Consider the following 144,179-nt stretch of genomic DNA (forward strand, 5'->3'; position numbering starts at 1 on the left):
AGAATCGAATTTGCTCGCTTAAAAAATGAAATTTATATTTTGCGAGAAAAACACGACGAGACGAGACTCAAATTTTTCCAATTTAATTTCTATTTTACAATAAGTTGTTTTTATATATAGTCTAGGAAAATAAGAGTAAAAACTGGCCTTACTTCGTAATAAATTGAAAATGCCGAATTCTGGTGGCGGGCTTCACTTATATGTCCTGAACACTCCCAAAATGTTCTCTAATTTTGGACTTGATTAAAGAATTTGTTAGTTAGTTAGTTTTGGTACAGTAGACAGATTTGAAAAAACATGACAGTGTACTGCATTTAGTCAAAAAAAAACTTTCACTTGTGAAACTTTATGGCAAATAAATGGCATGGATATGGTTCACATTAAGTTTATGCTAAAAAAAATGTAAGTTGAACCGAACAAAAACAAAATAAGTTACGTAATAACAAGGTGTTCTTATTTGTAAGCTGATGAGCCCAATTGAGAATACCAGGACGAAACACCAATATACAAAAAACCGATAGGATATTTCGAATTTATATGGCAAATATTTCATTGGATCAAAATTTGAAACTAGAGGTTTAAATCAAACACAATATTACGATATTAATGAAGTCGAAAAAAGTGGGTCTCCAAATTCCGTCTGCCTTTCTGTCTGTTTGAGCTCAAATTTGGATATTAAAGTTTTAAGCAGATTCGCATTAGGCTTTTTTTTCATTTTTAAAGACGAAAATTAAACTGTAGTCAAATTTAGAAAATTAGAATTTTCTCAAAAACGAACTGATAAATTTGTGTTAAACGTTCTTAAAATTAAATAACTACCATAGAACGGTTTTTTTTCTTTTAAGTTTTCTCAATAACTGGTTTGATTTCAATATTTTTTTCTGCAATAGCTCTTATACTGTCTTAATAATATTTGTTTTTATGTTGTTTTTTTTTAAATTCGATATGTTTAAAAAGAAATAGTTTAGTTTGAAAATCTAGTTTTATTAAATAGATTTTTAGCCAAAAACAAATGTTTACCAATTTTAGTAACATTTCTTAATTTTTTACAAATTGGATGATGACATAAATTTGAGAGATATCAAGAACAGAACATCAATTTTTACCAAATTTGCGTACTATTTCTTTTAGATTTTATTAAAAAAAGAAACTACTGAATATCGAAAACGATATTTACTGTGAAATAAAACTAGTTTGAAGACAATATTTTGAATTTTTGAAAAGCTATTTGAGTCGGAAGTAATTTTTTACCAAGTTTAAATATTGTTTTATTGTCAATTAGAATATTTCTTATAAGCGTAAATCAGTTGAAAACCACAATCTCAAATTTAAAAACATATTTGAGTCGAAAATTAATTTTTACCAACTTTTATTCATTTTTTTCGTTTAGGTTTTTATTTTTTGTAAAAAAACTGTCAATTCGATTTTTCTCAAAATTTTCCCGAATGTTGAAAAAAATATATTTCATAAGTTATTGGAAGACATAATCTTTAATTTTTGAAAAGATATTTGAGTCGAAATTCAATTTTTATCAACTTGGAGTAATGTTTTTTGAGGTTTTTATTTTTTATAAAGAAAACTATCGATTCGATTTTTCTCAAAATAGATATATGGGGTTTACCAAAATGTTCACCTTTTTTTTAAGCTGCTATGGTAAAAAAACCGCCCACGCAATTTTCTTGAGAGCCCTTTCTGCATCTTTCTGCCTTATTATCTGTATAACAAAATTTATTTAAAGTCGATATCTCTTCTAGTTCTTGAGCTTTGGACAACGAAAAAAACGTAGCAAATGCACGGACCTACGAACGTACGTACACACGCACTTACAAACATCTTTCCAAACACCTTTTATTTCGACTCTATAGGAAGTTAATAAAAAACCAACGTTAAGTCTTACAAATTTTTGTCAACATATTGCTTTAAAGATTCAAGTACAAAATTGGGTTTGGTGAATATCTAATTTTCTAGGACTATTAGAGGAAAAACAATTCAATTCACTGCCAACCACTAGGATGAAGCCACACATTTAGGAACCGATGTTCGCCGTTGTTGCTAGTGAAAGCGTTCTACCCGGAAACTTTTACTGCCTCTGAATAGGAATGTATTTTACTATTACAAATTCATAATATATAATCGAAAATTAGAAACGAGCGTTAAATTTTCATAATATCAAATAATGAACTACTGAAAAAGCATATACAAAAATGCTCCACTAGGACGAGGCCATTCCGAATTTTTCCGTGCAGGAGTTTACAAGAGCAATATTTTTAAAACTTTTGTATGGAAACAAAAAAACTATTGTATTAGAAACATTGAAACAAGGAGACTTAAGATTAGGAAAAAAGTTGTAAGAAATCATATTACTGATCTACAAAAATATAGTCAAATCAAAAAAGGTACAAGGCAGAAACAAGAACACCATGAGAAAAGCGGTTAATTTTACAGCTTGCTTCAAAGTCCACTCTGCCGGGGACTTGAAGAAAGATCACAAGCTGAGTATTAGCACAGATAATAAATTTATACATTTATTTATATATATTTATTATCTGTGGTATAAGCCAGAATAACAATGGTTTAAGGGATAATACAAAAAAGATATTTTCCAAAAAGACAATGCCCCCATTCACACTTCGAGGGTTGTTAGAGGTTGGCAAAAAACAAAAGAAGGGGTTGGTGGAGGTGTGTACTCTGAACGACTGAAATTAAGTCTCTCATTCCGCCTTTCCAATTATTGTAGCGTGTTCCAGGCGGAAATACAAATACAAAAAGAAGTCTTGTCTTGGCTCAAAGAAAACGTGATATCAACATCTGATATCCGTATTTTCTCTGATAGCCAGGCCGCTATCAAATCTCTGGACTCTGTCTCTACAAACTCTATAACAGTCCATCAATGTCGATCATCTCTAATGGAGATGGCGCAACATTTTAATATTCACCTTTGCTGGGTGCCGGGCCATAGAGACATTCCAGGTAACTGTAAGGCAGATGAACTCGCCAGGAACGGTACAGTACAGCCCATCCTACCACGTTTGGCAAGTACTGGCATACCAATCGCTACTTGTAAACTGCTGCTAATGGAAGACGTTGTGAGGAGGGCAGGCACCAGGTGGAACAACATCACCACGTGTCAAGTCACAAAAAACATCTGGCCAACACTGGATTTAAAACGTTCAAGGTGCTTGCTCTCTCTAAGCAGATCGCATATAAGCTCGATAATAGGTGTCATAACCGGACACTGTCTAATAGGAAAGCACGCCACGAGACTAGTCGTATTCTCAAATGACTTTTGCAGAAGCTGTATGGACGAGGAAGAGGAAGAAACGGTTCTTCATCTTCGCTGCACATGCTCTGCTCTAGCTCGAAAATGCAAGAATTACCTTGGAGAATTCTTCTTTAACGATCTAAATCATATCGATATAATCAGCCTCTCACGTTTTGTAAGGGACTCAAGCTGGTTCCATTGAGCTTAGGAGGAAGCCTCAAGATTCATGTGGTATCACAATTGGCCATTAAACTGGCCTAAGTTTGTCCGTTTCCATCTTGGACAGCCACTATAACCTAACCTAACCTAGAGTTGGCAGTGTATTTCTAGTACCAACAATTTAATCATAAATTAAAAAAATGTTTAAACAAAGTATATAAAGATAATACTGGTTGTCAGAACACTTTCCTTTCCAACTTAGCGAGCAACTAGCTGGTGTGGCCACAGGGTAGTATTTGAATCACCTTTTAGAAACACTAAGAATAGAGTCTCTCAACACTTTCCTCGAAGTATTTCTTGGTAAAAAAAGACATTGCATTGGCATTATTGCTATTTTTATAATTTACCGTTTATAGGTATCGAAAAATATAAACTTTCTCTTCATATACTCTTAGGATTGTTTTTTTCTTTGTTTGATAAAAAAAACTTTTATTATCACTTCACTAAAGTATGCTTGAATTTGAACCTATGGGCACTGCTCTTTTCATGTTGCATATGCTTTGGCGCAAACTGTTTAAATCATGGTTTATTATTTTTCCTAAAGTTTGGGAGGCTGTGTAGTATGTTTGACTAATAAAAGGAAATTTTTGTAATACCTAAAGTGTTATCTCTAAAAGTTCTTCAATGCATTTTTTTCTTTAAAATTTGTCGAACTTTTTTATGTTCAATAGAATTAAAAGAACAAAAAGATGTCACTATTAAGAGAGATGAACCAAGCCATTCAAACTTAAAAAAAATTCCAATAACGTTTATTAAATTGAGCTCAAAATGAATCCTAAAAATTGTTCTTTCAGGTTTCTCAACACTGCTGAAATCGTACTTTTTTTCTGATTTCAAATTGGAAAAAAAGAAATCGCTAGTTACACGTTCTTACAAATTATGCTGTCTTCCTGCAACCTCCTGCTAAGTCAAAATAGGAATTTGGGTTAGATGCGTATTTGGGTGTATGAAAAGCTTTTTCTGCATCTAATGAATTTTATTTGAGAATTATGCATTTCCTCTAAGTTTGTATCATTCTTCTACTTTTTATATTCGCTTATTTTTAAAAATATTCTATATCAGGTTCACTCTTAATAAAATAAAAGGGGTTTGTTGTTTGGTTAAATTAATTGTTCAATGTAACATTTAAATCATACAAATACCAAGTTAATTACTTTAAGAGCCTTAATAAACCCCATCCACTATTCTTCCAAATGTGGAATCATTGATCAATCAAATAAAAATGAATCCTTTATCATTAAATATAAATAGCCTTGACTTCCTTCCTCAATTGATGATATTTCAACAATAATAGTAAATTATAATAATAGACCCTTCAGATTTCTCGTCAAACCAGACACTAATTGAAAGAAATTTATAGCCATGGTCAGTCTCAGACAACAAACGACAGACAGAAACAGATTGTCACTAATTGTCAATTACGATTTTTCAATTCAGAACGGGTTCCAAAATTACTATACCAATTACAATCACAAAAAAAGAACTAAACAAAACTAAATTAAAAATCATAAGGAACTCCTCCAAATAATGAAGTGGTGGCGGCACGGAAAAAACAACAACCGCGGCAGCAGCGGTGATGATTGTGATCAGTCATTTCTGTGACAGGTTCTGATCGAATATTGTTTATTATATGCCCCGAGGGTTTATATCGAAATAATAATGGATAATACAATATGACAACTTCACAATAATTGACCAAACTGTTAACAATAAGGGGCAACCTTCTTTATGGTTCTTATGCGCTACAATTAAATCTATATACAAATAAATCTTTCAGGAAATATAATTTGTTCATAAATAGCCTCCAGGGTTAACAAAAACCAAAAAATAAAAACAACAACACCAAAAAGAACATGAAAAGTAGTGTTGAAAATTTTATATAGTGGTGAAGGATGTGGGAGTCGTCTCTTTTGTTTGATATAAGTTTTTAGAAGTGTGATAATTGACTTTGGTGCTGATGATTATTATGATGTTTTAAGAAAAGTAGGCTGAAGTTCATAGAACCATAATGTGTCGCATTTGTGAAGGTACATATGTAGAATAATGTTTCATCACATAATGATTGACTGAAGTGTGTCAGTAAAGTTTGTTCTTTGAAATTTCTTTTGTGAAAGATTGGAACAAAAGGACTTCAACAAAGTGAGTGTAGGAAATTTTTAAAACATTAACCACTGCTTTGAAAAAAATATCAGTAAACAATGGCTAATGGTTTTAAAAAAATCAAAAATGATTGTCTATTAATATGTTTCGAACTATGCCGTTTAAGAAAAATACATTTTTGAAGTGTTTTGTTTTAAAATTGCTACAAAGCACATTCATTTTAAATCAAATTTGTTCAATGCAACTTTTTTTTTTTAACTTTCCATAGGAAGTATTGTAATCAATACGATTGGTCGAATTAAAAATTTTAACATTTCTCGAAGTTTCAAGGTCCCCAGAATCTAAATCAAAGATTTTTAGAGATATGTCTGTGTGTGAGTGTGTACGTTCGTTCGAACGTTCGGGAAGCGTTTGTTTGTCGTCCATGTTTATGGAATCAATGTAGAGATATCGACTTAGAAAGGTGCAAAAATTTGAGTGGGTGTTATTTTTTAATATAGTAACAAAAAAAGGTAATTCAGTGATTGTATGCAACGTAGAATAAAGTGTTTGACATCCAGTCAAATTTTGAGAAAAATTGAATTGACAATTTTTTTACAAAAAGAAAAAAGAATTAAAGAAATATTGCAAATATTGAAAGTTGGTAAAAATTGATTTTCGACTCAAGTATCTCTTTAAAAATTAAAGGCTTCAAAAAAATGGTTTTCAATATTCCGTAAAATGTGTTAAAAAATTTAACAATTTTATCATCAAAATCAAAACCTACAAAAATATTACATACAATTGGAAAGCATGCGTGTTCGATTGTCGATATCTCGTGAATAAATGAAGATGTTGACTTCAAAATGATTTTATTCTGTTTTTATTCTAAATGTTATTGTTAACGGAAAATAATGGTATCATAAAACAATCTGAAGAAAAGCCAAGTGAAATAAAGCCAAATTTCAAGATTTGCCTCTATTTACAATTAGAAAAAGTGAAATAAAGTCGAATTGGTTTTATTTCACTTTCAACAGAAGTTTTACACACGCTCAAACTCACACCTATCCAGGGGAAGCATGGCCCTGCTTACATACCTAACCGTATAATAAGTTGGTCTTATTTCTAAGAATAATTTGGGATTATTTCACTTTGTTGTGATGTTGGTTTAAAAGTTGTATTTATTTCCCTTGGCCTTATTTGACGGCACTGTATCGTTCGAAAATGTTACAAAATTTTTTACAAATTTGTTTTCGACTAAAAATTTCGGAAAAAAAAATGGAACTTATTTTATCACATGCCTAATATCCCTAGTATCGTTGCTAACTTTTTGTCAATTTCATTGAAAAATTCAAGTAACAAGTTTTTTTTAGAAAACAGGAAAATCTACAAAAACAACACAAAACTCATGGGTTTCTCATGAATTATGAATAAAAAGAAAGATATTGACTTTAAAATACGACATACGGAAAAGTATGTGCAGTTATCAGTGTGGGTCACAGCCCATATTTTTGTTTGAATTTGCATTGGTTTTCATTAATTTTTTCTGTATGTAAATAATGTTAACTTTTGATTCAATCTATTTTGTATTTAAATATCTTTTGCCTTGGATGCATTTATGCAAAAAATAAACTATTTCTTTAACTTTCGATTTAATTCTTATTCCATAAGTTTTGTTTATAATGTGAGTTTTTTAAAACGCGGAATTTTCAACCTGGCAAAACTTTTTTCGATTCCATTTTTTTTTTATAGCTGTCACATGATTTATGTTCAGTTTTATTGTCATTTCATAATGAGAAAGAAGACTTTCTCCTGAACAACACCATTAAAGAGAATATTTGACACGTTATTGTTAAAATACTACCACAATTGTTGCATTAAGTGGTCGAAAATTGAGTCATTTTCTCGAAATCATCTTGAAAACCACACGTCTTAAAAAACAACTTTTATACTTTGTTTGCGAAATAAACGAGCTGTGTTGCGAACTTTATTTTTATATCTAAAAGGTGATAAAATTTTAAAGGCCAATGTTAAATATCTAAAGTGTGATTAAATTTTAACATTTCTCAATTTCAGAATCATGAAAAATACACAATTGAGCAATGGAATTAAACAATCCAAATGGAAAATCATCTCAGTACTGAGGCACATTTTCGAATGATAATTCAAGAATGAATGTAGCGGCCATTTTTCCAATATTTTGTTCCATACATAATTGAATCATAGCAATATTATTAAAATAAACAGAAATGACAATGATTTAATAAACAATTTGTGTTTTATTTAAAATCAACATCGACCCTTAAAAATGTAACCGCCCTTTATGTGTATTAATTCCGATTGAAATTTTAATTTGTTTACATTCAATAATGCCCTATAGTTCTAAAAAACAGCCTGTGAAAATTAATTAAGCTCATACTTCATTCTTACAGTTTTGTAGCCACTCAATTTGTCACTTAAATTCCAAAACAATTTAAAGTTAATTATAGGTATCTAAATTGGTTGCCACAGATAAATACAAGTTAAGTTTTTTGATTTAAAGAAAAATTGTTGAGGAAAAAATTGTACTCCCATCAGGACAATTTTAAAAACACTAATAGTATAGTTTCATTTATTGTGAATAAATAGTTTTTAGCAACACAGGGTGATTAAGATTTTATCCCAAGGTATATAAATAAGAAAGAAAACATTTTCTGTATTGGATAGAAGCAGCAACTATTTTAATAATATATGTATTCACTTTGATTCCATTATTCATTTTAAATTGAGAAAGCTTATTTTTTAAGGCACTCGAGATTAATGTGTAAATATTTTAATTTTGTATGCTAAACAAGATTAAAATTTAACACCTGTTGTAGAAATCTTATTTATTTGTTTGTATCACCCTGTATGATATGAACAGCAAAAGCCTTGCCATTGACCAAGCACCAAGGTAGCAAATTAGTTTTAGTCTCAAAAATACATATCTGCGCACGCTTTACATTACACAAACTATATTTCTGTCGTATTTAAAAAATTGTGATATACACGCAAAGCGAACAACTAAAAGCCACATGCCGCCACAGCCGCTGGCTGTCTTATCCTACAAAGCTATCAAGCCTCCAAGGAATACCTAAGTAATGGGTTACCTTCAATTGCAAAGCAGCCTGATCGAATTATTGAATCTTTCTCTTGGGTTTATCGATGACAACCACGACACTGACAACGACAACAGCAACCAGCAACGACGACGACAATGGTGATGACAACGACAGCAGCAGCAGCAGCAAACAGGAGAACTTAAGAGTAACCACAAGAAGCTCCGTTTTATATCTGTGGCCAGATTCAAGTTCATTATAGTTCCATCCACGAACGCTGACGGTTCGCAATATCCACCAAAAGTATCTGAGTGCTAAGAGTAAATTTGCCGCCGCCGTAGACGTATCTACAATCTACATATCTCTGGAGTGGAGTAGGTTGCATTATCATTGGAAGTCCCTATACATATTGTAATTATGTCCACCTCGTAGAACGACCTTCACCTTACACAGAGACTGTTGACTCGAGAACAAATTGATAGCAACAACAAATTAAACGTTCTATAACTATAGACCAAGTCAGGTACTTCAACTACTACGCTACTCTACCTGGTGCGTTCACCCATACTCTCGATCATCAGAAGCTCAATTTTAATATCGAATTGAAAGTGTTTTTCTTCTTGTTGTTTTCGTTGACAGTGGTTCTTAAGATCTCGCGTTTAAGCCAATGGAATAGTTATCATCCGTACACAGAGTCAAATTGTTCGATTACTTTTTTACGGTTTGTCAATATCACGCGGTAGAGAATTTTAAATTCTTTAATTTAAATAAATTATTGAGTCTTGATAAATTCGGGAGCAATAAAACTTGCCATCACAAGTGTACTTTATGTCCATGTACTTTGTTCTAGTAGCCACTTAACTGTTGGATCAATGAACTGGTAATATTATCGCTCGCGTACATACTTATAAATAAACTTGCGTGGATGATAATTATATTGAATCTTGAATTTTAAACATACGCACTTGAAATACAAAAAACAAAATAAAATCGTTATTTTTTGATCGAAGCATAAATAATTTTTTTTTTTACTTATGAACAAATGAAATTAGTGAGAATCATGAATAATTTTATAAAGTGTTTAAGTTTTGTGATAGTTTTGACTTCGGTCCTGGATCTGGGGTATTGTGCAAGTAACACTACGCAAACGGAGGACGATGATGATACAGTTGTTGTAGAAGGTGAGTTACTGAAATTCAATGTAATCTGATTAAGCTTGAACTTACTAATATTGTATTTTAAAAGGATTCTGTTTTAAATTTTTTAATTAGTCTATGTTTTTTAAATACTTTGTCGTATTTTTTGTCTGTTAGGAAAGGGCAGATTTTTAATTAACGTTTTTGTATGGTCGTTTTTTAAGCTAAAACAAAGAGGGCACAAAAATTTTCCGAATTTAATAAAACTTTAATCCTGATTTCTTAGGATTCTAAGAGACAATCTCATATAAAGGGACTTTTAAACATGGCTTTAGTCTAAAAGTAAATGTTTTTTGAAATTCAGATTTATGAGTTATATATTTTTTAAGTATATGACATCAAGATTCGCGTTAATCGCCACTTTTTGGTTATACTCGTAAAGCAGTTTTGTTCTAACATTGAGTTTGAAAAACTTCATGAAAATGGATAGAATTTGTTTCAACAACACAATAATGTGGGATGCAACCCACATTGATAACTTTTTGTTAGTGGTCGCTTAAAAGTCTCAAATGTTTTTTTTGTAACAAATCAATTTTAATGCATTAATAACTAATAATTTAAGTTTGCGCTATTTTCTTTTGAGATATAAATGAGAAGTTAGATGAATTTAGTAATAGTTTTAGTAGACCTTTGATTTTTGCAAGGAACACTGTCTTAAAATGTACATATCTGTGTCCAAAACGTAAAATCTCATAAGTTTCTTAGAAAAAGTTTTTCAGTAAGCGGATTTTTAACCTGCAATTTATGAAACTGTGCACAGTTTTCAGAATTTTGGCTTTATATGTACCTATGTATATACGATTACATAAATACGAAAATAAAATTTTGATAAGTGAATGGGTATGTTTTGTGGTAAAATATCTTAAGTCGACACAAGCGATTTTACTTTTTTGAATAATATCGAATATGAAAACAACTTAAGATATTTTTTTCAAAACAAAATTAATTTAAAAAAACAATATTTCTTATTATCCCTTTATCCCTTTATATATCGAAAGTACATTTTCATAAATTTTTAATTGTATTTCCTTAAAATTAAACACGAAGTTATTTAACCAAAAATTTTGTACTTTGCAACTTTGCAAAAAAAAAAATATCCTGCAAAGTAAAAGTGCAAAGTATTTCACAAATTTTACAAATTGAAAGCCTTTGCATTTTTCAATTATACAGCTTTATTTGAAAAGATAAAAGTAAAAGTGCTTCATCTATTTTAAGTACACATTGAAATAAATTCGTATTTTGAAAAGTTTGCAAATGAAATTTTATATTGTATCAAATATGCATTGCAGAAAATTGCTGAATCAATATCAAGGTACCTTCAACATATCCAGCTACATTAGGAAATACTTCTAGGGAAAATGTTTTCGGAACTAAAACCATTATTTATTTGGCTATTAATTTTAGTTTATTTTTAATTTTAGACAACACAATTTCGATGGTACTTTTCGCTAATCAAAAACTCCAATATCAAAGTTTATTTTTAGTTTCACTATTCTTTGGTCAATATTTTCGAAATTGTGATGAATCAACGAGTTAACCCCTTAAATTATAAATTTATGTTTTTTGGTAAATTCGTTAAACTGTCTATTGCCTTGTTAACTAATATTTACTTCCTTATTTTATCATCCACGGTTTATTTACACACTTCCCATAGGAAGTAATTGTTCAATTTGTCGAGATGACATTTTTCGACGTTTTAAGGTCCTCAGAATCTAAATAAAAGATTTTTAGAGAGATGTATGTACGTATGCGCAGAAATCTCACTCAAGAAAAAAAAGAAGTGAACATTTTGGATAACTCAAAATATCTCACGAACCAATAACTCCAGTCTCTTAAATTAAATTTTATATTATATGTTGTGACGTTACACCAAACAAATTAAAATTTGAAAAAAAAATTCATTAAACTGTTTTTTATAAATCAAAAAAAACTGAAAAAAAAGAATTTTCACCTCGAATATTTTACAAACAAAAAGTGATTTTATCTCAAAAACATTTTTATGTAACGAAGAATGACGTTTTCGACAACTGGTAAAGTATTGAGACAAATCGAATTGACAGTTTTTTTTTACAAAAAATAAAAACTTTAAAAATCATTATTAAAAGTTGGTTAAGAATTATTTTCGACTTAAATATTTTCCCAATAATTAAACATATTGGATTCAATCTAATTTTATCTTAAAAAATACAATAGTAAGTTTTTTCATACTAATTTTAATCTCAAAACAAAATACGCAAAATTGGTAAGAATGTATACTTGATTCTCGATATCTCTTGAACAAATGAAGCTATTGACTTCAAAATAATTGTATTCTTTGCTAAATTTTCTTAAAAAATACCAGTATATATTTGTTTATATAAAACAAATTAAATTTTCAAAAAGATCTTAAAATTAATTTTCGACTAAAAATCTCGTTAACAAAAACATATTCTGAGATCAAATTTTGTATCACACGCAGAATGTTGTTTGTAATATTAATTTATTTTTTAAGAAAAATAAACTGACAACTTTTTTAACAAAACCCAACAATAAAAAAATAAAAAACTCATGGTAAATGGTTTTAGAATCAGGTATTAGTAGAACAAAGAAAAATATTGATTTCAAATTAGTTATCTCAAACAAAATATTGTTATGAATATATTATTGAAATTTTAAGCAAATCGACAGAAGGGATAGGAAGTTATCAGTGTGGATCGCATCAAAGTCTCTTTTTTTTAATTAATTTTCAACAACACCTTCTCAAACTCATATTTGCAAATAAAAAAATCGTTTAGCATATTACTGGAAAGCCTTTTAAAATTCTAAATATTAATTGCAAAGTTTATTGTTTGGTGAAACAAAAAGAAAACACATCCTGTGCAAAATAAAAAACTGTACTTTGCAAAATAAAAAACTGTACTTTTCAGAAAAGATTGCAAAACTTTTCAAATTAGAGTTTGAGAACGTAATTTGCAAATGAAAGTGCAAAATTGCAAAGTGAAATAGGCCTAGAAATCAAAATCGTTAGCTAAATTATTTTAAACCAAAACCATTGACCAATTTTATTACTATGGTACAAGGTTTTTTGTAAATTACATATATACAATTTGTTTGTGTTGTATAGTTTAAATAAACGTGGAATTTTCTACCATCCACTACTACCAACTAAAGTGTAGAAAATATAAAATGCACGGGTCGCACGAACCTGCTCCTGTATGCGAAGAGCCTGTTTAAAGTACCTTTATAAGATTTAAAAATACAATAAAATAAATATTTAAATCTTCAAAGATATAAATGCCGTTTGACTTGTCAACAAAACCGCGCGATTCATCCCAAGACACAACTCATCCTAGGACAACTCATCCCGGAAATGAAAAATACTTGTAAGCTTACCTAACGAAAACAATTGTTTGTATATTCAACTAGTTCTTTCAAAGCTTTTTCCTTTGGATAGCTTTATTTTAGTTTAATATTGGAAGAACCAGGATGGAAAGTAAATTATCGGAGGATAAGAAAGAGGAAAAACATGTATGTTTAAATTGTTAAGCGATCGCCTATTGGTTGTGTAGTAAGGAAGGTGTCTAAGACGGATAAGGAATAGTTCATTGGCGTGCTCAGCCATGTTTATGATGATAATGAAGGAATGTTATTAGTAGGTAGAAGGTACTTTCTACAATCCAATCACATTCTCTCTTTTCTACAAATTTTCTGCGCAAACATGGAGTTATTACGTTCAGTTTATTTTTTTTCGTTAAATCTTAAAAGAACATTCGAACAAGTACAAGAAATTGCTATTCATGTGTTGTTTACAGTCAGGCTCTTATGCGTTTTGGATTTTATTTATGAAGTGACACGTAAGCAATAATTGAAGAGGTTGTACGTAGCACTTATACAGGTATAATGTGTATACATACGTTTAAAAAGTGATTCTAATAGAAAACACATATTCTCTTTCTGGCCCGTTTCTTAAACTTGTACTAAGAATTTATTGTTTTATATAAGCGAATGCAATTAAAATATGTGTAAAACAATCTTATTTGTAAAGAATAATATTTTCAAATCATGTATACAAAGGTATCAAGATACCAACGGCCATCGGTGGTATTTGCAATAATTATTGTGATAAAAAAAACATAAATATGTACCAAATGCATTAATTTGGATATAAGATAGGAATGTAATTAGAATTTTGAAAAAATAATGCGCTCTTTCGGGATCATGAACAGTTAAAATAATAAAAAAAAACTATTTTAAGATTCAAAATTTTACTTGAAAAATAAGTTTGTCTTCAAATCTAAATGACATTTTGTAAATAAAAAAATTCTTGATTTTTCTATTTTTGTTTTTTGAAAATCGTTAGAGCTTTTTTTTTTAATAAATTTTTCAATTTTGTTCTTAAAATATTTTTGGTATTTAGTTATTTAGTGACGGTAAATATACGCTTAAAATTTGAATTTCGTAAAAAAATATTGAACCGTGTTTGAAATATAGAATTTTTAATAAAAAAAAATTCAATATTTTTTTAAAAATCCGAAAAATTGCACTTTTGATTAACAAACATTGTTAAGGCAATATAAGAGCTTATTCAAAAAAAATTATTGAAATCAGTTCATAAGTTGCTGACAAAATTAAAAAACAAAATGATGGTTCTATAAGCGTTACCTTTCCTGAGCAATACAAAAATATTTTTTTCTTATTAAAAGAAGCCAAGTTACAAAATAAAATTTAGAGAAAATTAAAAAAAAATCTATCGGTTTTGTTTTGAGAAAATTCGAAACTGTTAGTTTTGATGTTAAAAAAAATGAAAAAAACGCCTAACGCGAATCTGCTCTAAACCTTAATTTCCAAGTTTGAACTCAATCGACCCAATGATTTAGGCTCTAGGAGCGTGGACAGACAGACAAAACAGACCGGACGGAATCGCGGGACCCACTTTTTTTTTGGCTTGTTTGATTAAAATCTCGAGTTCGAAATTTTGCACGAATGCAAAACTTGCCATATACATATGTAGTTCCTGTATGTCGCTAGTAAAAATATTACAACTTGAAGTTGTTTAAATAATTTCGGATTATTTTCAAATTCTGTGAATACATTATTTTTTTCGGGTTTTAAATATACTAAAATTGGTCTATGTTTGCTATATTTCGTTCCAACATATTACAAAACAACGAAATTTAGTTAATAGAACTAAATATTACAACGCAAAACGGCATAATTTGTATCAAAAGTCATTTTCAATTAAAATTTTGAAAACGATATTGGAATCTAACTAACACAGCTTGTGTTGTCATGTTAATTCCTTTCCCAAAACGTACAATCGTAGTTTTTTTTAAGATTAGTCTCTTTTCAAACAAAAAGTGTTGATTTTTGTTTGACCCAGAAAAAAATTTAACAAATTTGATAGGTAATTCCAAATTCACCAAAATAAAATAACTATTGTAATAATTCAAGTGTGGTGCTACTTCTTAATATTTATTTAGGCCTTTTATACAGTTTTACTTTACTGTTAAACATTTTCATTTTATTTTTATCATAAAAAGGATACTTTGGAATGTTGAATCAACACAGTGATGTTGATTATAATTGAATAATTAAGCTCATTAAGTTTTTATATTGCATAAAAGAGCTACGGCATGTAACAAAAAAAAACGTATACAAATATGTTTTTAGTCATAAATCTTTAAACAAGAAAAATAAATTGATTATAAATTTACAACTTTGGATGCTTTGCCTTTGCCTTGAAATTGACAGCACCCCTAGCTATCTGTTTTTTTTTCGTTATTTTTTGTCATAATTGGAATTTAAACTTGTATAAATGAATTCTTCCTGATCTCCAAGGTGTTGTTGGAAATTTGACTTGAAACCACTTAACATTAAACTCACAAGCTACATACATATGTATAAACTTGACTACATTTGGAAGCGTGCTTTTGAAAGTGGATCATTCCCATTTATTTTTGTACGTATCTTTCAAAACCTGTGCAAGATTCAATACACATACTCAAACAAACAAAAATAAATAAATAAAATACATTATGGCTTATTGGGATGGATCTAGTTTTAGTATATGTTCATTTTTTATACGAACATGCTTCAATATTTTATGAAGTTTTTAATGAGGAAAAAAGATACTACAAGACACATTTTAATTTGGATGTTATTTGATATAGGATGATACAAAAGTGAGGAGCGTTAACCATTACCATAAAATAAAAATTTTGTTGACTTCCTCGCAAGTTGTTTTTTCTTAAACTTAAAAATATTAGTATCAAACTGGGTTTTATATGCCTTAACTATGTCAATTTGTCTTTGACGACAATAAAACAAATATAGATTTATTGAAGGAGGGATAGTTACTTTACCAAATCTATGTGCAACGCATTGCGGGCTGGTTGGCGGTTTTATTGCGGGTGGGAGTTTTTCAATGTTGTATAAAAGAAAATTTTAAATTGTGCAAAAAATTGTAAAAATGTGCTCTCCAGGAACAAGAAAGAAGAACGTGAAAATAAATTATTTCCATATTATTTTGCCGCGAAAATGAGAAATCAGAAGCTTCATTCATACTCGACATTTCAAATGTTTTGAAAATTTCAAATGTGCTACAAATTTGTCCCTTCTTCCTAATCTCTTATCATAATTGTTTGAATGCAGAATTCTCTCCTTGAAAGCATCGGGGGATCAGACAAGATAAACAGCAAGCAGTTTCTTGCATTACTATTTTTGTTTTCGTTTTTTTTTAAACTTGAAGAGAATTGAATAGAAAAGAAACGATAAATAGAGAAAAATCTCTCCATTTCTCTTTTTCATAGTTTTGTTGTTTTTTTGTTAAATGTTTGTACATACATTTTAATATATTTGGATTGAAGAAAACACGAAATAGAACTATAAAACCACGAGTAGGACGGAAAAACAATGTTTAAAAGGGGTAAGTACTTACATTGTGGTGTGCAGCAATCGTACATACTTTTTGCTAAGCCGATAATGAAAATTCACGGTTTTATAAATTGTTTAACCACAACAAAAGTTATTATTTAAAGTGATACAAGAAATTTAAATCTGCACCAATTTGAGAGCTTCTTTGTTATTCAAAGTTAAGTAACGATTGTTTTGTGAAAATAAAGTGTCAATTATTAAGACTCCTACCATCACTATGCACAAGAAACGGCAATGTTACATGATCTGGATTAAGTGCTATCAAAGCTTCTTTCACACAAAGATTCAATAACGGTGATGGGCGGAGCCAAATTTTAGAGGATAAAGTAGAAAACAATACAAAAAATGCAATCAGTTTGCCTACTTTCCCAGCATGATCGCCTGGTGAATACAGAAATATGTGTACCTATAAATATAATAAATATATACGCCTTACAAAATGTATACCTACTGATTTCTTTTGGTTTGCTCAGGGATTATGCCGAAGCACACTTTAAATTAAAAAAGGAATAACTCAATTTTGTATGAAATCAAAAAATGTAAGTTTTCTGTTTATTTTTGATCTTCAAAATTAAAAACTTAATTCTCATTACTTTTTTGTTTTAGGTTTTTTCTTACTGTCAATAACATTTAGAAAAAAAATTGCAAAATTTTAATAATATAAGATAAAAAAGGATTGAAGTCAATGTATTTCTTTGTTTTCCATATAATTGAGTAGTATTCGATTTTGGATCTTTTTAAAAATTAACAAAAATTAAGGCAATATTTTGTTAGCATGCAATAATTTTCGATCAGTTTTGGGATATTCAAATAAAAAAATCAATTTTTACTACTTTTTATCAGTTCTTATCTAAGATTATTAATTTTTACAAAAAAATTGTCATACGATTATTTCAAATATTTTACTAGATATCGAAAACGTTATTCTTTCATAAATGGTGTAATGTAATTATTTTGCTGCAACATCGGTTTTTGTTCTTAAAATATTAAAAAATGTAAAACATGAAATTGCCATTGATATTTTTATTGGTTCGTGATCATCAACTAAATTGGTTTTTAAAGTCAGTTTTGCATCTTTCGATGTTATTATCTGTTAAACATAATTAATTTGAAGTCGATATCTCTAAGGGTTCTCAAGGTATAACTAACGAAAACAAGATTTCGCTAACGTAGGTACCTCACGACGTACGATTATATGTACATACCATATGTAAGTACAAACACACATAGACTCTCTTAAAACCTTTGATTTAGATCAGTGTTTTTCAACACTTTTAGATGGGTCGCGAAGATTCTTACGAGGAATTCCAAAAAATAGAGAAAATACTTTAGTTAATCAAACTAATAAAGTTAAAAAAGGTTTATTAAGAAAAATGATAATTAAAGGAAATATTCATTTGTGCCAAATAAACAAAGAATAAAAATAATCTTTGATATATAATCCATCTTAAACATTTGTATCAAATTAACAAAAAGTTGTTCTTAATACTAGGGCTACGCTATTTTACAGAAATTAATTTCTTCCAACGTGGATCCGTTTTTTCTACATTTAGAATTAAAGCTTTTTCCAAATTTAAGCGATTTCTTTCCTTACTTTTAATTTGGGCCATCAATAAAAATGTCAAAATCAAACACTTCAGAGCCTCTTATATTAATCCAGGATATTCTAATTTCCTTTTTAACCAAAAGGTATCCAAATTGAATTGCAGCTTTCCATCGGCAGATAGATCCAGCAGACTTTCGACGGTACGGAAAGAAGCAATGGATTGGGGGGTTCGCGAAATATTTCTTCGTGCTAAAGGGTCCGTTTCACGTATCTTTTCGAAATACGAATTATTTGCAAAGTTGCATTTTAAATTTTTGAAATTCTTTTACTTCTCACTTTTCAAATAAAGTCTGAAAATTTAAAAGTGCAAAATGTCCTAAGTTTTTATTTACTTTTATAATTAATTATAAAAAGATTACAACGACGAGCAGAGAACTCAGAGATCGATTTTTTGCTTAGCACCGTTGAAAACAAGAATGAGACTTTGATGACTTGCCCTGACTACGCAAAAACGTAGTCGAATAATAGTCGATACGAATTCACCACAAAATTTTGTAGGACAAACAAAACATGAAATCTCAAGAAGTGAAACAAACAGTACCTAAAAGCGTAAAATGTCACCGAACACAAGACTTTTCAAATGTACCAACATTTATGTTCCAGACTCGAGCGAACATCGAAATTCTATCACCAGTTGGATCTTTCCCGACAAATTTTAAAAAGTTAATTGATTCCATTAATCTATAATTGGTGGCAGACTTCACAATATTCTTTTGTTTCCGACCTCTAACAAAGAACAATAGTTTTTATTTTCAATTTTTATTTTAGAAATCTTGATATTGTTATTTTTAAACAAACACACAAATTGCATGAAATATAAATAAACACTTTATATTTTCACGAATATTGACAACAAACTTTTCCGAATGTTCTTAATATTTTATCTGTAGATTTTATTATAATGTATCTAAAATTCAAAATTCTTATATTTATTTTGTACTACTTTTTGTACACATACATTTTTAGCTCTTAACAATGTGTATTCGGTGCCTGGTAAATATTCTCATAAACCATTCAATTCGAAAGTAATAATCCATAACAATACTTATAACAAAAGCAAACAATATTAAAGTTCTTATTGCCCAACCCACAACATGAGAATTCAATAACAATTTCTGACGAATATGACCTAATTTATCTTAAGAAAATACAATCCGTCTGTATATGTTACAGATACATAAACTTTAACCAAATATTTATATTTTGTCTTGCCATCTGTCAATAACCTGTCTACAGAAACCAATCATAACCACCCTAATATTTTCACAATACTTTCACGAACAAACATTCTTTGGTATTTCAATCTTGTTTGGTAAATCTTTCATCGGCAGCAGATTATTTGTTTGTCATAAATATTAATTCTACCTAAGTTCAGTTCGAAGAGATAAGCAATATTCAATGTTAACCATAATAAATCATCTAAGCCAAGTCAAATTTAAAAAAAAGTCATATTTCCGGGTAAGACATATAATGGGTGTTTCTTTAGAGGTAAAGAACTTTAAATTGGCAACACTATTTTAAGTGGAAGCCATTTTGTCAGCTGTCAAATTGTTAACATTTATTTTACAAATCATGTTTATGTATGTTGATGAAGCTAAATTTTGGTTGAATGAATTCTTCGACAAACAAAGCAACCCCCAAATGCATCTGATACAACGTTCCATCGACAACAACTGTCTGTTTGGTTTGCTTTGTGGGTTGTTGGAAAATTGGTCGATGCTGACCAGAACTAAACCGCTATAGAATCATTGTTAATGACTTTTTCGTTTATCAATTGAACAACCATATATAAAGGAGCTGTGGTTCCAACAAGATGAGGCATCATGTCACACAGTTCGCACCACAAATGATCTAAAACGTTTGGTAACGGCATAGTTTCAAGTTAAGGACCTTCGAATTGTCTTCAAAGTTCGTGAATGTGTTAAGTGAACTCTCTAGTCTACGCCAATAAGCCCAAAACGATTAACCACAACAGGGAGACATCTTTAGCCGACCAAAAACGTTTTCAAAGCCATACAAAATAATACCTCCAGTGGTGAACCTATGCTAGAAATCATATTTAAATTATTAATCCAGAAGATTATCTTCGAATATAGTAAACTTCATGTCAAATAAAAAAAACATTTTTTTTTTAAATCCATTTCACAGATAGGTACATACAAATAAAAAAAACACCCTTTACAGTTTTTTCTCCTAGAAACGAATCCATCGCGTGTCAATATAACACAATTTGTTTATTACTAAACTCAATGAGCATAACAATGGGTTCTTAGAGTATGAGATCTTGATAAGTCCGAAGACATGCGTATATTTGACAATTTAAAAACCACTTAAGCTCGAAGTGATTTATAGAAAAAAAAACAGTAAAAAAGTAAACAAAAAAAAAGTTGAAGAAAAATTTGCGTTCATATTTGCTCCAATTTCGACACACAATAAGAAAAAAGCTTTTTGAAAATGTTTGTTTGTAAATGCCTTCAAAGTACTTCTAAAGAAAGATCAGAATTTCAATTAAATCAAGGACTGAAACTTTTATCTTACTTACACTCCCATGAATTACTTCTCACATCATGATTGATCAGAAGGAGTGCTTTGAAATAAATCAAGAAGTGGTGTTTTTAATTAATATTGTAGGAAAAGAAGGTGAAGAAAATAATGTTCATAATTAATCAATGAGATCCTGAAAAAGAAGATTCAGGAAAAGGTGTTACTCTTTTTTCATCTTTTAAATGTATGTACATAATTACTAGGCTGGCACTTCTTTAGTATCTGAGAAACACATAAATATGAAAGAATTAAAAAAGATGCTATTGAACATGAATGCTACGACTCCTTTGTGTGTGTACAAGGCTTTTTTTTTTTATTTTTAACGATTATTGTTTAATTTCATTGGATTTATGATATATCTTTATAATGAATATTGTTTTGCTGTTTGGTTTTATTTGATGGGTGGTTATATTGTGAGATCCTATGTTGAATGTGAACCACACCTAAACGACAAGTTTGTTTCTGCATTTCATATGACAATTCCCATTTTCAGAATAGCTCAATTTAAACCATAAAAAAAGGTACATAAAGTTAAAGTCATTCTAGATTATTATGAAAATGGACGTTCAAATCAAAATGAATTTGATGATTTTTTCGGTTAGAAATCGTTAAGAGAGGTTGCCTTTGCTACTTATGTACATAGCCAGAACAAAACTTCAAATTTCACACAAAAAATAAACTTAAACTTTTGGATTTCACCAACAAAAATGGCACACAATCGTTCATCATTTTGGGAGAAAGTAGATTAAGGTTTTTGGATTAGATTGGTTTTTATTTTGATAACGTTGATTAAAAATGTATCTTTTATAAAGTTTACAAACCAAGTGTAAGTATGGCTTTACTGCTGTCTGCCTAGTTGACAAATCATAAAAAAATAACATAGCTCAATAATATATTTGAAAACTTTCATTTATAATTCTACTTCTATAGAGAACAACCAGCCGGCAGAATGGATACAATTTTTTAATTTCCATATTGTTAAGCAAGAATATAACTTGATTTTGGGTCAGCATTTCGCTACCAAAAGTATTCGTTCTTATTTCTTTAAGAACTGGACATCTTCCAACAAAGTGTAAAACATATTCCCTTTCCTTTAAATTGCACAATGAGCATATAATTGGTAAGTCATCTCTATGAGGTATAAAATTCAGCTGCATAACTTCACCTCTCAATTTACCCCCTCCTGAAATTTCGACAATGCTATTATCGTCCCTAAAATAATTCCTCTCTTCCAAGTTTTGATTTAGTTGACATTAGAGCTGCCTGTATCTTGTGGCATCATTCAAGTATTTTTCTCGTTGTTTTATGTCTACTACGGAAATGAGTTGGTATAAAGAAGCTTTAAAATCATCCTGATTAAGTCGTAGTAAAATGATTTTATTTTCAAATTAATATTTTTATACATTTTTTAGTATAACTTGAAAGAAAGTTATGTTGAAAGATTTAAAAAACTTACGACAGTAACATAACGAGTCGTCTGTCGGGTAAGTGAAAAGATACAAATTATTTTACATTAATAAAAAAGATACAATTTTTTATTTTAGACGAATTTAAAAAGAAATCCTAAAATTTAAAGTGATGTGTACACGTTCATAGTTCACAATATTTTTAAATGAAATAAACTCTGTTAAGATCTGTTTTCTATAGCTTATAGCCACGTAAATATTACTCGAGAGTCTGTTCCAATCAGCTCTGCAATTTCCGGTAAGGACAGCAATAATTTCAGCTTCATTTAGAGTTGCCTTTTCAAATTGACTCATCCTGAATTTTCTTAGTACGAGACACCTGCCTAGGAAATGTTGTATATCTTCTTCTTCTCTCATGTTGCATGTTTCCTTTAAGTAAGATAAGATCGCATCTAGCTTTGAAAATCCATGATATTTTGTAAGGCTCCGAGTGAGTTATTGACAATCCAATCTCTTTCATTTGTCATGTTCTCCCAGTGCAAGCCGAACCTGTTTCCGATCATATTGATCTCCTTAACATAAAAAAGTTGTTTTGCTAAGAGGATTTTGGTAAGTTGCTAGGTAGTCTCGTGTCACTTTATTCAAATATAGTCTTTTGTACATATCTTAAGTGTAAGTCGAGTGTGTAGTAGTGCCCACCTTCAGCTGCGGTTTCAATCGGTAATGCATAGTTTGGAGTGCATGATGGTAACTTTAAAACTGTTTTCAGAAAGTATCGTTGCAGCTCATCCACTTCATTAGAAAATCCAAAACCCCAAACTTGTGCACTATAAGTTTGAATAGCTCTGCATACTGCCAAAAAGAGTGTCCAGTGTCCAGTGTTCTTTGCTGCTGCATTTCTTTTCTCTACATGCTTAAAAAAGTTCATCTTTGGAGCGAGCAGAACACTAAGATATGTGTACTGAGGTACTATCCGAATTTCTTCTCCGTTGAAAATCCACATTTCCATATTTGAAAGCCTGCCACCATTTCGAAAGACCATATTTTCCGATTTTGAGAGATTCACTTCGAGATTCCAATTGGCGCAGTACTCTTCAAAACGTTCTACCATGCGTTGCAAAACCTCCACATCCTCTCCTAAGATCACCATGTCGTCAGCATACAGCAACAACCTTATATTCAAACTGTCGATATTAAGACCTCCTTCAATAATCGCATGTAGATCATTTATATATAAAGCAAAAAGTAAAGGTGATAAAAGTCATCCTTGTTTCAAACCATATAGTGTTTCGAAGTAATCCGATAACTCCCTTCCTGTCCAAACTGCTGATTGAGTATCAGAGTATATGCACTTTAGCAGGTTTAAAAAATTAGTTGAGACTCCCATTTCACGAAACTTGAGCATTAATAGTTGTCTGGCGATTTTACATCAAAAGCCGCCTTTAAATCCACGAAAAAATCATAGACTTTCTTTTTTTCAGCCAGCTTAATATGTACAATAGACGCCAAGTTATAGATTTTATCCAGAATATTTATTTCCAAAGCCAGCCTGATATTCTATTAATATATTATTTTATTTCACCCAATTATACAACCTTTCATTAAGGACTCCCATCATAATTTTTGCTATACAATTCATGAACGAAATTCCTCTGTAATTTCTTGGATTTGAAAATTAGAAAAACCACAGATTTAGTGAAAGTTTCTTCTAGCCTACATTCTTCTAATATTTTGCTGTATGTCGTTGCGAGTTGTTCCGAAAAATTATGTGTAGCATTTATTATGAACTCATGGAATCCTATCTTCTCCTTGCGCCTTATTGAACTTAACGTTTCTCAGCATATTCCTTAATTCACCAACACAAAATGGCATATCTAATGTTGAGTCCTCGACGTAGTTCGCTACATAAAGTATGCTGCTCATTTCTTGCCTTGGATTTAGAAAGTCTCTGAAATATACTTGAAATTCCAAAGCTTCCAAAGTTATGTCATCCTGATTATTACACAAAAGGTTAAGTTCCATTCCAGGAGGAAGAGGTATTGCGCAAAAGAAAAGAAAAGAAAACTTTTTTTAGAATTTCTAAAAAAATTAAAAGAAAGTGTCACCTGACTGTGAACGAGTACCCTATGGTGTTGGTACCATAGTGTGTTTGCTTAATTGGTACCGATGGCAAATTAATTCGACAGTCTATAGCCACGTAAATATAACTCGAGAGTCTGTTCCTATCAGCTCTGCAATTTCCGTTAAGGACATCAATAATTTCAGCTTCATTTAGAGTTGCCTTTTCAAAATGTCTTATCCTGAATTCTCTTAGTACGGGACACCTGCCTAGGAAATGTTGTATATCTTCTTCTTCTCTCATGTTGCATGTTTCCTTTAAGTAAGATAAGATCGCATCTAGCTTTGAAAATCCATGATATTTTGTAAGGCTCCGAGTGAGTTATTGACAATCCAATCTCTTTCATTTGTCATGTTCTCCCAGTGCAAGCCGAACCTGTTTCCGATCATATTGATCTCCTTAACATAAAAAAGTTGTTTTGCTAAGAGGATTTTGGTAAGTTGCTAGGTAGTCTCGTGTCACTTTATTCAAATATAGTCTTTTGTACATATCTTAAGTGTAAGTCGAGTGTGTAGTAGTGCCCACCTTCAGCTGCGGTTTCAATCGGTAATGCATAGTTTGGAGTGCATGATGGTAACTTTAAAACTGTTTTCAGAAAGTATCGTTGCAGCTCATCCACTTCATTAGAAAATCCAAAACCCCAAACTTGTGCACTATAAGTTTGAATAGCTCTGCATACTGCCAAAAAGAGTGTCCAGTGTCCAGTGTTCTTTGCTGCTGCATTTCTTTTCTCTACATGCTTAAAAAAGTTCATCTTTGGAGCGAGCAGAACACTAAGATATGTGTACTGAGGTACTATCCGAATTTCTTCTCCGTTGAAAATCCACATTTCCATATTTGAAAGCCTGCCACCATTTCGAAAGACCATATTTTCCGATTTTGAGAGATTCACTTCGAGATTCCAATTGGCGCAGTACTCTTCAAAACGTTCTACCATGCGTTGCAAAACCTCCACATCCTCTCCTAAGATCACCATGTCGTCAGCATACAGCAACAACCTTATATTCAAACTGTCGATATTAAGACCTCCTTCAATAATCGCATGTAGATCATTTATATATAAAGCAAAAAGTAAAGGTGATAAAAGTCATCCTTGTTTCAAACCATATAGTGTTTCGAAGTAATCCGATAACTCCCTTCCTGTCCAAACTGCTGATTGAGTATCAGAGTATATGCACTTTAGCAGGTTTAAAAAATTAGTTGAGACTCCCATTTCACGAAACTTGAGCATTAATAGTTGTCTGGCGATTTTACATCAAAAGCCGCCTTTAAATCCACGAAAAAAGCATAGACTTTCTTTTTTTCAGCCAGCTTAATATGTACAATAGACGCCAAGTTATAGATTTTATCCAGAATATTTATTTCCAAAGCCAGCCTGATATTCTATTAATATATTATTTTATTTCACCCAATTATACAACCTTTCATTAAGGACTCCCATCATAATTTTTGCTATACAATTCATGAACGAAATTCCTCTGTAATTTCTTGGATTTGAAAATTAGAAAAACCACAGATTTAGTGAAAGTTTCTTCTAGCCTACATTCTTCTAATATTTTGCTGTATGTCGTTGCGAGTTGTTCCGAAAAATTATGTGTAGCATTTATTATGAACTCATGGAATCCTATCTTCTCCTTGCGCCTTATTGAACTTAACGTTTCTCAGCATATTCCTTAATTCACCAACACAAAATGGCATATCTAATGTTGAGTCCTCGACGTAGTTCGCTACATAAAGTATGCTGCTCATTTCTTGCCTTGGATTTAGAAAGTCTCTGAAATATACTTGAAATTCCAAAGCTTCCAAAGTTATGTCATCCTGATTATTACACAAAAGGTTAAGTTCCATTCCAGGAGGAAGAGGTATTGCGCAAAAGAAAAGAAAAGAAAACTTTTTTTAGAATTTCTAAAAAAAATTAAAAGAAAGTGTCACCTGACTGTGAACGAGTACCCTATGGTGTTGGTACCATAGTGTGTTTGCTTAATTGGTACCGATGGCAAATTAATTCGACAGTCTATAGCCACGTAAATATAACTCGAGAGTCTGTTCCTATCAGCTCTGCAATTTCCGTTAAGGACATCAATAATTTCAGCTTCATTTAGAGTTGCCTTTTCAAAATGTCTTATCCTGAATTCTCTTAGTACGGGACACCTGCCTAGGAAATGTTGTATATCTTCTTCTTCTCTCATGTTGCATGTTTCCTTTAAGTAAGATAAGATCGCATCTAGCTTTGAAAATCCATGATATTTTGTAAGGCTCCGAGTGAGTTATTGACAATCCAATCTCTTTCATTTGTCATGTTCTCCCAGTGCAAGCCGAACCTGTTTCCGATCATATTGATCTCCTTAACATAAAAAAGTTGTTTTGCTAAGAGGATTTTGGTAAGTTGCTAGGTAGTCTCGTGTCACTTTATTCAAATATAGTCTTTTGTACATATCTTAAGTGTAAGTCGAGTGTGTAGTAGTGCCCACCTTCAGCTGCGGTTTCAATCGGTAATGCATAGTTTGGAGTGCATGATGGTAACTTTAAAACTGTTTTCAGAAAGTATCGTTGCAGCTCATCCACTTCATTAGAAAATCCAAAACCCCAAACTTGTGCACTATAAGTTTGAATAGCTCTGCATACTGCCAAAAAGAGTGTCCAGTGTCCAGTGTTCTTTGCTGCTGCATTTCTTTTCTCTACATGCTTAAAAAAGTTCATCTTTGGAGCGAGCAGAACACTAAGATATGTGTACTGAGGTACTATCCGAATTTCTTCTCCGTTGAAAATCCACATTTCCATATTTGAAAGCCTGCCACCATTTCGAAAGACCATATTTTCCGATTTTGAGAGATTCACTTCGAGATTCCAATTGGCGCAGTACTCTTCAAAACGTTCTACCATGCGTTGCAAAACCTCCACATCCTCTCCTAAGATCACCATGTCGTCAGCATACAGCAACAATCTTATATTCAAACTGTCGATATTAAGACCTCCTTTAATAGATCATTTATATATAAAGCAAAAGGTAAAGGTGATAAAAGGCATCTTTGTTTCAACCCATATAGTGTTTCGAAGTAATCCGATAACTCCCTGGCTGATTGAGTATCAGAGTGTATACACTCTAGCAGGTTTACAAATTTAGTTGAGACTCCCATTTCACGTAACTTGAGCATTAATAGTTGTCTCGAAATTTTATCAAAAGTCCACAAAAAAGCATATACTTTCTTTTTTTCAGCCAATATGTACAATAGACGCCAAGTTATAGATATTACCCACTGTAGAATATTTATTTATAAAGCCAGCCTGATATTCTGTTAATATATTATTTTGTTCCACCCAATTATACAACCTTTCATTAAGGACTCCCATCATGATTTTTGCTATACAATTCATGAACGAAATTCCCCTGTAATTGCTTGGATCATATGTTTTGCCCTTTTTGAAAATTGGAAAAATCACAGATTTAGTGAAAGTTTCTTCTACCCTGAATTCTTCTAATATTTTGCTATATGCCGTTGCGAGTTGTTCCGAAAAAGTATCTGTACCATTTATTATGAACTCATATGGAATCCTATCTTCTCCTGGAGCCTTATTGAGCTTAACGTTTCTCAGCATATTCCTTAATTCACCAACACAAAATGGCATATCTAATGTTGAGTCCTCGACGTAGTTCGCTTCATAAAGTATGCTGCTCATATCTTGCCTTGGATTTAGAAGGTCTCTGAAATATGCTTGAAATTACAAAGCAGTTATGTCATCCTGATTATTACACAAAAAGTTAAGTTCCATTCCAGGAGGAAGAAGTATTGCACACTGATGAAGGATATTTTCAGTGCAACGCATAAAAAAAGAAAATGTTTGTTTTGGAAAAGGAAGTGTCACCTGTTGGTAGTGTGTTTGCTTAATTGGTACCGATGGCAAATTAATTCGACAATCTTTTAATTTGCAGCAACACAACGCAACTTTCCACAAAGCCAGGATGGTAACCAATTTCCTATAGGAAATCGGGGTAAATACTTTGAATTGGCCACCTCAAAGCCCCGACTCAAATAAAATAGAAAATGTGTGGGCCCATATTGACCGAAATAGAAGTTAATTTTTTGACAGAAGAAGAGAACAGACAATCGCTGAGGTCGAAATCAAACTATGCAAACATTGTAAGTTATACACCTCTAAAAAAACACCCTTTAGTTACTCTTGTTTGTTATAGACATAAAAGTGTTCAAATATTTTTTGTTGTCTTTTATACCTTTTGAGTGTTTTTGAATGTGTATATTTGGGAAGAAAAACAAATTACAAAATTTAACTTTCAAGCCTCACAGCTACGAGTATGATTAAGGCACCAGAAATGTTTTACCGCAAAAAACGTGCTTCGAATCAAAGCTAACCAAGAAATCGCCAACCCATTGAACGACGCGACGATTATTTTGTTTTCGTCTCCAGAATTTAAACGTGCGTGCGTTCAGCATTCACATTCATGTCCACTGTCTCCCTTTGATCGAAAACAACACAAAATAAAATTACTTTAATACAAAACAAGACAAATCAAGGAATCGTTATAAAATATCAATAAAACGATCAAATTCCATTACGGCGACTATGTTAGTAGGTAGGGAGCATAAATCATTTCTGGATCACGTACATATTTACAGAAATCAGAAAGTGTATTAAGTTTTTGTTGTTGTTGTTAATTCTAAAGAATCCTTGTCCTCATTTTTCAGTTTACCGTTCGTAAAATTACAGTTTAAACTTAACTTGAATAACGGTGTTGAATTCCTAATTTGTGCAACAAAGACCTTGAAATTACAAAAAATTGGATCACCAGTTTCAGATTGAGATTGTATTTTTTAGTGCGAAAAAAGGATTGCGTGTCATTGCAAGACAACTGTCAATCAAATTGTAAGCCATTTAACAATAAAGTCTAGATTATAATTGTCAAAATAAAATAAACAAATAAAAAATGTCTGGATCTCTTCTGTTGATTCGAGAATTATTGTTTTTTTGGTCACTTTGATTTGCATAATTAAGTTGACGTGTTCGGAATTTTAAGCCAGCCGTATAAAAGCTGAGAATTAAAGCAAAGTAATAATATGGTACTTGATCAAAATAATTCAAATTTCAATTGCGTAGCACGGTGATAGTGAGTTGAGTGACTCGCTGCGCAATCATAAGCATTTCTTTGAATCGGAATTCAGAATTCTTTGTTAAGAACTATGAACGTTCGGCTCTTGATGTGTTACAAACTTTTATGAAAGAAAAATGTAATTAAATAAAATAGAATAAAAGTAATAACAATTTACAAGGCCATTAGACCAGTGTATACCATAAAAACAATTTTATAGTCGAAATACATTTTTACATTAAGAAATAATTGTTTAAATGACAAAAGATCCGATTTGGGATTTATTCCTTAACACTACTACAAGTCCATAAGATTTGTTTAAAGCGTTAAATAACATAACATGGTGACATAGCCACCAAGTGAGTTAACACCGCTATTGAATTTGTCCAGCCATAGTTTCGTTAGCTGTTTGGCAAGTGACACTTTCCTTTTGTAACCACATATTGTCCACATCCATATCATCCAATTAGGCCATACAAAGTTCTTTATCATCTCACGATAGCGAACACCATTCATGAGGTGTGATGATGTCGCCAGTTCAAGGGTACATTGGTTTTTTGTCAATCACTGATCATATTCCTGTTTTTTGTAAAATGAACGAAGCAGAGAGGAATACTTTCTGGACCTTAAAAATACTAATTGGAGATGTTTCAAATCAGAAATAAGGTCCAAGTATAGGATAATTCAAACTGATTTGAATTGAGTATCTTCAAAAGAAGATGTTGATTTCATGTCGATTTTTTCTCAAACAAAGTTCTAGAAGTAGTGCAGATATGTTTACCAAAAAAAATCAAGAAACCATTTGTAATAAAAATGCGGTATTGTATTTTAGCTTACATTCATATAAGGAATTCTTTTAAAAGACAATGGCAACGTTATCACTTACAAGAGAACCGCAATGAAGTTAAATTTTATAACAAAAAGATTGCGGAGAATATAAATAAATTTCGAAATAAAAATTGGAATGAGAAACTTAGTAAGTTAGAAAAAAACACTAAACTTTTTTGGAACATAACAAAATTTATCAAAAATAAAAACAGACAAATTCCTAACCTTCAAAATAATGATGAAGTTGTTTATCAAAATTCAGATAAAGCCATATCTTTGCAACAACATTTTTGAAAAATCATTGTGTATCTCAACACCTTAGTGATGATCCTACTAAAATACTAGTAAGTGCAAACACAGCAAACACAGTTCACTCACAAATCAATGAAACTCCTAGGGATCAGTATATATCCAGGGAGGATGTTAAATACATCGTTTGAAATTTAAAAGTCAAAAAAACAGATGGACTAGATAATATAAAAAACATTTATCTTAAAATACTATCAAAAGCAGGGTTCGAATTTCTTACGTGTTTGATAAACGCATGTCTCAATACGCAATATTTTCTATTGAATTGGAAATATACAAGCTATCGACCAATAAGTTTGCTCAGTAGTATAAGCAGTGTTCGAAAAATGTTTAAATGTAAAATATTACGCATCGTTGATGAGTTTCAGATATTTCCAAATGAACAATTTGGATTCAGAATGCATCATAGTACTACTCAACAGGTATTTAGAGTCTGTGATCAGATTAAGAAAAATCGATCTCTTGGCAAATCGACTGGGCATATTCTACTTGATATCGAAAAGGCATTTGACTCAGTTGGCATATGTGGAAACCTGAAATATACATATGGTATCTTGTAAAAATTATCCAAAGTATTTTGTCCAATCGGTACTTTAGTGTTTTCGTCAAAAACTGTTCGTCTAACTGATATCAAGTCAACTATGGTGTCCCTAAAGGATCAGTACTAGGTCCTTTACTGTACAATATTTATACATCTGATATTCCTAGATTACCGATTGTCATATAGCCATATTTGCGGATGATACAGGCATCATGCGATGAATTTAGTCTTACTATTGCGACAAATTTAAAAAATGCGATAGAATTGATGACTTATTATTACACTAAATGGAAAATAAAGATGAATGCTGATAAACTACAAGCCATCTTTTTCAGTAGAAAAAAAACTTGTTACCTACCAAGCAATCAACTTACCGTTAATGGTGTTAATGTTAAATAGGAACCAAGTGTGAAATATCTTATTATTTATTTAGATCAAAAACTGACTTTCAGAGAACATATTGCCAGAACTCTGCAAAAAGTTAGCATTGCTATAGATATTTTGTATCCTTTTATAAATGGAAATTCCTGTCTTAGTAACGACAATAAAATGATAATCCAAAAAGTAGTATTCCAAGCAATACTTCTGTATGGATGCCAGTTTTGGGGGAAATGTGCAAATTGTCATCTATAAAAACTGCAAGTATCACAAAAAAGCTTCTAAATACGATGCTTTACCTTCCACAACATCATTCCACCAGAATTCCAGACTTAAATGAGAAGGCAATGTTGAATTGATAGTTCGTGAAAATAAGCAAAGCAAATACGCTTAAACGGACCCATTAATTGAACTGTTCACTGGAATGATCCAGTGATCCAGACTAAAGTAGCCATTATGTGATCTTAACTTTAAGTAAATTGTTGAGTCATAGTAAGATGCTAAAATCGTTTAAAATTATTTAATTCATCTTTTAAGCTAAGCTAATTGCTGAAAATGGCTTTATGGCTTTAACATTTTACTAAATCGTTTGAAATGTTTTGCCATTGTTTTTAAATGTTTTTATGGTTAAACAGTACTTTCTAAAAAACACCAATTGTGTTTTAACGTCTAAAAATTCTTTCAAATGTTTTCAAAATAAAAATATAGACCTATATAGTCCTTCAATCAAATTAATTGTTTAAGTTGGTGCCTTAGGTAGTAATGAACAGCTCTGTCCTGATTCAATAATAAAAAAAATTAACTGTACCTTATCTACACAAGCTTTAACGTAGATTCTGCTTCTGTTGATAATCTCTCGAAATCTTTTGGAAAAATATTTTACATTCAATCTTTTTACAATTTCGTAAAGATAATTTTGATAAACTTGCAAAACATTGCCTAACTGGAGTTATTATGCTAAATTCATCTTTTTTTTCTTACTTTCAGCTCTGGTCTCACCTGATTCGAGTTTCCGACAAGGCCGACAATTTCCTAATTTTCGCATGCTCTATCAACCATTCCAACCTTTCCGTGAAGGAAGTACCTGCATTAGTACAACTGGAGCATTTGGCTTATGTGTGAAATTCAACAGTTGCAGTCCACACACACGTAATGTTAACCACTTCCTGCGACAATCACCTGAACTAGCCAACCCATGGTTTTTGCAGGGCGAAGCCATTTGTAGCTTCTTTGACAATAGTGGACGACAAATGACAGGAATTTGTTGTGGTTCCTCAGATCTTCAGTCAGCAAAGCCTAATCGAGAGCAAGATAGTAGCGAAATTGAGATCTCTGATAAAAAGGACGAAGACAACAATATCAATTATGATCCTGAAGAAATCGATGATGGATCCGTACAACCTTATCAATTCAACTGGCCACCTCGGCCAGCATTTCCATCAGCAGTGCCAGCTCAGTGGCCCCCACCATTGCCAACGCATGGACCATCGATAAGTCAATGGCCACCACCACTGCCCACACATCCACCTAACCATCACTATCCAACCCATCCACCACATCCAGCTTTGCCATCAAAACCACCAGCGCCTACAGCCAGCTCATCGCGTCCCACTTATCCATCATATCGTCCAACTCACAGACCCACACAGAGGCCACCAACCTATCCATCGTATCCGCCAACATCCTCTGCCAGGCCTCCAACTACAACCGAGCAAGCAGCAACATCAGTAAATGCCAAATGTGGAGCAAAGAATGGTGTTTCCGCCGATCAAGAGCGGATAGTTGGAGGACAGAATTCCAGTCCGAATGAGTGGCCATGGGTGGTTGTGCTTTTCAACAAGGGAAAGCAATTCTGTGGAGGTTCGATGATTGACAATGTCCACGTCTTGACAGCAGCTCATTGTGTAGCAAGGTGAGTTTTAAATCAATGTCTTAGAAGAATCTTATAAATCTCCAATTTCCAGAATGACCTCATGGGATGTTGCTGGCTTGACAGCTCATTTGGGAGATCATAATATTCGAACGAGTTTCGAAGTTCAACATGTTGAACGACGAATCAAGCGACTTGTACGACACAAGGGCTTTGAATTCAGTACACTGGTGAGTTTTGAAAATGCATCCATTTACCTCAAGACCATTCTAATTTTTATCAAATTTCAGCACAATGACGTTGCTATCCTAACTCTTGACAAACCGGTTACATTCACCAGAGAAATTCGTCCAATATGTCTGCCATATGGTTCCTTCCGGAAATCTTATACCGGACAAGTTGCAACTGTTGCTGGGTGGGGTAGTTTAAGAGAAAGTTTGTAGAAGTTCTAAAAATTCTTCAAGAGTTTCTATTGAAACAAAGTTATATTTCCTAGATGGACCACAACCATCGGTATTACAAAAGGTCAGCATTCCCATTTGGTCAAATTTAGATTGTGCACGTAAATATGGACGAGCAGCCCCTGGGGGTATTATTGATTCTATGCTTTGTGCTGGTCAAGCTGCAAGGGATTCATGTAGTGTAAGTTTTTCCTATCCAACAGCCTTTTTCATTTATGTAACATATTTTTTAAATTTAAAGGGTGACTCTGGTGGTCCCTTGATGATCAACGAAGGAGGAACCTGGACACAAGTAGGTATTGTATCGTGGGGCATTGGATGTGGCAAAGGACAATATCCAGGTGTCTATACAAGAGTTTCAGCTTTTCTACCATGGATTTTAAAGAATCTTAAATGAATATGATTTATGAAAAGAATGACGACGATAATGCGATGATGATGATAATTTATTTGGAACCGATTTATTTATTTCAATTGCACAGAAACGTGATATAGATTTTTTTAATTTTGATTTTTGAAACGGCTAAGAGGGTAATAATTGCAGTGCAATTGGATAAAATGATATTAATAAAGTAATGCTACACAAATTAAAGTTTTAATTTTCTAGTTTTTTTTTTTTCCTTTTTGAATCTCATCGAAGTACTTAACCATAACGTACCCTTAAAAATATACTCAAGTCGATTTCTCCATGTATTTCTTTTGAAAGCGCTTGTAATGCAGAGCATAATATATAGTTTTTAATTTAATTAAATAGTATAAGAAGATGGTGCGGTTCGATGTGTTAGAGGAGTTTATTTTTTCAATCAAGGCTGTTTCCATTACATTCTTACTACTAGATAGATCTTTAGAATACTAATACTCTCTCTCAACAAGTATATAAACTAAGGGAAGCAATTTGGAGAGCAGAAGACAATTTAACTGTAAGAGTAGTAAGAAGTTGGAAGAAGATGCGCTGATAAACAATGAATGTAAAAAAGATGAAGATGCCAATACCTATTATGTAGCATGGTTGCTGGTGAATGAAAAATAATTATCGATTTCACTAAGAGGACGAAATATGCTCAAGATCGTTTAGACTTAGGGGAAACAAGAACTTTTAACATTAGACATTTGACAAAGCCAAATAACATTAAATATTACAAACATTACACTTTTACTTTCGAAATATAGTAGGAACTATACGATGATAGAAAAGTTGAAAAAAGTGGGTCCATCGTTTCCGTCCGTCACAGACAAAATTGTGTTAAATATTGAAAATTAAGGTTTTAAGCAGATTCTCGTTAGACGTTTTTTTAACACTAAAAATAACAATAACAGCCCCTATTGCAATTTTTTTGAATTTTTTGGTCAAAAATCGTAAATTTTAATTCTATCAAAAACGACCGATAGATTTTTCTTAATTGTCTTTAACATTTTTTCCTTAATTTGGCTTCTTTCAATAAAAGAATATTTGTGTTTTGCTCCAGAACAAGCTCTTATAATGTCTCAACAATATTTCGTGGTCAAAAATGTTAAAAATATTATACATTATAAATATTAAACATATTTTTTCGGAACTCGATTTCAAGCAAATAGGACATATGTTAGGAATTGTTTTTTATACAACAAATTTTAAAACTGTTGTTGTTAAGTTTTTTTTTTATTTCTTGAAATATAAGGGCCTTCTGCAATTTTTTTATTTCCATCGGAAAGTTTTCGTATCCACAGAATTTTTTCCTTAATTGAGAACCTACCTGATGGAAATAAATTAGCCTCAAACAAAAATTCTTTGCAATTAAAGCTCGATTTCCCTGGCTATATTTTTCCCCGAAAGCAAGTAATCTTGAGAGAAACTCTTAAGCATTTTGTACGTTCCCAATAATCGAGAGAGGGACAAATTCCGAGGGAAATTTGTATTGACAATAGAACCCATTGTTTCAAGTCAATAAACGCATTAATGTAACCGCAGTTAGAAATGATTTCTGAAAAGTATAAATTCTCAAAAAATAAAGTTTTACCTTAGAAAATTTTAATTATTTTGTGTATAATCAATTTTTCTGATTTTATATTTTAGTACTTCAATTTTCAATTTTAAAATTAAAACGAAGTAATTTTTTGGATTTAAATTTTACAAAAGACTTGACAAAGTTAAATATCATTAAATATTTCAAACATGACACTTTTACTTTCGACATATAGTAGGAAATATACGAATGGTAGAGGTTTTGAAAAAGTGGGTTCTGATTCTGTCCGTGTCTTTGTCTGTCCTCATAGCCCAAATTATGTTCAAACTTGAAATTTAAGGTTTTAAGCAGGTTCTCGCTAGATTGCGATTTTTGGTCAAAAATTAAATTTGGAATTTTCTCAAAAACGATCCGATAGATTTTTCTAAATTTTCTCTAATATTTTGTTTCTTTATTTGGCTTCTTTCAATAAAACAATTTTTTTTTATTGCCCCAGAAAGGTAAACCCATAAAACCGTTATTTTGTTTTTAAGTTTTCTCTCAATTTAATATTTTTTTTTCTGCACAAGTTCTTATAATGTCTCAGTAATGTTTCATTGTCAAAAATGTCATTGTTTTTATTTTTGATTTTTTCGAAACTCGATTTCAAGAAAATAGGACATACGTATTATACGAAATTGAAATGTGAAACTTATATTAATAAGCTCTAAACAATTGCATGCTAAAAATAAAAAAAAATAGTTAAGTTAAATAGTTAAAAAACCATTCTAACGATTTTAAAATGATTATTTTTGAAAAATTAAGGTTTCTTTGAGAAATTAAGTGGCATTTCATTTTTGAAAAGAAACTTTTTTTTCGGGTAAATTTTAAGAACACAGGAAATGTTTTTTAAGAGACTCTTTCGATACACTAGCAAGTCAAAGGACTTTGGATACCTTTCATATGACAGAGACATACTGTAAGGTTTAGGAAAAGAGGAAGGAAGAAATAAGGTGATGGAAATCATAGGTTTTGAATTCTTGAAAATCGCAAGGAAAGCTGCAGTTAATGCAGCTGAGTTGAAAATAGTCTGGTTAAATTTTGCCAACAAATGTTGAGGCAACAAACCTTACAACGATGTTCGGGTGACGTAGATAATTGAGTTTTATACGTATATCAATTTTGTAAATTGTAGGCAAACGTATTGACGACATTAAAGAAATAAATAAATTGGGTGGCGCAACAGTCCATGAAGAACCAGGGCCTAGTGACTTACAACTCTCAACCATTCCTGTGTGCGGATAATATTGTCAGAGATGGAAGGGACCTACAGTTTATCCTACCGGGAGCTATGAAAGTAGTTATTATTCGTTTGAGCTTTTTTTTAGTAAACCGAAGTGTAAGTCCTTAAAACTCCATAATAAATCTGCATTGAGTTCTAGGCAAAATTATAGAAAGTTAAGAAATTCTAGAGTCATAAATTTTAAAGATAAACAGAGAGCTATTAAATCAAGTTTTAAATTGATTTTAGAAGGATTTTGATTTTGTCATACAAAAAAAAATATAATATATGTTTTATTTAGTTTAATTTTTAAAACTATAAAATGGATAACCCTGTATGAAAGAACAAAGGAAGATCTGCGTCGCGATACCACAAACATTCAAACATTTTCTTACTCCATTTAATATGAGAAAAAATGCTTGAAAAAAAAAACACAATTATTTAATGATATTTATTTATTTTTCCTACTTTTTAATTAAATCATACAAAAAAGAAAAAAAAACTTTGTTCGTTCACAAAGTAATTAAAACATAATATTTTATATAAATAGTTAATTCATACTTTTTTCTAATTTTTTTTTGTTGCGTTATATTTTTTTTGTTTAATTAAATAGAGTAAATAACATAGTAATAGTATGAGATATTATGTGTCGAATGAAGAATAATTGTATAACAACAAAAAAAATAAAAATAAAAGCGAAGAAAAGTTCATCGTTAGTTTATGTAATATAATTCGTAGAAAGCACAAACAAGTGAAGTTAAATTCGTTTTTGTTTTTAATTTCCATTAATAAATATTAAAGAATATTTATTTTATCTTTTCTAAACAACAAAAATTTAAACAATAAAGTGTGAAGTTAAATATAAATAAATAAATGTTTCCATGTCGCTATTAATTTCGATTAGTGTTTTTTTTTTGAATAGTTTTTAAATAAGTTTTGATTGTTTTTTTTTCAAATTTTAATTCGTTACCGTAAACCTGATTAGATAGTTCATTTTTTTTGTTTTGTTAATTATTTAGTTAATTTAAATTTCGAATAAATATTAACGTCAAACAAATATTTCTTTTAAAATGTTTGTTCTAAATTTAAATGCCTCCAAGTATTGAATCTCTTGATATTTCTTTTTGTTTCATTGTTTTTAGTAAGCATTTTTGTCCCCATAGTTGTTTCCATCATGATTGATTTTTTATGTGTAAAATATTTAAAAGTTTAAAATAAAATAAAATAAATCTTGGACTTAAAAATATATATTAAATCTTTTGGTCTATAATTGATTTCTATTAAAGTGAGAAATAATTATAGATCGGATTGTCCAGGTCCTGGAAATAAATAAGAAAAAAAAGAAGAAATAGAAAATTAGAACTTTGTCCTTCATTTAATTTCACAACCAAATTTTTTGAAAAAATAAATATAAAAATGTCATTGATGGTATCATTTTAAATATTTAAATTGTTGTCAGAATCGCAACAAACATTTTAAATAAATTCAAAACTAACATCCATGACAATAAAACAAAAATTAAAAACGAAAATTTTACACTTAAAGCTCTTAAATAATAATTTAAAAAAATATATATTCTTCCATTAAAGCTTAGAGTTTTATATTAGTTTGTTGTTGGTTATTTTTTAAAACAATCAAACATAAACACTAAAAAGAATTTAAAAAAAGAAACTCAATACGAAAAAATGCATGTTTTTATGTACAAAAGGAAAATATATTAAAAATGCAAAACATATTAATATGTAAATAGACAAGTAGAGAGAAAACTTCACCTTTTTATATTATTTAAAAAAAAATTGTTTAAAAACAGAACAATAAACAAATTAAATGTTGGCTTTCTTTTAATTGTTTAAATAGTTTTATTTAATTTGCTAATTTCAAAAAATAAAATGTTAAATAAAACCGAAATCACAAACAAAAAATATTATTTTAAGAGAAAAATACAAAGATTGTTTAAAAAAAGAAAATAATATATTAAAACTCATTTAACATTTAAAATTTGTGTTGATCGAGATTTTGTATTTGTTTTGCATAATATTTAAGCCAAAGGTGGAGTTTGCTCCATTATTTTGACTGGAAGAATGATTTATTAAAAATAAAAAAAAAATATTTCAATAATTAATTCTGATAAAAAGTTAAAATAATGAGAAATACTATTAACCTAAGGTTCAAATTGGATAATATGGTGTATAGTTTAAAAGTTTAGATATGTTTTCAAAGTTCTTTTTTTTTAATTTATTATTTAAAAAAATCTAAAGTATATTTTACCCTACCAAATCAATAACTGCAAATAAAGAATAGTTAATAATTATAACCAATGATAAAACTCTTTAATTTGTAAGTATTTAAAATGCTAAATCATCCAAATTCCTATTTAACTAAATCATTTTAAGCCCAAAGAAACGTTAGCGGTGTTTATTTTGGAATTTTATATAAAATGATTCTCAGAAGTCCGGTTTTTGTATTTGACAGTTAATACCATTGAACATTTGTCATATTTGACAGTTAATACTATTAAACATTTGTCAGAATAATTTAAATTTTAAAGAGGATGTGTTAAGAAAATATCAGGAACTATTTGTAGTTCATTTATTTCCATGTTTTCCATTTTGCCTATTGATATCAAATAAAGGGTCAGCCAAATTTATTTTTGTTTGTTTGTGAAAATGCTATAAAAACATCGCTAATAATCTGTCAAATCAGACATGAGCTAAGTGATAACATTCACGAAATAAGCACTAGTTTAAAAGAAACCTTAGATGGCGGACTCTGTTAAGTAAGATCTGAAGGAAAGGAGCTTGTTCCTTGATTTGTTGATACTAACTTAGTCGAGTCAGCTTACAAAAATTAAACTATATTGTTATTTAGTTTTACAACTAATAATAAAAAAGAATTACAGTGATCCGCAGAAAAGTCAAGTACGATTTTATGCTAAGCAACTTTGAAAACAAAAATTAGAAGTAAGATTTGTTTTTTTATCTTTTATTTTTATCTTTCCAAATGCAAGGGCTATAAAAAAATTGATAACATGCATTTAGAAAAAAGAATAAGTACAAGTTGAGTCATCAGCTCATCGAAGAACCCAAAATAGTTAAAAGTTTTGTATTTTGGACACTACTCTACGAACACATCCACCGAATCTCAAGACGGTATCACATGTACCAATACTCAAATAAAAGTCAAATCTCATCCACAATTTGACCAATTATTTGCCTAGTCGGTCAATTATGACTATTCAGTCTTAATTAAATGATACTCGAAAACCATCTGCGATTGAATCAGCCAATAACAATAAATGTTCATGCGTTGTTTAATTGTTATGCCATAAAACTTCGTAAATGGCAAACATTTAAGTAATAAATATTATAAAACTTTAAATGACAGTTGATTTTGACAGGTGCCAAATACGATTGAGAAAAATAAAAACAACTTTCAGCTGTCCAAAATTATTGTAAAATTAAGTGTTAAATTGATAGTTTTAATATTTTACTGAACTTATACCAAAAAACATACGCATTTGAAATCGATTTTGAAGCATATGCTGAATCAGTTATTCTGTCAAATAGCAGCTGTTTTGGGTCCGCTGTTCTTTTGAAATATAACACAAACAAAAAGGTATCCGGATACTCTATCTGTCTGGGATTGAACACAACCGTTCTCGTAAATGACAAACATTTAACTAAAAATATTATGACGCTTCAAATGACAGTTGATTTTGAAAGATGTCAACTGCCAGCGCTATTAACTTAATACCTCAAACTGAACCACCCTACATAATAACATTATTTGTATCTCCATACCTATAGATTCAATATGACAGATATGTCAAATGAAAGTGTAAGTTTAATAATCTTAACAATAAGCAATGAAAAGTATAGTTTTATGTCCATCCATGTTTAATTATAATGTTATTAAATTAAAAAATACGAGTTAAAAGTATTCTCATTATTTTAAAACCAGAATTAAGTATATTATTTCAATGCGACAAAGCGATAACAAAATATAGGATAAAATATATTTAATTTTAAGTCGCAAAATAAAGAAAAAAATAAATAAAACTAAATAAATTGGCACACAAACAACTAAATTTAAAAAAATACTTAAAATAAATGTACCTTAATTCTTTTTTTATTCGATATTGATTTTTGTTTTTTTTTAAATGCAATCAATGATTTTGGGGATGATAAAGAATTGTCATTCTTGTTCTTCAGGTTTTTTTTCATTTTAAATTTTTGTAACGAATTTTCCAAAAGTAGGAGTAGTTTTATTTTTGTTTAAATAATTTTTCATAAACTTTTATTTCGGATGAGTTTTCTCTCGGTTTCTAATTATGAGTGGATATCATATAGGACAGGAATAGGATATTGTTTATATGGCTGAATGCGAGTTATAAAGGTTATAATAATTAATATAAAATTATTAAATTAAAGTTAATGAAACAATGATAAATGATTCGACAAAATTGTAAAAAAAATATATGTTCTTAAATTCTTATAAATTAAAATACGTGTTTTGTATAGTTTATTTTGTTTTTGATTTTTTTACATCAATAAATATTTACATTTTTAATATTTAATAGTTTATTGTTTTTATTATTATTAAAATAAAATAGTAATAAAAAGGCAAACAAATGCATGCTTATAAATAGGCAGTGATTGTTTGAGGTAGGTGTGATTATTGTTTTTTAAATTTGCTTTAATGTTTTTGTTGGCATATTCTTTTGTTGCTACTTTTGAGGGGGATTGAAAGTATTATTTGTTTCAATTAAATAAATGTGATTTTTAAAAGACTTTTTTAAATGAAGTGCTTTCTTAAACTGTGTGATTGATTAAGGTTTGTTTTAAATTTTAAATTATATTTTTTAAACTGTTTTAGAAGTGTTAAATAATATTTTTTTTAATTGTGCAAATGCAATATTTTTTTGGAACATTTTACACTCACGTTTTTCTTATAACATATTTACTTTTTTTTGTACAAACGTCAAAAATGTCGTTTTTGACCTACCTGAATTATTGAAAAATTACTTTTCTAGCCCAAACAACGGCAAATGAATGATAATTTTACTCGGAGAGCCTAAATTTCAACAAAACATCATCAAAATTAATAATTTCAATAAAAAAAATGTGTTTTTGAAAAACATCACTAAAATGCATACTTATCTGATCAGTCTTTAAGGATCAGATTTCCGAAATTAGATTTGAGAAAACTGCCAAATTTGTTTAGCAAACCAAAAGAGATCTATTTTTTCTAGACTTTAAAGTGCCCATCATCATCATTTTGTCTATAGGGCAACCCATGGGGTTCAAAAATAAATACAAATTCATTATACAATCAATCTGACTGGCCTACAAATAAATGCATTGGAAAAGGACTTTAAACATGGTCCATCAGTCATAGAATTTCCTTATTTTAGGTATAAGTGTGTTTCACGTGTTTTCGAACAAATTTTGGTTAAACTTTTTTCCATCTACCAACTGAACCTGCTCGTTCTGAGCTAAACATTTCAGGTGATCGACTACTTCGGCTGACAATTTCAGGAGATTCTGTTACCCGTGCTAAGTCTCTATTCACAGTTTTTGAACTCAAAACTCGAGGACACCGAACGGCCCAGGGTTTTCGTTTGGCTGATCCCGCCGTTTCTTGCAGAACTTTGAATGCCTTCGATGGTAGTATTTCGAAGCTGCCATTTGTAGCCGCATTGTCTGAGTCCATTTTCGAGGAGCTCCATGTGTCGTAATAATCAGCATAAGATTCGTTTTTGAATTCTTGAGGTGTTAGTGCAGGTGTAGAATCAAGTGAGGTGTTTTCCAGTGAATCAAGTTCTTCTTCAAGAACCCTCTTGGCAGCAGCTTGAAGTTTCTCCATGGGAAGATTTTTCAGTGATGAGCTGCTCTTTTTCAGCAGCAAACTCTGGATAAGTTCGTTGACTAGTTTATCGCTGATTGGTTGGGATTGTTGGCCGTGAATTGGCGAGGCTGGAGAGTTTGGCGAAGAAGGGTTATCGGCATCGATGCTTTGATTTTTTCTAAGTGGCAGTGAGAGTCTTTGCCGACGTTCAGTAACAGTTTCTGCTTCTTGCAGAGCTTTGGGATTCTGTTTTCGAGTGATCGAAACATTGTGGACGATCTTTTTTCGAGGCTTGAAATTGAATTCGGCTTCGAGAGCTGCTTCTTCATCACCTGGTTGTTCTTCTTCGATAACATCTCCGTCATCTTGAAGGAGTTTGAAAAGTCTGGAATGTGTGGAGGCACGTTGGTAGCGGGACATTTTGCGAAGCTCCGGAAAGCTTTCAGATTCGGTGTCAGTCTCAGATAGGGGTTTGTTCATGTCGGTGACCCCAGAGTCATCTTCTTCAATTTCCGACTCAGATCGCTGAGAACTATTTCTACTTAGATTACTCTTCGGCGATGTACTATCAACAATTAGTGAAGTCTTTGCCGCCTTAGCTGATGGTGGTGGTTCGGTCGTTCCACTTTCAAAAGCGAAAATTCGATCTTTAACCGATATCTTTGATTCTTCAGTAGCTTCATTTTGTATTGGTTCTATTGGGTCTTCTTTTGGTTTGAATTGTTCTGGTTCAGGTTTCGGATAAAGATGTTCGATTTGGAAGTGATTTGGTGTTGAATCACTTATACTTTCTGAGCTTTGAGATTCTTCTTCGTCATTTCGTTGCTGTTCATGGCTGTAGGTATTTCCATAGTCATAAGGTTTGTTCTCGATTAAAGTTTCTGGTTCATCTTCAGTAGTTTCGTTATCTTCAAGAACTAGAACAACATTATTTGACACTTGCTGCTCAGGAACATCCCACTCAGGTTCAACAGAGTTCCTCCACGACCATGTTGGTCCTTCTTCTTCTGGCAAAGCGATAATTTTCTTTGGTTCTTCTTTCTTCTCAACATTAACAGTATTCGTGAAGAAAGCCATAGCTTTTTTATAATTATTTCTTCGAAGTTCACAATCATCATTTGAGGGTGGTTCTTCATTGACATCTTCATTTGGTCCTTTAATTTCAGCCCAAAAATCAACTTCTTCAGTTGGTTCTTCTATCATTGCTGGTTTCGGTTCTTCAATGAATCCTCGGTTTGCTTCGAATTCGAATTTTCTTTGAGTTACCCAGAAATCTATTTTGCCAGTGTCTATTTCTGAATTGGTTGACTCATTTTGATTACTTGCCCAAAAGTCTATTTCTTGTTCCTCTACAATCTGAGGTTCTTCTTCTGGAACATAGCTTACTGTTGCCCAAAAACTTATTCCAGTTTCTGGTTCAGAGTGAATCGGGTAAAATATTGGCTCTGGGTCTGAATGAATCAGTTCAATGTCATAATCACTGTACACTTGAAGGCTGCAAGATTTTGTTGATTTTGAAGTGTTTGAAGCTAACCACATGGTTGTGTCCTCTTCTTGATTTGAAATTGATTTTTTTTTGGATTTTGTCTTGAGAGATGAAAGTTTTTCTCCATCGTTCATTTCATGGGATTTTGATTTCTTTTTAGTTTTGATTTTCAAATCTGCTTCAGTGTTCTGATTAATTAATTCTTCATTAGTAGTTGAGATCTTCCTCTTAGATTTTGGTTTGGAGGCATCATTTGAGTTTTCGATAGATACGCAATTTTCTTCTTCAGTTCGGTACTTATGAGAAGACTCTCCGTCTGAGCTCTTCTTTTTTGTTTTGGGCTTATTGACTTCTGTTTCCTTTTCTACATTACAAGATGAATAGGACTTCTTCACTTTTTTCTTAGAATTTCTTTCTAATGACAGGTTGTCCTCAGTTGGCATTGTTTTAAGTTTGCTTACTGAAGACACATCAATATTTGTTTTCGAAGTTTGTTTTCTAGAACACTCCTTTGTGTCTTTATTTTTCACTTTGGTTGATTCGATTTCAAGCCAAAAATCATTTTCTTGACTTTCTGCTTTTTTAAATGTTGACGGTTTTTCAATCTTTTCTGCCCAGAAGTCCTTACACCCATTCAGAACAATCGGAGTATATACTTCAGTACTTTTCACTTCTTGAGCTTTGAACATTTCTATGTTAAACCATTCCAAAGTTTGAACATTTTCCGCTAGTACTTTCTGTTGAGTCTTGAGCTTTGAAGACTCAACCAAAATATGCGATTCTGTATCTTGTTCTTTTTTAGTTTTAACTGAATCAATCTCAGCCCAGAAATCTGGTTCTTCATCAAGAGAATTTGGTTTTGCTAGATTCTTGCCTGTTACAGACTCAATTTCAGCCCAAACATCGTGTTCTTGAGTCACGATTTTAGAAGATTCTTCACTTGCTTCTTTTGAGGTTTGTATATTTGCCCAAGGATCTGTTTCAATATTTGTAGATTCTGCTTCATCTTCTTTCTTTTTGCAAAGATTATCATTGCTTTTGGAGTTTTCAATTTCTGCCCAAAAGTCTGTATCGTCTGATTTTGCTCCAATCATAAGTGAAGATGATGTCTTCTTAACTTCAACAATCTCTTTCACTTTTTCTTCAACATGAACAACCTGAGTTTTACTCTTAAAAACTTCTTGAGATATTTCCTCTGAAACAACTTTTGTATTTTCAATTTCTTTAACTTCTTCAATTTTAATTCCAACGCCTGAGGTATCTTCTTTCTTCTTTTTGATTTTTTTCGTTTCTTTGGTAGCTTTCTTCAAAGTTTTCTTTACTGGTGGTTTTAAAGTATTTCCATCGCTTTCTTCATTTGTGGTTTTTGCTTTGATTATCTTCTTTTTTATAAGTTTCTTCGGTTCTTCAATTACATCTGGTTTGGTGGTGGAGCTCTCAGAGTCATGGGAGACAAGCAATTTGGGTATGCTATTTTTCCTCTCTGCTATTTTAGTATCATCATTTGAAATCGAAGTTTCTTTTGCCACAGTCTTTGAAATCGATTCCTCACTCTTGACTCCATCTAAACTTATTTTATTAGTTACTGACTTTTGGTTATGATTTAAGGTTGGTGCTTCGCATTCTGCTTCCGTTAGAACCGCATTCATTAGAGGAGGCTTATTTGGAATCACAAAGGCTTTGGCGAACTTTTGATTCAAAATTTGAGTCTTTAACTCTGCTTTTTCTCTAACATACTTACTGTTATTATCATTTTCTTCTTCCTCTTTTTTAGGAACTGCCTCTTCTTTAATTTTAAATTCATCAATTGACTTCGCACTAACAAGCGATGCTCTTCTGATCTTTGCTTCTTCAATCAATTTCTTTTCTTCTTCAACTGCTTTACTAATTTGAACAATTTCATTCTCCATTGCTGCTTTAACAACTTTTACTTCTTCTTTACTTACTTGCTTCACTAATTTCTTTGGTTTCTTAGTTTTCTCTTGTATCATTTGAATGGCAGATTCAACGACTTTTGATTTATTATTAGCATTGGGCAATTTTATTATTGTCAGCTTTGGTTCCGGTTCAGGGTCTGGTAATGGTTCTTTGACCGGAGCTTTTACGACTTTTTTCTTCTTTTTTAGTTTTGGAGTTTTCGGTTTTGAGTCCTTCTTTTCTTCAGGTTCTTTTTTAATTCGAATATTTGACCAAAAATCTTCATCTTTTTCTTCTATATCTTGAGGTTTTGGAGTTTCAATTTGACCTGGTTCTGCTTTTTCCTTTCCATCAACAGACTTACCCCAATAACCAGCAGTTTTTTCGAGGAATAATTGTGCTTCCTTTCTTGTTGCCTGTAAAGTTTCCCAGAAGTCCAATTCTTCTTCTGATTTCGAATCTGTTTTTTCTTCGGCCTCTTCCTCATCTTCGACAAACGATTTAACTGAAGTTTCCACAGAACAGTATTCTTCTTTCGTTTCTTCAGTTGTTTCTATATATGCTTCACATGCAGATACTTCTTCTAAAATTGTCTGCTTTTCTTCACACACGTATGTTTCTGCTCTTGGATTTTCTACGTTCGTTTTGTTGTTCATTACTACTAGTGAATTATTTTCCTCTAATAATCTCTTCTTTTCTTCATTTTCTTCAAAGAGTATGTTATTCCGTCTCCAAGCTTCAACTGATGTTTTGTCTTTAATGTCATTGTTGGCATCTTCTCTGTTGTTCTTTTCTTCGATCATAGATATATTATTTGTAAGATCTCCACTCCAAGTCTGATCCATAAATTTATTCCTCATTGGTAGTGAAAATGATACTGATACATCTTCATCTTCAGACTCCCAAATATTTTCTGTTTTAACTTCTTTCTGAATCACCTCTCCAGCTGAAAAGGTTAACGGAGAAGGACTAGATACCTTCTTATCTACCGATTCACTGGAACGACTTAAACTTATTGTCACACTTACATCACAATCTTGAGAATCAGTTTCATAGGATTCTGGTTCTGCTTCAACCGATGCAATACTAAAGGATCTTCCTTTATCTTCAATTTGACTATTGCCAACTTCAACAGTTGCAATGTTTTCATCGTTGGACGAACGGCTGAAGGAAAATCGCAATGGCAATCGCACGGTGACGGAATTCGAGTTATCCTCTTCGTCATTTTCTTTTTTGTCAGCGTCTTCTTCTTCTACTAATTCCTCTTCCTCGCATTCTTCATTTGCTAAAGTTGATGACTCACTGACACTTGAGCTGATGTGACTCGATGGTCTTGGACTGATGTGGTCTTCTTCGTTTTCTTCATAGATCACACTTAGATCGTCCATTATTATTATTTCATCTTGTTCGAAAATCTCTTCCTCGTCCTCTTCTTCTGCTTCGGAATCCATTTCTTCAACAAGAACTTCTTCTTCGTCATACTCGAGCTCTTCGCCGATAATTTCTTCCTCTTCTTCTTCTTCTTCGTCAAATACCATACTTTCATCTCCAGCAATTGTGCGATCATCATCTTCAACTTCATCCATCATTTTCTTGTTATAGAATTGAATATTCGTTACCGACTTTATTGCTTGGAGTCCATCATTCGACAATCCTTCGACACATTCTTCAGAACTCGAGCTCGATGATGGTTCTGAACAAGACGTTAGTAGTTCTTCAGAACTGTCTTCGGAGGATATTTTACTGTTCTCGCTTTCGGACTTAATTGGTGAGGGGGAATTTGAAAATTCTTTTCCATTATCACCGTTAAATTTCTTTTCGTCCTCTTGACTAATATTGAGGTCCTTGCCATTGGGCTTAGAGATCTCACTGAGTCTCTGTGATAAAATATCGATCACTGAACCTTCTCTTTGATTTCGAGCCATTCGCTCACTTTCACCGTTGATTTCCTGTGGAACATCATCGGTACTTGGTGTTATGATTATATTCGGAAGATCCTGTGACTGAGACCTGCCTCTACTATAAGAACCACGAGAACTAAACGAACTACGAGAGCTACAATTTTGCGAATCATAATCATTGGAGTGGAAGTTATAAAAGTAACATGGACATGGAGGAGGATATGGGTAAGCAGGATGTTGATGTGGATGGTGTGAATGGGGATGATGTGGCGGTGGGGGGTAAGGATGATGATGATGGTGATGATGATGAGGATGATGATGTGGATGAGGATGATAGGGTAAAGGATACTGCCAATTATTTAAATCACCGCCAGATGAAGAAGTTGATGGTTGTTGCGGTGGGTGTGGTGGTGGTGATGGATGAGCACAACAAGGCGGTAAGTAAGGATAAGGATATGGATAGGACGGTTGGGGTTGTTGCTGTTGATAAGGACATTCACTTATGGACGTATCTGTTTCAACAACATCCGAGCTATCACTCTCGGCTACAAAAAAAAAAATAAAATAATAATAAAACGAAAAATAAGAACATAATGCGGAAGAGAAGAAAAAAATAAATGACATAATATGAGAATTTTAATTTTGTTTGTTTTTGATTGAGGATATTTTTGTTTTTGTTTTTTTTTTTGTGAAAATGCAGGATGAAAGCGATTGATGAAAGGATTAAATTAATATTAAATAAGTATTGTCTTTTATTTTTTTAAATTTTTGGAAGCCAACGTCAGAATATGCCATCTGAATTAGTTTCCAAATTCTAGTCGTTAGAAATGAAATCAATCATCTATTTTATTCTCGCTCGCTCTCTATCTTTCTCTCTCTCAGTCAGTTAATTAAAAAATAAAATAAAAATTCAAATAACATTCTTTTTCAACACAAACTTAAAATGCCAAATGAATCAAAAAACAAAATATAATAAAATAATTTTAAAATAAACAAAAAATATAATAAAAGAAATTAAAATTATTAAAGAGGAGCATAACAAAATAAAATCTAAGTAAAAAATAAAACATTTTAAGAAAAGAAGAAAAAATCAGTATTCAAAAGAAAAATTTAAGTTTGAATAGTTTTTGGTGTATGTATTTTATGTGTGATGGGATGTAGCGGATAATAAGTATAAATATTTACAAAATAAATGACTTGTGATTTTTGGTGGTAATTTTTTTGAATATAAAGAAGTTCAAACTACAGTCTTTCGAAAACTGCACTACTTTCAAAACTTTTTCTATTAAAGAACTTTTGCAATACGTCAACCAATGGCGGATCCAGAGGGGGGAAGGGTCATAGGGGCCATTTCATTTCATCTACAGAGCTTTGCTATAATCCTTTAAGGTTTTCAATTTGAAAAAAAATTAAGTGAAAGATCAGGTTTTTAAGAAAAAACATTGAATAAAATGTCGCCTATTTGGTATTAAGTTTTTTTATATTCCTGAAACTCTTCTTCAATTCAAAATTGTGTATACTCTCAAGATCTTGATGAAATCTAATTTTTGAGGAGAATTTGTTTTGGATGCTCTAAAATTAAAATTTAAACATGAAGTTCAAGAATATAAAAAAAGCAAAAGTGAAAGTTTCATTAAATTAAAGACTAATGGAAACACATTTTACACCTATATAATTTAATACAAAAGCCTTGAATCTTACGAGAATTGAATTTTGTACCTTAATGAACCCATTTCCTTGAATTTAAGAACTGAAAACACTTTTTCTTTTTTTGGGTTTTTTGCATCAACATTTTTGAAGCGTTTTCCCATTTATAGTAATGGCAACAAAAACATTATATATTATTTTTGGGGAAAAAATCTATGTTTCAACACAATTTCTAGCATTTCTGCATGAAACGCAGATTAAAGCAGACCGCTTGAGTTAAATATGGCGATATGCTTGCCATAGAGGAGAAGTACTATACAAACTGGTATTCAAAATTTTTCAAAATTTATTTGATATTCGGTTTTAAAAATAAAATTATTTAATTGCTTGTCAAACAGAAAATTATACAAAAATAAATGGGCTGGTTTGTTTGAGTTTAAGTTCAACTTTAATTGATTTTTGTTTCATATTTTACAATCTTTAAACAAGGATCTAAATTGTAGTTTTAAATTTTAAAAACATTCAAAAAGATTAAAGTTTTTTTTTTAAATAAAAAGCAAAAAAAAACTAAAAATAGTTTTTTTTTTAAATTGTTTCTTAAAAGTTTCTATTTTGTTTGGATACTATAAGCTACAGCTTTTCTATAAAGATGATGTAATTGCATTGATTTTTTATCTCATCATCATGGATCTCATTCCCGCCAAGAAAGGTCCTTCTTAACTCTTTTAATATTGGACATTTGTCCATGTTTTATATCTTCTTCTTTTTTAAGATAAATCGTTCTAATTCGCTTCTCATTTTGAAAACCGCAGATATTATCTTTTGGTTGAAACCGATCTTAAAATATTTTTTTTCAAAAAGATTATGTTTGTGAATGCTATAGATGGGGCTCTCTTTAGTACGAGGAAGTTGTTTGTGCGATACATTCGAGTCTTCATTTTTCATCGGCTTTTACCATGATATTATACAGGGAATATTTGAATTTATTTCTTTTAAATTCTTAAACCAGAAACTTTTTTTCTACATAGTTTTTGTCAGAATCACTTTAAGTAATCTTCTATCAACCATATGAAACACTCTTAAAAAAATCGATGTGCAACCCAAGTGTTTTATTATCATGTAATTTGGTGTATTTTTTGGAAGTTGGAAATATCTTTTTACATAGAATCTTAATAGATTTTCTGTAAACACTTTGTATTTTACGCTATGTGAAATAGAGTCGTTGGCAAAACTGTTTTCCCATGGGGAACTAATGGCACTTTTCAATTTTATCTATTTGTTTTTGAACTTTACATGTTTTCACAACTTCAAAGTCCATAGTTGAAATGCCGTGGAACCGTTTTTAAATACCATCGCCTTCGATTTGTTTAAATTGACCGTTAAATTCTACAACTTGCAGTATACTTTAAGAAAGTTGATCATTATTTGGAGCGTTTCTGGAGGGTAAGAAAAAAGAACAACGTCGTCTGCAGAAAAAGGCCTTAAATTAAAACTCCAGCAAACTCTTAAGCTTCTGATAAATTATCAATAAGATCTTCAATAAACAAAGAAAACAAATAAGGAATCAAGGAGCATTTCAGTTTTACACCCACTGTTGTTTCAAACCAGTCAGATCTTTCATCACCGTTGCACACCTTTATACAAGTTTTCTATGACCCTTCCATACTTTTTTGACAATACTTTGCTGTAAAGCTTGTTTAATAAGGCTCTTCTATCGATTGTATCGAATTCAGCCTTGAAACACAAAAAGGACATAACGTTTTAAGTCAAAATTAATATATTATCGCCCGCCTGGCATTATTTTAGTATTTTGTTATGGTTTATCCCAAAAGCTGAGATAGTGTCAAAAATTATGTAAAAGGCATTAAAAAAGGCTACTTCATGGTAGTTTTTTTTTGGATTAGGTCACCGAATAATTAAACATTGGCCCATCGTTTCTTGGGTTCAAAAGTGGAAGATAGATTAATAGATTAATTAGATTTGAGGGTTTTTTTAGGTTTCCAGAATTCCTTTGAGTTTTTGTTTGTTTCGATGTAAAGTCTTTTTAGTCATTGGTTAATTTGTCTCCGAAACATAATCAGCCATCCAAAAGATGTTTTTCGAGCTGCTTTGCTTTTAAATCACTTCTACTCTTTTAATGTCGATTAGATTCAGCTCCTTTTTGATTTGAAGTTTACAATTAATATTGTAGCTTTATTTTTTTTCCATGGAAGTTTTAGTAGCAGTTATAGTTTTCAAAAACTATCACCGATAATTTAACATTGGCATATAATCAAGAAAGGGCATACTCAAAATTTCAAAGTCACTAATTATCGATTTGCATACGCCGCCGCCATTTTCTTAGGCAGTCAACCAACGAATAATCTTATTCGCCCAAGAATGTGAATTTTCCATTTTTAGCATTCACTAGTAGCGTTGATTTGATTTTCTTTGTTTACCAGCAAACATGCTTTCTGTTCCAGCTTCTCTACCAATTGCATTCTTTGAACGCAAAATCAGACCGAGGCAGTTAGTTAATTTTTCAATTGTGATTAATACCAAGCATGGAACTTAACTTGACTATAAATTGCTTAGAAAAATTTACAACAAAATTATTGTCTTAAAAAAATGACTAAAAACGTCGTTATTCCTTTTCTAATATGACAATTAACTTTTTAAATAGAGTTTAAATACATTTGTGCACTATATAAATAATTAAAAGAGTTATGAATTTCAGATTTTAGTTAATAAAAAAATATGACTGTCTGATGTTTTGACATAAGTGCACTTGACTTAAAAGTAAGGGAGATTTTTCCTGACTAACTACTTTCCAGCCAACTTTCTAATAAAGTTGCCTAAATTACAAGTAAATTTTTTGGCAGCGTGCCAGTCAGATATTAAAAATTTATTTTCCCTTCAAGTCTCTAATATATGTCGTCTAAACGTACTTAGTGTACAGGTTCGGACAACATAAGAGGCTTCATTTGCAGTCAGCTGCATTTTTTGAACGTACATTTTGACCAGTTAATTTTCAAAGCGTCAAAAATTTTATACTTTTAACTTAAGTTTACTAACACCTGCCTTCATTTTATCGTATAAATACTATTATCACAATTTTTGACTACAAAAGAGTCCTCAGACAAGCTACAAGTATATCACGATTTGAATGTTGTAGATAAGGAAATATTACTTGTTGTTATGTTCCAATTCGACAAGGCACCCTTTTCGACAAAGCATTAAATTGAACTGTCCAAAAAATAAATAAATCATATTGTAATAAAGTTCAGCTTTCAGTTGAACGAAACAACATGAACAGCTTTGATTTTGACATAAGTGAACTTGACTTGATATTTAGGGAAATTTTTCCTGACTAACTTTCCAGACAACTTTCCAATGAAGTTGCCTTAATTGGAAGACAATATTTTGGCAGCTTGCCAACCACATACTAGAAAATGGCCGACGTCTGAACGTACCCAGTTGTTTCACTTCAATTTGACAGCAGACTGACATTTAAAACAGTGTTGCCAGTACAAAAAATTTAAAAATTCGTAGTATCCCTTCAATACATATCAAAAAACCACCAAATGATTGTGTCCCAAAAAAAATAAGAGTAATTTGAAATAATTTAAATCTAAAAATGTAGTCGAATGTATAAAGTAAAGAAATTATTTTTACTTAAAATAATCCAAAATAACTCAATTAAATAATTTAAAAAAAACTATGTGCATAGGCATGAATTTAATATTATAACGAAACACTGCGAGTGTATATTTGTGAGTGTGTGATTTTAAAAATATGATAAATTTGAACTTTTAAAACTTACCAGCATTTTCCGGTGTTGTCATTGCTTGTAGAATTTTAAAAGATCGACTTGGTATAGCACTACCAGTATAAATTTTCGGTTCTGGTACATGTTGTTCACTTGGATGAACATATTGTTGAGAATGTTCTTGAAAAAACAAAACGAAATAATTAATTTTTGTTTTTAAATTAATATTTTAAGAAAAACTTACCATCTGGGCTGTAAACTGGTCTTTGACTGACATATCTATTAGGTTGAGGTTGTTTCATAACAGGAGGAGTGCCTTAAAAAGTATAATGTTGTAAATTATAAAGATATTTTATATTACTAATTTCATTAAGAAAAACAATTGCAGCACTAGTAAAATTTTGAAAAAAAACCTTTGTCTTTTCGAAAATCATTGAATGCACTTGTTAAGCAAAACTGAAGTAAATAAGAAGCTTAGCAAAATTTGGGACATTTAAGGTACTATTTGAAGTAAGAACATTTAAGTTATTGAGCTTAGTTCTTATATGAGATTAAAAATGTATAGTATTCAGAGCTTTATTAAACCTAACAAATGGAATCTCTCTTCGAATTAAATGTCCAATGTCTCAAAAGAATTTTATCAGACATAGGAATGTATATGTATTTGTATTTCTAAGAATTCAAATGTTTGCAGGCTTTGAAGCTTTTATTAAATATGAGGCTGCTTGAAGCAATTTAGACTTCTAACATGTTTGTCCATACCGTTTTCATCGGTTTTGCCTGATGGAGAACAACGCTCAACAGCACCTTGTAGTTTCTTAAAAGTTTTCGAAGGATTTGAAGGCCCGCGATAGCGAGGATCTTCATCACTAGTTGATTTTTTATCTTCATCTTTACAATAATATAATATATACATTATGTATACATACTGATATTCTTATAGCATTTTTTTAAAATTTTTTAAGAACTTACCTTGATTCCTGGCCCGATTAACATAACCCTGTTCGTTTTGTAACTGCATTCGTTTCATTTGCTCAGCATTTGGACTATTTATTTGACCAGTTGAAGTCATTTGACGTGCAAAAGTTGGTCGTTGCAATTGTGGTTCTTGATAATCACTTCCACTATTATTACCACCACCATCAGATTCGATAGCTTTATTTTCTAAAGCACTATCATCTGAGGTGTCTGTGATTTTTTGCAAAATTCTAAATGACTTTGATTGAGTTGGAGTTGCACTGCCGCTACCCCATGTATTTTGATTGCGTGGATCACTAATTTTTGGGAAAATAATAAATATTAAAAGTTACTATTTTTTCATTTATATTTTTTATTAAAAGATAAATGTTTAAACATTTACATTTTGTGCAAAAAAAAAAGAATTTTGATTTGACAGGAAGGAACTTTTCGAAACTTCTTTACAACTTGAAAAGTCAGGAAAATTATTTTATTCGAACGCTAATATTTATTTTTATTGCTTCTTGGCGGCCACAAGGGCCAACTTATTACACGGTGAAACACCCAATTGAACAAGATGTGTGCATAAATTAAGACTTTCAGCTGATTTTATCATGTCAGTTGGATCCTTCTTCAATTTATTTAAAGTTGATTTATTAAAAAAAAAAGCATATTTGTATTAAAAAACGGTTCCGGACAAACTGGGGTACCTAATAAACTTACGCTCAAAGCGTTGCCATGTTTTTTTTAGCTTTCTGTGTAGCGAGATTAATTGTTTGGCAACATCAAATGTCATTTGTTGTATTAATTTGAAAGGTTTAAGACATCTAATTCCACTTTTTTAATCCTAGGGTAACGAGTCACCCCGTGTGGCCGCTAAGGGTTAAACCGGAATGCTTATAAGTAAGTTGAGGGAAGGGTTTGGAGCCACATATATTTTTCCTTTTTGATAAAAGTCGTCTGTGTCAATATTGCAATTGCATTATGTTTGTGAAAACGCACAGGAATTTTTCTGCAAACTTTTTTTTTCGATAACAGATCTTTCAATATGGCTCAAACTGTCAAAAAAAGTAATAACAATGACCAACTTTTCTTTTTGTATAACTTCTTATTCGCTATTTTGCGAAACGGCGAATTCTTATTTCTTACCATTCTCCTAATATTCAAATTCTTTCAAAATCCTGTAAACTTTTGAATCATGTTAACTTTTTTGATATAACATTTGACAACCATTGGCTGTCAATTTTTGTATGTCACTTTTGACAGATAAAATTGTGTGTTTTCATGGTTAGTAGAAAATTGGTTAAAAAGTTTTGTGAAAAATCTGAAAATATTGGAAGATCTTCCAATCGTGTTTACGTAGCTTAAGGAAAATTTCTAGTGTCTGATTGGCCAGCTGTCAAAAAACTGCTTTTCAATAAATGCAAATTTGTTGAAAAGCTGACTAGTAAGCCAAGAAAAAACTACCTAACTATCGAATAAAGTCAACTTATGTCAAAATGACAGTTGATCATGTTTTTATTCAACTAAACTCTATTACTCTGTAATGCATTTATTTTCTGAACAATTCATTTATTGTTGTATGGAAAAGAGTTCCTTGTCAAATTGGAAACGAATTTTTTTGTAATATTTCTTTCCTGAAGATTGTTTTTTAGACAATAATGTTTTTGGTAGTTTTTGTATATTGAAAGGAAGTAAATTAGTAGCTCTAAGTTTGCAGTTTTTTGACACTTGAAAAACTAACTGTTGTTGCCTTGGTCAAAATGTACGTTCAAATTATGCACTTGACTGGAAACGAAGTCCCTTATATGTTGTCTAAACCTGCCCAGTATTTGACTTCACTAGCATCTGCGTCGAAAACTAATAATACGCTCAAATTGAAATTGATTTAACATCTTCGCAAAACGCCATTTGACAGGATTGTAGAAAATAATTCCAAATTTGGTAAAGCAAATCTACAGAAACTTATTGTTTCGTGGACTTTTTTTTATTAATTTTTTTAATTAAGGTTTTAATTGCATTATATTTTTTTTGCACAAATTTTAACAAATAAAAATCAACGAACAATATTGACGTCAAACGTGACACAAAACTTCAACAACATCAGAGATAAAAACGAGTATAACATCACTGCACAAAAATAGCTTCGTATCGTTAGATTGAAATATTTAACATTGAACAGAACTTTTTTTTAACAGAAAAACATAGTTTTCAAAAGACTTTTAATTTAAATATTTATGTAGTGTACCTGAGGCGACTTTTTCGAAATTGTAATTCAGCTTCTAGAGGGCAGTCATGAACAAACAGGTTATAGTTTTCACTTAAAAAATGTAAGCAGTTGGAAAGGTTAGGTAATGAAAAAGCAAAAATAATCAAATTAAATAAAATAAGACATCTTAGGAGCCTTCGGAGCCTTCGGAGACGTTAGTTATTTGGAGAATTTTATTAAAGCGAGGAATAAGTTCAACGCTTGTTTTATTAGTTAAATTTATGTTTAAGTCCATAGAAATTACCACTTCAATACGAAATATTTGACCATTTTCAAAAGTATGTAATCTCAGTTTATTGAAAGTTTAAATTATCTAGCAACTTATTTCTCAATTCAACAAGCTCACGTTATACTCGTAGTGTTACTTGCGTTTTATTTTTCAAATCTATACTCACTTTTGAATAACAATCGGTTGCTGAGAAATGGGTCCACGTGCATTATTTGGATTTAATGGTCCATCTGGTTGAGATTCTAAAGCAATTGGTATAATTCGAGTCATAACACCGCCAGCGGTACTAGTTTGTTGAATAATTCTCGATGATTGTTGCACTGGTGGCGATGTAACTCGAGATGGATGATCTTGAACTCCTGAATATTGATTATAACCTTGGTCGACAAATTGGTTTGGTGAACGAACAACATAATTTGGTGAATTTTGTCCTTAAAATAAACAAAAAAAAATAAAATTAAACAATCTTGAAATATTATTCCAAATAACATTTAATAACTTCCTCATCTAACTTTTTTCTACATAAAATATTTTTCTTTTCTCCATTAGAATTAAATACGAGTCTTTATTGGGGAAATGCAATACTTCAACTGATTTTCATTTAATTTTATTCAGTCAATGAGAGAAACTCAAATAAAAAACATTTCAAATAAATCAATGATTTATTTCACAAAGATTTAAAAACAACAAATTCACTGCCATAACATTCAACTTATATGTAAAAGTTAACATTAACAATAAACTGGATTGACAATTTGTGACCATAAATACAAATTAAATACTGGATAGTTAGGTACATTTTACAATAAAATAAAGTGAGTATATGGATATTTGTTTCTTATTCTTTTTTATACGTTAATACTTAAAACAAATCAAAGATTGAGATGAAAGAAAAAATTACAAATGAAATGTATGAATTATTATCAGGCAACTTACATGAAACCTTATGGAAAATTATGGATACCGAATTAGAATTATCTTTTTAACAGATTAAGCTGTATTCACATTTACATAATATGTACGAGTGTTGTTTTTTAAATTTGTTTTCTTTTGATATAACATTTTGCCGACTAGAAGACTTGAATTATTGGCTTTAAGTTTTCTCTGACAGAGAGAAGAAAATTAATTCAATCTCATATTTATAATTTTAAATAAAGAGTATAAAAATAGTTTTACGATAGCATTTTCCGTGTGGAACCGCAAGTCCTATTCTTTTTTAATCACTAATTGATTAACATTTCTGATCTGTGTTAAGTAAGACGACCAAGCTGCTGACAGTACTGATAGATATTACTTCTTAGACATACAAATGATCGTAATGATGTCATTATACACCAGCTAGGTTCAATCTTGTGTTCGGTAAGCTACCTGGAGCTTATTGAAACTACTTTTTAGTTTCTTACAAAAAGCAGATTTCAAGCTCTAAATCTTTGAATTTCTTCTTTGATACCCCAGCTCTGATTTGACACCAAAAACTGTGACTGAAATAAATCTTTTTTTTATATTATGAGCGCACTAAAAGGGTTATGAATACCCTTATAATAATTAAACACAGTGCGAGCAGTTAGGAATGGAGGATGAGATTAGAAAAGAGAAACCGATGCATATTGGTTTTGAATGTCTGCACATCGTAATGAGTGGGTAATATTGAGCATGGTAAAGCATTCCACATTCGTGTAGTGCGGCTAAAGAAAGCATCTCTGTACTTAACAGTACGTCCGCAATTGGGCTCTACGGTAAAGTTATAGGCATTCCTAGCAGTACGGGTATTACGGTTGAATTGTTTAAGGGGAGGAATGCAACTGGCTATTTCAAAGAGCATTGTTTATAAAACTAACGGTAAGACAATGACAGGCATGAGACCTTGCGGCGGTGTTCAAGAGAAGCAAATGTCTCGGTTAGAGAACTATCTCCAATCATTTTTGGAGCTCTTTTTTCAATTCTATCGAGAAGACTCAACAACGTTATTGGAGCACCAGCCCAAATATGAGAGTTATACTCAAGTTTTGGACGAATAAAAGCTTTGTAAATTATAGTCAGATCAGAAGGGGTAAAAAACTGCTTGCATCGTCGGAGATAACCTAAGCACTTGGCAGAATTTTTGGCGATGTTAAATACGTAATCACTCTTCAACAAGTGGTTTGTGATGTACATACCTACGACTGTTAGTTGTTCAATCTCCTCGATGCAAGTGCCACAAATGGATAGTGCCATTGGGGAGGCTTACGCTTTTGTGACAGTAGACAGCATTGAGTTTTCTAAGCATTAAATTCTACACGGTTTTTGAATCCTATTGAACAATCAAACCTTATTATACGCTGCCGTTGGTAGTCCACATCCGAAAAATAAGGATGAGAATCTTAAAACGAATATGAAAAGCAGAGGATACTGTCATCAGCGAATCGATGAAGTGGGTTAAAAGTTTCAGACAAAAGATCATTTATGAATATAAGGAAGAGAGTTGGAGACAAAACGGAGCCCTGGGGCACACCAGCGTTTATATTGTGGATATCAGATTTGAACCCATCCAATACTACTTGAATTGAACGGTCCGAAAGGTAATTTCTAACTTAACAAAGAAGAGATTCGTCCATACCAAGAGGACGCATTAGAAATATAGTTTTTTTAGTACTGATAATGTTGTTAAAAAATCATTATCAAGGCAATCATCTGATAGTAGAATGATGAAATTAATAATCATGGAAATTGACAACTCACTACTTCGAAGTCTTTGTCTTTTGACAGTTTTTATTTGACAGACGATTGTAAGATTTAATAAATAAATAAACAAGATGGCGCAACAATCCGTACAGAACTAGGGCCAAGTGACTTACAACTCTTAACCATTCCTGTTGGCAAGCCATCTCATGGATGGGGGGGACCTACAGTTTTTATGCCAAACCCGAACAGGAAATCTGAGAGAGCATTTTTCATGACATTAGTTAATTTTGGAGGATTTGCCTATCCTTTGCAAGAGGCAGTACTTGTTAAAAAAACCTTTAGGCAGCATAGGCTAGGATTGAACGCAGACCAAGTCGGATTCCACTATTGTAAGATTTCAACATTTATTTTAAATGCGCCAGAAGTTTTTCGATTTTGGTTTAGAAGTCTAAACACGTAAAGTACAAAACGTCATTTTTCATCTTTTGTGGAACAGTAGAAACTGCCAGAACTTACATATAAAAGAAATTCCTATTTTTCGGGATTTAACTAGTGTTTTTTTTTTTGAGAGAAAGTGATTTCATGATGCAAATAATAAAACTTCAAATTGAACTATGAAATACATCCCCAAATTTGGGAAGTGTAATGGGAAATTTTAAGGAGTTGGTCTTATTTCACAATAACAAGATGAAATAAGGCTAGTTTGGTTTTCAAAAGTTTGGTTTATACAAAGCGTTTGGGCGAATAAAGGAGTGATGTATGTATAGGGTGTATGCTTTCCCACTGTAACCTCCCTACTTGAACACATTATAGCATTTGGGGTAGGTGCGAAGTTGGATTAAGAAAAAATAGTACATTTGAAGAACCTGGTATTAAAGAAAATTTTGATTTGATATGCATTAAGACTACAGGAAATTTAATACCAGATTTCTGAAATGCAAGAAATATAAATAACTTCGTGCCTACACCAAATCCAGTAAATGGTAAGACAATTCTTAAGGTTGTTGACTTATTTCAATCTTTTTTGGAGACTTATTTTAGGAATCCATTTCATTTTAGAATTTTAGGATTATTTTCATTATTCAATAAATAATAATAATAAAAATAAAGCCTCAATTTGGGAAGTTTTTTCAATTTTCATTTGACAGGCTCTTTTACGGGAGTGACTTCCCAAAGCCATTTTTTCATAATTGATACTCTTAAATTTGAAGATTTAAAGTTTTTGTTGAATTATTTTAGTATAACATTACATTTTTGTAAAATTTGGACGAAACGTTTTTGGCGATAACTTGATAAAAAATTTAATTTTAAGGAAAACACCGTTGGTATAACCAATTTTTTTGGTCATATTGAAAAATATAGTTAATGAAAGTTTAAATATTAATTAGTTACCATTATTTGGAGATCCCTGTGTCATAGGCGGAGATGGCACACTGCTATATTGCTGCTGCTGAGCACTATTATAAAATGGTTGTGGACCAAATCCTGGTGCTGATGATGGTGTACGTGTTGGAGTTGGTGTTTTTTCTAATTGAATTGGAATAATTCTTTCCTGGAATTATTAAAAAAAAAACTTTAATATATTGATCTTGAAATGTTATATAAAATCAACAAACCTTTACATTAGAAGATGTTGTATTATTATTAATCTGCAACCTTAAGCCAGTATTACCAAATCCATTACTTGAAGAAATGCTTGGCGATGAAGTTGGCGGTGGTGATTTTACATGATTTAAGGACTCAACTGTTTGTCCTTGAGCATTCATCCATCGATTAGTTGGAGCTTGTCTGGGAGCTTGTTGTTGTTGTCTTGGACCTTGCGAGTCTTGATATGGTGAATATTGTTGCTGTTGTTGTTGTTGGTTTGCAACTGGAGGGATATATATCGATCCCACTTGAGCCTGCGAATTAATTTGAACAAAATAAAACACACATTTTATTTTAAAACAAATTAAAATTAAGATAAATATAAAATTAGATATAATTTCAAGGTTAGCCATGATGGCTTATAATAAAAATTAATTATTCGTTAACTTGGCATGTTTATTAAAAACTTCCGCATCAACAGATATTTTATTTTATTTATTTTTTGTTTTAACTAAAAAATCAAAATCAAACATATATTTTTCCTCAATCAAATAAAAATAAAAAAAAAAAAACAGCACGCGTATTTGTTGCATATTTTCTTTTTGCCAAAATAGCTTAACATTTATTTATGTGTGTGTGAGTTGAAACTTTGGCAGAAGGACAACATTTATTTATGCAAATTTTTTAGATTTTTAAAAAAAAAAATCAATCAGTCTTCTTTCCCCAGCCATTGCAAGACGAAATTTAGAAGTAAATAAATTAAATAAAAAGAATTATCAAGAACAAGGAAATTGCACAAGAAAGTTTATAGAAAGGCAGGTTCGAACTTCGAAGCAATTTATATATAAAAAATACAAAATCAACGATATTTTACTATCTCGTATTTTTCTATAAGAATAAACTTTGCGTGTGCGGATTTTTCTAAAAATATCTCAACTTTTTCGGTTTAGGAATAGAAAAAAAATATACAGACAAGATCTGGCTGGTGGATGTTGTTTTATTTTCTTATTTTTAAATCATTGATTTCTATAACCCAAACATTGTTTTATAACGATATCGAGATTCGAGAGTTTTTAGTTTATTTGATTATGTCATCTCGGAAATTGCTGCACTATTTTCGACGAAGAAAAAGAAACACATGCTTATAAATTTCTCATCGAAATACAGAACGCAGCAAGGCAAATCGGACGTGTATAAATTTATCTTTTTCCGACAGAAAATTAATTGCAAAATGATGTCGTTTTGTTTTTGGTTTCTGGTTTTTGTTTAAACAAATCGTTTTTCAAGGAATCAAGAAGCAAGAGTTTTGAGTTGATTTTCTAAAGTGGATCTGGAAATTGATGGATGGCCACAATAAGATTGCAAAGTTTTGGAAGAAAAATTAACTTGCTCGTGTTTCAATTTATAATTTAAACAGAAAATTCAGGGCAAAATTTAAATAAACGCAGGAGAATAATAAAATATAGGGTGTACTAAAATGTACACAAGATCTGAATTTGCAACCATTGTTGTGGTGCACAATAATAATAATAAAGTAGAAGCCACTCTTAAAAAACATTTACAGTGACAGCTGACAACTGGAAACTGACAACTGACAGTTTAAATTGGAGCATTACAAGATAAAGCAACGGTTTTTCTCTGAAATAATATTTGATTCTGGATTTATTTTACTAATTCAATGTTTTGAAATGTCAAATTTATATTTTTGGGGTTGCCAAATTGTGCCGAGTAAAAATCCTTTGTTGAATTTTATTGGAATTGAATATTGGTTTTAAAACGTCTATGACTTCAAAAATGCGATGTTTTGATGTTAATAAACTCAAACTTCAAACGCAAACTTACTTAACTAAAAAAAAACAACATATTTTAACAGTGGGCGTGTTCAGACAACGCAAGGAACTTTATATATAGTCTACTGCATTCAGTAAATTTTTCAGATGTCATTAATTTAAAACTTGGAACTGTACTTGACTATCTTGTACTTGCAGAAAGTACCAACAACGTTTTATCTACACAAAAGTTTCCTTACAAAGGTTAAAAGTTGATCAAAAGTTGTGTTTCTTATTCTAAAAAAAAAGTCCTAATTCTTTTTCCAATATGGCAAAGAACAATGTACACAAAACCTTGAATTAAATTATGCATGAAATAAAAAGTTATGAAGCTCAGATTTCAGTTGATTGAACAAACATGATCAGCTGACATTTTGACATAAGTAGACTTGAAACTAAGTGAGATTTGAGTTGTTTTTATTGGAATGCAACTTTTTTCAGTTGTAAGGAGACTTTCCAAAAAAGTTGCCTTAATTGGAAGGCAATATTATGACAGCTGCAAATCAGATACTAGAAAAAAGCCTTACCTTTAAGTCCCTTATAACGCCTGAACTTACCTACATAAAACCACAAAATTGACATTTATGTGGTTTTTGAATGGGTAAAATAAATTAATTTATTATTGATCTAGATCTGTTAAAACACAAATTTAACCTGTTTTTACATTGCATGGGCGCTAAATAGATTGATTTATTTTTGATTTAAGATCAAATCTACAGAACTGGATTTGCACCAGTACTAATACAAGTTTTATAAAATGTTAAGCTGGGAATTTGACAGCTTTATCGTACTCCATAACACGTACATGAAGTTAAACTTCAAGTTATAAAAATCAATTTAGAAATCTAAAATCACCATCATGGAAAACCCCATAAGCCAACGTTTAAGATGATAACTTAAAATAAAAAAACTTCATATAAACAAAATACTTACGTTCTTTTGCTGATATGGCTGCGACATTTGAGGTGATTTTTGTTCTGGAGCTGGACTTTGAGCTTCACGAGATCTCAAATAAGCCGGATATTGTTGCTGGGGTTGTTGTTGTGGTCTTGGAGAATCAATTGGTCCTGGGCTGATAACATCTCTGGGTCGTGAAACATTATTTTGAATTCCCAATGGGACTTGTTTCTGCTGACGCCATGGCACTGATGATTGTTGTGGAGTTGGTGAAGCTTGTTGCTGTGACTGCTGCTGCTGTTGCTGTTGTTGATAGTGAGGCGAAGTTGGGCTTTGTTGATATTGTGGTTGGGGTACAGTTTGTTGTCGTTGAATAGATGGTGATTGTTGTGGCGAACTCTGATGGTATTGTTGTGGTGCTGTCGGGATTGATTGTTGTCGTTGAACAAGTGGGGATTGTTGTGGAGAATTTTGATATAATTGTGATGATTGTCGTTGGATCGTTGGTGATTGTTGTTGTTGTGGTGAGTTTTGTTGTTGATATTGTGAATTTTGTCTCTGAATTGATGGAGATTGTTGTTGCTGTGGTGAATATGAAGGCTGATATGGGCTTTCGTTGCGTCTTTGTTCGTCCAGATGTTGTATTGGTGTTCTTGGTGGACTTGGTTGCCTCTGGTTGTAGAATTCTTGCTGTTGTTGTTGACGCATCGGTTGTGGAGATTGTGGGGCACGATATTGATTTTGTTGATAGTCATTTTGTTGATTACTATTGTTGTTGGTGTATGAGTACTGATTCGTTTCAGGTTTTGGGTTATTCGGTGAGGATCTGTTGTTATCTGTAAAATAATTACCGTCATTTTCCGGTTCAAAATTATTTCAAAAAAAAAGTTAGTTTAAACTTACCGTTTTCGTCATTACCAACCATGGGGCTCTTTGAGCGCTCCTTACGGTACTCTTCCACCCAGAAGTTATTCTTCTCTTGTGGCGGTGGTACTTTCTTTAAACTGGCCATTGGATTTGGAGGAATTTTGATCTCTGGACGGAAGCCCATGGGTGGTGGTTCGAAATTTTGTGGAGTTGGGGATCTGCGTTGGGCATTCCCATTCGATTGTGGAGCTAATTTGTTCTGTGGTGCAGGTGGTGGTGGAGGGGGTGCCCCAACTTTGCCGATGGGCTGTGGTGGTGGAGGTGGTGGACCAGTTGGAAGCACTTGAAAGGGCATTCCCATTGCTGTGGCGCCCAACTGCGAAGCAGCTACAGTTCCACCATTGCTTTGTTGCTGTGATGGTGATTGCATTTGTGTCGGCCTATGTAGCTGTTGTTGACCAGTTGCGCCTTCACTTTGAGCATTCCGTGCCAATCTCTTGGCCATTCGTTGGCTCTTGATCTGTGACAAGTCAATACCACCCGGGGTATAGGTGAAGGGCTTCTTGTCTTTTGTCATCATGGCATTTTGGACGCACGCTGGTGCCTCGGCGACATTATATTGGGGTATTTGTGTTGACAGCCGCTGTGATGGTATCGAGCCGGCCGATAGAGGTGGTGGAGCTGGGGGTGTGCCATATCTAAACAAAAGAAAAAGAAAAAAAACAATGAACAAAGTATTTAACGGTATGGTAACCTTGTCTAATGTTTGATGACATAAAAGTCACCCTCGCGCAATCACACAAAATATTGGACGATAGCCCAAAATGTATTTTGTTTAAGCTTTGACAGCTTTTTTATGTTTTTGGCAAACTGTTCTATTTGTTTATCGTTAATTGACCCCACATAATACATATTTCTTCTATTGTTTGTATATGTTTTAAAATAAAATTAAAAAAAATAAAATAAAACAAGAAGATGCGGTTCTATTGCTCACGCAGTAATTACGTGCGCTCGGCTGGGAAATAAAACAAAAATGTATACGCCAGCAGTCTTGTCAGTTTTATGTCTAATTGATTTTGTGGACAATGATACTGAAGCTCATTATATAAAATATCACAAATGAATATAGTTTTAGTATTTGGAACGTTTCAAATACAATTAAATTTTAAGGAACATCAGATTTCTTCAAGGAGAGTTGCCAAATTTTTTTAGATCAAAAATGTTTAAGTTTGCTTCTACATACGTAGGTATGGGCTTCTAAAAGAAGATATAAATGATTTATATTTGTTTGATAATTTTATAGAAATTATAGAAATTCAATAAAGTAAACGTATATGCGGAAAATATTTGTACAATATGTTTTTATAAGTGGTTGCTGACCTAGTTACAAATTATTGTGAAACATAAGAAAATGTTTACTTCCTTCAGTTTTAATATTTAGGTTGATTTTTTCAAAAAACTTATGACATTTGACAGTTTGACACAAATTTTTGCTAAGGAAAAAAAAACATTGTTTAATATTTTGTACACATTTTTTTTGTTTATTATTTCAATTATTTTTATGTTTATTGTAGATTTTTAAACAAAAAATTTGAAATTTTGAAAAACTCTTCTGTTTCACTTTTTTCAAAAATGGGAGTGTTTTTTTAGAAGGGCCTAGCCTATGTATTAAGCTAAAATTTATCGCAACTTGTTACTTCCTATACTTTTAAGTACTTTAAAATGTTTTTTTTTGTGTTCAAAACTACCCTATTAACTAACGGACTAAATACCGCACCAAAACTCTTCTTTTCCTATGCGAATTAAAGTAGGCACTTTGAAAACTTGTGTGTTCCAATGATATTAAAAATGTCGGGATTTTTTTGGTTTTGAGAGCATTCATGGATTAACCTATTTAGTATTGCAATAATTCTTGTAAAGTAAAGATCTTGGGTAAGCCCCCAAATAACATAATGTTTCATAAAGTAGTGCCGTGTGTGGCGGAACGACTCACAGGGTGTCCGTACACCGGTGTGCAAACAAGTGTAATGTATATGGACTGCTTTAGTTTATTTTAATTTAATAAATAAATATATTGTATTAATAAATGTAGCCATGTGCATTTATAAATGAAGTTTAGTTAGGACGAAAAAAAGTTCGAATTTTCTTAGCTAAAAAAGCTGAAAACAGGAATAAAAAGATAGAAATGGTTGCATTCGTGGAATTCGTTTAACTCGCATTAATACTCAAGAAGAAATCAAAGATCTTCGCATATAAGATTTTAAACTAATAAAATGTGTTCCTTAATTACTACGGTATGAAGGCTGGCGTTATAAGTTTTGACATTAACTTTTTGCAGGGGTGTCATTCCGTAATTTCCGAAACGATAATCGTCAAAACGATTATCATTAACGATATCGTCAATAATTTGCTTCACGTAACTTTGTCACTATCGTCTCGTTCAATCGTTTTCAGTACAAGTTCGTTCAGTATATTCCAAATGTCAAAATTAACTCAACGAAAGATAATGCTTGTTCAATAGCTTGAAAATGTTATTAAACTTGGTTTTCCTCTATGGGAAATTTTGAAAATTTGCAAAAAACGTATTGTTAATAAACATGCCAAATAATTTGTGATTGTCACTTTTTGTGTTTTCATTTGTTGCCGCCGAAGATAATAAACAATAATATGAAAATGTTTGTTCAATGTCTTATATTTTTGTACAAGGGCGATACAAAAATCGTTGCCTGTCGAATATACCAATGTTCTTACACCCCAAAGTTTCAATTGTTACAACAAATTTTAATATTGAATATATATACATTATAAATGCAGGACGACAACCGTTTGGAAAAATTATTGTTAATAATATCATTATATAGTCCTCTTTTGCAAATCCAGAACTACAATTGTTTTATTTATTTAACAACAATTAAGAGAGATTACTTATGTTTTGTATAAAAAAAATGCGTAACCCAATTTATTGTATTTTTTTGAGTTTTTATTTTCATTTTGTATCAAAACTAAACTACACCGAAACTTTATTGCTTCAATTTGCTTAGTTGTCAATGGAAATTATTAGCAGACGATACCTACTTAACTATCGTGCAAACGCTATCGTTTTGACGATATCACTTTGACGATTATCGTCTTACGTGAAGTGAGACTATCGTCGAAACGATATCGTTTAGCGATTATCGTTTTACGGAATGACCTCCCAGCATATTTTGTTCGTATAATTTAACAACTTAGTGGAGTCAGCTCACAAAACCAAAAACATTTTTTACATAGTTCAATAATAACTTATAAAAAGAGATAATAAGATACTTTAATTATTCGTACTACAGTTGATAGGAGTTGCCACGAACATTTTAGGGATTGCTAAGGAATTAACAAACGTACTATTGTCTAAAATTGAAAAACCTCAAAAATTAATTCCGATATTTGAATTAGAGTCAAGTCTTTATCTGCAGTGAGTCTGCTTCGAATTTTGTATTTGTTGTTTATACAAATTTCTAATGTACTACGAACAAGTTTTCAAAACAATCACTCGTAGACTACCCCACTGAATTTCAATTGTATACGTTACGTTAATATAATCAAATCACAATGTATTGTTAATTGGTTACAAAATTAATATCTTCATTTTGTTCATACATATTTTACTTTTTTACATCTAGGCGCCATGAATCATTTCAATATTGAGCAATTAATGAAATTTGCATTCTTCATCTTGTTTTTTTTTTTTCATTATAATATAAACAATAAAGTGCATGTAATTATTCAATTAAAAACAAAGATTATAATTCAAAAAGAGCAAAGGCAATAACAACAAATCATTATTTTAACTGCTTCTTCCATATTGGTACGCTATAGTAATAGCCATAATTATTAAGACTTAAAAGGCAGTCATTTTATTGGCTATTTTTAGAGACATACAAGTTAAAAATTAAATAAATGTGAGATTTAATTGAAAATATAATTCTATGAGTTGGAAGTTCTCATTAAATTTCAGAGCTAGCCGTCGCAAATTAGAATTCTCCTTTTTCATAGTTTCTGAAAGTTCAGAATGATCGCAATTCATCTGACAGCTGTCAAACTAACAGTCACTGCAAAACTATCTCCAATTTTTAGTTGCCTCTTAAACGAAAAAACGTTTATTAACTCTAGTCCTTTCACCAAACTTTCACAGATTTTCACAAAAAGGGTACCCTTTAAAAAGGGTAAAGAAACAGGTTTTTTTAATTAACATTTGTCTATCAAAATGAAGATGTTCTTCTAAATGCGGCATCACTGTACATATATTTAATTTCTGTTTATCAACATCTCTCTAACGATGTTTTTTTCAATAATAATGATGATGACGATGACTGCGAAAATAATGTTGATAATAAATTTCTGTACTGTATACACAATTCAAATGTTATTGAGTATTATAGTTTTTATTTATTTTGCTCATTGAAAGAACCATTTAAGGCTTCATAATGAAATTATCGTTATTATTTTGCAGGAAGAACAAGTTTCTAAATTACATTTTGTTAAAATAGATTTTTTCTTGATTTTCACTGCTAAATAAAGACATACGAGTTCTCTAAGACTAACGTCAACAACATATTATGACGGAAGTTGTTATTGATCGAGACAAATTAATAAACTTCAAAACGTGAGATACCATTTTAAGTTTAAATATGATGAAAGAAAACTTATTTCTATGTCTAGTCAATGCACATATTTTATATAAATTTTCCTTCAAAGGAAATGATATTTTTAATCGTATCATCAGAGGCTCTATAAACACTTGCCTCTAGTCAAAAAGTCATAAGGCTCAATGAACAAAATAAATTCGTGAAGAAAATGATCTTTTGTGAATTTGAATTTGTGTAGAATTTAATATAGCAGCATATTTATGGATTTGAAGTTTACATTGGCGAGCTGGGTATTTTATTGATTGAAACGTTGCATTGTGTTTCCATTGATCAAGAAAACGATAATTTCTAAGAAAGTATGTGGAACATATTAGATTGACTTTGAGTTTCGCACTGATGATTAGTCATTGCAAACTCTTACAATTTGAACATTTTTCAAGCTTCATCTCTCTTACAAAAGTTGTAGTATCAAATGTTGACAAGTTATTTTGCTTAAGATTTTTTGATAGATTTTAAATTGGAAAGTATATGATGCCAAAACATTGATTTATATCAAAATTCCGGTAGTGTATTTGATATAATTATTGAAAGCAACCTGTTAAATTACAATTTATGTTTATCATAACTATTATCTATACATCTAAAATATTTAACCTAAATTTTCTGCAGATTAATTTGTCGCAACAAATGTATTCATCAATCATTTTAGTGTAATATAATCCACATCGTATATAAAGTTTTTGTTTAGGATAGATACTTAAAGCCTTATGCTTATTCACCTAATTTTTTGTAACCACAAACTGTGGTATCTATTTGTCAAATCTCAAAGTCATAATCCGCATCCACACCATAAGCGTCAGCATCAGCACCTTATATATTTTTAGTTTACTTTTTTTTACGGGTTTCACTTTTATTAGGTTTCTACACATATAAAGGGAATGTTTTGAATTCGAAAAAAAGTTGAATTTTTTACTTAAAAACTAATATTAGAATCGCGGAAGTCAAATTTTAAACTATGAACCACAGTTTTATGATTTCGAACCGGGCTTTGTTTTTTTTTCGATAATTTTTTTTTTTCATTCTATTTCAAATTTGCCTTCTCTTAATTATATCAAGCATTGAAAAGATCGTTATAGGAAAATTTGGAAACTCAATGATATGAGTGCAAATGAATCGACTTTTTATTACTGCCTATGTTTTAGAAAACTAATCAAAACGAGATTGCTTTCATTTCTTGCAAAAAATAACTTTTTTTCGAATGATCAACTTGGTTTTGGGTAAGGGAGATCTACTGAAGATGCGATTTTATAAGTATGTTGCGATCTGTATTATGGAATAGTTGAAAGTCAATCAACATGGCATTGTTTATTGGCAGGACCAAGACCTTTGGTTTAGTCGATCATGACATTTTAAGCAAGTTATTTTGGTTTTAGAGAAATAAAATATGAATAACTAAAATCGTTTTTGATAGAAAGGTAACAAAAGGCTGTCTATTGATTTCCCTAAGAATTAAAGCAGTTTTCAATTCCCATGACTGCCAAACATTTTTAAACAAAATTCGTGTTCTCCATAACTTTTATCAACCATAAATCTAACAATAGTTTAATAGAAAAATAATTATAATAAGTGCGAAAACGTGCAACCCACTGCTGGATTTAGAACCTACTGAAACATTGCTTGTATTTCTTTTTTTCTCCTTAATACACAAGCCCTAAAAAGAACCTATTTGCTTAAAAAGTTATGACAGCAAAAGTGGTGGTTAAATAAAATCATGTTGACGTTGCAAGGTCTATATAATATTCGTTCTTCTGATGAGGAAAATTTAAAGTCTCATTGCAATCATATGTAAATATATTTTTATAAATGTGAACTTATAAAAATAAAAGGCAACAAACTTAGCACTCAATAGAATGAACAATATACGAACGTGGTTTAGTACCTCTTGTATAGTTCTGTTTGTTTTACATTTTTGATTTGGTACAAAGTGCGGTTAACACTAAAATAACCGAATTTGTAATTATTGAATTACCGAACTATGATTGTTGCAAATTCTTATACATCTGTACATATTATTAGGCACATACACTACACTCTATCTAGGCTGATTTGTGGTTGAAAATTTTAAAAATTGCGTAGTTTGAAGCTTTAATTTTGCTGTTTGTACAAACTTGTTTTGATCTAGAAACATACTCGTAATATGCCTCAACATTGGGACATTTCTTTTTATTTTTAGTAAAATGTATACCTTTAAGTACTCTTTGTTAGTTCTATATGATTTGATTACTGTCAACTGTTATTAAAACTGTGTTATGACACAATTCAATTACAAATTTATAAGAGATGTCATTTTTAACAGATCTCTATCTGGACAGCTGTCAATTTTAAAGCTGACATTTGAGTAAAAACTATGCCATTAAATTTAAATGGAACAGTACGCAAAAACGCACTTGAATTGTTATTATTCATTTACAAAAATGTTGGACATTTTAGTGTCACACTTCTCACACTAACTTTTCAAAATAGGTGCAAATATTAGAGCTGATGATGGGACAAGTAAATAATGAGAAGATTTGAAGAGGTGTGCATCGCTCAAAAGCCACTGAAGAATGTTGACGTGTTACGTTTTCTTCTGTTGAACAAGCCAAACAATACTTTTTTTAAAGGCTTAAGGTGTCCTGAATTCAAATCTGGCCTTTAAATTTGTCTACCACATTGTAACGAAGCATTACACTTCTCCTCTATCACCCCGGCAATGAGTCTATGCAGTATACCTGATCATTGCATACACATATATATAAAGATCACGAGGAAATATATATAGTATATCTTTTACCATTCACCTGGTTTTAATTCACAGTGACTTTTCACAGAATACAAGACTGTCTCATTATTTTTGGGTGCCAAATACCTTTTTCTTTTCCACTTCTTCAAAGTGTAACAGGCTTATGCCGTTTATGCTCTTGTTTTCTACTAAAAACAGGGAGTTTTTCTCCCAACCGACTGTTCTGTGGCTACCTTCTTCCTCAAGTCTAGTCGCCGCGTACATCGTTTGTGCGATTTAAAAAATTCAAGTTGTTTTCTCGGGAAGTTCCCTGGACAAGTCTACCTCAGCTTCGTACAAAAAAGCATCACAACATCAGGTTTTCAAAATATGGTTTTAAAATACTAAAAACAACCAAAATTGGTGCTTTCAAGTCTAAGATAAGACCATAGTTAAGTAGAAGTTTAATCATTGTATCTTCTTACTTCAAGAAATGCTCAATAGTGTGAAATTTATGACATTTTAAGCTGATATTAATCCTTTCATAGAATACTGATTTCAATATCTTTTATTTTGACTAGCTGCTCAAGTTTAAAAATAAATTTTGTTTATAGAATACTTTTTGCCGTTTTATTTTATATCTATATATAATATTTTAAATGAATATCGAAGAAAGGGAATAAACGTATATGTCGAAAACTTTTATGAATTTAATCGAAAACAAACATTTAAATTGTTTCAAAATTGATTGACTGACTTTATATTATTTATTTATTTATTATTGTAGTTCTATAATATTTTACATTAATTAAGAAATACAGACAATTAATTTCTTTATAGCTTAAATATAGGTCCTTAACACTAATATAAAAATAATTTAACTGGGGGACAATCATTTTTAAGGGAAAACCTACAAGAAAAACCCTTATATGATATTTTAAAAATGAAAATTTCACATTACCTTAAATGCGATATAAACAAAATATCCTATTTAAGATATTAATCATTATCAAAACAACAACATCTTCTAAAAAAATTGTCTTGCAAATTATAAATTACAAGCTTGGGTTGCTTAACATTAACCTAATCATGAAGCTTGACTGTAAAATAATGCTTTGGCAATTTAAGTATTGATTTTAATATTTTGTTTGCACTTTTTGAAGCTTTTTTTAAGTAGATAGGTTTCAGCGCAGTCAAACCACCCTGGAGCACCATATCAAAATCAAATCAAATGGGGTGGCGCAACAGTCCCTTGTGAACCAGGGCCTAGTGACTTACAACTCTCAACCATTCCTGTGTGCGAGTACTGTTGTGAGGAATGGAAGGGACCTACAATTTAAGGCCGAATCCGAACGGCTAATTTGAGAAAGCACTTTTTCATGACAAGAATTACTCTTGAAGGAATTGTCAATTCCTCGCAAGAGGCAGTACCCACGAAAATTAATTTTTTTAAATTAAGGTGGCACAGGCAGGGATTGAACCCAAGACCCCTTGCATGACAGTCCAGCGCACTAACCATCATGCCACGGGTACTCATGGAGCACCATATAGCTTTCGATTTTTGAGCATTAACCTTGATATTCCATATATGAAAATAGTTTTGTGAGCATTGAGCTATATCATAGATGGAAGGTCGGACAGATAACCGTTAAAAAGTATGGGTCCCAGCAAAGACCCCTGTTCAACTCTACTAACTATAATAGCAACATTTTTGCTGTCTTCCAATCATTAAGAAATCCTGAAAGATAAGGTCCGGCTTAAAAGATAGGATGCATTACATTTAAAAATTGTACGAATTGATCTTGGAAAATGTCATGAAAAAAATATTGTTGCTGCAATTTAAGTCGTGGTGGTCATTTTACTGATATCATTATAAATTGTTCATTTCATACTTTTATCTTTATCAATAAATTTTCCATAAGAAGTACTCGTATTTATTAATATCAAAACCAATTTATTGAATAATCCTAGATAGTCAAAAACGATTATCATTAACGATATAGTCAGTAATTCGCTTCACATAACTTTATCACTATCGTCTCGTTCAATCGTTTGCAGTATAAGTTCGTTGATTATATTCCAAATACTTTTATACTATGACTGAAATGTCAAAATGAACTCAACGAAAGATAATGCTTGTTCAATAACTTGAAAATGCTATTGAACTTGGTTTTTCTCTATAGGAAATTTTGAAAACTTACAAAAAATGTAACAAAAATAAAACTATAATATCAAAATGTTTGTTCAATGTCTGATATATATAAGCGAAGGAAGTGAAGGCTCCATTTTATCCACAGTGCACTTAACTTGTCCCCTTTTTTATTTTTTGTTTCCAAAACTACTTTGGATAAGTGCTTTGTGCAAGAGCGATAGTACCAGAGAGTAATAAGAGTAATATTCCAATGTTCCTCCGCCCCAAAGTTTCAATAGTTACAGCAAATATTAATATTGAAGGTATATACATTATGTATGTAGAACGAACGGCAAATTTATTGTTTATAATATCATTATAAAGTCCTCTTTTGCAATTCCAAAACTACAATTGTTTTATTTATTTAACAACAATTAAGAGAGATTACTAATGTTCTGTATATAAAACAATGCTTACATATGGGCTAGAATAGATAGAAAGGTCCCATCCATCTCTTAATTTTCTTCGTCACCGAATTCATTGTATTTTTTGAGTTTTTATTTTCATTTTGTAACAAAACTAAACTACACCGAAACTTTTTTACTTCAATTTGCTTAGTTGTCAATGGAATTTAATAGCAGACGAAACCTACTTAGCTATCTTGCAAACGCTATCGTTTTGACGGTATCACTTTGACGAATATCGTCTTACATGATTACGATTATCGTTTTACGGAATAACCCCCCTGCATATAAATGTCATCCACCCCTAAAAAAACATTTCTAACGATTTCAATAAATGTGATGGTTGGTTGAAATACTTTTCCGAAAAAAGCGTTAATCTAAGAATTTGTGTTTTATTCTTCAATTTATAAAGACTGAAAATTACACCGTAAATAACATATAACCGCTTTTTCAAAACTGTTTAAGTAAAGTCTTGCTCAAAATCAAACTAAGCAAACAGAATATTACCTGTTATTCGACACCTCTTTAAATTATCTTATTTCATAATAACCTTAAATTCATACTTTTTCTTTAATTTATAAGTTAATAATTTTAGTTTTTAAAAACATTGAACAAAATTGTACGAATCTATATATCTATATAATAAAAACCTATACTGTACAACAAAAATAAGCTAACCACACAGTTGTTTTTGCTTTTTTTTTATTTATTAAAGTCACCTGAAACATCTTTCTAAACTTTTAAGTACACAATTTATGTAAATTATAATAAATAATAAAAATAACCACAAAACCGCACTAAAGAAAATAATAAACAAAATAAAAAAAAGCAGCTAAACAAACCATAATTTGTCATTGAATATTTTGTACTTTATTTTGTTTTATTTTATAGAACAAAAATATTTTTTTTCTTGGCCAAGTCAAAAACTATTTACGTCAATAAATTCATCGATTAAATATAAAATGCATTCTCATTCCCTCAACCAGATGTGAAGACGTGAAGATGTGTACTCGAACTTCCTTGTGTTTATTACAAATAAGTATAATTTTATTATTATTGCCTTGTTCTATCAATTTTATGGACTTTCTTTACAAGATGTTTCCAATTATCGAGAACGTTACAGGCGAAAGTTGTTTTGTAATGGAATGCTCTATATTTTTGTAACCCAAAAAATGTTCAAAATAGAAAAAAAAAAAAAAACACCTCAACTCCCGAATGTTTGAAAATTACATTCTTAATTTTGTTTCTAAAAACTGACTGCGAGCTACTCGTCGTCGTAAGTCCATCACCGACTTCGCCAGTGAAATTTCTGCGAGCGTCGAATATGCAAGAAAGTCTGTCATGTCTTGAGAAATGTTCTATTTTTAGTTTGATGATATTCATCATTTTTGTTTTTTTGGTTTGATCAACTTTTAATTTTACAAATATCACACCCGTGTAGGTGGGAAGTGAGTATGGCAATGACTCACTTAGCGAGTCATTTAACGCGAGCATAGTATTTATCACGCATGCATATTATAAGCTGCATAATGCACAGAACAAAAATATAAATATTATTGCGGCAGGTCTCTTGACATTCTTTTTACATTGTTCCCTTATTTATGTGATCTATAAAAATTACAGACACTTTTAGTCGACAAATATCTTAATTAGTCATTTGCGGAGTATCAAATTAAGGGAATGAGTTGTTAGTGATATTTTTGGAATAGAAGAATAATTCGTTGAAATAAAAGAGCCACCATTTTTAAGAAAATTAATTTATAATAAGAAGTATTAATTAAAAACAGTCTTTCGATTTTGAGCTACAAAAGATTGGGTTATGTTTGCCCTTAAGGTCTTCGTTATTTGTTTAAATTTAATCTTATCGGATTCCAGGTCAATAAGCTTCAATATAGAATTATTTCCGTTAGTATTATATTTCTAGAAACACCGTTAAAAAACAGTTTTTAAATACGCAAAGATTTTGAACTTTCTAGATAAGATTTGTTTTAGTATAAAATCTGGTGTGTATTTTTAGTTTTTTTTTTTAAAAAAGAGAATTGTATTATCTTAAAAGAGGCTGCGATGCGACCCACACTGATAACTTTTCACACCACCGTTTATCGATTTGTCTTAAATTTCAACAAATGTTTAATAACAACATTTGAATTGAATCAATTGAATTTTTCTAAGACATTAACTAAAAGTTAACATTATTTTGCATATGATAAAATAAGTTTGATTTAAAAATCTTTTTTTAGCAATTTATATAAAAAAAGATTCGAAGAATATCTTCCTTTAACAACAAATCAACTAGTCAATTAATAGCTTCATCTATTACGTAGTATCGAAAATCGAACATTAATTTTTACAAATTTTTACGAATTTTGTGTAGTATTTATCGTACACTTTAATAGTTATGAATAGTCGATTTATCTCAAAATTTGACCAAATGTTTTGTATTATATTATTCTTCGTTCCATAAAATTATTTTGGGGGTAATATATTCTTTTTCGTAAAATATTCGAAGAGACGAATATTTTGTTCAGTTTTTTTCATTTATAAAAAAATGTTTCATTGATTTTAAAATTATACTAATTTGATGACCAGTGCTGCAGTTGGGAGTGTAAATTGTAGTATTTAGTATTAATGCCGTCTGCCGTAGTTTAAATAATTCAAACTCAAGTAATTTAGACAGTATCCAAAAATATTTAAACATTTTATCTTATAATGTGTCAGGTTTGACCAATAAAGCGTTATTTAGTGATTTTTATAAATTTGTTAATACTTTTGACATAATACTTTTATTTGAAACTTTTGTAACAGAGAACAATTACACAAGTATAGATAATAAACTAATAGATTATAAGTTTATGTGGATCCCGGCAATACGAAGTCAAACAAGAGGAAGAGCAAGTGGAGGATGTTACTTTGGTTACAAAAAAGAGTTAGTAAACTTGAAGTGTGAGTTTCTCAATCAAAATCACCTAACGTACGTTAAATTGCAAATCAACAACAAAACCCTTTTGATACTCCCCCTGTACTTGAATTGCAATAATTGGGATGAGGACTTTGATAATCTCGGCGAGATATTTAATACGATTAGTTCATCGAAAATAATGCTGATTGGGGATCTGAACGGGAGAATCGGTCAAGTTGCAGGAACAATTAACGAAGCAAAGGGAATTAATAGGCAGACTAAAGATGTAGTGTGCAATACAAGAGGAAAACGAATAATTGAACTGTGTGACTCGTTTGGATTGAGAATTCTAAATGGAACAATGCCCAGTGACGTTTCTGGTGATTTTACTTTTGTTGGTGGTCAAGGTTCATCAACTATTGATTATTCAATGATAGGCGAAGATTGGGAACCCTTTGTGACTGATTTCGAGGTGCGAGAACTTCCATACTCAGACCATCTGCCGATAGTCGTTACCTTACGGATGACTGGGCATTCAACTGTGGTAAATAACATCGACCAATTACTTCCTAGACTCAACTGGAAACTCTCAAAAGCCTCATTATACAGACAACGTTTGGACACGAATCTACACAACCGCCAAAATACGGACTTTCGCTTGCTAGATCAAATTGTTAAGGCATCTTATCCACAGCAGCAGATTAGTACTACACGAAACAAAATAAGGGTAGAGCCTTGGTTTGACGAAGAATGCCAGAAGGCACGCAGAATTTCATTCGCATGGCTCAGGAATTTCAGAAACTCACCTCAAGGTCAATTTAGAAACATATACATCGAAGCTAATACGACATATAAAAAACTGTGCAAAAGCAAAAAGCGAGAGTATGAGGAACGACAAGCGGCCAGGTTGGCCTCCTGTAATAATGCATCAACGTTTTGGAAACTTGCGTGGGAGCTAAATGGTAAAAAACCGCCAATACACAAAAATCTGTGTGCAAATATGCTAGCCGAACACTTTCGGAAACTCCTCAACCCAGAAATGATGCCATCGATCTGGCAATATGCAACACCTGGTATAACCAATGAAATATTGGACTCGCAGTTTACTGCGCAAGAATTGGAGCAAGCGTTATGTACTCTGAAAGATGGGAAAGCAGCAGGCGCAAACGGTATCCCAGCCGAATTTTACAAATATGGCACTTCTGCACTTAATGATCGACTTCTTACGATGTTCAATAAAGTCATAGAGGGGAATTTGGTAGTGAATGAATTTCAAGAAGCTGTTATATTCCCAATACATAAGAAAGGATCATACGCGGATGCTTCAAACTATCGGGGCATTTCCTTCTTGAATGCAACATATAAAATTCTTACAACGATGATGCAGAAAAGACTCAACAAGTGGATTAAGTCTCAGAACATACTGAAAGAGTTTCAAGCAGGTTTTAGAGCAGGCTACTCTACAATGGACAATATTTTTGTACTCCGAAGTCTTGCAGAAAGCTTTATCGCTCAAAAAAAGAAATTATATGTATTTTTCATCGACTTTCAAGCGGCATTCGATACAATAAATAGAGGTGCCTTATTCTACAAGCTATATAACGCGGGGTTATCGATGAAATTTGGACGTGCGCTAGAGAATCTCTATAGAGGAACACGAGCGGCTGTATGGAATGGTGCAGAGTTGTCAGATTGGTTTGTGACCTCATCCGGAGTAAGGCAAGGCTGCACATTGAGCCCCACTTTGTTCTCACTTTTTATAAATGACCTGATTGATTATCTTCCTGGTGGCGTGGATTTCGCAGGAACACATATGAAAGCCTTATTATTTGCAGATGATATTGTCATGTTTGCGTATTCGCCGGAAGCGTTACAGCTCATGATAAACAGGTTATATAATTATTGTTGCTTATGGAACTTAATCGTTAATACGCAAAAGTCTAAAGTGATGATATTTAAAAACGGTGGTGGAAGAAATGCTTCTAACGAGAAATGGTCATTTAACGGAGAAGCCTTAGAGTGTGTAACCGAATACAAATACCTAGGGGTAATTTTTACGAGAAGTTTGAGCATGCAGAACCATTTAACTGTGAAGTTAGAAAAGGCGAAAACAGCCATTAACATATCATGGAAAAGATGCTTCATGAACAAAAACATTGCGCATAGCAGTAAACACAAGGTATTTGAAGCAGTATCGGAGAGCATACTTTTATATGGCGCACAAGTTTGGGGATGTATGAGATTTCAAACGGTGGAAAAACTCTTGACACACTATATTAAAAGGATATTTAGCTTACCAGTCAACACACCAAATTACGTGGTAATGCTCGAAACAGGACTATCACCTTTACACATAAAGACCTTGAAGTTGCAAGCCGATTTTCTTCAGTACATATTCAATTTATCAGAATCCAGATTAGTCAAGAAGGTAGCTATCAGTGCCATACACGAACGAAACAGCTGGTATAGAGAGTGGTCAAAACTAGCTGAAGAATGCAATTTAAGCTTTGATTTAAACCTGGAAAACATTGGTAGTTGCAAGACTCTCTTCTACAATGTAATCTCGAAGGTGGATGAGAAATGTAGAGCTGAATATATAGCTGAAGCCTCCAGTTCCATCTACAGAACAGTTTACAGTAGATTAAATCACAATTTGACAGAGAAAAACTATTTTCATGACTCTTATAAGGTTAATGTTATCGCTACAATGGTCAGACTTCGCAGCGAGCTTATCAATCTGAACTTCATGCCTCACAGACCTGATCTACCATTAGAATGCAGCATTTGCAACATGAAAGAAAGAGAAGACGTAATTCACTTTTTGGGAAGATGCCCAACTTTGAAAGAAACCAGAAGAAGCGTTCTTGGAAGCGATGTTTTATCTGAAGAGCAAGTTCTGGACGAATTGAATCAAATGAACGTTAATAGACTTTATGAATATTGTGTAATTGCGCTCAGGTATAGAGCAAGAATAATTAACGAAGATTTTTGATTAAACAAACCTTTAACTGTATCTTATTTGAATTTTAAATTTTATTGGTTTCCATATAATTCCTTATTTTAAACACATATGTTATTTAAAACGGTTATATCTTTGTAATTAAATTAATATATTATAGTTGTCAATCTGGCAGACGGCAAATGCCATGTCATAATGATTTTTGTAAATGTAAATGTAAAAACGTTTCTATTGTTAAATTCAAATGTTGATCCAATAAAATCCAAATCTATCTATCTATCTATCTATCTACTAATTTGATATCAAGTCACAATATATTATATATGTTAGAGATTTTGTAATTGTCCTTTGTTCGACTGCCATTTGTTCTCAACTTGTTAGGGATTTTGTTCTCAGCTTGACCTTTTGTCATCGGCGAACAATCTAGAACTAATACCGAATCAAACAATAAAATGTTCTTCGATGTTCGCACAGCTGACAACGTGAAAATAAATAAACAAAAACACACGTAATTACTGCCAGAATATAGAGGGCATTAGTAACTCTAGAGAGAGCTCAATTTCCATAAATAATATCTAAGGCCGTCGTCACACGTACCTATTCATGATTTTATCTCACACGGCCATTCTGACAATCAACGTGCTCTCGCGTTGACTCAATCTGTTTCATGAAGACCAATTTAATCCCATCGGAAATCGCTTGAATTTAACGTTAATCTTTACCATACAATTTATCCTAAAATTCAAAACTTCATGATGTAAAAATACTTATCCAAAAGAAGTAATTTCAGTTATAAAAATATTTAAAGTTTCCAATATCATAATCAACAAAATTTAAAATGCAAAGCGTTATCCGGCTTTCAACAATCAGCACATCTCAATAATATAAAGCGTAAAAGCTTTCAATATTATAAATCATTTTAACTGCAAAGCGTTCAGGCTTTCAACAAACATAGTTTCAATATTATCAAGTGTAAAAGCTTTGAATATTATGAATCATTTTCAAATGCAAAGCGTTAAGGCTTTCAACACTAATTATTATTAGGTACTATTATTTTTTTTTTTTATTTTTTTTTTTTTTTTTTTAAGTAGGTAAACGAACATAGGTTTGGTAATTAAATAAACAAGTTAATTTCAGTTAGACAATTCAATCATAATTTCAATATTGAAAAGAAGTCATACAGCAAAACGGAAAATAAATGGATATGTGAATATAATAGTTATAATGATACAAAAGAAACGTTACTATCCTTCATTACCCTCTTTATTACTATCAACTAAAGAGTATCTAAACAGTCAGACAGATTTGACAAGCTGGATGGATACTCCCGAAGTCTCTCATGGCATACGTATTGCTGGCGGTCTCCCGACAATGACTCCACCCTATACCTCTCGGCTGGACATACTTCCACTACTTTGAAAGGCCCTGAGTATTTCTCGCCAAGTTTTTTATTAACCCGAGGGTTTTTCTGAACAAGGACAAGATCACCAAGCAAAAATGGACGTATCTTAGCTTTAGTTGCATCAAACCGTTTTTTATCTATAACGGCTTGTTTATCCATTCTAGATTTAGCATCCTGCCTTATTTCTGACAAATTAAGTTTTTCACACTCTTGTATGAGGAAATTTAGACGAGGTGGGCATTTGTTACAGCCTAACAGTAATTGCAGAGGGCTCTTTCCAGTGCTTTTTGAAACTGTGCAGTTTAAAGCAAGTTGAACTTCACCTATTACTGATTTCCAAGACTTTTGTTCATGGTTTTCAACGATAGAAAGACAATTAGTTAAAACTGACATAAACCGCTCCACCTGACCATTTGCACGGCTCATACCACTAGCAACCCCATGAAATTCTATCCCCCATTCATTGCAGAGTTCTTGAAATTCCTGTCCCATGAATGCTGTTCCTTGATCTGAAATGATACGTCTAGGTGTACCGAATTGACTTACCAAATTGTTAAGTGCAGAAACTGCCGACTTCGATGTTAGATCTTTGACGGGAGTAAGATGGCAGTATTTTGTAAACGAATCGACGATTACAATCAAGTACTCTTTGTTAGACTTACATCCCGTTAATTTACCACTTGTGTCTATATGGACAGTATGAAATGGTTGCATCACTTTTTCTATTGGATGCAAAACCGATTGTTTTTTGCCAGATGGATTTTTATTAATCTTACACGGTAAACATCTATTAACATAGGCTCTGACGCAAGAGGTCATTTTAGGGAACCAAAAATATTCCCTAATTTTTGTAAGTGTTTTATCCCAACCAAGATGTTTTAGTTCATCATGAAAACGCTGAATTATTTGCCATCGGAAATTTTTGGGTACTATAACGCGACTGTACGTTTTCTTATTTACCTGAAAGTTCTTATACAACAAGTTATTTTTAATTGAGTATGAAGATCTCAAATTTGAATCTAAGGTGTCATTCTCAAATGATTCTATTATTCTGTTAATATCCGGGTCCAACCTTTGTTCTGCAACTAACCAATCATCATTTAAACGCACCACGTTTACTTGTTTGTTACTACTGTCAGAGGGGTTACGGCTTAGAAAGTCAACGTGCGGTATCCGCTCACCTTTTCGATATTCAATTTCAAAATCGAATGATTGCATGAAACCCCACAATCTATGAACATGAGGAAGGAGCTCTTTTTTGTTGCGAGATGCCTTGAGGGCATTGCAATCAGTAACTACTTTAAAATGCCTTCCGATGAGATAATGTCTGAAATGTTTCAAGGCTTTGAAAACAGCAAGGGTCTCAAGCTCATAACTGTGGAATTTGCTCTCTGAATTAGTAGTCCTTTGACTATAATATGCAACAACTTTCAACTGAACATCGATTTTTTGGAAAAGTATTGCGCCAAAACCGATGGAACTAGCATCTGTGTGTAGTTCGATAGGTTTAGAGGGATCGAATATGGTTAATACAGGCTCATTGGTTAGATAGTCAATAATTATCTTATGAGCTTTAGTTTGCTCATCTTTCCACTCCCATTTCAAGTTTTTCTTTGTTAGTTTATAAAGTGGAGCCATAATAGATGAAAAATTTGGAACAAACTTTCTAAAATATCCGGCTAATCCATTGAACTGCCTCAGCTCCTTGACATTTGTCGGTAGAGGTACATTAGTTAATGCATCAATCTTTTTAGGATTTGGTCTGATTGAGCCATTGCTGACTACATAGCCTAAATATTCTACTGAATTTTTAACAAATGCACATTTCTTCCAATTTAACATAAATCCAGCCTCAGTCAACGCAACTAAAGTCAGTTCAAGATTTTGAAATGCATCTTCAAGGCTTTTTGAAAATATTAACACGTCATCCATGTAAATAAGAACCATTTTGTCCTTTAAATGTTTTAATGCCTTGTTAATAGCCCTTTGGTATACCGCGGGAGCATTACAAAGCCCGAAGGGCATTTTCAAATATTCCCATACACCATCGGGAGTAATAAATGCAGTCTTTTCAATTGAATTGTTTGCCATGGGTATCTGGTGAAAACCAGATGCCATATCCAAACAAGTGAAATACTGAGATTGTCCTAATGTATCAATCTGCTCGGATATTAGAGGCAAAGGATAGCTATCACGCACAGTGTTCATATTCAGTTCTCTAAAATCAACACATAAACGATCGGAGCCATCTTTTTTTTTTACCAGTAAAGCTGGACTCGAAAAAGGGGATGAACTTTCCCGAACAATATTTTTTGATTCAAGATCTGCAATTATTTCTCTAAGTGTCGTACGCTCTACGGGAGCTAGGCGATAAGGGTGACGTTGAACAATTTTATCAGGATTCTTTAATTTAATTTCCATTTCCCCAGTTGTAACAGTAGATCGAGAATTGCCTGTGACAAAACTATCCTTAAAACGATCTATAATAGAAATAAGTTTTTCTTTATCTTTTTCCTCATTCAGATCCGTGTTTAGATCGTTTAAATTAAAACCTGAACATTTTGACACACAAACATTTATATCGGAATGACGAGTTATTCTTGCACCATTACTATTTATTATTAGTTCCAAACCCGGATTCCTAAAAATCTCGCTACCTATAATCACATCATAAGGCAACAGCCCTGATTCTACAACTACAAAAGTTATCTCAACGCATATGTTACAGACTTCTATGTGAGTGGTCAAAGTACCGAATGAAAAGCACGGTAAGGAACCGATGCCAGTAAGTCGTGTAAATGAAAATACCTTTTTAACCGGAAGACTGTCAGCAATTTCTTTCCTTATAAGAGAACACTCCGAACCACTATCAATCAAAGCTTGCAAATTAAAATTAAATATTTTAATAGCAACTAGAGCAGTATTTGAAGTTGAACAAACATTTACAGATTTTGAGGGTAGTTCTGGATTTTTAAACTCATTAAATTGTTCTTTTCTTTGTTTTGAAAAACATGTTTTTTCTGTATGACCTATTTTCTTACAGTAAGAACATTGAATATTTGTATCATTAAATTTCGACTGCGGCAATCTTGAGTGTTCATTTACGGATTTATTTGTATTACGAAAGATCAAACAGTTTCGTTTAATGTGACCTATTTGTCCACAATGATGGCACTGACGACTACTTGATGGCTGTTGTTCAACAATTTTTTGCCTTTTAAAATTAAGAACACCGGAACTAGAATGACTATCATAAGATCTTTTTAATTTTGATTTGGAATACGTGTTTAAATGTCTATCCAGTCCGATAAGATCTGTAGGTGTTGTTTTTAGTAATTCTGATCGTACCTGTGAATCTGCAATACCAGAAATTACCACTTCGATTTTGTTTGCTTCACTCCAATTTGTCTCCAGCCTGTCGATCATCACAAGTTTGTTTGTGGAATATTCCAGATATGAAGCTGCTTGGTCGCTAGTATAATCCACCATGTCACGAAAAAGATCGTGAAAACGTTTAGTTGCTGCAAATTGTCTCGTCAATCTTTCTTTGAGATCTTCCCACGTTCGACATAATGGGTATGAGCGAGAGGCCCACTTCTTAGCACGCCCTTGCAAGTGCGTGAACGCTGCATTTCTTGTTTCGTAGTCTGTCCACAAATTATGTTTGCGATGATACTCAATTTCCTCGCACCATTGAGCTGCTGTGAATTGGGACTCATCCGGGTCAAATGCTGGAACATAAATCTCACTAGATTTCATTTTCTTCGTTTGCACATTTGATGACGAAGGTGATGATGAAGGCGATGGTTCCTGTTGATTTCCTTTCATAATTTCCATCATTCCTTTAAAAAATGTTGGCCACATGTCTGGAGTCACATCTCTCGGCAATGACTCTGACTGCTGCTGTACAAGATCATCATTAGTAGATGCAGGGTCCTCCTCATTCGGTGTATTAATATTGGGAGAATTTAGATTAGATCCCACCGCTGCTGTTAGAGATTTTGTAATTGTCCTTTGTTCGACTGCCATTTGTTCTCAACTTGTTAGGGATTTTGTTCTCAGCTTGACCTTTTGTCATCGGCGAACAATCTAGAACTAATACCGAATCAAACAATAAAATGTTCTTCGATGTTCGCACAGCTGACAACGTGAAAATAAATAAACAAAAACACACGTAATTACTGCCAGAATATAGAGGGCATTAGTAACTCTAGAGAGAGCTCAATTTCCATAAATAATATCTAAGGCCGTCGTCACACGTACCTATTCATGATTTTATCTCACATATATTTACAATTTAACTTAAGTTGATAGCATTATTGGTTTATAATATAAATCAGTGGCGAGGCGTCATATTGTTCAAGTCGTGCATGAACGACTAGCTTACAGGCGACATTATTTTAATTTCTATCTAATTAACCCACACCTCATAATCATACTGTTCCTTCATTCCTTATAGTTATATCTAATGTATACGTACATATTTTCCATTTTCCAACTCGCGCGTTCCTTCTGTGAACTACCCAAATAAAAAAATCGAACTAGCTACCTGCTACTGTTTTGTTTTACTCAACCGATCTGTACAGTGTATTAACCCAAGTCGTTCATACGATTTGGCAACGAAATGAGCCCATAGAAAGCATAAAAGAAAAGAAAAAAACAATTCGCTCGTTGTAGTGAGCATTTCGTGCAAATCTGTTTTGAACGAGTAGAGCTTTTTTTAATATATAGAATGATGGAAATAAGGAAAACGGATAGCTAGGGCATAGATGATCTGGTTTCAGTTTTCCCTGAGATATACAAATTATGTGAACTTGTACTTACATTCCCTTTAACAACCTCGTCTATTGAATGGTCGTTTTCAACCCTTAAAAGAATAAAAACCTATTCTGCAACAACTATGGGCCAAAATAGGTTATCAAATCTTTCAATGCTTACAATTGAACAATAAACAGCTAAAAGTACTAACGTAAAATGTCTATTGTTATTTACCTTAAAAAAAAAAACTAAACTTTCAAATATATTTAATCATCACATACCTATTTATTATTAACATAAAAATTAAACCACATTATTATGTACTTTTATATAAAAAAATACTTGTTTGAGTTCTTGGCATCGCAAATAAGAATTTTGAAACTGAACGACTACATTTTTTAGGCACGCGTCGCCGCTGATATAAATGTCCTTCTGCATCTTTCTATGTTATTACCTGTGTAGCAAAATTTATTTTAAGTCAATATCTTTACTGATTTTTGGATGGTGACAACGAAAAAATCTTCCCGAACGTACCAACGTACGATTTTTTTCTAAAAATCTTTTATTTAGATTCTAGGGACCTTGACATGTAAACAAATCAATTTGACAAATAGAAACGATTACCATTAGTTTTTACGGGAACTGAAAACAAGACTGTCGAAATATCTAAAAGATATATACAAAAGTTTGAGTCAATATCTTTCCTTCTTCTCAAGATACTTGACTCGAAAACCAATTTTTGTCAGTTTTTTTTTGTATTTGGTACCAATAATATATATATAATATTTTAAAACAATATATTTTGCATTCTAGTTCAAAACTAATTTTTAGTTACTTTTTTTAAAGTTTAGAAATATTTTTCATAGTTCAAAACCAATTTTTATACTTTTTTTAAAGTTTAGAAATATTTTACATAGAATTAAATAATTTTGAATTCAATACTTTTCTTAAATCTCGAGGTATTCGAGTCAAAACTCAGTATGTTTAATAAAATTTGTTCAAATATTTGATTTGTCAAATCGGACCGATTACAAAACTTCCTATGTGAAGTTCTTAATTTTGTTCTGTTTGATTAAAATAAATAACTCTTAAATTTAAGCTCTTTTTCATCACATTTTAAATATTAATCTACTAAATTACTGCAGTGAGATCAGATTATACCAATTGAAAGAAAATGGATAAATTCGTAAAACCATCGAAAATGGTTGTTTAATACTAACAATGTTGAAAATTCTACAGTTGCAATTTTTTTAATGTCTGTTTTGACGAAAGTACGTACAATATTTATTACATTGCAAGAGGAAACACATGTTTTATTCTGATCTTTGACAAATTTCATATTGGTATAATCAAAATATTTAATAAAATCCATTAATATTGTTGACACATAAACGAATAATACCCGTGTTTTGTTGGAAAATCTATCAATAGTACAGTAGGATTTAACACGAATAACAAAAACAATACCCGTAGTTTGAATATTACCGATAAAAGTTAAAGTAGAATTTTCAAATGTTGGTACGATTGATATTCCATTTGTATCTCGATTGACTGTGTTCGTTGGGTAGTTGGGAATTTGGAATCATGTGATTTCCATTGGGCAAAAATTCAATCTGTTACTGTTGATATTACTTAGTTTTGTTAATGAAAATGGGATAACTGGCCTTATTTTGCAAGAGAAAACAATAGAACAAATAATTAAGTTTTGCAATGTTTCTACCCAAGGTTTATGTCAGTTTAGATGAAATAAATCTTTTTGGTGTTTCCACCGTACAAGAAGATTTAAAAATGATTAAGTATGAAAGCACTTTCTAAAATGCAAATCGAGCTTCAAGCTCGCTTCAACACCACATGTCTACGAACAAACTCCCTTCTTAAAGTTTTTATATTCTGTCAAATTGTTTGGTGTAAACTTTGAAATCGACCGCCAAGTATGAAAGCTGAAAATAGAAAACAAAAACAAAACAGGAAAAAGGTACATTTTATCAGTTTTGTTAGTTTGTTTTTGCTTAAGGGGGTATTCTGGTCTAGAAATTAAAAAAAAACGATTTTTTTTTCTTTTCATATTTTCATAGTTTAACTATTTAAGAATATGTCTACGAGAGGATTTTCCCAAATTCAAATTATTTTTGGAGAAATAAGTATTTTGCTGAGCAGCCATCCAAATCGGTTGCGCTGCAACTAATAGAACAAAAGACATAATGGGGTACTTTAAACTCGTTTTTCTCAGAACTGTCTTTTTGAATCTGATACCCACGATTTCTCAAGTTCTGCGGAACCGATTTACTTGAAATTTTAAGAGAGTCTTCTTTAGGGACTTGTCTACGTCCGGAACTACGGCCATCCCCAAATTTTCTTTTTTACTATTTTTAACAAATCGAAGAATGTTCAAAAAAATGGTAATTTTTTTGTATTTTTCTTTAGACAGTCGCCATTTTGTAAAAAAAAATGTTTGTAACTTTTCCGTAGTTCCAGACATTCCGACTTTATTGTAGATAAATAATCTTTTTTAGTTTTTGATTTCAGATTTCTAGGAGAGTTAAAATCGTGGGTATGGGCACGCACCAAATTTTTGAGACGCACCACTCCATCAGCTGATAACTAACGGAATTTTGATTTTTGTTTTACTTTTTTATTTTTTTTTTTGTATGCTTCTAATGTGAATAAATAATGTATTCAAAAATTGATGGTAAAATTGTTGCTTGCTTTTTTCTACAGCACTTCAAAAATTACCTAAAATTCATGTCTCTAGACCAGAATACCCCCTTAAGTTAATTTTTCTCTTATTTGTTTTTTATTATTATTATTCTGACAGGTCTTCTTTCAGTTGTACCAATTTTTAAATACAAAAATCTGGCTGTGGTTGATGGGTTTTCTTGGGAATAATCTACTATACTATTTATAGAATGCCAACAAAACACGGGTAATATTAATTGTTTGATGTTTATTCGAGTTTTACAAACCCAGCTAAAATTAATGATTTTTTCTAAACACTAAATTTAGCTAGTAAAATCTTAACCTAAACTGGAGTTACATAAGAGTAACGCAAAAATATAATGCATTTGTTTATTTTTGTAAAGCTTCAAACACGTGTGGGAATCAAGCCAAATAAAAAACATTTCCTCATTTTTTGTTTTGCAGAATAAATTTAGAAAAAATAAATGTATGTGACAAAAAAACAAACAAAATTATCCACAATTTAACAATGTTTCTCAAAAAAAGATGTTTCTTTTGATCAACCTACACATTGTTTTTATTTTCTTCCTTAAAATAAAAAGAGAAAAATTAAATATAAGTCAAAACTTTATAAGAACATGGAAAATCCATAAAACTTTCTGTGTTGTATAATTATTTAAAAACCTAAGTTTTAATTTACGTTGATCACATAATACGAGTATAATGTGCATAATATATTCGCCCTTGATCCCAAATAGTTAACCCATAAAATTTCCATCATTAAGCAACATCTTCTTCTACATATAACATCCAATCTTATACTCTTAGAGCTAAAGATAGAATGTTGCATGCGGCTACCGCCCACCACCGCGCCGGCCGCTGTCGTGCCGCCGCCGGCCACAACTCGATGCACGCGAAAGAACTCTTGAACTGCATGGATAAAAGAACTTTGTATGTATTTCTTTTTTGAATCGCATGCACATACATACAATTTATACGAATAGTAAGACTATGAAGTGGGTAATAGGACTTCAATAAGTATCTAAGCCCGTGTGGGTTATGGGGCTTGGCAATGATGGTTTCGTCTTCGGCTTCATCAGCTTCGCGCAATCTTCTATCTGGGATGAAGAGAACCCAGCCACCTCTCGCCGCTGGCCGGCGTCCGACCAGACCAGAGACACATCCGTTCCATATATATGGAACCTTTGCTCTGGCACACTGATCAATGCAACTTTACAAGCACCAACCGAACTTATAGATACAACAAAAAGTGAAAAAATATACATAAACAAAGATACAGTATCTTCTTATTTCTGGTCTAAAAATAGAATCCTTTTATTCGCAGCAATGCCAGGAGAAGAAGAAAAACATCCTCTTCTTTTTGGCCTTTTTGTCTATTTACAAAAAGAAAAATCCAAAGGAGAAGATCAACCATCAAAAATAATTAATGCAGAACGGAGCATTGCAAGTTGTTGACATATTAATAAGCTAATTTCAAATAAATGCCAACGCAAGGTACGTTGTTGACTTTGAAATATGTCAACCGTGAAAAATTTTTAAAATCAAGTGGACAAATAATTTTGATGTGTGCCTGTGCACAATGTGGGTGGGCATCATCACCGAGGCATCGGATGGATGATATTTGCAACATTGTATGACGCAAAGTTAAGGAGGAAACGACGAGGTGAGAATGATAATTATTAACAATTACAATTAACAATAATTATTTACATGGTTTAGAATGTAACAACAACGATTTTAAAAGAACCAAACATTACCATTACAAATTTGAAGATATTGACGACTCACATTTTAAAACGAGCAAATAAGAATGACACAAGTTTTTGAATGTTTTCACTTTTTTCACCTATGTATATTCGATATCAATTAAAAATATTTTAAGTTTTTCATTGATTAAACAAGTCAAAAGGAAATGCAATCTTTTATGCAGATCGTATTCATTGAATGAACCAAAAGATTGGAACTTCAAATTCTGCAATCACCAATCATTTGATTGCAATCATTTGAGACTTATGTTTTTTTTTGCATTCACTTGATCTCTTTTCATTCACATGAAGTCTTTTCATTTACTTGAAGTTCGGACATTCTTTTGCAATCATGAATGAAATTTCACGACACACTTTTGAAGTTTTGATTTGAATTTTATGACTTCGAGTAAATGCAAGACTTTAAGTGAATGCAAAGAATGAATGAATGCAGTCTTTTTAAGGTCAAATGATTGGTTTCTTCATTCTTTAATGATTGAAGTTTTAAATTTAATTTTTATATGGATGTTAAATAGTTTTCCAATTGGTAGTTCTAATCGGCTTTTAAGTAAAATCAATGAATGCAATTTTTAAGTTGAATTCAATAAATGATTTGTAATGAATGCATTCACAAAAGATTGCATTCTTTTAAAAATATTTTTTTTTAACTAAAAAAGTTTGATTTTGTTGGTAGGAGGGAACTTTTCAAAATATTTTTCTTCTGGACAAAAAAAGAAACAAAAACTGTGCGCGTTAATTTTGTAAAAACTGAAGATTATTTCAATCGATTTAGATGATCCCCTTTTTTATCATACTCATCATTGAAGCTGAAGTTAAAAAACAATGAATTATTAGAGTTTTGTATTGCATATTGGAAGAAAAATACTCTAAAATTGTTTTAGTAAGAAACAGTGAATCGTAACGAAACAAACATTGTAGATTCTATTAAATATAAACTTCCCATAGGAATTTATTGAAAGATTAGAAAGATGTCGATGTGTTCATTCAAAAATTAAGCAGTTGTTTTTTTTACTTAAGCAATTTAAAAAAAAAGTGAAAATTTGGTCTGTCCCAAAAATTTCTCATAAACCAATAACACTAGTGACTTACATTAAATTTTAACAGAAGAAATGATATCAAACTCAAAGGTGTAACTATGTAAGTCAAAAATTACGCACTGTGGCGTTGTCATCAATAACAACAGTCGCTCCTTCTCGAGTGTTATATTTTATTTTAAAATTTCGAGAGCTAAAGTGACTATTTCAGTTATTAGGATATCTTAAAACACTGTTTTTCAGCTAGGTATGGTCGAACCATTTAATTTGGACGGCTTTTTACATATGAAAACATTTCAAGATTCCAACGCCTTAATTAAAAGCTAAAATACAATAGTTTAGAGGGGTTTTGAATGCATTTCATAGAGAAAAAAGAGGCTGGGATGCTACCCACACTGATAACTTTCCATCCCGTCTGTCGATTTGTCTTAGATAAAAGTTTGTAGGTTTTCGTGTTCTGGTAAAAAAGTTGTCTTTTGAATTATTTCTTATATTTATAAACAAATACGAACTAGGTGAATGAAATTAATTTGAAGTCAATATCTTCTATCTATCACGGGATAACGAGAACCGAACATCAATTGTTACCAAATGTGCGCACTATTTTTTGTAGATTTTATTTTTTATGAAAAAAACGGACGGTTGGATTTTTTATAAAAAATTTACTGAATGTCGAAAACAATATTTTATGTGAGATTAAATAAGTATGAAGCCAATATTTTTGAAAAGATATTGGAGTCGATATTAAATACTCAACAAGTTTTAGTATTGTTTTTTACGTTTTTATTTTGTGTAAGAAAAATATTATCGAATATGAAAAACAAATGTTTGTTCATTTTGATAGCTATCTGCAGTGTATCTGCATCATTCAACCCAGATTTGATATCATTCACTCACTATCGTTCAAGATCGATATAAATATTGCGTTTTCACTAGTGCTGGAAATGCTAAAAGATTTTGCGTCCCTATCTTCAAATATGAAAATAGTTATGTTCTTGTGAAAATTCAGATCATAAGATGAATATGAATTAACGAGTCTTCCACACACAACATGGAAAATACTAAAAAATTACCTGGTTCTATATGTAACTATTATAAATTATATCCCATAACACAGATTCCCAGATCCATTTACAACTTTACTTAGACTTAGATTGCATAAATACGTTTGTTTATACAAAGTTCTTTGATGAATAGCACCATAACATAAACCTACTTTCGATAAAGTTCTTTCCGCAAGTCCATGTCTAGCTGTCTACAGTTCCCCATTAACCTATCAAAGAGACTATGCATGCCGTTCGTCATCATCGTCTTGAATTAAGATTTTATTTTTTCTCTGATAGGATCTTTAATAGCTTTACACCATAGTTAGTCAAAGTAGATATGATTGAAAACAAAAAATAATCACACCTCATAGCTCAACTTCCATAAAGAAATAAAATGTCATAAGTCCATAAGATTGGATCTAGTGTTGATGTCGAAGATTGACCCAAATCTTATTCTCATGATTGATATGAATGATGACTAGTTTGTAGTTAATGTTTTTTTACTGCTGAAACCGGCTTATTTTTATTGTCAATTAGACATTCTTTTTTGTTGCCTCTTGTTTAACTATAAATCTGACTCATTATTCGGTTTAATAAACAAAAACTATTTGCATCTGTCACAAAACGAACGCCAAACAGATAAACATACTCGTATGCATAGAAAATCTGTAACGAAAACGTCACGTTTAGAAAATTGAACTGCTGAATTTGTAGTTTCATGCAAAATTCACTAGAAAATTTGTAATGCTACTATGAAAGTGTATTTAAAAATTAGTCATTTCCCTGTTGGACATTGATGTGAATATGTTGTGATTTTGCCATAGAAGATAAGTTTGACCATGGTTTCCGATTTTATTTTATTTTATTTTATTTTATTTTATTTTATTTTATTTTATTTTATTTTATTAGTCAGCGATTCGAAACATTTTCTAAAAATAATCTCTTTATAACTCCAGACCTATCTGTGTTAGACATAGACTTGCGGAAAAAACTTTATCGAAAATAGGTTTATGTTATGGTGCTCTTCATCAAAGAATCTTTCATATATAAGCGTATTTATGCAATCTAATTCTAAATAAAGTTGTACAAGAAGTTCGGAAACTTAATCTGTGTTATGGGTAATAATTGAACAATTATATAGAACAAGGTAGTTTTCATGTTTTGTGTGGAAGAGTCGTATTCATATTCATCGAATGAATGTAATTCTAGTACAATTTTATTTTAACCAACATCGACAGCTAATTTTTTGAAATCCTTAAAACTATTCTGCTAACTGTTGGTTTAAAGATTCCACGAAAGTCTCCTATTGTAATAAAATATTAACTTTGTGTGGTAAAAATACGTACAGTAGCAATTATCGCATTACCTATTTCACTTCGGTGAATATTCTGAGAGAAAAATCTTAGCTCTGTTCAAACTTGGAAACTAGCAGATGTTGGAAAACGTCTAATTCAATTCAATGTTCATTATTTAGAAGGTAAATAATAAACTTGGCAGTTTTTTGCTATCGAATTGATACCTTTCATAGAAATTGTCATCATCTGTTTCAAAGGGGTTGATTCGCAAAATAATTTTATTTAATTTTTCACGTTTTATAGAGTTCAATTTTAGACTCTAGGCTATTGTTTAAAATTGGCTTTAAATTGTCTATTAATAATGTAAACTGGTGTTTAGAACTTATCAAAGAACTATAAATATGACCCATACAATTTATTTTATAAGCAATGATATCATTTTGTTAGTTGTTCAAAGATATTCACCCAAAAAGATGTTTTACTGTCAAAAGCAAATAAAATCCTGGTAATGATCTTAAAGGTTACACAACATTTAAAAATAGGAAAAATTTTAGTAAAACTGTTTCATTTAAAATTGATGGTTATCTATCAAACACAAAGAGTTTAAGGATCTTCATAAATTGACGAAATCTACTTTTTGAATTGAATTTGCTTTGGATGCTCTAGAACTGAGATTTAAAAATAAATTTCAAGAATAAAATGTACCTAAAACAGTAAACATGACAGTTTCTTTAAATGAATGACTTAAATCTATTTATTTAATATACAAATTTTGAATCTCTCGAGAATTGAAGTGAGAAGAGATTCTGCTCCGTTTAATTTGTGACACTATAGTTTCTTCCCAAATTATTTGTTTTTATTTTCTTAAATCTTGTTTCTAAATGCGCCCATTTCTTTAAATTCAAAAACAAAACATTTTTTCTCTTCGATTTTTAAGCTTCATATTAGAATCTATTTTATTTTTCTGACAAACTTTCTAATTTTTTGACCTAATACAATGAAAAACTTTATCTTATTGAACGAAAACAAACGCATCCAAATCCTCTGTAAGCTTATGTATGCCACCTCTAAAGTAAAAAGTATTCAATTTACCCGTTGTGTGATGGTTAATGCGTAGAATTGTCATGTGAGGAATCTAAGGTTAGATCCTGCCTGTGCCTTTCGAAGAATTGACAAATCCTCCAAGAGTAATTCTTGTCATAAAAATTGCTTTCTCAAACTTACCGTTCGGATTCGCAATCAAAACTTTAGTACCATCTATTCCTCAAATGAGAGTTGTAAAGTCTATAGATTCTGGGTCTCTAAGCGATGTAAATCTCAAATCTAAAGAAATCTCAAAGCTTGTCAAGAATATTAGCCCGCAATGCCATTCATTTTTGAAGCTCATGAACGATCAATGTCATATGAAGAAACTCTCTACCAAAGAAGACAAGTTCTGCTGATGATAAGATAGTCGCTACTTATGCAAAAAAAAAAATCGATTTATGACGTCAGCTGAAATTCATGATGAAATGCATAAAGATTATAGAAGACTAAATGAAAAGGATTTCATTGGTTACGTAGCACCGCACTGGTTTCAAAAAAAAATATTTCAGCTAGACTAACGTTCGCTTGAGAATATGGACAAAAATCGCTTCTGTTTTGGAAAAATGTGTAAATGAGTTTAACCGTTTGGGCTTCACTGCATAGTTAAAACTCTGAAGCACGGTGGTTGGTGTATCATGGCCAATCGTTAAAATAGAGCAGCGATTGGACCAGCATCTGTAAAAAAGCATCTTATAAATCCATATGGAGCTTTATTCTAACGATAACTTTCCAGAATTGCATTATTTATGCATTACAACGCTACTAAGCACACTTCGCGGCTAGTGAAGCAGTGACCTAGAATAAATCTATTGAATTGGCCTGTACAGAGCCCGGACCATAATTCTATAGAAAATCTTAGGAACGATGGCAGTTATATTTAGAAAACCAACAAATTTTCAAGAATTTGGAGAAGCTATTGAAGAAAGCTTTGTTAGCATTCCCATTTATCAACGCCTACAAGAGAGTAATTGTCGGAGGTTACAAGCTGTAGTTCGACAGAAAGGTTACTCAACAAAATATTGATACAGATAAGAAGTTTTAAATTAAAAAAAATATAATGTGCTAATTCTGTGACGAAAACTGTTGCACTAACTTAAGTTATTTATGTTTTTTTTTTGAATTGTAATTATTTTTTAAACATGTTTGTTTCATCATCAATTAAAACATTCTTCAATGACTTATATTGTTCAAAATCAATCAAAAATAATATTCTGACTTATTTTAAATTACATAATATATATTTTGTTTGCTAATTATTTTTTCACCACTGTATATGTTTTCAGGTAACTATTTCAAAGATAAGTAAAATTTCGTCTTAAATATTTATTATCTTCTTTTTGGTCCAAAATTTCAAGATCACTCATTATACCTTCTAAGGTTTTAAGATTCGTCATAATTTGCAAAACCTCCACATAACTACACTTCCTATAACTTCCTCCACTTTAATTTTAGACAAAATTGCAACACCTACGTTTTATCCAAAAACAGATTGTTTTTTGTATCATAAAATTAAAAAAAAAAAAAAAAAAAAAAAAAAATAAACAACAAGCGCAAAAACTCAAAAAAAGATCAACTCCCCATCACCTTCACCCGAAGTATTTCATTTGCGTTAACATTGAATAATTGTTTGCCCTAAAGAAAAGATAAAGCAACCAAAATCAAACAAAAACACAATATTTTAATCCCACTCATAAAGAATCATTTTGGAATTTATAGATACTGCTTCGCGCTTATCAGAAATTCCACAAGTAAGATTGGCAAAATAATTCCTCACATACAAAAACAACACCCAAAAAGATGTATGATGTAAATCCAAAAATAAAAACAAAAATACATGACCCAAAAACATTTTCGGAACATGCAAACTTGAGTACCACATTTATCTCTAAGAAACCAAAAGTAAAATGAAAAGCTTAAAAACAAACTTACACAACATTATCGCAATCGTTAATAATTTGCGGATCGAAATGAAATCCTCGATCCTCCTTAACCATATAAGCGGGTAGGGAATCAATAATTGCATTGGCCTTATCATTGTACGAGCCCAACAATTCCCGATACTTGGAGTAAACGATCCTTTTCAATTGGGGATTCGTTACTGATTTATTGTTGTTGTTGTTATGGTTGCTCAACAATGATGATGGCGGTTGTTGTTGCGTGGGTTGTGTTTGAATTGTTGCCGCCATTATTATTATGCAACGATTTTTTTTTTAAATTTATTTTATGAATAATCGATAAAATCAAACAAAACAATAAATCACAATTGTTAATAATAATTGATTGTATATTATTTGAAGTTGCTCACAGATCACATACGCGGTTTTGAATTGATGGATAAATGAGTCACTACCGTCACAAAAAGATATCGCACCAATTTAAATTGCGGAATCCCAAAGTGAGATGCTGATGATGATGATATGGCTTGACTTGGCTTGGGGCTTGACTTATGCGGTCAATAAAGATTCATTAAATAATATCTTTGTTTATTTGACATCTGCTGAGTTCGCGTAGTCGCGACGAAAAGACCTTCAAAAATCCGAATTCTTATTTAATTCCGTAATCCGATTAGGGTCAAGACTCGGTAAGCCAGCTGGTGTTGTGATGGTAGTGGTGGCGCAGCCACTTATAACAGCTTTAACTTTAAGATTGAGTCAAAGTGGCGCAAAAGTACATAATTTGTTCCACAACCACCCGACCAACAACGCCGACGCCGAAGCCGCACAGCACCGCCGACAACGACTTAGAGGAAGCCGCAACACAATCGGTCTGATTTGGTTTATTTTGGACACAGAGACGAAATTATTGCGCCACACGCTCTGGCATCAAGTCCTATGACTCATATACTAAACAATTCGACAAGGGACAAGGCAAATTAAAATTGATATCGTCGCCGCGCCGGCCGATGACGGTTAACGAAATTCCAATCCCGATTCGAACTCTTTCACATATCACTTCATGGATGATGGTTATTGTTGGTTCTTTGTTTTGGTCACACAATAAAACATTATAGAAAACCACAATTCCCAATTCCGTGAGAGAGTATCGACTTAAAGTGTCTGGTATCCCTGAGTACAGATCTTAATTTTTTATATAAAAATGTTTTGTTTTTACTTTCTTGGAAGTAAATTTTTATCGTACTTGAAGCTATAAGTAGCTTGAGTTGAGGAGAAGAACTGTTCGTTGCGACGATACTATAACGAATGACCATCGTTGGGGAACATTAAACGGCTGGTACACTGGCAAAGTGTATCTACTACCGTATCTGATGTATCCATCCGCACCGCGTGTGCATCTACTATATGTACGTATAGGAGGTATGGTGGTTTTTCAAATTTATAACAGTGGGGCTATAGGGTGTTTAAAGGGGCTATGATGTTAAACATATTGTGCCATAGTTTTTTGATAAGTATTGATTTTGTATTTGCTAAACTAAACAGAAGTTCTTGTTATTATTAGACAATTTAAACTCATTTTAAAACAATAGACTGCAGAGCCCAGGTTTAAGCTATTTTCAAAACTATAAAACGTCAAGAATTAACAAACGTTGCGAGACATTTAAATTAAAAATATAAAAGCGCAATTTAAAGTGTCAATAGACTCAAGCATCGATCAATACGCTGATACTTTCTCAATGTTGTTATGCTGCCAACCAACAGAAAGCGAAAGCTTTACTTTACTTATGAATCGACCCCTTTTAAATATATGACGACGATTTGTATGAAAGTTATCGATTCGATAAAAAAAACTGTTAAGTTTATGATTCACATTCAAAATATTGAAGATTGAAATTTAATTAAAAGTTGGCGAATATCTGTGTGTGTTGGTCTTACCAGCCGGCGTTAGCGTTAAAATTTGTCGCTCAGTATATTCACCAAAGTGACATTGGCAATGTGATGTTTGTTCCTGTACGCATCTTTACCACAGTAAGTAAGTATTTTGTTACAAAAAGCAACTTACATGAAATTTCTAAGCTAACAGTAAGCTGAAAAATTCCAAGGATTTCAAAGACTCTCCAGCTAACGCATTTTAAGTGAAATTGTACTAGAATTGTAGTAGAATATACCTTAAACCTGTTTCTAACTAAACTGAGCTGCCAAATTTAAATTTTATGAATATAAACTGAACTCAAGTTCAAACAGATTAGGGTTTTAAACACTACTATGAATATGCCCCATTATGTTTCACTGTAAAAGTTAACTCTCCTAAGACAACTGATATCACATTTTTTTAAAGCGAGTTTAAGTTCAAATAATTGATAGGTGTCAGCTTATGACAGATCTGTCATTGCAAATTTTGATAGTGAAGATGTTTGCTTTTCTATCGGAATTTTACAGATTTTTTTTAAATTTTGACTCAACATATATGACAGTCGTACAAAATAACATCACGCAACGGGTAATATAGATATGCATACAAAAACAAAAGTTGCAATTGTTGAGTTATTTTTGTACAAATAGTTTTGATTACTGCGTCAAGAATTGGGTAAAATCAGTTAATGTGAAAATCATGAATTTAAGTGAATAGAGAGTCGCGATTATCGAGGACGTACTGTATGTATACACGAACACATTTAATTTAATTTTTGTATTACAACACAACTGTCAGATTTGACAGCAAGTTAAAAAAAAAAGAAAATATCGAATTAATAGATATGGATTTTTGAGTTTTTGGCAGTCGAGATATGAGACAAACAAACTGACTACAAATTTATGTAGGGATCGTTGTTTTTATGCTACACACCCAAAGTATCTAATATGTGACTTAAAGTCACTTTACACGGTATTAAAAATCATATGCTTTCTCAAATGACCTGTCAGGAGACATCAAATCTATTAAAAGCACTCATTTAACTCAAGTCATATCTCAAACGAAAAAGCATGTGACATCAAGACTATAGCTACTACAATTTGAAAAGTCATCTTAAACTCGATGTATAGGTGGACAATATTTTAGTGTTGAAAGTTGAACACAAAAAATGGCATATTCTAAAAAGGTAACTATATTATTTTATTCAAATATATTTAAGATCTCATTAATTATTAAAAACTTACATGTGGATAAATTTTAGATTGTTGAATGGTGTAAGGAAATAACTCTTAGGGTCATCGAGTTGTGAGGGAAAACCCATGCTTATAATATGATCCTGGACACAAAATGTACCACACCAAGAATGCTCATTATTATGTCCTCAGTATTTATCATTTGACAAATCATACAGAAAATAAGGTAACAGAAAGTAATGATGGTTTATTTCAACGATAACTTTAGATTTAAAGATTTGTACAGATTTTGTCTACTTTATTCTATTTGAGTAACACCCATATTATTGAGTTTATTTAAAAGTAGTTTTACGTCAAAATTTGTTTGAAAGGAATATGGAATAGTTTCATATGAACAAATATTAAAACTTAAAAATCTTTAACGAAAAACTGTATTTCTTTAAGACCAATATTTAAGAAACTAAATTTTATGACCGGTATCTTTAGATATTTAACATATTTGTATTTATTTATAGATATCGTATTTTTATTCAAACCGAGTAAACAGTGAAATTGACAAATAAAAAAAAAGGTATATATGTTTATCTCATAAAACTACCAATTTTACATACATATCTGAGATCTCAGTCATTTGAAAGAAATTTTCATTTAAATTGCTGTAAAGAAACTTGAACATCTGTTTTCTTCTTGTTTTTTTTCATGAGACCAATTTTTATTGTCTTGGTCCCACTGTGCAGAAACCAGACAAAGTATAGTGAGACTGACTGACTAAGTGCTTGTCTGGTCTGCGTGTGTGTGACTGGTTTTTCAGTTTTGTTGTTATTGTTTTTTTCTTTATTTTTTTTTGTTGTTGTATTTTCTTTTTTATTATTGTTATTTTTTTAAGGTATAACAAACTTTTCAAAGTGAGTGCATTTTTAAGGTTTAAAATGCATAAGCTCTTAAGATTCTAATAGAACCATATCGTCATCGCTTTGCCATCCCAGATAAAGTCTATTATGTGTCTATTTGAATCAATCTTAAGCTAAAGATTAGTGTCCAGACTTTCTTAGACGGTTTTTGCAATTTTCATAAACGGGCAAACATCCCAAATTTTAATTTGACATTCAATCTAACAATTAATAGGAAGGCTGCACAAATTTGATTTATATTGTTTATAAAATTGAAGTATTTATAGTTTGATTTAATATCTTATTTCAGGAAGTCAAAATTTTACCGTCGACAAATCTTATGGGTAGTCTATAAATCTTCTTTGGATCAAATTTTATGAAAAGTACGTGATCTTGTCACAGCACAGACATATGGTGTGATAAAATGATGAGTTATAATAAATAAGTTTAATTAAGTGTACTTACATACTTGTTAAAGGTTTAGTTTCGTTTTGTAGTATTTTTTACGACTTGGGAGTGTCACTTACACGGACCCAAAAAAAGTAATGAATAAAAAGGATAAGATTTACACATTCAACAACCATCGGTCACCTGAACGACGACGGACAGTTGAATATCCTTGATATATCATAATCACATTGAGATTGTGTAAATATTTGCTAAAGATTTAATACCTGCGTCTTCTGAGTAAATTATTATTATTCAAAATAAATAGAATGACTTTTCAAAAATTGGGTTTTTATCTTGATGGTTTGCATAACAACTGCCGGAGGCCTTTGTTTTATATATTACATTTTTGAAGATTAAATCAAATTTCGGTTAACTTAAAATTAAATGATTGTCATCATTAAGTTTTAATGGATGAGATCATAATTGAACGAATGATAAAATCGTTGTAACTATTCATGGCACTTAACGAATCTGTCAACATTGATAGTAACACTTTGGAAGTGTATTTGATAAACTAAATAGACGTTGTTTTAAACTTTGAAGATTGAGATTAGCATTTTGTAACAACTAGAATAGAACACATTTCTCTTAAATTAAAAGTTTGACGTTTATAAAGTTTCTTTGTTGATTTGACAATTTGAATAAAAATACAATGAGAAAGTACGATTATACAAATTATATCTTATTTAGTGAAGAATTTGTATATATTTATTGAGGCAATTTAAAATAAAAATATAATGAAAACAGAAATAAAATCAATGGACTTTTAGAGTAGTCAAAACAAAGTTTAAGTGCAACCTTTAAAACCTGTTCACATAAATATCTTGGTATTTATTTGCTTACAAAAATGAGGGTTTCAACCACATTTGAAATATTGATGCATCTTCTAACGAATGAAAATATGCATTAAAATGGAGTCTTCGGAATTTCTAAAAGATTGGACACAACGCTACAAAGTGAATCATATTTTCTTTCTGTTTCATACCAATTCATGGGCTGTAAACACTATCAATACTTATCTTAAGAATTCGTTTTTAGAGGTTTAGGTCTGATCGACTCATTCGCATTTGCCTTTAAGTTAAAAAAAATGTAAGGTAAGCCAGACTCCCTTTGAAGGTCATAATTAGGGATGTTCTTAGGTAGACTGAAAATCCGTTTGAAAAAATCTTTGGACATTTTCTAGTTCTTCTAAAAAAAATTACATATTCACAGATATTACAGATATTCACTAAAGCAACTCTATCAACAAAATTTTTACTCAGGAAAACTAGACCACATGCTGTTTAAGCAACTTTGGCAAATTTCGTTTTTTCCTTAGCATGTGCAATGTGCATGCATATTTAAGTATATAACTTAGATATTTAAATTAAATAAATCATAATTGACTTGGAGCTTTTTATGTTGAGATCTCAAATATCACAGTTTTTTTGTAACATATTTATTTAAAGCTGCATATTAAACGGGTTATCTGACATGATAACGTTATCGTCTGCGTAAAGGGGGACTTTAATATCAGTATTACCTATCACAATACCTCAACAAAGGACTTAAAACACAGCCTTGAGGAACGCCCGTTTGTCATGTGAAGTCTCTCTCGATTTGTTTGAGCTATCTTAGACAAATGCAATATTGTTCTCAAGTATCTCCTCATAGAATTTCAAGAATTTGGTTGATAAACCTATTACTGAAAGCTTCTAGATCAATAATTGCCTATTGAATGCGTCTAATGCAGCTTTCAGGTCAACAAAAAATAGACATTTCTTTGTATCAATAAATCGCCTAGCTGCAGTACTTAACACAAAGATTTTCAATGTTTATAGACTTCAAAAAGGATACCATCAGGACCAGAGGCTTTTTTGTTTTTCATTTTAAATGTCGATGATGGTTTTAAGTCTTTAATTTTAAATGAGCATTTTAATGGCGAAACTAATTATTTTTGAAATCGGATTGGGCAATAAAAGTTTTTTTATAATAAGTCTCTAGAACATTTACTTCAAGACAAATTATCTGGAAAAACTTCAGATTTTTCTGTTATGACTAGCCAATCGTCTCCGATAAGACATGCATCTTTCACAGGGCAACCTTAATCTGAATCGTTGTAGAAGTAACGTCATTTAATAAAAGAAAAGTGTTCAATCAATTTCAATAGATATTTTCCATTTAGATTCAGAGAAGTGTCTAAAGATTTTCTTTCGATAGGAAGTCCTCCGACATTTTAAAAAATTGGGTTGCGGTATTCACTAATACGACCATTTAAACCCCAAATATTCATCAAATTTTCATGATTATTACTATTAAATTGTATAGTTTTTTTGAATTTACCAAACTGTGAGTTGAAAATTTTAAAATTTAATCGGCTTATGGAATGCATTCGGCATTTAACAGAATATTGATGCCAAGTTACGGTAGAAAAGTTAAAACAAAAGTCTTACTCAGTTGTGTTTTCTTCTTATTGGTTTTTGGTTCTTCTACGATGAGTAATTTCAATATTGAACATTTCAATTATCAAAAATGATTAAAACACACATTCACTTGAAATTTGTAAAAGATATAAACAAATCCCTTGTGCCTTTTTGCTAATTTGTAATGATTTGATTTTGTTTATAATAATGTACACTTGAATGATTACCTAAAACATCAATTAATTTATGAGTATTTCTATTTACACTTAAATTGTTATTATTTAAACATATGTAGCTACATATCTTAATCGGAAAATATAAGTGTTTTGTTTATAGTATTGAAATGTTTATTTTATAGGTTTCTGTTAAATTTGACTACCTGAAAACATACAATTTCAAGGCTAAGAAGAGTTTTATAATAGAAACTTGTTAGTCTTTCTATGCAAAATAACAAGAAAGCATGTCCTTCGTTAAGATAGCACATATGTTTTTAACAATACAAATTATTTTAGACATGTTCGTTTACTATAAGCGCGTGTCAATTTTTAACAATATAAGTCAAATGTTCTGTAAAAATGTATACAATAAAAAATTAAAATAAACTAAGTTTTAGTTTTAAAGCTTAATTTGATATCATTTGTTCACAACTGAAGACATGCATAAATATGTACAATAATTGTAAACAAGTGGGACATGGATATATTGCTCGGCGTTAGGTACTTTTGAACAAAACCATAATACTAAAATTGTAAAATTTCATAAAGCCCCAAATTTGTTACAAAGCCCAAAAAGTTAAAATAAAAATCGCCAAAAAACCCAAAGCGAATGTTGTTACACTCACATAAATTTTAATTAAAAGAAAGTCCAAATTATTAGTTGTCATTTCGTTCAAAAGAATTTTTAATTTGGATTTTATGACATATGGGTTGTGCTTTATCAATCACCCAACGACACATAACCCAAATCATGAAATGACATAGAGCGCTAAAAAAAACGTCGGTCGTACACAATATAACTAAGAAAACTTCACAAAAGCCGTTAATGTCGTAACACCCACATATAGAAATGTCATCAATGTGCTCAAAATTCTTTTATTTAGAAAACATTTTGGATGATTGTTGGTTTTGAGACACCTACATATAAACAGTGAGCTTTTTCCTTAAGTCATATTAAGCCAAACATATTTTTTACGCTTTTACGACGTTGCGAGGTTTTGAGCGATCTGACATTTTTTGCAAAGAATGTTTGAGCGATACAATTTTAAACTCAAAGCGTCGTAGTACCCAAAATAAAACATTTTTGAAAGAAAATGTTGAAATACATGACATCTTTTGGGCGATGAGATCGGACGATTCTTTGTTTGAAATTTCATTCAGCTAAAAAATGTGTTAACGCCCAAAGGTTCTCTAATATTGCCCAAATCGTACACCAACAAAATGTTGTACAACACCCAGTTGTACCTATCTTTATCTAATGGTGTTATGAATGAGATTCATGTAGGTGCAATATGGCGTAAGGACCTCATTTGTAAAGCCTTTTCATAGAAATAAGTACAACTATTCGACATATTTGAAGTATAAACATTCCTGACATCTTAAGCTTTATTCACATTAAACTCAAATCTATGAGTTATTTTGACATTTCAATTATTTTATCTCCTTAATAACGCTTTAAATTAAAACCTTTCTTCATAGCATATATACACAACACACCTTATTTCTTTTTACCAACTGTTTATTAATATCTCAAGAAAATGACATCCGGATAAGGAAATACTAAATGCCTACAACTTTTGCCTGTCAATATATATTTCCGCACGTAACATTCACGCACTCGCATAATATCTTTTTTATTTTGCATGAGTGCGTACAATTAGTCTGTAATTCAAAACCTCTACCAAAACGATCTTTACAAAAAAAAGTAGGTACGATTTAGAAAGTAAACCCATCACATAAAAAAATGGACGTTCAAACCATCCAACCAACAACGATTCACTCATAAATATTGACAAATAACAACAAAAAGTAAAACTCCAAAAACAGGTCCTTCATCATCATCAACATCATTTTAATCTTTTATTCATTCAGATTTGAATCTCCCAAAAACATATCCATTACACTTAAGACTAATAAGCAAAATAAATACAGGAAATGTATTTTATGCTCACTATCAAGTCATCCATAAAATGAAATCCATTAAAATTATGCAAAATATCTCGCCTGGACTTTCAAGTGCAACAAAAAACACAAAAAAAGGAATTTCGATCTTAAATACTTTACGTTTACCAAGTACCAAAGAAACAACCAACCTTCCTACCATCATTATTAGTGGCCAAGCAAGAGGCCAGAGCCCAGACAAAAATCGATTAAAAGCCTTTTAGTTATTAGTCCGGTTTGAAACGGAACAACTGACGACTGAAGACTGATACTGTCTATGTGCGTTGGGTCTTGGGAGTGTTGCAAGGCGAATACCGAACGTCTACAAACTAAACGCCACGAAATATTATGACCAAAAATAGGAAAAAAGGTTTTGAACTTTCACTCTTTTCCCCAAGAAACCACTCTTATAGTCGATCTTGATTATTTGTTTGTTATTAAAGTGGTGGCCATCAATCCTCAAAAGCACATGTTGTATGTTGGGTCTGGTTGGTATTACATTGTCATTACGCCAAACGGTAGGTAGTCCATTTGTGGAAATTTTGGGGTACACCACCGAATGGCCGCGGCACCGGTCTCGGTCCGTCGCGGTCGATTCATATCTTTCTCGGATCATTGATCGAAAGTGGTTGTTTTGTCATCGTAAATCTTCCAGCAAAAAGTCATCAGCATCATCATAACACACAACATTCAGATTCATACCACTTATTTCATACCATAGAGGCACCTCATGATAATGAATAGAATTGGATAGGATGGGGCAGAGGCACTCTTCAAAACTAAAATTAAAACCTCACTCTTGGACTTATGAGGTAATATAGCAATACTTGAGACCCCGATACCGATCCCGATGCCGGGCGGGTAATGGGAAGCACACACATCATGCCTATATCTGCTTGTGGTTAATTGCAATCAAGAGGCATGTTGTTGTTGTTCAATTGGGTATGATGGGCATTTGGGCAGCACGATCATAAGCCATTCAAGGTGAAAATGTGCTACCATTGAGATAACAAAAGAGATGTGCTTGAGATATTTCTTAAGATTTATGTTATAGTTTGAAAATGATGACGACGAGTATCAAGGATTTTGTGAATTTTGGAAAGAATATGGTGTCGGAAATTAAGCACAAGCAATCATTTAGAAAATGAAACTATTCAGATCTGGAAATTTTTGAAAAGTAATTATTCATAGATTTTGCGGATCAATATTTGATTGGTTGTGTAGTTTCAATTTTTTGTATTAAAAATTAAATGCAAGATTAATGAAATGACTAATTTATTACTTTTTTAGAATAATAAACACAAAAGTAGTACCCGTGGCATGATGGTTAGTGCGTTGGACTATCATGCAAGGGGTCTTGGGTTCAATCCCTACCTGTGCCACCTTAATTTAAAAAAAATAATTTTCGCGGGTACTGCCTCTTGCGAGGAATTGACAAATCCTTCAAGAGTAATTCTTGTCATGAAAAAGTGCTTTCTCAAACTAGCCGTTCGGATTCGGCCTAAAATTGTAGGTCCCTTCCATTCCTGACAACAGTACTCGCACACAGGAATGGTTGAGAGTTGTAATTCACTAGGCCCTGGTTCACAACGGACTGTTGCGCCACCCCATTTGATTTGAAACACAAAAACAAAAAATCTGTCAATCCATGTCCGTGTGTCGATTTGTCTAAAAGTTTAACAACATTTTGTGTGATATAAAAAAAAAGTTTGAAGTCAATTAAATTAGGTGGCGCGACAGTCCGAAGAGAACCTAGGCTTAGTGGTTTACAACTATCAACCATTCCTGTGTGCGAGTAATTGCACGGATAGAGGGGACCTACAGTTTATATGCCAAATCCGACCGGCTAATTTGAGAAAGCAATTTTTCATGACAAGGGTTACTCTTGGAGGAAGAATGCCAAAAAAAAACATTTTTAGGCGATATGACATTTCATATTTGAGATTTACGACATTGAAAGTAGGTTTGAGTGATGTGACATTTTTTTATGATTTGTGATGTTTTCATAGTGATATTAAGACATATGAAACAAACAAACTCATAATTTTCGTAATGCTAAATTTCACAAAGACCAACTCCTGTGTCATAAGACAAAATATCAAAATTAAAATTTTGTTTGAGCAAAATGACAACTAACAATTTGGACGTTCTTTTATGTAAAATTTGGACTTCATGCCATTTTAGGGCGTTATGGTTTTGGGCGAAGAAAACTCAATTAAAATAAAGTCCTAATTCAAACGTAAGCAAAAGTCCAACAAGTGGTGGCTGTATCCATTGAACCGCTTATACATTTGATAATTTTTTTCTACATTCGATTCCTAGAAATTAAGCCCCTGGAAAACAACAGAATACAAAAACATGTACTCAATGTCAAGATGCTTTGGGCATGTCAGAAATCATTAACATAATTCGTTCGGCGAGTTTCATATTTAAGTCGAACAACGAATGTGAAAGTTAAATAGATCGAGGTAACTCATCGGTAGTATAGTTCTAAGAATTCTGTTTTCTGAAATTTAGAAAATGATTCCTAATCTGTCTTGACTTAATATACTCAACAGACTTAATTTAAAAATCAAGAGTTTCATTGTCACATCTTTTCTATTACGACAAATTTCCAACGACTTAAATGATAAAACCATTTAAATAAGTTTTCAATTACTAACGCACTAGTTTAAAATGTGCACTCTGAACTCAACCTAACTCCCAACACTATGCATTAAAGAAATATAATCATCACTTCCCTGAACTTCAAAAATGAAAGTATATTGCATCTACACGTGTGACTATGTAATCTTTCGCTTAAAAAGTCACAATCAACTTTACTTGTTGTACAATTGTACATAGGTGGTGCTGCAAAGCAGCGCAGTGTCTGCAGTGCGCGGTAAAAGTGCGTTCAAATATCTTAAAATGCTATTAATTATATTATTCAATCCCATAACCATAACAGACATCCCGGTACCACATGTTCGCTACCATAAATCATCATCTTCAAAAATGGAAACTATAAAAGATATCGCATATTGATTGCAGAGAAAAAGTATAGTAGAAGCAGTTGTATTAATAGCTATTAGCCTTTAGGCCTTCCTCTCTGCATCTGCAAAAATTTCACATGTCAAATTTTATTTTATTTTTGTTATATTTTATATTTCCAAACTATAAAATGTATTATTTACTTAGTACAAGTTTAAAAGATAATAAAATGCAAATAGTGCTTTTATTTACAAAAAAAAACTAGCTTTAGATATAAAGTGAAATTTTGTTGACATTTTTATTGACAGAAAATGACAAACGCATTTGGTATGACATTATTTAGTTTCATCTTGTTATGAATCCAGACCAAGAGATATCTAATCTCGGGACAATTTATGTGGTGAGATTTAAAATGTTTAAAAAAAATGTATGTTAGCGAAATGAAATGCTGAGACGTCAAAATGATTCGTACGAATTGATCCCAATCCAAAGCAAACAAATCTACTTTATTTTTATATATTCAATGCATAAAGACTCAAATGTCACTTTTGCAAACGTCATATATGAATTAAACAAAGATCAAATCAAGAACGTTGAAATCATCATACGAATTACATTTAAAATGACAGTCCTATAACAATTCACTAAGCAATTCATCGTTGAACATTTTCAATGATCTATTTTAATTGCGAAAATGTGAGGGGAAGGGGTAGAGTAAGTCTGTTTAATTGTTTTGAAATTATACATAAGCAAATTGGAAAAATATCGAACAAAAATCGAACCAGAAATTCGACATTTTTTAATTTGCAGATTATTAAATACACTAAATTATTTTAGTACCCGTGGCATGGTTAGTGCGATGGACTGTCATGCGAGAGGTCTTGGTTTCGATCCCTTCCTATGCCACCTAAAGTTTTTTTCACGGGTACTGCCTCTTGCGATTAATTGACAAATTCTCCTAGAGTAATTCTTGTCATGAAAAGCGCTTTCTCAAATTTGCCGTTCGGATTCGGCTTAAAACATCCCTGACAACAGTACTCGCACACAGGAATGGTTGAGAGTTGTCAGTCACTAGGCCCTAGTTCTCAAACGGACCGTTGCGCCACCCAATTTATTTATTTATAATTTATTTACGCTTTATGCAAGTTATAGACAAAGTAGGACTTAAAGCAAGACTTAAATCGGTCTTGGACACCAATGCCCACACATTAGTTTTTAATAAACAAAAAAAAAACCTAGAACGACTTTTATAGATTGTTTCTAAAGGAGGAAGGATTGATATGGAAGTCAAAGGTGGTATATGCACGTGGATAGCTATCCGCAGTATTCTTGTGATAGGTTCACAAAGTCCATACTTTGCACGGTGATGCTGTTGAAGAAGGCGAAAGAGAGGGGGCCTGTCTGACATTCTTTCAATTGGTATAAATAGAAATATTTTTTGGAAAAATGATGTCCCTGCTAAAAGCTGGTCTAGAAAGAGAATATCAGCAACTTCGAGGTGTTTTAAGAGGGTTTGTAGAATACTAAGCCTTAAGCGATCTTCAAAGAGTGGTAAGAATTGATTATGACCGTAAGGAAGACCACAAAGTGCAAATCGAAGAAATATGCGTTCTAAGTTCTAAGAAATTTTGGCCGCAACAACTCTGAAAAGAGTCAAGACCATTTTGGAGTAAGACAGAATCCAATGGATAAAAATAACCTTTGTTATTCTCATGTCTTCAGCGTAAATAGAGACAGTTGAATTATCAGTGACATTAATAACGTCGTTGATAGTTAAGACAAATAACAAAGGACCAAGGTGGCTCCCTTGAAGAACTCCTGAGTTTGCAAAAATCGCATCGGAGATTGGGAACCTAAAAAAAACTCTACTCGTATATCTCTAGATACGATCAATCAAGGACTTTAAGTTTAGGATCAATAATTTTATCAAAGCCTTTACTACAGTCTATAGTGATAACGTTAGACTGTAGCTATGGTTCTTTAGTTCATAACATCATTTTTAGCTTTTTTATTAACAGGAAAAATAAATTAATCTTTTCAAATCTTTGATAAGATAGCTTGAGAAAAGGGGAAAACGAAACAGTGGTGAAAGGGGTTAACATAGCACACTTTTTTGTAATATACAAGCAAATCACCTGGACCAGAAGAGAAATCATCTTTAAGTATACTTAATTTGCTGTCAACCAAATTATCACATATTTCGATTTGGCTAAGGGAGGTGCATGACGTACCTTTGAGTAATAAATATGATGATTGATGTACGATTGGCTAAAGAATGAGGCAAAAAATTTGGTAAAAGTTTTAAGGTCGGTAGATGTCATATTGATTGGTAAAAGCAATTGAATCTGTAAACAAGCTATTTTGAATTTACTCAATGTTTGCTAGATATAGGACTCACAAGGAGATACAAGTTTACATTGAGCTTACTGATAGATTGAGAAGTACTTCACAATGAACTTTTGATAGTAGGAAGGGTTCCTAGATCTTTATTATACCAGGGAGAGAAACATTATAAATATTTAAGAGTTGAAACTGTAATCTTTAAGATTTACTAAAAAATTGGTTAAAAGTTGCAAAATGATTACAATTGGCCGCCGACATTTGTTGGTTTAACATTTTTAGCCACGTGCAAGCTTACGCTCCACAATCAATTTGTGAAATATTTGACATAAAGCCGCAAATAGCCGATTTGATCGTGGCCATTCAGCTTATATGTTTTTTTTTTAATTGTTAATGGCAACTTTCCTTGAAAATTTTTGATTTTTATTTCAATATTAAATTGCAACACCAAGCACAAACATTACAATGCTAAAAGTGTATCTGTTATCTTCGAACTAAACCCTTTTAACGGAGATCTGATTTTCATACCATTTAAAAATCAATGAAAAATTTGACACAATTTTGGAAAAAAATTAGATTTTCTCGTTTTGTTGTTTAAAAATAAGTGATTCTCAGTAAGAATGCAAAAATTATTCGATTTTTTTACTTCTCACAGAATCTAATACGAAATTTGTGTTCCTATTCATCGTTCTGAGTGTTCATATTCAAACACTCTCAAAAATTGAAGAACATAAATAAATAATTACTTAAAAACCGGCAAATTGAATTTTTCTTTATATTAACAACGTCAGACGTAATTTTTTAAATATATTTTTATAGATTAGTATAAATAGAAAATACAAATATTAGAAAGATTGCTTTTAGGCCGACGCGAAGTCAATATAATATTATATAGGGAGCAATGGCCATATTTTTAAAAGCGGAGGTGTCAGTATAAAGCGATTGGCAGGTAACCCAATTACAGTTCCGCATTTTTTTCTAACTTTTGCTGCTTTTCAAACTGATGCTCATTGTTTTAAAAATAAAACCATTCATAAATTAAAAAAATATTCAATTTCTATTTATTAAAGAAACCAACAACAAAAAATTCAAAACATCGAATTTATTTTCAATCACGGAAATACCTAAGATCTTTTATTTTTTCAGTAGAATATTTGTCTAGACCTCGATAATTTTTAATTTTATTATTGCAAAAAACAGAAGACACATTTAAATAAACGTTCTTTGCAAAAAAAATGCACAAATAATGACGACATTGACATTTATCTATCTTTAAAAGTAAATTATTATCTAAAAGATAGAAAATAACAACAAAGCTTACGTCTATCGCAGTAGAAATGTGCATAGGTAATAAGATAGGAATTTTACTATTTATTTATTTAATATAAATTTTGAATAAACAAATGAATTGCATCATCATTTTTATTCTAAATTTTTAGTCCCACATTTCTTCAGATCTTCCAAGGAACTTATACAAATTTGTCTATACGTGAGTTGTGAGTAAAATGTTCGGAAAATTCAAGTTGAATATTTTTGAAATATTATTTTTGAAAAGCACACGAAAGTCTAATAACACATTTAATTAAATTGCGCAGGAAAAGCATTTTTGCATTATTTTTGGTTTGATGATTAATTCAAAATATTGAAAAACACAGAATCGGCCGCTCATTCACCGCACCGATGATATTTTTATGTCCAGTTTTCATTTTCTCAGATTTGAAACACAAAATTTAAAAGTTTCTTTCTATCTTTCGTAAGTTTTTCTTTTCTTATGTTCATCTGTTTTAATTTAGTTTTTTTTTAAGAAGAAAAAGACAAAACCAAGTAGGCGTTTTAGATTTACGAGGTGGTATTAGTAATTGGTCTTTTTTGCGTGTGGCTTTTAAGATGTTTTTGAAATTTGAAAAAGAAATTATCTTTGTTACACCATTTTCTTATTATCTTTCATTTTTAATGATTTAAATGTTAATAAAAATTGGTCAAGATCAAAGGATGTCAAAACTAGGCAGGTCACAAAAATTAAATTTAGAATAGTTTTAATTTATAATTTGAATAAATAAATTTATCAGACTTAAGATTTAAACTAAATATCATCTATATACATACATTATATACACAAGGTGCCTCAAAAGAATAGTCTTGTAATTTGAAAGTGACATAACTTTCATTTTGCATGCAAATGACATCAATTGTCAGTGTTTTGACATTTCTGTTGTGCGAATGAAGTTGACGTTAATTGAGATATCTATTAAAAATAGACCTCTAACAGCTGATAACTTTTTTGGTATAAATAAAGGGTTAAGTCTATTGAAAAATATTTATCTGAAAATTCCATTTAAGCTCAAAAATCAATAAATTTAGTTTGCACACCAAAACGAACCAAGTGGAAATTTAAGGGTGTTTTTTATTTGAAAATGGATTCAATCCTTTATTGAAGTTAATTTGATTCGATTAATCTTGAGGTACAAAGTCTAGCTAAGATTGACAAAAATGGATCGAGAAGTTTCGAATACGATCTAAATACATTATCACGAGGCTTTAGGGAATCCATAATTAAAGTCTTCAACGGGAACGGGACTATTGATCTACAAAATCGCAAAACAGTTAAATTTTCTTCGATCATAAATTCAAAACATTATCTCAAAGCTCAAATATAGTGGATATGTGAAAAAGAATCATGCCGGACTCTTAAAAGAACTAAAAGCTACAATTATAATTATTTAGGAATTCTATAGTACCAAAGAATGTCCAATGTTATTTGAGACAATTTTACGAAAATCCTTTATCAAGGCGAAAGGCGACTTAAAAATAAATGAGGGTTTCAATGGGTAAAATTAATCAATTTAGTTTTGATCTAGATCTTTTTAAACAGAAATTTCCTCTGCTTGTTTTATTTAATGGGGAAAAATAAATCGTTTTATTTTTGATTTATGATCAAATCTGCTGATTTGATGATTTACTTCTCTTAAAACCAAGAAGTGTTTCGCCTCTAAAAAAAATATCTGTCCTTTATCCAAGTTAACGAAACATTTAATAATAATGTTAATTAACTCCAAACTCAAACGGAAAAAGAAAAGTTTCAAAAATGTAATCGACGGTAACATTGATTATCAGTGTGACTTTTGTCTGGGATGAGTTTTTGTATCTGGTATGAGTTGACCCTGAGTGATGAGCAGATCTAGGCGGCTGTGTCAACGCCCAGGAGACTGGCTTAGTTCATCCCTAAACAACTCATAACGTAAGAATGAACTCATTCCAAATACGAAATATCCTAAAACTAATTTAACGAAAGATTTGGTTTGTGCATTTAATTTATTCGTTCAAATACACAAACCATTTATTTTTGTTCCGGGTAAATTTGCCCAGTATTTGTATTAAAATAATAAGGTAAAGTTTTCAACAAATTATAAATTTGTATTTAATAAAATACAATTCGCATAGTGAACATAGAAACTGGCAAACCTAAGAGAACAAATGATAAGAAAATTGGGCTAAATTCAATGCGGCTTGGGCAATGAGCATGTACATCTAATATTGGTGCCTAGGAAATGTGACTGTTAGGGCATTTCACGTGAAGCGGACAGCTAAAATAGTGTTGTGTTCTGAAATTCAATCATCTTTGGGTTATGCACAACTTGATTAGATGCTCAACTTATACAAGGATTTTTAATTTTGAGGTCTAGGTTAAAGTTTAAAAAAAAAAGTATAAATTAAATAAAGGGCCCGACAAATTATTTATTTAACTTGTTTTTTATTGATAATAAATTGGATGCCCCTCTTACTTAAAAACTCAGAGGTTAAGTGAACATTTCAAATAAATTTTAAAAAAGTTAAAAAATTTCAAAATTAAGATTATAAAATATAGAAACTGCAATCTCAGTTTCGGAGTGGGATAGCTACTCGTTAAGAAGATACATAATTGTAGTGCATTTCATTTGTTTAGAAAACCGGGATACATGCACAATGTAATGGGTGGAAAATGTTGAGCCTAGTTGAGCATTCCACATTCGTGTAGTGCTGCTAAAAAAAGAATCCCTGTATCTAACAGTGCGCGAAATTGGGCTAAAGGGTAAACTGATATGCACCCCTAGAATACGATTGAAAAGTTTGAGGCGAACAATAAATCTGACTGATTTTACTAAAATATTGTTTGTAGAAATATAGACAAAACAATGATAGGCATGAAACCTTGCTGCGGCGCTGCGTTATTCAAGAGAAGCAAAAGTCTCAGTAATAGACCGATCGCTTATCACTTTCAAAGCTCTTTTTTCAATTATATTCCAAACACTCAAACACGCAATCGGGGCACCAGCCCAAATATGTGTTTTTGAACGAATAAAAGCTTTTAAAATTATAACCAGGTCAAAAGGGGTAAACAAAAAAACTTTTTGCATCGTCTGAGAAACTAGCAGTATTTTTGGTGTTGTCGAATATGTGATCAATCCACAACGAGGGGTTTATTTTGAACATACCTAAAACTGAAAGCACCACCCATGGATAGTGGCATTTAGAGATGGTTATACTTTTTACGACAGTAGACAGCATTAAATTGTGCACGGGTTTTGATTCCCCATTGGGTAAAGCTGTCAAGATCAGAATTTATTGAGTTTATCATAAGCTGTCGTTGGTAGTCCACATCCGATAAACAAGGATGAGTATCTAAAAACGAATATGCCAAAGTAAGGGCACTGTCATTAGCGAAACAATTTATTAAAATAATGAAGAGTGTCGAAGATTAACAGAGCCCTGCGGCACACTAAAGTTTATTTTGTGGATATCAGATCCGAAGCCTATTCGAAGTCCAATACTTCTTGAATTGAATGGTCTGAAATTTAATTTCTAGTGAAACAAAGAAGAAATCCATCAATACCAAATGCACTCATTTTTAATACGATGATTTATTCCTCAAGAGAGATGACAACATTTTTCCTCATTTATCAATAATTTTTTTTGGCACCAATGTTTACTTTAGTTTATTGACTTAATTTTGATACAAAATATAACGTCATTCCTTAACTCAATAGCCGGTTTTTCAAAAAATGATTGATTGAAGAAGGATTGTGGAAGGTAACAAAATGTAACCTAAGGATTCATAATTTTAATAAAGTTGTTCCTCCTTAATCCAATAAGAACAAAAAACAGTACGATCCGAACTTTTTAAGAAACTCTACAACTTTTGGTCATGCACACTCAGGAAATTTTCTAACATCATTTTTAAATTTAACAGAATATCAACGTTTTTGTGCGTTTTTGTTTTATTTTAAATTCTATTGTTTATATTTTTTACTATAAAACAAAATGAAAAACATAAATTACATTTGCGTTTGATTTAATAATTATAAATTGTTTTCAAATAATAAATTTGATTCACATATTCAAAAATTTCTTATGATATCCTCTTTAAATTTAAAAATTTCTTGAAATGACTTTTTTATATTTTAAATGAAATGCACAAAAGATAATGAATTTTAGACATTATGATGATTCAAAATTATTTTTAAACTTCAATAATCTTAAATAAAAAAGCTAAAGAAATATTCATCAGAATGATATATTTCCAGTTGAAAAAACAAAATAAAAAAAATTAATGGATTTTCTTTGTTAAAAAAATAAATCTTGAATGCATTTAACAATATTTCATTACAAAAAAACATTGTTTTTCATTATATCAATCAGCACTTTAAAGAAAACCAAAAAGAAATATTCTCTTTTGTGTTTTTTTTTAGTGAGTTTTGTATGTTTTAAATAAATATCATTTAGATTGAATAGAAACTAAAACATCTGCATTTTGATTTAACGACTTTCAATCAAAAAAAATGATACAAATTGAATTATTTGGATGAACTTGATTTTGAAATCTTTAAAATTAGAAAAACCCAAATGTGAATAGGACACATTAAATTTTGAAAAAAAAGCACCCACTCATGAAAATTTATCTAAAACGGAAATAAAAATCATTAGAATCAATACTTTAGATATTTTTATATTTTTTCAACTGGAAATGTGGGTTGTGACGGTTTTCAAAACTGAAACTGCAAGTTATGATATTTTTAGATATAATAAAACACAACTCAATAGAAGTCCAACAAAAAGAAAATAAGTATAAAATATAAAATACAAATATTTTTTAAATGAATTTTAGTTAATTTTTTGACAAGGAATCAAGTTTTTAAAATTTTTATTTTGTTGCACAATTTTTAAAGTTTCTCTTTTGTATATTTTAACAATTCTTGTTTTTTTTTAATACAGATTTTGTCTTCTTTTAAATAAAATCTATATAGAAAAAAGATCGAATAATATTTTATAACCTTGGGCATGGTTTTTATATAAAATAAAAGCACACACGCGAACATGCGTAGGCGTGTATAATAGCTACAAAAAATACAGACACACAAACTTGAAACCCTCCTCTCTATCAAAATAATAATAATTTGTGCAAATAACCTTGGCAGCTGCAAGATTTCACAATAAACAAACATCTTATTTCAAAAGAAGTCGTTTAGTTTCAAAAAATAAACCGATGATAATATTTTGAAACATTAAACATATAAATATAGATAAGTTCATTAAAAATTGATTTCAAAAACAGACAGAAAAATTATTCATATTTTACAAAACTTTTTTTTCTGAATTAATATTTATTAATATTTTATTCAAATGTCCCTCAAATAACATAAAGCTAGTTCCTAATTGTCTACATCTTTTAATTACCCCTTTAATTTTGGTTTCTGCTAAAAATATAGATAATTTTGAATAATCCACCGATTATTATAATTTTTCTTTTTCTTTATGAAATTTTCAAATAAATATTGTGCCAAAACAAATACTACGAGTATTTCCTCTTTTCTCTTTTTATTTTGTATTGCATTTCATAGGACATGAATAATATAATTTATATTAAACATTTGTCTAGTTGGCAATGTTTTATTCAGACACTCAGAAAACAAATGTTCAGAAATTCCCATTTGAATAAATGAGTGCAAATCTATTTTAAGTTTCATTTCCTATTGGAAAAAATAATTTATTAAGAATAATAAAAATAAAAAGAACAACAAAAACAACATTCAAATCTGCATAAATAAAATAAATACAGTTTTTAGCAAAACATTTTATCGAAGGACGCATTCAAAATTAAACAATTTTATATCCGCAGGTTTTCAGTGAGAGATTTTAAACTTTAGTTAGTTTTCGAAACTCATTTCAATCTTGTTAAATTAAAAAAAAAAGAAATGATGATTAGTTAAACAGATGTTTTTTTTTAAATATCCGGAAATAGCAATTGAAGAGATTCATTTCTTCACAACAAAATACTTTTAATACATTTTATTGGCAAGTTTATGTTTTTTAAACCTCAGAGATCTTCTTTCTTTTTTTTCATTTTTAATTTCTTAATGATGAAATCGTTTTCAATGAACAGCTGATTGTTGGTTTCAAATTGCGGAGCATAATTTTTCCACTGAACGCGTTCAATTTTCTTTGAATTTACACCTGTCAATTTTACTTTAACTTTCAATGAAAGCTATAACCAACCTGCCAAAAAAATTAAAATGATGAAAACCATTGATAGCTCTGGCCCCTAAGAAATGGCTTAGATCAGAAATGACAGTTGTCATACCGAATAATTTTGAAATGTGTCAATACAAAATGACAGATTTTTTTCAGGAAATATTCGTTCACAGTAATAATATAATCATTTCCACATAAGTAGTGATAAGTTTTTGTTTTTTTTTTTAAGTTACGCAAAAGGTTCTGATGTCTATTTCATGAAACCAAATGCCCTTTAAATACAAACCTCAAAAGTTAATGTAATAAATAAATAAATAAAAGTTAATAAGTAAGTGTCTTAAAACCTTTTTTTAGCCGAGGTATCTAAAAACTCGTAAAATAGCTATTTTTATTACCTCCAAAATATAATATATACGCCCATGTTCCGAATTTCGATCGAAAGTGAATTGAAATCACTTTTCAGTTTCACGTGAATTGAAATTGCATGTTCTTGAATTCGATCGAATTTGAAAACTTCGAAATTGCTTCGAACTGTCAGAACTGAAAAATCATACATTTTCATTTTGTTTCTGAAGTAAAATATTTGCTGTTTTGAAGATGGATGCAATATAATTATCAATATTAAGTGAAAAAAGGAAGAAGAATTCAAGAGATAAAATAAGAAAGAAAAAAATATATTGGATTTGCTGAACCATTTCACGTGTGTGAAAATTATGTATTGTTCTGATAAATTAAGTTATTTTAGATTAAGCAAAGACGCTTTTTTATAAGGGAAATAGAACATTTTATAATATCTTCTTCAATTCAAAACTTGCTGCAACCCTTCGATTCCTAGCAGAAGGAAGCTTTCAAAGATCAATTCACAAAATTAAAAAATGTGATTTGAATGCGTTCGAAAAATGGAACAAACCGAAATACAGAACATTCTTTTGCATGTTCGAAAATCCAATTCACAATAACGAATTGTGGTACACCCAAATTCACGTTCGCAAATTGTATTCACAATAAGTGAAATGCAGAACATGGGCTATTATGTCAAATTTAACACAGTGTTGATTTTGACGTTTATGAATAGACAAGATTTAGTATACTGTACTAATAATTTGAGTTTTTAAGACTCGGAGAATTTGGGATTTTAAAACTAGCGACACTACTTTTAGTGAAAGCATTCAAAGATAAGTAACGAGAGTTATATTTTATTATGTTAGGTATATATTTAGCTGCTTTTTGCTATTTAAAAGTCAATTTCATTTGGTACAGAAAGTAGAGAGCATGTTTTTGATTTTGAAACAATAGTTCTATTTTGTTGGAAAAGAAATCCGTAATATAGTAAATTCTTGAATAAAAACAAATAACGCAAAACTTAAATCTTGGTCACCGTTTCTTAAAAATTTACTGTTGACTTGTCTGACAAATCAGTATTTCTTAACATAATTGACAGGTGAAAAATTTGTCAGAAAATTACAATAAAAAACTTGTCATTGTCGTATACTGTCAAATTTGTCGTGATAATTTTGTCATTGTCTTTGTTATCTTATTATGTTAGAGGTGACGAAACGATGGCACCCTGTCAATTTTAAATTGTCACAGCTTGCAAAACTGTCGATAATCTCAAATATACATATATTTTTTGTGAGCCCCCAAAAATCTTCTCAGTGCTTCATTTTGACTGAATAAGTGCAAGATTTTTTCGTCAATAACCACTCCTACCTAATATCAAATTAGAAAATAACTTCAATCCATTTCCCATCTTCTTGGTAATAATCTATTTCTGAGAACACTAGCAGCGTGATTTGATCATTACTAGAAACATAAAATAACTCCAAGTTCTGACGACATACAAACATTTAATGGTCACCATTTCTATCCACAAGCGCTGCTTCATTTTAAGTTGTTTATTTTAATCTTATTGAAGAACTATCTAAAATTCCACATGACATATTTACAAAACTCCTGAAACGTTGTAGTTTACAGAAATTATATTTGTAGGACAGCGAGTTATTTTGCCCAAGAGTTGTTCTATTATTAAATTACATTAATACTTTCGGCACACCATTGAATTAATGATTTTGAAATACCCAGTTTACCGGCAACTATATGGTACTGCGTTCTATTTTCAAGCCAATGTTGGATTTTTAAATCCATAGAGGTAGGTCTTTTCACTGTCAACACTTGCCGGTAACTGAGTTTTCTGTAGCTGTTGTCTGTTGTCAATTTAATAATGACAAATATATAAATTGTAATTGGTTTTTCATTTCATACAAGAATTGTCAGTACAAATTTGTTGACACATTTCTTACAATTGTGGCAAAATACTTGACAATTCATTGTCATGACAATTTCTTTATGAAACAAAAAGATGAATAATTTTCTATAATTCTACCGTTTCTAAAATTGTTTATCCAAGAGATTTTGACAATTATCAAGTTCTAAATTAACAAGTTGTCAACTGTCAATGCCTATTTAAATAGGCCCATAGTTCAGATCCCTATTTGAGTTTTATTCGAGCTTTGGTACGTTTGACATTTCAGGGCTGTGATCGTAGAGTATTGTCAAACATACAAGCATGTTCTAAGCGCGCTCTGTGAGCTCAGAATAAAATAACAGAGTAAACGGAGTAAAATGCTGAACACAAACAATTTGATATTTAAAAGCCGGTAAATTAAAAAAAAATCATCGTCAAAACAATAAAAATGGCGGATAAGGCTGGTCGCTTCAGTGCAGAAGGAAAGATAATTTATAAAAAACTAATTGCACATAGCATTTTTATGAATCAAATTTATTTTAGGCTTCAAATGGACCAACTCTATGGCTGTTTTTTAATTAATTTGATTAAAGACAATTTTAAACGCATTCAAACAGGCGATATTTTAAATCATGACAGTTAAGTGCTCAAGTTGTTTCATAATTAAATCAGAGAGCTCTGAACATACTCTGCTCAAACTCTACTCTGCTCTACTCTGTTCGCTCAGACAATGCTCAGTGCTCAGCTCTGAACTAAATTAGAAAAACGCCAAAAGTAAAATCAGCTTGCCTATCAACTCTTGTCTAATATTATTTGTATTCAAATGCCTTTGATTTCTTTTTAGTCCTACACAAATTTTTGACAAATCTTTATGGATTGTTGCACCACAACCTTTCTAAATAAAATCTAAAACGTATCTTTTGAAGTCCTCCGAAAAAGACAGTGATAAAAAAATTCAAATCATACTTCTTACTCTGTTTTTTAACATTGAATAGCTTAATATCGATTTTGTATTATTAATTATTAATTGTAAATTGTACTTTTTTATTTGTAATCTGACTCGACTAAGTTTCTTAATTATATGCTGTATTATTTTTAGCAAAAACTTTGTGTTAACAAATCAACGATAGCGCCATATGTCGCACGTAAAGAACAATTATACTCAGGCCATAATCTACGAACGAATCATTTTCTTAAAATATAACTTTTTAAATTATCCATTTTAATAACTTAAAATTAGTTCTGGTATGAATTTCGATACTTTTTTTAAAAATTTTGTTTTAATTATTCTGACAGATATTGAATTTTATAAATTTTTAAATATAAAATTCGGACTAGTTTAGATCGTTAGTTGTCAAATTCTCACTGTACTATAATTGAAACATATCAAAAAATAAAATTCTTCATGTGTTTTTATTATTTTTTTTAAGAATCTAAGAAACATTTCAAAGTTTTAAATTTTGCATTCGTATGTATAAGAAAACATTGATGAATAACAGAAGCAATACTGGTCCTATGAGACTTCCTTGAGGCACTTATAAAGCACATTAATTTCCTTATATTTTGCATGCTTCATGCCTTTTACAAATTAAATTAAGGAGCTGTATTATTTTTATTGGCTTTTACTATTTCAATATTTTAATTTTTTCAACGCAGTTCAGGAATTTCACTAAAATACATTTTTATAATAATAAAGTTTTACTTAAAATTTAGTTTAAATTAAATAATATAATAATAATTCTATTTCAAAATTTTAGTAAAACAATTAGAACCACACCTTCTTGTCATAAATTTAAAAGGTAAATGTATTTTCTAAGAAATCTATTTATATTTACTTTGTTACAGGGTCATAATTTATTTTTTTCTAATTTTTTTAGACAAAAGTAAAGCTTACCTAGCTGAATCCATGTCGTTTGGGTTGTTAAACAAAATTTAACTGTTTAATGAATTATTTTTTTATATATTTTTTGTCACTGATAATCCAACAAATTTAAGTTTAAAACTTAATGGTTTGATTTCTTTTTTTTTATATCTGTAAATAATTTTGTTGTATATTTAGATAAATACAAATTTAATTTATTTATAAACAAACTCGCACTAAAATTAATTTTTCAATTCAAAATTATTTTCATTTTATTTCACTTTTTTTTGTTCGCACTTTGAAAATTAAAATTGTATCACTTAAAAATGGAAAACTAATTTTTGCACAAGTTGTTAATAATTTAAATTAAACCAATAATAAATTTTAAAATAATCTAATAAAATTGGTGTTGTAAGGTCTAAAAATTCATATTTTTTTAACGAAAAAGATATGATATCCGTTTCTAACCTCACAGAAAGAAAAAAAAATCGAAGAACAATGTAAAATTTATTCTTTCTTTCAACTAAAAAAATATGTATATTTAAACGAAAAAAAAAGAAAACTAAAATTAAGTTATTTCATTAATTATTTTGTATAATTTTCAAAACGACGCGTTCTGTAGCCCAACTCGCACTGATCGCGCAAAAAAACCGTTTTCAACATCAGTGCGCGCAATGTATAGTCTGACTAAGTTTTTTTTTGTGTTTTTTTTTAATTTGATCTTATTTTTCAGCTAAAATACTTTACATTTTTTTTGTTGTTTTTGAAAAAATAGTGTGAGAGATACATTTGAATCTCACGGATACAAAAGCAGCAAATTTCTTCGTTTCTGTCGAGACTTTTCATGTACGGATTTCGAAAAAAGTGTTTTGTTTAATTTTTGTTTGTGTATATGTATTCTGTCTTATTTAATCTATTAGATCTTTCTGATGAATATAGGATGAGAGAAAGAGCTTTACGTTGATGACGATGAGAGGTGATGAGAGGAAAGGGTTACGGCTTGGGTTAGAAGATAGAACAAAAAAATAAAACAAAAATTATGTAGTTTTTGTTTTTTGTTTAAACTAAAATAAACAGGATTTTGGGATTTTTCTACTTTCTGCAGAACGGTCCCGGTCGAACAACTAAAAAATAACACACTCGTGTATTTCGAGTTGATGATAATTCTACGCTGTGTTTAGATTAGAAAAAAATAAGCAATGGTTTAAAAACAGAAATAAAAATGAAATACGAAAAAATAGTGCTCATACGCCCCCGTGCATAGAAAAATGGAAATGCGATTAAAAACTCTTCCAAAACTGTAAGTCTACGAAATGATTAATCATTGGATGTTTTTAAACGTCTCACGTCCCAAGTCGCTCGTTGCCTTTGTCGATACAGAGGGAATACCTTTTGATTGGCAGTGATTAAGAAGTATTATATTTTTATCCCAATTATATATCTCTTACGAATCCATTAACTATATAAATGTAAATATATTTAGAGTCTTTTTGTTTCGTACTTATACTTACTATAAAAATGAACTTGTGTTATTTTTAGTAAAAGGCTGCCGGCTATTGTAAAGTGTTTAGTATTGAACGCAGAGCAGAATATAGTTTTTTGAGAAAACCGAAAAGAGTACTTTAGAATTTGTATTTGCCTCCTAGAAAACAAAAATCAATGTTGATGTTTTAAATTCTAAGACGAATTAATCTGTTTTTTAGTTGGTAAATTTTACAAATTAGAAAGGACGACAATGGGCAACATACTTTATGCATTAAAGGTCAAGATTATATCAATCAACATTTTATTTGGGGTAAAAGTTCAATCTTTTCAAACTTTTACTATTTTTTGCTGTACAGATTGAACGGGATTGGGATGCAAATCAAATTCCTTATGTTTGTAATTCCTCTTGATTTGATTCAATGCAATTAAATACAAAATGTTATTTTTAATTTGGATTTGGTTGCTAACAAAATTGCAATACATGTATCAAAATTTTTGATTTCAATAAAAGCTTTCAACACGATATTGCCCTAGTATTTGCCTCAATACTAGCGTTGAATATGAGCTTTTAAATATTAATGGTTTTAGCTGCTGGCAACTCAACGTAATGTTATTCCTTTTTTCTTTGAAGATTTTAAACACAAATTTTACCAAGCAACGTACATGGTACAAAGGTCTTGCGTTCAAGCCCTGACTGTGCCATCTAAAGTATTTTTTATTCTCCAAGAGTAATTGTTGTCATGAAAAGTGCTTTCTCAAATTTGCCGTTCGGATTCGGCTTAAAACTGTCCCCTCCATCCCTGACAACAGTACTAGCACACAGAAATGGGTGAGAGTTGTAAGTCGCTAGGCCTTGGTTCTCTACAGACTGTTGCGCCACCTAATTTATTTAAATGACTTTTTTCACAGTTCATTGATTTACTTTTTGAAATAAACAATTTAATTGAAAAACTTACATTAAGCTGAATAATTTTGCTTTCAAAATATATGTAAAACTTTAAGCGGTCAAAATTTGATATTTTCACTGAATAGAATGCTCCTGATTTGGGGATTTGTTTGATCATGACTTTTTTAGTATTGGTATGAAAAAGAAAGAGTTTAAGATAGCAGCTACATATATACTGCCCACCATGGCGCTCCCCGACAGAAGGTGACTATACAGATCTATTTAATCTTCTTGGGCATAACTTTCTTGTTGGCGGAGACTTCAATGCGAAACACAAGACTTATATCAACAAAAGGCAAAAGACTTTTCCAAGCAGGCCTTAAATACAATTGCGAATTCTATTCCTCCAGGTCGCCAACTTACTGGCCTTCCGATACTAACAAAATACCAGACCTTATTGACTTTTTCGTAGCTAAAGGAATCAAACGAAATCACATTAGTGTCGAAGGTAATTATGACCTGTCATCAGATCATACTCCAGTGATTCTATTACTAAGTAAATCTGAAGTACTAGAAAAAAGTAATCCAAAGCTTGTAAATAAGAAAACAAACTGGAATGATTTTAGAGAAAGGCTTTTAAGTTTTATAGATTTAAGATCTCCCATCGATACAATCGAGCAAATTGACCATGAAATGGAACAATTTATTGCTGATGTGCAACAGGCTGCTGAAGAAAGTACTCCAACATTTTCTAATAGAAGACAAAATGAAATAAAATATCCTGTAGAGATAAGAGAGTTGATAATGGAGAAAAGAAGAGCTCGAAGAAAATGGCAAAGTAATAGATTTCCAGATGATAAAACAACGTTTAACCGTATAAGCAACAACTCAAGATGGGAAATGGATCGGTAACCCGAAAGAAAAAGCTAACCTTTTCGCTGAACATCTTGCGAATGAACGCGGCTGAAAATAACTTACAGTTTGTTGATAAGATAGATGAAAGTGAAATACCAATTGTAAGACTTAAAGAAATAAAAAGTATGTGTTTACATCAACTACCAAATAAAAAATCACCAGGTTACGATCTAATTACTGCTCAGGTTATGAAAGAAATGCCATTGAAAGCCTTCATAAAACTCCAATATATAATAAATACATGCCTTAAGCAACGGTATGTCCCGCACCAGTAATTGTCACATCAAAGCAAGATAAACCACCTACAGAAGTGACGGCTTACAGACCAATATCGCTTATACCAATTATGGCAAAAGTTTTTAAAAAAACTGCTTCTGAAAAGACTTAGCAAAATCATAGAAGAAAGAAGGTTAATCCCAAACCATAAGTTTGGCTTAAGAAATAAACATTCCACGATAGACCAAGTTCATAGAATATCGGATGTAATAGAAAAAGCATTAGAAGAAAAACAAGTATGTTCAGCTATTTTCTTAGATGTTGCTCAGGCTTTTGACAAGGTTTGGCATGAGGGTCTTGAGTACAAACTGCAAAGGGATCTTCCCAGGTAGTACTTTGAAATATTAAAATCGAACATCTCAGACCGATTGTTGAGAGTAAGGTACGATCAAGAACACTCGAAATTGAAGGAAATAGAAGCCGGTGTACCACAAGGAAGTGTCCTAGGTCCTACCCTGTATTTACTATACGCAAGGGATATTCCAGTTGGTAATCACACCATAATGGCTACTTTTGCAGATGATACCGCAATTTTGGTACCCGACAAATGTGTCTCTAAGGCAGCAGTAAAACTACAAAATGCCGTCGACACAGTGAGAGCTTGGACCGAAAAATGGCGTATCAAACTCAATGAAACAAAATCTTCACATATAAACTTTACAAATAAAAAGATAAACAATATTCCAATAATCATTAATAATCAAGCTGTACCTTACGCCAATACGGCCAAATACCTTGGAATGACTTTGGATGCAAAGCTTAAGTGGAAAGAGCACATCAAAAAGAAAATAGAAGTACTAAACTTGAAATATAGAAAAATGTACTGGTTGCTTGGTAACAACTTTGATTTATCAATCCAAAACAAAATAATGCTGTATAATCAAGTACTTAAGCCTGTTTGGACCTATGGAATCCAATTATGGGACTGTACAAAGAAAACAAATACCAAAATCATCCAAAAATTCCAAAACAAAGTCCTTCGTGGAATAGTAAATGCACCTTGGTACATAAGAAATACCGATCTACATCGTGACTTACAAATAGCAATGGTTACAGAAGTTGTTAAAAAATACGCTGTATCGCACAACCAGAACTGCAAAGTCATACTAATTCTGAAATGGAGTCCGTCTTGAATATAAGAAACCATGTTCGGAGATTAAGAAGAACCAAGCCTCATGAGCTTATGGTCTAAAAAAACATGGGAAAGTATTAAAAGTTTAAACTTCCCCCAAAGTGATTGTACAAAATTAAAAAAGGAAAAATCGGAAGTCGATCCTTAAAGATTGGTCCTGATGAAGAGGTGGTTTTAGTGTTTAAGAGTCCCACACTACTTGGTGTCGAATACTACCATGTGTCTTTTGAAGATTTCCTCCTGTCAAAAAAAAATGACTTTTTTTTGGGGGAAACTCAAAATAAAGAAAGAGAAAAAAGGAATATTCTTTGTGTGTTCGATGGAAACTCCTAATAGGACTGATATTTTCTAGTAGTGAATCATAAAATCATGAATCATAAGTTTTGGTATCCCTACCAAACTGATACGACTTATAGGAATGGCGTAGGAAAACGCCCGTTGCTGCGTCAAAATTGGAAGAGACTCAACTGATACCTTCGAAACCACCAGAGAACTTCGACAAGGCGATGCGCTGTCATGCTGCTGCTTCAATATTGTTCTTGAAAAAGTGGTGCGCAACACAAACGTCAATACAAGTGGTACTATATTTTAAAAATCCCCACAATATCTTTCATATGCAGGTGACATCGACATTATGGGAAGAACCAAACGAGCAGTGACGGATGGCTTCTCTAATATCGAGTCTAAGACGAAGAGAATAGGTCTTGACATTAAAGAGGACAAAAAACCTTAATCATCCCAGTCTTGCTGTATGGTGCAGAAGCATGGACCTTCTTCGAGAGGAACAAGAAGCAGAGGCAGGCCTCATCTCCTGTGGAGTGATCAAGTTGAAGCTGACGCACTTCAACTTGGTATTCGAAACTGGAGGCAGCAAGCTAGAGATCGAGTAAGCTGTCGAAAGTTATTACTTGAGGGCCAGGAGCACAATGCGCTGTAGCGCCAACTAAAGTACAATAAAGTAAGAATCATGAAATTAAATCGAGATCAATATTTGAACATATTTTTTTTTGAGATTTGTTAAGTGGGATTTTGCGTTTTAGGGATTGCAGAATGAGTCTCCCCACCGAGACCTTGTGATCTAAAACCATTACACTATTTTCTTTAGGGACTCGTGAAAGATGAGTCTACGTTTTCATTGAAAACCTTAAATGCATGAATTGGCGATGGAAAATTTAATAGAAAGGATATGGTGCTGCAAACGTAGTCTTGACAACTATTTTGCTAATATCATTTTGTGTTGGTAATAGGATACCTTGGTCTTTACAATACAATAAATGCCCATAGATTTCGCTTTTAAAATACTCGTTTTTCATATAAAAAGGAAATTCTTATCTAAAAATCTAATAGAATTTAATTTATTATATTTCAGTTTGGTAGCTGTTGTCAATCGCAGTTTAGCACTCTTCTTGGCCACACATCAATAATTATATTAAAATCCCTTACATAAAAGATAACTCATGCGTCCGTGGTGTCTGCGAAATCTCTATTTTAAAATCAGCGTAAAATTAATTCAAAGAAGTTAATAAAAACTAATAATTATATAAATATAATTTCTCGTAAATATGTACGTGTTTAAATTCGAACGTAGATATAAAACTAATAAAACATTAAACTAATGGGGGTTGGAAAAGTTCGAATGACGCAGTTTTTATTTCAACATATCACAGCAGGAAAAGAATTGACATTTTGCAGACATCATCATCAAACAAAAAAACCCTAGAATGGATCACGGGCAATCACTCGCACATAATGTGCTGTCTTCTAATATCGTTGACGATATTTTTACAGTGATTTCTTTTTTGATTTCCAATTTTTTGTTTTCTTAACTCGGGAGAAATTTGTGGCAAATTTGGCAAACTATCAAAAAGTGCGCCGATGATTTAGTTGTATCTATGTTTATAAATGCATACAAATGTATGTATATTAGGGTGGTTCAAATGTAATTTATTTGGATTTTCAGCTTTATAAAAAGATGCTAAATGGTATGGTTGACTTATACGTCAAACTGATTCTTGTGGTGACGTTGCACAAGCGTTGGTCTTACTTTTTCTTAACAAAAAAACTTACACCTGAATTCATAACAAAACGTCGAAAATGAAAAATGAAATTAAGAAAAATTAAACCCGTAACCAAAGAAAATCTCGATTTTGCACTAACTTAATGACATAGAATGGTTGAGCCAAGCCAAGTGTTGGCACTACTGCCTATTTAGAGAAACAATCTCAGACCCTCTTCTTACTGCATAACCAATTAAGCCAAAAACTTAGACACATTACATACGCACTTTCAAAACCGTTTATGAGATACAACAATTCTAAAATCGAAAAAAACGTAACTGACTGAATGAGCGACTATTAAAATTATGAAACTTGGTAAATAAACCCAAACAATTTTAGCCAATTAATCATTCATTAGAAATTATTTATTATTATTTAAAAGTTGATAATATAGCTTGAACTTGGCGTATTTCACGATTGTAAAAGAATGCAATCATTTTTGAATGCAATTATTAATGATAGTAATTATTCAATCTCTATTTGCTTGTAGCTAAGAGACTGCAATAAATTTGTCCTCCCGATCAATTCTTTGTATCCTCTTCCATTCGTTGCATTCTTTTTGCATTATTGAATATTATGGTACTCAACATATAATTGGCACAGGTGTATCCGCCGCTCATCTCTCCTCTCATTTTTCGAACCTTCTTCAAACAAACTCTAACTTAGTCTTTACTTATGCTGAACCTCTCATCACCGATGATATATTAGACACCGAGATATATGTATTTGTTTGAGATAAAAGCAATTTTACGAAAAGTTAAAAACAATAAAGCACCAGGTGAAGATTAAGAATCCATCCCAAAGTTTTAAGCTGCAACTTGTGCTTTTTAATAAAATTCTTACGAAAGCGGAAGTTCCTTCCTCGTACAAAAAATCGGTTACCTTCCTAATACATACAAAAGTTTCCTTAAATGACGTATCAAACTACAAAGGTTTATCTTTAATGAATATCATAGCTAAGGTATTTTGCGGAGTTCTTGTCGACGTTCGGAAAATTGGGTAGAAGAGAAAAAGATATAATCAGACTTCCAAACTGGATTTAGGAAAAATTATTCCACTGTTGTTCATTAATGACAGTTCTGTGATCAACGAACGAGGTGAGTCACTTTTTGATTTTATTATTGAAAATAATATCTTTCCGAGCTCGGAATGATGGGAGGATGTGCTTGATGTTACTTTAGTAAACAACCATAATTTATTAGTGGAGAATTGGAGAGTTTCCCCTTTGAATTCGTTTACGGATCACAAGTGGATTCTTTTTCAAATTAATTTCGAGTCGAAAAACTCTCCGCCTTACAGAAATCCCAAAAGAACTGACTGGACGAAATTCAGTCAAATTGCGAATTCCAAACTAAGCAACTTACCGAATCTCACTGAATCGATAGGAGACCTTGAATCAAAGGTGAAAACCTTTGAAACTTTTATAAGTAAAGCTTAGCCGTAAAACCCTTCCTTCGTGGTGGAATGAAGAACTGTCGAGTCTTAGGAAAATGACGAGGACAATTTTCAATATCTGCCACAAACATAAGTTTTACCAACCGTATAAAGACTCTCTTAAAATTTACAAGCAATCCCTGTCATCAGCCAAAAGACAAGGCTGGAGAGAATACTGACAATCAATCGAAGACATAAAGGACTCCGCAAGGCTAATCAAAGTTTTATCGAAGGAACATTGTAATCCTTCATTTCTAAAAAAGCCTGATGGAACCTGGACAGCCTCTCTAGTCGAATCTCTTCAGCTACTGATGAAGACGCACTTTCCGGGTTGCGAGAGTGATAACCCCGAATCGCTTGAAACCACAGAGCTAAACGTAGTTCATATGGAGCAAGTCAATTCCGTTATAACCAGAGAAAATATTTTGTGGTCCATCAATCCTTTTTCTCCATATAAATCCCCAGGCATGGATGGCATACTGCCAGTAATGCCACAAAAGTTGCATGATGTGGCAGCTCCATGGCTGCAACAAATTTTCAAAGGATGTCTCCTTCACAAACATGTGCCCATGTCGTGGAGACAGTTTAAAGTAGTTTTTATCCCGAAAGTGGGTAGGCAAGGTCACGAATCCGCGAAGGATTTCAGACTAATAAGCTTAACATCTTTTGTGCTTAAAACCTTGGAGCACATTCTTGATTACCATATTAGAGAAATCCTAGTTGGACGACCTCTCCAAAGCTCTCAACATGCTTATCTTAAGGGCAAACTTACGGAGACTGCCCTCCATGAAGTAGTGCGTACTGTAGAACAAACAATCCATTATAAAGAATTTACTATTACCACCTTCCTAGACATAGAAGGTGCTTTTAACAACGTCCTTATCGAATCCATAGAAGAATCGCTCATTAAGTTCGGTGTAAAAGACTACATTCGAGAATGGATTATTTCTATGCTCAGTGGTAGGAAGGTTCGAGCCACTCTAGGCAATACAATCGCAACAAAACACGTGAGTAGGGGAACACCCCACGGTGGTGTCCTTTCGCCTCTTCTATGGCTTCTGGTCATGGATACAATTCTCGTTAAATTAGAGAGATGTGTAGTAAAGGCGCTAGCCTATGCGGACGATTTGGTGCTTTTGGTGTCAGGAAAGTACATTTATGTGAGCAGTGAAATCACGGAGTCAGTTTTGAAGAAAGTTAGCAACTGGGCCATGAGTTGTGGACTAGGAGTTAGCCAAAGTAAAACTGAACTGTTGCTCTTTACCACCAAAACTAAAGTACCGCCCTTCACGCTACCTCGACTCAACAGTCAAATCATATCATTGTCTTATTGTCTTCCAGTGCAGAATATTTGCGAGTTATACTCGACCCTAAACTAAACTGGAAACTAAATATTGAAGTACGGGTTAAGAGGGCCCGTGTTGCCTCGGCCATATCCTCATCTAAATTGGTACAGCAATGTCGCGATGAGCTTGCAAGCCTGAATAATAACCTCGATGTCACCCTGATCTGGGTTCCGGGTCATAGTGGTTTAGTGGGAAATGAACGGGCTGACGAGCTAGCCAGGCAAAAATCGGCCCTTCATAGCTCACTTGCGGAAATGGTTAACATTCCTCTTGGTGCTATGAATGGTAAAATCTTTTCTATCTTCCAAACTGAATCAAACCGAAGGTGGAGCAATTTACCCAACTGCATTATATCTAGGAAGATATGGCCCACCTATAATATAAGCCGTACAAACGATCTTCTATGCAGGCCAAGGCATAGCCAGGATTGTTGAGGTTTGTACCGGACATTGGCCTATAGGAGTTCATGCAGAGAAGTTGGGTATCTCTTACAACACCTTTTGCCGTAGCTGTAGTAACCAAAGAGAAAGTGAAACGATAATCCATTTCCTCTGCAAATGTCCTGCTTTGGCAAACACTAGAATGAAATGCTTTGGTAAAGCATTCTTTCACGAACTTGATGAGCTATCTGAGATAAAGATTAGAAACCTAATCTTTTTTCTCAATGCGACATAATCGCTATGAAGCTTCTCTATAAATCTATCCCTTTCAATCAAAGGTCAAAAGAGTTTTTGGTATCAAAACGTCGCGGCGCACTACAGCGGTAATTGGATCTCAGGCTAGGTTGCCTTGAGATCGCCATTTCTACCTAGTACCTACCTACCTATCATTAATGACATAGTTAACCACTTACCTGTAGGAATTAGAATGGCCGGAATCCGGATAAATGTTTTACTTTATGCGACATAGTCATAATATCGGAATCGAAAGAAAATCTTTAATTAATGATAAACCGAACTGTGTGCATACTGCGATAAATGGGGATTAGAAATCAATACTGATAAATCAAAAATAATTATCTTTTCGTGAGCCAATCGGACTGAAGCTGGAAGTAATTGGAAGTACAACGGAAGAAGTTGGGAAATGAAAAACGAATATAGATACCTTGGAGTGAACCTCAACCCACGACTGAATTTTAGTAAGCACCTTGCACATTAAAGCCAAAACATCACAAAGTCTAATAAACTTAACATGGAGAAAGATTTTCTGGAACAACCTTGTATATTTGTCTACCAAATACCAAATTTTCAGTTGTGAAGTCCACTTTATGTTATGCAGCTTAAGTTTAGGGAATGGAAAGGTATAAGGAAACTGAGAAATTTAAGAGGAGTTTCATCAAAAAAAATCTTCAACCTACCAATCAACACGCCGAACGATCTAGTTAGAAACTGTCTTACCAAAGTTATTTACTAGCACTTTGAAACTAAAAGCGGATTATATTATTAAAGTCTTAGGTTTTCTAAATGAGCGACTGAGCAAAATGGTGCTCAATGGGAGTTTCAACCAGTTCTGTACACTCTGCAATAATAAATCCAAAGAAAATTGCTTCCATTTTATAAGCGTAGGTCTTTCATTCTACAAAAGACAATTCTAATATTGAAAGGACCAGATTGGACAAATCTTGTCAACTATCTGAAGGAATTTTGCAGATTTAGAAAACTGATTATGAGAGAATATGATTGAACTAGTAGATGTATATGTAAAAATCAATATATAATTGAAACTGAAATTTAAAACAAAGTTGACCAATGTAAGAAAAAATTTAAGTTGCTAGTCGAGTTGACGGCAAGGCCAAGGCTTTTAAATTAAAAAACAAATGTTTAGGTATTTATTTTAAAAACTTTTAATAAATGAATTACTTACTTAGTTTCTTAATTACTTACTCTTTTTACTAGAAGTGAATGGTGATTGTATAATTTTAAGTCTCAAAGTGATGTCAATGCAATCTTCTAATTGAATTCAATAAATGATTGTTAAAGACTGCATTCACGAAAGACTGTATTTATAAGCCTGGTGTATTTTCAGATCTCATTACTTTCCGCTAAAGACTAATAATAACTCATGTTTTTTTATTAAAAGCAGAACTTTTCTTATTTTTTTAAACATTTATACTTTTGGTGTGATATTACAAATTTATTTATACATCTTTTGTTTATAAAATATAATTTTTAATTTTTGTTAAACTTATCTGATGTGTATAAATTGTTGTTTTTGAAATCGAAAAAAATCAAAGATTTATTTTAAATTGCCATAAATATTCTTTAATTGAAAAATGATCTTCTAGCATTATATTTTCAATATGATTTCTAGCTCATAACCAAATCGAGTGGATCGTTTGTAGTCTAATGCAATTTGTGTCAAAGTCGATGACTTTTTCAAATGTTTGTGGCTGTTTATTGGCAATAACCTGGCGACTAACTATATGGTATGCTTCGAATATCAAAATAGTCAAGAGGCGTTTAGTTGGAGGTCAATTCACGGGTCCGTAAGTCAATTGTGGCACGATCTGTGTAGCATATTGAGCCTTGTTCAAATTACGGCTCCTTCACACCGTGGTTGTTCAAATGATTAACGGAAAAGTCAGTAATGATGGCACTAGCCGTCTTTAACGTTCTAGACAACATCGTTAAGAAGTATGAACCAATTATTGCACGAACCAACAAAAGTACCACAAAAATCAGTGGATGTAACGTGACTTTACTTGAGGATTATCATCACTCTAAATACGGAAGTTTTGTGAGCTTCATAGGTTAGGTTAGGTTGGAGTTGCTGTCCAGATGTCATTGACGCACGTATACCTCAAGGGTCCATTGTGATACCACTACTCATCATTACTCATGGGAGAGTAATGAACTTAAACAAACCATTTCGTACTTTTGATAAAGTTAGAGAGACGTTTTTTGTCAATCGTTGCCAGTTCACTGGTATTATCGAAGAAGGGATTACCGAGAAGTTATACCTTCTAATGGAGAGTGCTGGACATGTACATAGAAGATATTAGGCAGATGTGACCATCTAGCATTTGTTGATTCTAGAGCATATTGCTTGAGAAGATATTTGCATGTAGCAAGTGGTGTTCCTATGCTATGTTTTTGTCTAACATTAGGCAGAAGTGTTCCGTTTTTGGCGAGCTCATCGGTTTTGCAATTTCCCGGAATGTCTCCGTAGACCGGCACCCAAATAAGGTGAATGTTAAACTGTTTCGTCATATCATTCAGATATGATCGACAATCGTGGACTGTTTGAGAGATTGTGGAGACAGACGCGAGAGATTTAAGAGCGGCTTGGCTGTCTGAGAAGATTCGTATATCCTTACAAGATATAACGTTTTCTTTGAGCCAGGACAGTGCTTCTTTAATCGCCATTACTTTTGCCTGGAATACACTACATTGATTGGGAAGTCTATATGATAGACTGAGATTCAGTTGTTCCGAAAAGATACCACTTCCAACTCCGTGATCGGTCTTTGAACCGTCTGTATAGAAGTGTACCGCATCATCTTCCACCACCATTTTGGAGTAGATGTCAAGAGGTGTTAGGTTTAAAAGCACTTCCAGTGCTGCGGTTGGTGTTGAACGAAGTGCTCCTGTGATGCCTATACCTGCTGGCCGCTGGACTTTGATGAGCTTATTTAAATTTACCATCTTGTCCAGTGCGGTCCACCATACGACAGCTCCATAAATGAGTATCGGTCTGATTACCGAAGTGTATAGCCAGTGGATTATTTTTGGGGAGAAGCCCCATTTTCATCCTATGGCCTTCTTAGAAGTAAAAAGCGCTACAGTAGCCTTTTTTACTCTTTCATCAATATTTGCCTTCCAATTTAGTTTTTTGTCTAAAATGAGGCATAAATATTTAGCTGGGTCGGAAAAGCTTAATGGTATTCCTTTAATCTTGGAAGGGCTAATCTGAGGAATTTTATATCTTCTCGTAAAGAGTATTAATTCTGTTTTATGTTAGCCCATTTTGTAAGCCTATTTAAGGCATTTTGTAGGAGTTCCGAGAGAACTTGGGGGTGCTTCCCAGATACGGATATTGCAACGTCGTCAGCATAGGCAATCACCTTGAAACCCTCTGCTTCCAATGATGTAAGTAGGTCGTTTACTACCATGTTCCATAAAAGAGGCGAAAGGACCCCACCTTGGGGAGTGCCACAACTCACCGATCTGGTGGTAGTACAACTTCTCATGCTAGAAATTATTGTCCTGCTTTTGAGCATGAGACTTAGTAGATCTATGAGTGATTTAATAAGTTTAATTGATTTTGTGAGCTTCATACCTAAATAAAATTCGTAAATTATGATCGACAATATTCTTGTTTTGGGCTCTTTCACGGAATCTACAAAGCGTTGTTCAGGCTTAAATCTATACACGTTGAAATGGAAAACCAAACAGCCGTTATTAAAAACTTCTGTAATAGTTTTTTTTTAAATGAGGCGTTATTTCCAGGATCATAGTCAATTTAAACATAAACCAACCGGGTTATTCCCAAAAGCGAACATGGAAGAATTCAATCCTTCTATTTTTCCAATTGAAATGTCAAATATATCCAAGTCATTTCAATTGTTTTTTCTACTCTTCTCATATCAATATCAGCTGTTTCTATAAATATGATCATTAATTCCACTTAAAAAGAATTTTTCTCTGACCAAATTATTTGTATTAATAGATTTTCTGGTTCTATACTAAAGCTTGACGCTTCTTTACGATTTTTAGCGGAATTTTCATACCGAAAACATTCCGTAAAAATTCCGCCTACTTTGTCCCAAGCGCTTTCAAAACGAATTGATGAATAAAAAGCTAATCACTTTTGAGAATAGGAAAACACAAACCGCCTTTTAAAGAGATCCGCCGCGGTTTCTGGAATAAGACCCTAATGTGAACACGTGAATTTCGATATAATTTTTTTAAAAACACATTGATCCATACAAAAGTGATGTTGGCTAAAAAACTGTTTTATTTTTTTTTTATTTTGCATTAAACATTGTATTTGTTTAAAATTAGACTAAAATGTGTAATTTTTTTTTCAAAATCTGCTTTATTACATTTTTATTATTACTACGTACATACAGTGTTGGAAAAAATAATAGAAACAGGCTTCGTGTTCATTATTTTTAACACATAAAAAGGTATTTGTGAAGGGTAGAAAAATAAATACTACAAGATAGATTTTTAATAATTTAGTGCTTAAATGCAACAATATTTGTTTTAATATAATAATGAAAATTAATGTTAAAAAGTAGACCTGTGATTATTATGCTGTTTCATCCTGGAAAAAATAATAGAAACAAATTTGGCACATATCTCTTCGAGTATGGAGTACCATTCCTTTTTTAACTTTTGACCACAACTCGTCTTCTTTTTGATTTGACAATATCCGATCCTTCTATTTAGGATACCCCATATGTGATCAATTAGGTTTAGGTCGGGGGATTGTGATGGTCATTCCAAAACATTGATTTTGTTTTGTTGTAAATATTTTTAAGCCAATTTTGAGCTGTGCTTTGGGTGAACTCCCATTAAATTTGCACCTTCTAAATTTAAGATGTGGACATAATCCACAGCGCACATCTTATCTTTGACGCAAAATATTAGACCTACACCAAATGCTGAAAAGTACACTTAAATTATTATATTCCCACCATACGAAAAGAAGTTTATCTTATTCTTCACCTTGTGTCTTCTTTTGGGCTTAAATGTAGAGCTTAAAATATTTTTTCTTCGAATAGTTTCAGGTTTTTGCACTTTTAACTATCGTTTTTCTAGCTTGTCTTAATTTTTTTCATCACGTTGCGTTCAAAGGAAGTATAATGTGATTACATTTACATACGACACATATTTATTAAAATTATGGATGACTTTTAAAAAATTTGTTAAGTATCGAATATAAAACATTTGACAAACTAATAAAAACAACTCAAAACTTTTATTTGCATGCAAACAAAATCAATCCTCACATTAGAATAACAGTTAAAGAATCTTGTTTCTATTACTTTTTCAAACACTGTATACATGTAAGCGTATGCATGTTTGTATTTTAAAACAAAGTTAACAATATAACATTTTAAAATAATTTCCAAAATTATATCTTTATGATTTTTAAACTTTATATTTTAAAACACCTTCTATATTCTTTCTTCCAACATACAAGGTCATAATATTTTAGATTCATGTACTTTTTTCCTAGCTTTATTTTTAATTTTCTTTTATTTTCTATCTCCAAATCAGGGCTTCCTCAGGGATTTATTAAGACCCACTCTTATTCTACGTTATATTGATGAAAAAAAGTATTACTCAAAAATGTTTTGGTTCGGATTTCTATTATTTCTTTTAAGTTAAGAAAAACTTTATATGAACTTTTTCGTAAAAACTAGACATATCAGTGGTTTGGAAACAATAATTTCCACTTATTGTAACTATTCTAAGAACTTCAAAAAAAATACCTTTAAATATTAAATTCTTAGCAAATAGGTTCACCGGTTTAGGCTCTAGCTCACAAAACAATTGGCAAAAGGAATTTTATGTAAAATACTAATTTTTATACACAAAACCAATGCCATATTAAAAATATTATTTGAATCCAGGCAAAAAAACTTCTTTTCTTACATGAAATTTACTTTCGACAAAGTAACAAAAAAGCCGGCAAAACGGCACATGACTAAAGAAATTAGACTTTTATTTTTGTTTCTTTGAAAATTCAAAAATAAACAAATTTAATAGCTTTTATTATTATTTTTATTTCAATTCGGTTTCCATTATTGGCAGCCTTGAACATGAACATCAATATCATTGACCCGCAGTCGCTATATGACGAAAGGTGTGTTTTTTCTTCTGACTCATATAATTTTTTTCTTTCTGGCCACATTCGCAAATTAGGTTGAATTTTCAACTGTTTTCGAAATATTGAGGGAGAAGGAAAGAGAAGGGGTTAAGGTAATTTTAAACAAACAAAAACTAGAATAGCAGACGAGATGGTGAATTGTCCTTTGAATGGAATCTATTTTGTTGTAAGGAGAAAATATTTGCACAAAATGGTTTTAGATATCGATCAAAATAGAATTTGAAAAACAAGTGGATTGATTTTAAAAACTTCCCGAAGTTATTCTGTTCAAAGCAATGTCAAAAAGTTATCAGTCTTAAAAGACGACAATTCAATCGAGTAATGTCAAATTTGAGAATTTTTCAATGTTCATATAATTTCGAGCGAAATTTTGCAGCTTTGGGGAAACTTATTTTGTAACAGCTATAAAAAAATAACATAAAAAAACGAAGGTTTAGGTCTTATTCCATGGACTAAAGTTCAAAATATTATGAATAAAACAAAATACTTACTAAGTTAAACCTTCGAAGGAGGTGGTTTAGCGAAATAATATGAACCCAAACTGATAACTTCCAATCCCTTGTGTTGATTGTATTGCTTAAAAAGTTTGTAGGTTTTAGTGTTTTGTTAAAAAAGTTGTTAGTTGAATTATTCTAAGAGATTTAAAAATAACTAATAATATATTGCATTTGATGAAATAGTATTTCTTATATAAACAAATAAAAATTGGATGAATAAAATTAATTTGGAGATAATATCTTTTTTATTCACGAATTATTGAATTATTATTTATTTATTTTTAAAAAACTGTTGAGATTTTTATAAAAACAAATTACTGAATTTCGAAAACAATATTTCCTGTGAGATAAAATTAGTTTGAAGCCAATTTTTTTGATTTTTGAAAGATATTTGAATCGAAAACTTTAAGAATTGTTTTTTTTTAGGTTTTTATTTTTTGTAAGAAAAACTGTCGATTTTTCTCAAAATTTTACTGAATATTGACATCAATATATTTTACAAGACAAAACTAATTTGAACCCCATATCATAGGTTTTTTGAAAAGATATTTGAGCCGAAAGCCAATTTTAACAATCTTTTATTTTTTTGTAAAAACAAAGTGTCAATTCGAGTGAATGTTGAAAACAATTAATTTATAAATTATTTAGTAAGGAAGACTTCAGGGCGACAATGCCATTTGAAGTCGTTTTTAAAGTTCAAAATTAGTTTAAATTAAGGTTAATTTAAAATAATTAAATACCAAAATCAATGAAATAGAAAACAAAATTTAGTATATGTTTGTTAATAAATAACAAGTTTTTATAAGAGAAAAAAAAATAAATATTCAAAAATGTATGTCTTCTATTAATCAATTCGAGAATGGTGTTCTACAGGGCTCACCACTTTCTGTAATTATATACAACGCCTATGTATATGGACTCATTGATACGTAAACTTCATAACCCAGTATACAGATTAGATTTTATCGTTGTCTATGCAGATAACATCTATACTCTAGCATCTGAAAATCCAAAGCATGTCAGAGCTTTTTTAAGCAACCGACTCAGCAACCCATCAATGGGCACAACAATGTTTGGCCATGGTTTGACCACTTTCATGTGGACTACAAAAACAAATGTAGAAACTATTAATGCTGCCGTCAATCAATGCTTCCGAACAGAACCAGGTGCGCTAAAAACAACACCTATATTAGCACTTCGAAGACAATCTGGTTATCTACAATTTGAACTCTTTGCTAAGAAAAGATCAATTTAACTTGCATGCAAGGCTCTAGGAAATCCCTTGCACCCTTTACACAAGGCTACGAAGAAATCGCTTAGCATAGGAAAGCCTCGCAAGGGTACCATCTCTGTAATAAATAAGATAACGTCCTTTTTATCAGAACCAGAGTGCCTTCTTTCTTTTTCCTTACAACAAGAGATGAGGTAGTTTAGATTCCTCCTCCACCTTGGAAACGAATTTGCTCTTAATCGACACTTCCTAAGCAAGTCATACAAAAAATAATACATCGGATCAACAATTTAAAGGGCTTCATAGTCAGATGATCGCTAATATAAAAGCCGATCGCATTTTCTGTACAGATAGTTCGTTTAAGGATCCAAAATCCTCTTATGCAGTAGTGGAATTAGAATTAAATGAAAATTCAAAAATAATCTGCCAAGGACTTCTTCCCGATTCATCTGAAAGTTATATTTCAAAACTTACTGCAATTTTGAAATGCTTATCTTTTACCAAGGATCTACATGGAAAAGAAAATGATTTTCACTGACAACCTCAGCATACTAAACGGCCTTAAAAGTGGTTTTAATAAATGCCAGTCCTTTGAAAACGTGAGAAGTCTCTTATACTCTTCCAAACATATTCGCTTAGGTTGGGTACCTGGGCATGTAGGCATCAAGGGCAACCAAGATGCTGACACCGCAGCTAAGGAAACTTTCAACTTACCATTAACAATTGAAGTACCAGAATCATCGCGTTTAATTAAAACAATATTAGCAGCACACAAACAAAATCACCACAAGTGCACTCCCTACAGTAAAAACCTTACAAGAGAAAACTGCATTAAAATACTCCGTATGATGCTGGGAAAAACACTTTTCACCAATAGACATTAATACACCTTAATACACCAGAGAAATGCAATTTTTGTAACGTCGAATTGTCAGTATGGCATTGTGATTAATTCCCTTCCCGTTTGTCGATTTGTCTTGCTTAAAAGGTTTGTAGGTTTTCGTGAAAGATTTAAAAATTACCAACAATATTTTGCATACAATGAAATAGTTTGATTTCAATTTTAGTTAACGAGATTTTTAGTGGAAAACCAATTTTTACCGTTTTTAGTAGAATTTCTTAAAAGTTTTTATTCTTACAAAAACAAATAAAAATTGGATAAACAAAATTAATTTGAAGTCAATATCTTCTATAATTTACGAGATATCGAGAAAGGAACATCAATTTTTACCAAATTTGTGAACTATTTTTTGTAGGTTTTATTTTTGTATGAAAAAACGGACTTTTGAATTTTAATACAAAATTTACTGAATGTCTAAAACAATATTTTCTGTGAGATTGAATAAGTTCAATCAATATTTCTAATTTTTGGAAAGATATTTGATTTGGTATTTGAGTCGAAAATTAATTTTTAACAACTGTTATTCATTTTGTCCTTTCGATTTTTTACAAAATTCTACTGCATGTTGACACCAATATTTTTTAAAAGATAAAATTAAGTTGAAGCTAATATCTCAAAGTTTTGAAAAGGTATTTGAGTCGAAAATAAATTTGTACTAACTTTTATTAATTTTTTTAGATTTTTAGTTTCTGTATAAAAAACTGTCGGTTTTTTCTTTGAGCTGACACAATTGTTTAGGATTATGTTGGAAAGAGAAGCCCATATCAATAATACAACTAGAATATGACAAATTAAAAAGAGTCTTAAATTCCTTAAAGTATTATGCATTTTATATAAACTGGTTACTTTAGGCTGTCTTTCTTTTGCTTAAGACTTTAATTTCGAACAAAAGAAAATCCACACAATTATTGGTTTATTTTTGATTCCTGTATTCCTTACAACGGCTTTTGACTGATAATTTAAACAAAATAAGAAGAATGCAGAGCTAAGAAAAGTTTTAATTTGCAACTGGTTAAAACAATTTTATTTCTTTTTTCATAACTTTATAAATCAAATAAAAAAAAGAAGTAGATATATTAAAAATGGCTCATTTTATTTATTATTAAAAATCCAAATTAATTTATTTAACTGCAATCTTTGGAAACAACATTCATTGAAGTAGCTGCGACTTGATCTTTTGCTTGTTTTGACTTCCTTTTACCTTTTTGTTTAGGTTGAGCTAAGTCCGTAATTGTTTTCATAAGACTTATAACTAAATCATGTACATCTGCGTTAGTTGTTTCTTCGATGTTATATTGTCGACTATATTTGGCCAAAATTGGCAACCATTCAGCCAGAAGCACCGTTACCAGTGCATTTTTATTGAAATGCTTTGGATATGGTAAATCTGGATAGATTTCTAAAATTTTCGATAAAGTCATTTTCGGATGAGCAATCAGTTTCGCTAGTAAGTTATGATCTCTTTCGAAATCTTCAACT

At 31.5% G+C, this 144,179-nt stretch overlaps 2 protein-coding genes across 2 annotated transcripts; one reads left to right on the forward strand and one right to left on the reverse strand.

Moving 5' to 3' along the window:
• Window positions 1-8,885: 8,885 nt before the first annotated feature.
• LOC129939560 (serine proteinase stubble) lies at window positions 8,886-34,510 on the forward strand. The gene is made up of 6 exons (XM_056047606.1): window positions 8,886-9,818; window positions 32,568-33,492; window positions 33,545-33,680; window positions 33,741-33,885; window positions 33,947-34,092; window positions 34,153-34,510. Exons 1-6 carry the CDS (start codon window positions 9,680-9,682, stop codon window positions 34,306-34,308), a joined length of 1,647 nt encoding a protein of 548 aa, XP_055903581.1. The 5' UTR covers window positions 8,886-9,679; the 3' UTR covers window positions 34,309-34,510.
• Window positions 34,511-42,206: 7,696 nt separating this feature from the next.
• On the reverse strand, window positions 42,207-99,056 carry LOC129948013 (uncharacterized). Its single transcript, XM_056058822.1, has 12 exons — window positions 97,810-99,056; window positions 64,994-65,655; window positions 64,127-64,926; window positions 61,394-61,678; window positions 61,170-61,329; window positions 57,283-57,547; window positions 54,634-54,935; window positions 54,424-54,552; window positions 53,906-53,977; window positions 53,716-53,841; window positions 50,635-50,750; window positions 42,207-48,890 (listed from the first exon to the last, which is right to left on the reverse strand). The coding sequence occupies exons 1-12, from the start codon at window positions 98,064-98,066 to the stop codon at window positions 42,567-42,569; spliced, it is 9,498 nt and encodes a 3,165-aa protein (XP_055914797.1). The 5' UTR covers window positions 98,067-99,056; the 3' UTR covers window positions 42,207-42,566.
• Between the last annotated feature and the right edge of the window lie 45,123 nt (window positions 99,057-144,179).

Source organism: Eupeodes corollae, chromosome 1, assembly GCF_945859685.1.
Source record: "Eupeodes corollae chromosome 1, idEupCoro1.1, whole genome shotgun sequence".
In the NCBI taxonomy this organism is placed as follows: Eukaryota; Metazoa; Arthropoda; class Insecta; order Diptera; family Syrphidae; genus Eupeodes; species Eupeodes corollae.

Coding starts and splice junctions, on each gene's coding strand:
- LOC129939560 (XM_056047606.1), top strand. CDS start 9,680: ATGAAATTAGTGAGAATCATGAATAATTTTATAAAGTGTTTAAGTTTT. Junction 33,493..33,544: donor GCAGCTCATTGTGTAGCAAG/GTGAGTTTTAAA, acceptor TCCAATTTCCAG/AATGACCTCATGGGATGTTG. Junction 34,093..34,152: donor CTGCAAGGGATTCATGTAGT/GTAAGTTTTTCC, acceptor TTAAATTTAAAG/GGTGACTCTGGTGGTCCCTT.
- LOC129948013 (XM_056058822.1), bottom strand. CDS start 98,066: ATGGCGGCAACAATTCAAACACAACCCACGCAACAACAACCGCCATCA. Junction 61,679..64,126: donor AGCCATATCAGCAAAAGAAC/GTAAGTATTTTG, acceptor ATTAATTCGCAG/GCTCAAGTGGGATCGATATA. Junction 48,891..50,634: donor AAATGTCCAATATTAAAAGA/GTTAAGAAGGAC, acceptor AATTCTCATATT/ATGTCATTTATTTTTTTCTT.